This window comes from Triticum urartu, chromosome 7 (assembly GCF_003073215.2).
Source record: "Triticum urartu cultivar G1812 chromosome 7, Tu2.1, whole genome shotgun sequence".
Lineage (NCBI taxonomy): Eukaryota > Viridiplantae > Streptophyta > Magnoliopsida > Poales > Poaceae > Triticum > Triticum urartu.
The window spans coordinates 332,052,734-332,196,912 of NC_053028.1; the positions used below are offsets into that span (position 1 = coordinate 332,052,734).

At 46.0% G+C, this 144,179-nt stretch overlaps 1 protein-coding gene across 1 annotated transcript in view; it reads left to right on the top strand.

Annotated features, from left to right (window-relative positions):
- The window catches only part of LOC125518022 (transmembrane ascorbate ferrireductase 2), a 5,380-nt gene extending 4,880 nt beyond the window's left edge, over positions 1 to 500 (top strand). The window contains exon 4 of the mRNA XM_048682986.1: positions 1 to 500. This exon is cut by the window's left edge and continues 52 nt beyond it. Coding sequence (XP_048538943.1) covers positions 1 to 254 — 254 coding nt within the window. The 3' untranslated portion in view covers positions 255 to 500.
- The last annotated feature ends 143,679 nt before the right edge of the window (positions 501 to 144,179 follow it).

The following is a 144,179-nucleotide window of genomic DNA, read 5'->3' on the forward strand; positions in this document are numbered from 1 at the left end:
GAGCGTCCCTGCTCCCCTGGCATGTGTTCTTGGGTGTATTTCTCTATGTTCTTGCCATCGCCACAAGCGTGACTGGACTTCTGGAGAAGTCAATCTTCATGCAGAGTGCAAAAATGATTGGGCGCTTCTCCACAGAAGCGATGCTGATGAACTCACTGGGGATGATGCTGATACTACTAGGAGCTCTTGTTATTCTTGCTATTTTTAACCCTGGAGCTGGCAAGATCGACACGTACCGAGGTTCTTCAGAGTGAGAGGGATTGGAAGGGATATGTGAGTGTGTTGTTTGGCTGCAGCTAGTCATAAACTACACCTTTCTTGCTTCAACCTAGGAAATTTTATATGTATGTGTCATTGCCCTCTGGGCTGTTATTTTTTAATCTGCGAATTGAACGGTTAACCCTGTTCCTGTCAGGAATTGTTTCCCTATCTATTCTTGTGGCAAACTGATCAGTCAAGCTGACCGAAAATACAAATGGGGATGTCTTTTGGAGGTGCTACTACCAGGATAGCAAGATTATTTGTTGGGATATGAGAAAGAACTAGTTGCAGTAGTCTCTCATTGTCTCCAGAGACGTCTCCCTGATCCAGATCCAGCACCCCCTCTCTCCCTCTTGCCTTGCATACCTTTTGGTTTAACCGAGCCCTATAATACCCAGATCCTTTGACCATTATCTTAGCAGTTGTTTAAGTTTAATGCTAACCCTGGTTATTTACTGGCACGACATGTGGACCCATTGACGGTAATCATTCAACAAATGTTCAACACATCACACTAGCGTAATGCGGTGGAGGCAAAATGCGCCGGATTTCCTATGGAAAGCAAGCATTCAGAAAAACGTTGTCGGTGCAACCAATTTCGTTGTTGGCCCCCCCATGACACCAATTTGCAAATCTGCCATGGCACAAAAATGAGTTTCACTTCAAAAACTTCTGGAATTCATATCACTTCAGCTATAACTCCCAAAATGACGAGTTATTGATGTATCATGTTCATAAAAATGAGTAATTTTCAAAATAGTCATTAGTTTGCACTTTTGAACACTTTAAATTTCACTCACTTGATTAAAATTGATTTCATCATTTAAAGCATGCATAAATCATAATTAATTCATTTTTAGTCAGAAAACTACAAACTTGATATCCCAATTGATTAGGGAAGTGCATGGAATCTAGTCATGGTCATGCATGTTTATCCATTTTTAATGTACTCCATGCTATTTACCGCTATTTTGACAATGCTTTCAGTGGTGCTCGATGCCTATTCATGTCATGGCCCGATTTTGTTCCCTGATATATATTCCCTTGGTTTACTTATCCCAGCATGCCTTGCTTGATTGATTTAGAATCCATGTTCAATCTGCCTTGCAGTAGTTTATTGTGCATATGGGTAGTTGAACATGGCTCTGATTCATTATGTTACGCTTCTTGAGAAATTGTAGACGTTATGTAGTATAAAGGCAACGGTGAGAGGCCGCGCTTATGGGGATCGATGTTTTGTTCCACTCGAGTCACCCCTGGACTGGAGTTCTTTTTTATTTTAGAGTAAGACTAGATGACCCGTTGCGTCCTTGCCGTAAAGACCAATTGCAGCCAAAAAGTTAGGTGAACTATTTGAAGTTTTTTTGTCCCAACCATATGCAAAACTAGAGATTATACCCGCGCATTGTGGTGGGAATATGTCTCAACTATTTCAGTGAGAATTGGGTGTATGGAACATTAGTATTTAGACTAACAATATGTGAACTGAAACTAAAATAAACTTTATTGCATTTGATTATTCTATAGTTGTAGAATATTTCTTGATATGAGTAGCATGCATAGTGCATGTTGATATGGGTGTTTTCCCTTGCATGATGGCATGGCCAGGTGGCATAGATGCATGTTGAGAGAATTGAAGTTATTGGAAATTGAATATGAGTAACATGCATAATGCATGTTAATATAAGTGTTTTCTCATGCATGTGGCATGATGAGGTGGCATATTTGCATGTTGAGAAAATGGAAGTTAGTGGGGATAAACTATTTAGGTATATGGGATAGGATACGATGATCCTTTGTGCCTTTGGTGCAAAAACCAAATATAATAGAGTAGCTAGGCAAACTATTTATTGTTTTTTCATTCCCATAAATAAGATTGAATTGAATATGATTGTAGGCGAAAAATGACCACCCTAGCGATTTTTCAAGAAGATGCGTCGAGTACACTCGATTGTGTTCGATAGATACGTCAGGTTTGGCCCGCTGGCCTGCATCGAATCTGTTGCCCTCATAAAAGTTAGGTGTTGCTTTAATAAAAGAACAATTAAGTTAGTATAACGAGTGTGGAATAGTGGTGGTAGGATTTGCGAGATTGTCCTAGGCAATTGAGAACAAGATCGGTAATCATTATCATATTTTTATACGAGCGAGAGGCATGGGCTAACATACTTTTCGTAATTGGATCATATGCACTTATGATTGGAACTCTAGCAAGCATCCGCAACTACTAAAGATCATTAAGGTAAAACCCAACCATGACTTTAATCCCATAGACAACAATCCCCTTTCTTGGGTTTAGGCTGCTGTCACCCCCGCAACCCACCATTAGCAAATCATGAACATATTGCAACACCCTACAGTGGGAATCCCCCATGTGTGCGCAGCACGGAAGGCATCATAGGACAACACCAAAATAAAACATGCAACTCAAGCCAATTAAGATCATCAATCAACCCATGGGACAGAAAGAATCTACTCAAACATCATAGGATGGCTCATCATTAGATAATAATATATAGCATAAAGCACCATGTTCAAGTAGGGGGTACAGCGGGTTGCGGGAGAGTGGACCGCTGATAATAGATGAGGGAAGGTGATGGAGGTGTTGAGGGAGATGACGGGGTTGTTGGAGTATATCGTCGTCACACGATGATTCCCCCGGCGGCGTTCTGGCGCCACTGGGAGAGACCCCCTCCTTCTTCTTCTTACTTGGCCTCCCCCTGACGGTGTCCTGGACTAAGGGTGATACGTCTCCAATGTATCTATAATTTTTGATTGTTCCATGCTGTTTTATTATCAATCTTGGATGTTTTATAATCATTTTATAGTCATTTTATATTATTTTTTGGTACTAACCTATTGACATAGTGCCAAGTGTCAGTTGCTGTTTCTTTCCATGTTTTTTACATCGCAGAAAATCAATATCAAACAGAGTCCAACTGCCACAAAACTTTACGGAGATTTTTTGTGGACCAAAAGGAAGATGTTGGGCCCTGGTAGCACCTGGGGGAGTCTTGAGGAGGGGACAACCCACCAGGCGCGCCCTAGTGGGCTGTGCCCACCTCGGGTGCCATCGGACCGCCTCTTTGCTCTATAAATACCCCAATATTCCCAAAACCCTAGGGGAGTCGACGAAATATTCATCCAGCCGCCGCAGAGTCCAGAACCACCAGATCCAATCTAGGCACCATCTCGGATGGGGTTCACCACCTCCATTGGTGCCTCTCCGATGATGCATGAGTAGTTCTTTGTAGACCTTCGGGTTCGTAGTTAGTAGCTAGATAGCTTCATCTCTCTCTCTCTCTCTTGATTCTCAATACAATGATCTCTTGGAGATCCATATGATGTAACTCTTTTGCGGTGTGTTTGTTGGGATCGATGAACTTTGAGTTTATGATCAGATCTATCTTTTTATATCCATGAAAGTATTTGAGTTTCTTTGATCTCTTTTATGCATGATCTCTTATAGCCTCATATTTCTCTCCGATATTTGGGTTTGTTTGGCCAACTTGATCTATTTATCTTGCAATGGGAAGAGGTGCCTAGTAGTGGGTTCAATCTTACGGTGCTCGATCCCAGTGACAGAAGGGGAACCGACACGTATGTATCATTGCTACTAAGGATAAAAAGATGGGATCTATATCTACCGCCATAGATAAATGGATCTCGTCTACATCATGTCATCGTTCTTATTGCATTACTCCGTTTTTCCATGAACTTAATACACTAGATGCATGCTGGATAGCGATCGATGTGTGGAGTAATAGTAGTAGATGCAGGCAGGAGTCAGTCTACTAATCTTGGACGTGATGCCTATGTAATGATCATTGCTTGGATATCGTCATAATTGAGGTTCTATCAATTGCCGAACAGTAATTTGTTCACCCACCATTTGCTATTTTTCTTGAGACAAGCCACTAGTGAAACCTACGGCCCCCGGGTCTTCTTTCTCATTTATTTGCCTTCATGATTTACTTTTTATTTGCTTTTATTTTCAGATCTATTAAACCAAAACCCAAAAATACCTTGCTGCAATTTATTTTATTTGGCATTCGATCTATCAATATTTACAACTTTCTCCCGTCCACACGCCATTTCAAGCGCCGTTACCCGAAAGGGATTGACAACCCCTTTAACACGTCGGGTTGCGAGGTGTTGTTATTTGTGTGCAGGGGCTGTTTACGTTGTGTTGCTTGGTTCTCCTTCTGGTTCGATAACCTTGGTTTCATATCTGAGGGAAATACCTACCGACGCTGTGCTGCATCATCCCTTCCTCTTTGGGGAAAAACCGACGTAGCTTCAGGCGACATCAAAAGGAATTTCTGGCGCCGTTGCCGGGGAGGAGCTTCAACATATACCAGGTTCTTAATCACAAATCTCATCTCCTTGCAATTTACATTATTTTCCATCTGCCTCTCATTTGCCTCTCCCCCACTTCACAAAAATTTGCCGCTTTATTCGCCTCTCTTTTTCGTTTGCCGTTTTCTTGCCGGATCCTTTTTGAGTGCAATCTTGTTGTGTAGTCATCATGACTCAAGAGAACACCAAGTTATGTGATTTCTCAAATGCCAACAACAAGGATTTTATGGGCACTCCGCTTGCTCCTCCCGCCACTAGTGCGGAGACTTGTGATATTAATACTGCTTTGCTGAATCTTGTTATGAAAGACCAATTTTCCGGTACTCCTAATGAGGATGATGCGTTCCATCTTAATACCTTCGTGGAATTATGCGATATACAAAAGAAAAAAGATGTGGACAATGATGTGGTCAAGATGAAATTATTTCCGTTTTCCTCGCATGATTCTACAAAAAATTTGGTTCTCTTCTTTGCCTCACAATAGTATCGATTCTTGGAATAAGTGCAAATATGCTTTTATCACTAAGTATTTTTCTCCCGCAAAAATTATTTCCCTTAGAACCCAGATCATGAATTTCAAGCAACTTGAACATGAGCATGTTGCACAATCTTGGGAAAGGATGAAAATGATGCTAAGGAATTGCCCAACTCATGGGTTAAATCTTTGGATGATCACACGATTTTTTATGCGGGATTGAATTTTGTTTCTCGTAATCTTTTAGATTCCACCGCGGGTGGTACTTTTATGGAAATTACTTTGGGTGAAGCTACCAAATTTCTTGATAATATTATGGTAAATTATTCGCAATGGCATACTGAAAGAGCTCCTACCAGTAAAAAAGTTAATTCAGTTCAAGAAATTTCTTCTTTGAGTGAAAAAGTTGATGCTCTTATGAAATTGGTTGCTAGTAGAAGTGCTCCTATTGATCTTAATGATATGACTTTGTCTACTTTGATTGAGCAAAATAGTGATGCCATAGATGTGAATTTTATCTCTCGAAATAATTTCAACAACAATGCTTATAGAGGTAATTTTAATCCTAGGCCTGTCATGGTTCTAAGTCTGACAGTAAAGTAGGGGGGTAGGAATGTAGAGGAAAGATCCTAGCTACGGTGAGATTGTGCACGCAAGATGTACGAGTTCAGGACCTTCGCGATGGAAGTAACAACCCTACGTCTCGGTGCCCGGAGGCTCGGTCGATTGGATTACGCGTGAAGTTACAGGGGGTGCGAACCCTTGTGCCAGTCGAGGGGGTGGCTTATATAGAGTGCGCCAGGACCCCAGCCAGCCCACGTTACAAGGGTTCAATGTACATAAAGAGGGGACGTTACTGGTAACGTCAGCATTAAAGTGATATAAATGACCCTTAAGACTACAGAGTGAACGCCTGACCATTGCCATCCTGAGTGGCCTTAGATCTTCTGCTGTAACACCCCGGATATGACTTTCCCAATTTGTACTCCAACTCTTGCCGTTTCCGGCATTAAGTTATTATATTTTCTCGGGTTCGGGTCTTTGTCTCCGTGTGTTGTGGTCGTTGTCATGCATCTCATATCATGTCATCATGTGCATTGCATTTGCATACGTGTTCTTCTCATGCATTCGAGCATTTTCCCCGTTGTCCGTTTTGCATTCCGGCGCTTCGTTCCCCTCCGGTGGTCATTTCTACCTTTCTCTCGTGTGTGGGAATTAGACATTTCCGGATTGGACCGAGACTTGCCAAGCGGCCTTGGTTTACTATCGGTAGACTGCCTGTCAAGTTTCGTATCATTTGGACTTCGTTTGATACTCCAACGGTTAACCGAGGGACCGAAAAGGCCTCGTGTGTGTTGCAGCCCAACACCCCTCCAATTTGGCCCAAAACCCACCTAAGCCTTCTCCATCACCTAGATCGTTCGATCACGATCGCGTGGCCGAAAACCGCACCTCATTTGGACTCTCCTAGCTCCCTCTATGCCTATAAATAGGTCCTCCTCGAAAAATCCGGATCCCCCTCGTCCAAAACCCTAAAAAAAATCGTCTCCGCGCCGGCCGGACACGTCTGTCCGGGACGGACGCTTCCGCCGCCGCCAACCTGCGCTCGCCACGTGGCCGGGCGAGCCCCACATCACCGCCGCCGCCCGAGGCCCGCCCGAGCCCGCGGGAGGCCCTCCTCGGCCCAGACTGCCGCCGACCGCCGCCCGCGCCCGCTCTGCTTCTCCTCCCGAGCCAGCGCCGCGCTCCGCCGCCTCCTCCGCGGCTCCGCCACTCCGGCCGCCGCCACCATCGCCGTGGCCGCCCTGCCCGGCCACCACTCCAGTCCCGCGCCGCCCGCCACCACCGGCGCCGCCCCGGCCTCTCCTCCCCTCGGCCTCCTCTTCCTTCCTCTACTCCGGCCGCCGCACGGCCATCGATGCCGGCAAGACCCCGGTGAACCTCGGGGCACGTGCAAACCCTAGATCTGGGAGGTGGTTTTTCTTCTAAGTCCCAAAAATCCCAGATCCATATGCTCCTGTTCATCGTGTCGTATCTCCGCATCCGTAACTCCGTTTTTGGCATATAGCATATCAAAATGTTCATCTCAGAGAGTACATCATTTCATTCCATTGCATCATTTTCATTTGAGTTCATCTTGATGCCCGAAATGCTGTTAGAAGAGTGCTACTTGAGATATTTGTCAGATCTGCTACTCCATTTAGATATTTGACATTTTTGCCATGATTTTTGTGTGCATGTTATGCCCATGAGCTCTGCATATGTTTTGTTAAGGGTTTTGTCATCTTTCTAGAGGTGCAACCCATGTATTTTTGTGATGTGTGTGGTGACTAGCACGAGCTTGCAAAGAGAGGCACTTGGTAATTCTGATTTCAGGGACTTAGCATTTCCACTAAGTCCTTGAGCTGTTTATCTCATATGGCCATATGTTCATGTTGTTTCCTAGTGATCCGTGCCTCTTTTGAGGATGATTAGTAAGGATGTTTTATTAATCTTGTAGTGCTCTATCCATCCATGTCTTTGTTTGCAATTATGTAGCACCCTAGCTTGAGTCAATCGAGCTCTACTTTTGCTACTTTGTGAATCTGGGCAGATTGTCTACTTGTTAGCGATTTTGCCGATGATGTTGTAGTTGATCCATGCATGCTATGTTATTGATCTTGCCATGTCTAGCTTGTATTTTGTGTATTCTTGATGCGTGTATGCTTAGATTATCATGACTTGCTCCGTAGTGAGTGCATCGAGCTCGTAAACATGCCTACTTGATATCTGTTTTCAGCATGCTCCGGTTTTCACTAAGTCTGAAAACTGATTATGCTTTTGCTATGTTCACATGCTTGCAATTGTATTTTCTGATCCCTTTTGGCTCAAGGTCACTAAGGGACTTTTGTTAATCTCTTTGAGTAGCTCCATGCCATTCTTTACTTTGCCATATTCAGGTCCTGTAACATGTAGTTTTGTTGCTCCGAAGAGTGCTACCTGATCTGAAATTCCAGACAAGTGTTAATTTCACTAAGTCTAAGATCTGTTTGCCATATGCATTTTTTCCATGCTTGTTTGAACCTGTTAATGGATGAATTGGCCGTAGCTCAGTGCTAGACTTTTGTTAAGCATCATGAATGCATCCCTTCCATGTATTGTGTTGTCATGTTTGGGTGCTGTAGCATGCTCATCTCATTGCATTTAGATGGCTACTTGCTGTAAATTGCAGACCGGTGTCATATTTGAATTGCTTGCCATTTCCAAACTGTAACTCCGATTCCGGCGCTCTTTATATCGTTTTCAAGAGATTTCATCTCATCTTTCCAGTGGCACACTTGGATTCCCAAGTTGAGGCCAGGTTCATGCATCCTTTGTCAGATCTTGCATATGCATCCCGCATCGCATCCCGCATAGCATACCATCCTTGCATCATATTGTTTGATCCTTGCACGTGGTTGATTGTGTCCTTGTTGCTTGTTTGTCTTGTTTGGGTAGAGCCGGGAGACGAGTTCGCTAACGAGGAGCCCGTTGAGTTTGCTTTCGAGGATCCAGTCAACTCTGACAACTTTGCAGGCAAGATGATCATACCCTCGAAATCACTACTATCTTTGCTATGCTAGATTGCTCGCTCTTTTGCTATGCCAATGCTACGATGCCTACCACTTGCTTTCAAGCCTCCCAAATTGCCATGTCAAAACCTCTAACCCACCTTGTCCTAGCAAATCGTTGATTGGCTACGATACCGCTTTGCTCAGCCCCTCTTATAGCGTTGCTAGTTGCAGGTGAAGATTGGAGACCGTTCCTTGTTGGAACATTATTTACTTGTTGGGATATCATTATATTGCCATGTTATCTTAATGCATCTATATACTTGGTAAAGGGTGGAAGGCTCGGCCTCTCGCCTAGTGTTTTGTTCCACTCTTGCCGCCCTAGTTTTCGTCATATCGGTGTTATGTTCCCGGATTTTGCGTTCCTTACGCGGTTGGGTTATAATGGGAACCCCTTGATAGTTCGCCTTGATTAAAGCTTTTCCAGCAATGCCCAACCTTGGTTTTACCATTTGCCACCTAGCCTCTTTTCCCTTGGGTTTCCGGAGCCCGAGGGTCATCTTATTTTAACCCCCCCGGGCCAGTGCTCCTCTGAGTGTTGGTCCACCCTAGAGCCCCTTGCAGCGCCACCTCAGGGATACTCGAGGGCTGGTTTTAGTTGTACGGATTGCTTATCCGGTTGTGCCCTGAGAAAGAGATATGTGCAGCTTCTATCGGGATTTGTCGGCACATTCGGGCGGTGTTGCTGGTCTTGTTTTAACCTGTCGAAGTGTCTTGAAGAACCGAGATACCGAGTCTGATCGGAACGTCTCGGGAGGAGGTCTATTCCTTCGTTGACCGTGAGAGCTTGTCATGGGCTAAGTTGGGACTCCCCTGCAGGGATTTGAACTTTCGAAAGTCGTGCCCGCGGTTATGGGCAGATGGGAATTTGTTAATGTCCGGTTGTAGATAACTTGAACCTTAATTTAACTAAAATGAATCAACTGAGTGTGTTGCCGTGATGGCCTCTTCTCGGCGGAGTCCGGGAAGTGGACACGGTGTTGGAGTAATGTTTGCGCAGGTTGCTCTCTAGTTTCTTGCTCGCACTTTGCTTCCTCTTCTCGCTCTCTTTTGCGAACAGGATAGCCACCATATTTGCTAGTCGCTTGCTGCAGCTCCACATATTTACCTTGCCTTACCTATAAGCTTATATAGTCTTGATCGCGAGGGTGCGAGATTGCTGAGTCCCTGTGGCTCACAGATTACTATTACACCAGATGCAGGGCCTGATGATTCCGCTCCAGGAGACGCGCTTGAGCTCAAGTGGGAGTTCGACGAGGACTCTCAACGTTACTATGTTTCCTTTCCTGATGATCAGTAGTGGTGCCTCAGTTGGGGTTGATCGGGACCGTGTTGCATGTTGGGTTATCTTTTATTTTGGCACCGTAGTCGGGCCATGAGTGTTCGGATGATGTATTGTTATTTATGTACTTGATTGACGTGGCGAGTGTAAGCCAACTATGTTATCTCCCCTTTTATTATCTATATTACATGGGTTGTTGTGAAGATTGCCTAACTTGCGACATATGCCTTCAATGCGATTATGCCTCTAAGTCGTGCCTCGACACGTGGGAGATATAGTCGCATCGAGGGTGTTACAAGTTGGTAATCAGAGCCTTCCCCGGCCTTAGGAGCCCCATTGCTTGATCGTTTTTAGCGGCTGAGTTGTGTCTAAAAAAATGCTTTGAGTCATTTAGGAATTATATATCGGAGAGTTTAGGAATTCTTTTTACTTCCCAGTCTCCTCATCGCTCTGGTAAGGCATCCTGACGTAGAGTTTTGACTCTTCTCTTCTCAAATTTCACTATTTTTTTTTAGGATCACGCGGGTATCTTGGAATCGTTCCGATGGTTTTATGATGAGAACATTGTCTTGGTGCCTCCTGTCAGGGGTTTTGTGGAAGTGTCCCGGGGAGTTGAGCTCTGAGGTGTTGTCGTCATAATTTTATCGTTGCAGTTCTGGAATACCTGAGTTTAGTACGCCGACATCAAAAATCTCTTTTATGCAGTTCGTTGGTGAGATAACCTCGACGCCACCCAGTACTGGGGCGGGAGTTCGGGAGTATCGCCATAACTTGTATAATGGATGCTTTTCGAAGGTTGAGGTAGATGGTTTCCGAAGTTTTTCTTGGTTATGTGTTGAAGGATGGATACAGCTGGATGTAGGATTTGCTAGAATTGGGTGAGATATTATGCTTCCCCTGTATCCCCAACACCTGATTGCATAACCAGAAAGGTTCGGGAGTTTCATAGGTGGGAATTCTAGTAGCTCTAGTTCTTCTTCCACGGATATTTGGTTTGAGATTGGGATTTCTTACCGAGTATTCGTTCTTGATCCGCACCTTGTTGATTTATTTCTCTACCTAAATTCTAAGTGGCTTCTCAATTTATGGATATGTGACCATTTCAAGAGGAATGCATTCGTTCATTTTGTTCGGATGTGAAGACTATATGTTGCAATTTTCATTCCATTGAATTCAGCTTCAATATTTGTCTATCAATGTGCTAATGGATGTCAACCTCTTCAGGATGGCTCCTCCAACGTGCAGGACTCCGAATCCTGATCCGCCACCACCTCCACCTCCTCCGGAGGCATGGCAAGCTGTGATGGCCGCAACCAATGCAAACACACAGTTGATCATGTAAATTCTTCAAGAGCGCAATCAAGGCAACCAAGGGAACCAAGGCAACAATCAGAATCATTTTTCTACACTCAACCAGTTCCTTGCTAACGGGCCAAAGACTTTCAGCAATTGTGTTGAGGCAACCGATGCTGACGATTGGCTTGTGGATCTATGCAAGCATTTCGAGTGCAGTAACGTCAGGCCTGAGGACTTTGTCAAGTTCGCTTCCTTCCAACTCAAAGACCAAGCCGCAGAGTGGTTCCAGCAGTATAAGGATTCCAGAGGTGGACGTGTAATTACTTGGGATGAATTCCGTCGAGATTTCAGAGCTCATCATATTCCTCAGAGCGTGATTGAAAGCAAGCATGAGGAATTCCGCAACCTGAAGCAAGGCTCTTTGTCTGTCTATGACTACAACAAGTTGTTCCAGAAGCTCGCCTGCTTTGCCAAGCAGGACGTACCTGATGAGAAGAGCATGATATATCAGTTCAGGGGTGGTCTTAGAGAAGAAATTTAGCTAGCTCTTGTCCTCTTTGAGCCCTTGAGGTACGATGAGTTCTACAACATGGCATTGAAGCAAGAGGCTGCTCAACTGAGATGTGATGCTTCCAAGAAGCGAGTCAGAGATGTTACTCCTTCTTCCTCTACTCAAGTGGCCAAGCAACAGAAGTATTGGCTTCCTCCTCCTCCGTTCCGTCAGCCATATCAGCAGAAGAGCAAAGGTGGCAGTGGTTCTTCCCACCCACCCAACCCTGGCTTTCAGAACAAGACTTCGTCTCAACCTCCAAGATCGAGTGCTCCGTATCACCGTCCGCTTTCAGAGGTCACGTGCAACAAGTGCCAACAGAAGGGTCACTATGCCAACAAGTGTTTCAACTAGAGGCGTCTTCCTCCTCCTCCTGTCAGATCGGCAAGTACAGCTGTGGTCAAGCATAACCCCAAGTACGCCAAGGTCAATATGGTGAATGCAGCTCAGGCAGAGGACTCATTAGATGTCATTATGGGTAACCTTCCTGTTAACGATATTCCTGCAAGAGTTCTTTTTGACACTGGTGCATCGCATTGTTTCATCTCGAGACCTTTTGCATGTAAGCATGATTTTGTTACTCAAGTGTTGCCAAAACCGTTGGCTATTGTCTCTCCGGCCCGTCAAATGACATCTCGATTATGCGTTCCGGATGTTACAATCACTTTGGGTGACTATAAGTTCTTGTCCTCTCCAAATGTTCTTGGTGACTCGGATATTGATCTTATTCTCGGAATGGATTGGCTTTCGAAGCACAAGGCTCAGCTTGATTGTGCAGCCAGGCAGATTCAATTGACTCATTCGTCTGAGGATGTAATTGTCTTTACCGCTCGTGATGATACTATCCATCTGTTTTCTCTCAATGAGAAGGGTGAACTCGATGCCATCTCGCAAATTCCGAGTGGTTTATAAAATGGTGTTACATCTGAGGGTGTTACATCTGCGCTCCGAGTGGTTTATAAAATTGTCGAATGATTATATCATGGTCGAATGGAATTGGCTTACCCGAGTGGAACTCATGGTCGAGTGGGTTGCATCTTGAGGTGATTCCAGTAGGTAGAATTTGCTTTCCTTTGGATGTCTTTGACTATAGGGCAGCATCCTTGGGGAGGGTGCTTAGATCAGGTTTATTGCCCTACCCTAGGTACACGACACCGTCATTAGCCCTCGAATGGTTCTGGGTTCGAGTGGAAAATGAAGTTGACAACGGTTCTGACCCAACCTTTATGTTGCGGAAGCATATGACTGGATTGGTGAACCATGCAACAACTTCGACTTCATTTTCAGTCGCCTTGAGCCATTCAGAAGTTGTCGAGTGAAGTTTCTGCTGATGGGTTTCGACTGTAAGTGTTGCATGAAATCTTCGGTATGATTGACTGCCCTGCCGTTCCTGGATCTGGCGGGATTCAAAATTTGGGGAAGTGCGTGGGGCGGAGAAGGCCGTGGTAATCGGAGCAGATTAGGCAAGGGCGCCTACTGTCGTTGTTCTAAGTCTAACAGTAAAGTAGGGGGGTAGGAATGTAGAGGCAAGATCCTAGCTATGGTGAGATTGTGCACGCAAGATGTACGAGTTAAGGCCCTTCACGGTGGAAGTAACAACCCTACGTCTTGGTGCCCGGAGGCTCAGTCGATTGGATTACGCGTGAAGTTACAGGGGGTGCGAACCCTTGTGCCAGTCGAGGGGTGTGGCTTATATAGAGTGCGCCAGGACCCCAGCCATCCCACGTTACACGGGTTCAATGTACATAAAGAGGGGAAGTTACTGGTAACGTCAACATTAAAGTGATATAAATGACCCTTAAGACTACGGAGTTGTCAAGACCCCGATCCTAAGTCACACCGGTCTAGCATGTAACACATCATATCACTTTGCGGCCTCACGCACGGTATTCCCACGGGTGCCACCTTACATGGCCCGGGACCATTTGCGCCTTTTGGCTCACGTATATGATAGTGTCGCTAGCATCCATATGACAAAGAACCCGGGCCGGCATGACTAGTCGTAAACCCAAAGTGGCACTAACTTACAGGGACAGGCATACATGACCCAACAACGAACGTGTCGGTCATCAGCAAGTGAATCCGGGCTGTAGCAGCTGGGCTATCAGGACTCTTGAGAATCCGAGCTGTAGCAGGCTAACAGGACTCCGGAGACACCTTGTGACATTTCCCCGAAGGGACAGACACAGGAACGAAGAAGGACACATGCCGGCCAACCTAAAGAAGGACACATGCCGGCCAACCTAAGTGTTCCGGAGCAGTAGCAAGCTACCATGGCTCACTGGAAGCACTAGGAGACATTTACCGGTAAGAGAGGCTACCAAGGATAAACAACTAGGTTGTCGGATCCCACACATACCAAGCATTTCAAATCATACACACAATATGCTCGATATGTGCAAATGCAACATGGCATCACAACATAACTCTATGACTCAAAAGTATTTATTCAATAGGCTCCGAGGAGCGAGATATTACAAACATGGGTCTCATGACCCCACATTCAGAGCATACAAGTCAAAGCACATGCGGAAGCTTAACATGTCTGAGTACAGACATCTACAAATGAAAAGGCTGAGAAGCCTGACTATCTACCAGATCCTGCCGAGGGCACAAGATCGTAGCTGAGGTATCAAGCTAAACGTCGAAGTCCACACGAAACTACTAGCGAGACTGAAGTCTCTCTGCAAAACATAAATTAAGCAAACGTGAGTACAAATGTACCCAGCAAGACTTACATCAGAACTAACTACATATGCATCATTATCAACAAAGGGATGGTGGGCTTTAACTGCAGCAAGCCAGCTTTGACTCAGTGGCTAACCTGAACTACTACTGCACGTAGCTCTTTTGAGGTGGCGCACACGAGTCCACATATTCACCATTTCAATACACCACTATGGATCCGCTCGCGTCTCCCTATGAGAACGCCATCCATAGCACTCACGCTTATCTTGCGCATTTTAGAGTATCCACTTTCACTTGTCTATGAAATGTACAAGCGACCCAGAGGTCCTTTACCACGGACGCGGCTATTCGAATAGATCATTTATAACCCTACAAGGGTGTACTTCTTCACACATGCTCTCGCCACTTATCACCATGTACACGTCGTGTATCTCGGCAACCTTCAAGCGGAAGCCTGTCGAGGGAGTCGGCCACGACCCGACTAACCACACAAGTCTCTAGTCCAGGTTTATCGCCTATCCGGGTTCCATCCGCGAGGAGATCCGGCCGGGGTTTCGCTCACAGCCCCAAACGATGTGTACAGGGTTCCACGACACCAAACGGGCGCCCAGCATACCCGGCCACGGTGTATCTACCGCATCATAGCCCACCCCTAGGGTCAGCGCTACGCACGGCCTCCAACGCATATCCTACAAACACCAGAAACTAGTTGCAACTCCTGGACAGAGGGCAAGGGCAGTTAATAAGTCGAGAGGGTTCATTGGTTTCGGGCCCAATGCATGGTAGTAGTTGTTCATGGATCAGAAACACAGAACTCAGTTCCTAAGGACGACTTCAATGAAACAACCCACCATGTACTCCTACATGGCCTCTCATCGATACCTTTACCAAATTATGTTCACACACTTAGCTCTCAACAGTAGGCCATGTTCACACACCTCCAATTCACCCTGATGAATCAGACCTGACTCAACTCTAAGCAGTAGCAGGCATGAAAACAAGCATGAATGAGTAGGCACATCAGTGCTCAAACAACTCCTACTCATGCCAGTGGGTTTCATCTATTTACTGTGGCTGTAGCGACCCGACCTCAAACGGCCAAGTCTCTGTGCTTCAGTGTCATCCCTGGATCGGTAATGCTGACACACACTGTACTCGAGGATTTATAACAGAGTAGCAATCACACACTTATTACATCGAATGTCTCAAAAGAGAACTTATTACAATAAATATGGCTTAAGGCCATCTAATACGATAACAACGGAAGGCTTGGAAGATAAAGTGAGTCTATCAACTCCAACGGCATAGCTGAGCTGCACGGCAACGACCTAACGAACCTTACTCCTCGTCTGAAAAGTCTGCAACATAATACGTTGCAGCCCGAAAACAGGTCAACACATGGAATATGCTGGCAAGATAACACAGTAGAGTAAGAACAGAATAATGCTATCACTACATGCATATTTGGTTGGTGGAAAGCTCTATGGTTATAGTTTTTTCGAAAAGCCAAATTTTCCCTACAACAAAGGAATATATTTTATTTAACTATCATGGTAGTTGAAACATCATTGAGAAGGTTCCTCCAACTCAATCCCAATTAAATTAATTAACAACCCAACAATATTAGTTTAGAGTGATGAGATACTTATGATACTCCAAGTACTAGATACTCAAGATGTCCATAACCGGGGACACGACTAACCATGATTAGTTTATACACTCTGCAAAGGTTTGCGCACTTTTCCCCACAAGACTCGATCTCCTCTATTGGATTTCTTGCACTGCATGGTGTTTGAGAAACGTATGACCGAGACACAGTCTTTCAGAAGCATTAAGCCCTTACTCTGGGCAAACCATACCAAACCTACATCCCACTACCTGCTGATCCACCTCTTCGGGAGCTTCACGCAACTTACTCAACTATGCTAGAGCCCATAATAGCTTGTGGCTGCACACGGAAGTTTCTAGCATGAAAATATCTTAGTTCCCTTTGAGCCTTGGTGGCGGACCATAGGATTATCACACGGGTACTCTGGGATATCATAGGACAACACTGGATTCCCCAGGTGCTCGACAAACAATCCACCCAGATGTGTATTCAAGTTGCCACCTTAAGTTGAACCATTAATTAACAATCTCACATCTGTCATGGATTTCACTCACCCAACCACGTCTACGAGCATAGTAATATAAGCAATACGTAGAAGTAACTCCCAAGGGTTTGAATAATAGGGCAATAGGTTCTACCTCATTAACTACTTCCCAACCCACATGTTAATCACATCCTAACCATGCAATGTTTGAGTATTGGAACTAATGCATAAAAACTGGGTGATAAAGGGGTATGATCAAAGTGTTACTTGCCTTGCTGATGATCCGCAAAACCTAGGGATTCGTAGTAGCACGCTTCGCACTCTAGGTGGTCTATCGCAAATAAACAATAGCATACATAAGCAATCAAGCAAAAAACACGGGTAAAACTCAAACAAGAAGATCTAACCAGAAAGCTCAACTTAAGAACTCCGGTTTGCGAAAAGAATCAAATCAAACGGAGCAACGAAACTCAAACTACAAAAGAAACAAGATCCGTTTACTAATCTGGACTAAGGTCAAATTTTACAGTAGCAAAAGATTGTTCAAGTTCGTTAAACGGAAAGAGGGTCTCGAGACGAAGATCTAGGCGCTTGAATCGCCTGATTCTGACAAACGAGCGAAAAGATAAACTAAAACGAAAATCGGATCAGAAATCGCGATTGAAAATAATCGCGAAAAATCCGAGAAAAAGAAAACCGACGAACAGGCTAACGAACGAGCGTTCGTTGTTTGTTACTAACGAGTAAACTCCGTTCGTTAAAACGAACGTACGGACGAACATCCGAAAAGTAACTAAACTGCAAAAAACCGGTGAACCGATCTATCCAAAAAAACTAGGGTTTCTAAAAAAACCGAACGGCTCTACCTCCGGCGAGGTCCGGCGCGGCGGGGCAGTGCGGGGGGCGGCGGTGCGGGTAAAGGGTGGCGGCGGCGGCTCTGGTGAGGGGCGGCGGGGGCGCGGCAAACGGGCGGCAGCGCGGCGCGGCAAGCGAGCGGCGGTGGCGGCGGTTGCGGGCGGCGGGGTGGCGGCTCTAGGGGGCGAGGGCGGCGGCTTATAAGGAGGGCGGGGTGGCGTGACTTGGAGGAGGGGGCACGGCGCGAGAGAGGAGTCCCGGCCGGACTCCGGTTCGGGCGGCGGCGCGGGCGCGCGCAGTCTCCTGCTCAGAGACGGCGGCGCGGGAAGTGGGCCGGCGGCTGGGCTTCGGCCCAGCTAACCACTACGCGTTTTTTAATATAATTCAACCGAAACAAAAAAAATCCTAGAAAATAAAATAAAATTCTAAAAATGCCAAAACAAATTTTCACCGTCTAAATAAAATATTTAGAACAAGATGAACATTTTCTTGGCCCTAAAATGCAACTTTGAAAAACGTGCAATTTTTCTAATTCAAATAAAATAGCAATAAACTCCGGATAAAATCAAATATTTGATTTTAATATTTTCCCTCCAATATTTCATTTATTTTGGAGAAGTCATATTATCTCCTCTCATATATTTTAATATGAAATATTTTCGGAGAAGAAAATAAAGAAAACCAAAATCCTCGTTTCATTATTTGATAAAACTCAAATATGAAAACAAGGAAATCCCCAACACTCTCCGAGGGTCCTTGAGTTGCTTAGGGTTTCGAGGATCGCAAAACGAAATGCAATAAAATATGATATGCATGGATGATCTATGTATAACATTCCAAATTGAAAATTTGGGATGTTACAAACCTACCCCCCTTAAGATGAATCTCACCCTCTAGATTCGGGTTGGCTAGAGAATAGGTGTGGGTGGTCTTTGCGAAGATCATCCTCTCGTTCCCAAGTGGCTTCATCCTCGGTATGGTGGATCCACTGAACTTTGCAAAACTTGATAACCTTACCGTGGGTGACTCGGCTCGCAAACTCAAGAATCCTGAATGGCTTCTCCTCATAGGTCAAATCACTGTCCAACTGAATCGCCTCCAAGGGTACTGTATCTCTTAGTGGTATATCGGCCATCTCAGCATGACACTTCGTCAGTTGTGAAACATGAAATACATCATGAACTCCTGACGGTCCTTCAGGTAACTCCAACTTGTAGGCAACTTCTCCCATACGTTCCAAAATTCGATATGGCCCTACAAATCTCGGGGCTAACTTTCCCTTAACTCCAAAAAGTTTCACTCCTCGCAAGGGTGACACTCGCAGATATGCTCTATCTCCAATTTCATAGGTTATTTCCTTGCGTTTCGAATCTGCATAACTCTTCTGCCTGGACTAAGCTATCTTCAGTCTATCTCTGATCAACTTAACTTTCTCTTCAGACTCTTTGATCAGATCTGGTCCAAACAATTATCGGTCTCCGACTTCATCCCACATCAACGGTGTTCCGCACCTTCGTCCGTACAGGGCTTCGAACGGTGCCATCTTCGAACTGGCTTGGTAGCTGTTGTTGTATGAGAACTCCGCGTAGGGCAAATTGTCATCCCAACTAGATCCATAATCTAGCGCACAGGCCCTCAACATATCCTCCAGAATCTGGTTGACTCTCTCGGTCTGTCCATCTGTCTACGGGTGAAAAGCTGTACTGAATTCTAGCCTTGTTCCCAAAGTTTGGTGCAACTGATGCCAAAACTTTGAAGTAAACTGTGTCCCTCTATCTGATACGATGGTCCTCGGAACTCCATGCAGACATACGATCCTGTTCATATATCTGGGCCAATTTTGCACTTGTATAGGTGGTTTTCACTGGGATAAAGTGATCTACTTTGGTCAAGCGATCAACTACTGCCCATATAGAATCATATCCTGATTTGGTCCTGGGCAATCCGGTGATGAAATCCATGCCAAGTTTATCCCACTACCAATCGGGTATCAGCATAGGTTGTAACAATCCGATTGGCTTTTGATGTTCTGCCTTCACTCTCTGACATACATCACATACGTCTACATACTCGGCAATATCCTTCTTCATACCAGTCCACCAGAAATGCTCCTTCAAATCCAAATACATCTTGGTGTTTCCGGGGTGTATCGAGTATGGTGAGTCATGAGCCTCCTGAAGTATTAACTTCCTGATCTCTGTGTTATTGGGCACATAAACACGGTCCTCAAACCATAAGGTGTCGTGCTCATCCTCACGAAAACCTTTGGCCTTTCCTTCGCTCATTCTCTCTTTTATCTCGGCAATCTCTTTGTCCTCCTTCTGAGCTTCTCGAATCTTTCCTAACAATGTAGACTGAACCTCCATGGTTGCAACAAAACCTCTAGGAACAATCCCCAATCGAAGTTCCCTGAGATCCTCTGCTAACTCCTTCGGCAATCCCATGCTCACTAGGGTATTAGCATAACTCTTCCGGCTCAAGGCATCTTCTACGACATTGGCCTTTCCTGGATGATAGTGAAGCTTCATGTTATAATCCTTTATAAGCTCCAACCATCTCCTCTGCCTAAGGTTCAGCTCCTTCTGCGTGAAAATGTACTTCAAACTCTTATGATCTGTGTACACATCACAACGATTTCCAATAAGGTAATGCCTCCAGGTCTTCAATGCATGCACTACGGCAGCCAACTCCAAATCATGCGTGGCATAATTCAACTCGTGCAGTTTCAGTTTTCACGAGGCATACGAAACAACTCTTCCGTCCTGCATAAGCAAACTTCCAAGTCCTAAGCGAGAGGCATCGCAATACACTTGGAACTCCTTACGTATATCCAGCAGAATCAACACTGTGGCTGTAGTCAAACGTTTCTTTAACTCCTAAAAACTTGCTTCACGTTCTTCCGTCCATTTAAATTTGGTATCCTTCTTCAATAACTCCGTCATTGGCTTCGCAATTTTGGAAAAATTCTCAATGAATCTCCGATAGTATCTTGCGAGTCCAAGAAAACTGCGGATCTCGCTAACTGAAGTGGGTGCCAACCATTCAGTGACTGACTGAACCTTGGTAGGGTCTATTGCTACACCTTCTCTTGATATAACATGTCCAAGGAATCCTACTTCCTTCAGCCAAAACTCGCATTTGCTGAACTTGGCATACAACTGATGTTCCCTGAGTTTCTCGAGAACTAAGCGCAAATGCTCTTCGTGCTCCTCCTTGTTCTTTGAGTATACCATTATATCATCAATGAACACCACAACAAACTTATCCAAATATTCCATGAATACTTTGTTCATCATGCTCATGAAGTAGGCAAGGGCGTTAGTCGGTCCAAACGACATGACCGTATATTCATACAACCCGTACCGTGTGGTGAATGCTGTCTTTGGTATGTCCTTCTCTCGTATCTTCAGCTGGTGATATCCAGATCGCAGGTCGATCTTTGAAAACACCTTAGCTCCTTGCAGCTGGTCGAACAAATCATTGATCATCGGCAGTGGGTATTTGTTCTTGATCGTCACCTCATTTAACGCACGATAATCAACAACCATTCTTAGAGACTTATCCTTCTTCTCGACCAAAAGCACTGGGGCTCCCCATGGTGATGAGCTCCGTCGAATGTAACCTTTCTCCAATAACTCCTTGATCTGTTTCTTAATCTCCTCCAGATCATTTGCGGGCATCCGATATGGTCACTTCGATATAGGCCCGGTGCCTGGCAATAGCTCTATCAAAAACTCGATGTCTCGATCCGGTGGCATGCCTAGTAACTCTTCTGGAAAAACATCCGGGTAATCCTTCACTACAGGCACTTCCACCCGAACAACTCCCGTGAGGGTATTCACTTGGCTACTTCTTGGCACATGCCTAGATACATACTTGATCCTTTTTCCCTCAGGGGTGGTGAGACAAATTGACTTACTAACACAGTCAATGCTTCCTCCATACTTTGACATCCAGTCCATGCCTAATATCACATCCAATCCTTGTGACTACAAGATTATTAGGTCGGACGGAAAAACATGGCTACCAATGGTTAGGGGTATCTGGTCGCACCATCGACTAGCCATATACTCTGCTCCAGGTGAACTCACTAACAGATGGGTCCTAAGGGTTTGGGTCGGTAGTTTAAACTTATCCACGAATTCCCTTGATATGTATTAATGCGATGCACCAGTATCAAAAAGAACAAGGGCGGTAAAAGACTTAACCAAAAACTTACCAATAACCGCGTCTGTTCTTCAACCTCCTCCACATTGACGTGGTTCACTTGTCCTTTGTTGAATGGATTGGGCTTCTTTCCAGTGCTCCCATTGCCATTTCCATTCTTCGCTTCAGGGCACTCCGTGGTATAGTGTCCAGTCTTCTCGCACTTGAAACAAGTAACGTGGCTTAGGTCTCTCTTCGTGGGTGTGGTTGGATTTGAACGGTTCTGATTGTTGCTTTCTCCATTCCCATTCCCATTCCCATTCCTTGGGCCAGTATGATTATGGTTACTTCCTCCATTGTGGGTGTGGCCTCCATGGTTATGAACAAGTCCTCCCGAGTTCGGGGTTAGGCGAGGCTTCTGCTGAGCTCCTGAATTATACCTTCCTTGTCCATACTTCCTTTTACGGCTCTCAATTTGCTGTTGCTTCCCTTCAATCATAAGAGCCTTATCTACCAACTCCTGGTAGTTGTTGAATGTTTCCACCATCAATTGCATGCTCATCTCATCATTCAGCCCTTCCATAAACTTCTCCTGCTTTGCAACATCTATGGCCACATCATCAGGGGCATAGCGAGATAACTTGCTAAACTCATCCGCGTACTGAGCCACAGTACGGTTCCCCTGGCGTAAGTTGTGAAACTCACGCTTCTTCATACTCGTAGCTCCAGTTGAGACATGGGCTGTACGGAAGGCTTGCTGAAACTGATCCCATGTAACAGTGGCTATAGGGTAGGTGACTATGTAATTCTCCCACCATGAGGCTGCTGGTCCATCCAACTGATGTGCGGCAAAATGCACCTTCTCAGCATCGGTACATCCTGCAGTGATTAACTCCCTTCCAATCCTGCGGAGCCAATCATCTGCTACTATGGGCTCGCTGCTACTGGAAAACACCGGCTGCAACCTCAGGAAACAGGCTAAGTTGTCAACTGGTGACGGTGGCGGTGGATTGTTGTTGTTGTTGTTGTTGTTGCCTTAGTTCTGAACTAACAACTGCATCAGGGTATTCTGCTGCTGGATTAACTGAGTGAGCTCCGGTGGAAAGGTAAATCTGGGGTCACGTCTCGGAGGCATCTGATGGGTTTAGAGGGGAGAGATTAGAATAGAATGAGGTCTAATGAGAAAGCACTACCCATATGCACATGAGATAAACACAATCATTTCACTCAATCAATCAAGCAAGGGCATACAATCGATCTAACTATCGTTACAAAAGTGCTCGGACTATACTATTTACATGCTGGAATACTACTACTGATGTGGTGGTCTACTAAAAATATTCTTCGGTTGAAGACTCCATAATGTCTGCTCCTACTTCATCTTCATATTCATCATCGCTATTGTCGGGGTCCGAGTCGGTGTCGTCGATGATAATGTAGTCCTCCGGGCGAATCTCCTTGGGTTCTTCGTTTTCTCCTCCTGGTGCGGGGTCTCCAAGAAATACTCCTAGCTTCCTTTCTAGATCGTCATTCTTCTCCACTAGTATGACGATTTCCTCCTCATAATCTTCACGAGTAGCCTTGAGTTCTTCCTCCAGTTCTGTGATCCTAGTCATTGCCTTCTTCAGGTCTATCATTCCTGCGCACATCTGGTTCTCCTGGCGAAGAATGTGTTGGTTTAACTCCTGGATGAAAGCTGCAATTGATCTATCCTTCCTGGTGCCGATCATCTCCCATTGCTCATCTCGGCGCCCACAAATCTGATAGATAGTGTCTTTAAGCTCCTTATGATAAACTTCTCCAATGCGTCCCATGGTGATGTGAGCTGCCATACTCTTTCCTAGACTCCAGGTTGGTGCATCGAAGGAAAACTCTATGGGCTTAGTGACTGGCGTGAATGTCCTTCCTGTAACTTGAACTTGGATCATCCATCGCTCCTCTTCTGGTAAAGTGGCGTTGTAAGTGCCGGTGAACCTTGGTATTCCAATGTTCAGGTACCTAGTGACTTCCTTCAAGTGTCGTCCAAAAGGCGCTTCTTCATCCGGTTGTGCAAACTTGTTCCTTGCGTCCGCCATCCTAAAGAGTAGAAAATGGAGAGGAGTCAGAATTGAGAAGAGAATAGTGATCTAGGGATTTAGCTTAGTGGTCGTGTCCTACACTCAGCGTGTGCTCTGATACCATCTTGTAGCGACCCGACCTCAAACGGCCAAGTCTCTGTGCTTCAGTGTCATCCCTGGATCGGTAATGCTGACACACACAGTACTCGAGGATTTATAACAGAGTAGCAATCACACACTTATTACATCGAATGTCTCAAAAGAGAACTTATTACAATAAATATGGCTTAAGGCCATCTAATACGATAATAGCGGAAGGCTTGGAAGATAAAGTGAGTCCATCAACTCCAATGGCATAGCTGAGCTGCACGGCAATGACCTAACGAACCTTACTCCTCGTTTGAAAAGTCTTCAACATAATACGTTGCAGCTCCGAAAATGGGCCAGCACATGGAATATGCTGGCAAGATAACACAGTAGAGCAAGAACAGAATAATGCTATCACTACATGCATATTTGGCTGGTGGAAAGCTCTATGGTTATAGTTTTTGCGAAAAGCCAATTTTTCCCTACAACAAAGGAATAGATTTTATTTAACTATCATGGTAGTTGAAACATCATTGAGAAGGTTCCTCCAACTCAATCCCAATTAAAGTAATTAACAACCCAACAATATTAGTTTAGAGTGATGAGATACTATGACACTCCAAGTACTAGATACTCAAGATGTCCATAACCGGGGACACGGCTAACCATGATTAGTGTATACACTCTGCATAGGTTTGCGCACTTTTCCCCACAAGACTTGATCTCCTCCATTGTATTTCTCGCACTGCATGGTGTTTGAGAAACGGATGACCAAGACACAGTCTTTCAGAAGCATTAACCCCTTACTCCGGGCAAACCATACCAAACCTACATCCCACTACCTGCTGATCCACCTCTTCGGGAGCTTCACGCAACTTACTCAACTATGCTAGAGCCCATAATAGCTTGTGGCTGCACATGGAAGTTTCTAGCATGAAAATATCTTAGTTCCCTTTGAGCCTGGGTGGCGGACCATAGGATTATCACACGGGTACTCCGGGATATCATAGGACAACACTGGATTCCCCAGGTGCCCAACAAACAATCCACCCAGATGTGTATTCAAGTTGCCACCTTAAGTTGAACCATTATTTAACAATCTCACATCTGTCATGGATTTCACTCACCCAACCACGTCTACGAGCATAGCAATATAAGCAATACGTAGAAGTAACTCCCAAGGGTTTGAATATAACAGGGCAATAGGTTCTACCTCATCAACTACTTCCCAACCCACATGTTAATCACATCCTAACCATGCAATGTTTGAGGATTGGAACTAATGCATAAAAACTGGGTGATAAAGGGGTATGATCAAAGTGTTACTTGCCTTGCTGATGATCCGCAAAACCTAGGGATTCGTAGTAGCACGCTTCGCACTCTGGGTGGTCTATCGCAATCAAACAATAGCATACATAAGAAATCAAGCAAAGAAACACGGGTAAAAATCAAACAAGAAGATCTAACCAAAAAGCTCAACTTAAGAACTCCAGTTTGCGAAAAGAATCAAATCAAACGGATCAACGAAACTCAAACTGCGAAAGAAACAAGATCCGTTTACTAATCTGGACTAAGGTCAAATTTTACAGTAGCAAAAGATTGTTCAAGTTGGTTAAACGGAAAGAGGGTCACGAGACGAAGATCTAGGCGCTTGAATTGCCTGATTCCGACAAACGAGCGAAAAGATAAACTAAAACGAAAATCGGATCAGAAATCGCGATTGAAAATAATTGCGAAAAATCCGAGAAAAAGAAAACTGACGAACAGGCTAACGAACGAGCGTTTGTTGTCTATTACTAACGAGTAAACTCCGTTCGTTAAAACGAACATACGAACGAACATCCGCAAAGTAACTAAACCGCGAAAAACCGGTGAACCGATCTATCAAAAAAAACTAGGGTTTCTAAAAAAACCGAATGGTTCTACCTCCGGCGAGGTACGGCACGGCGGGGTCGGCTCCGGCGAGGGGTGGGGCAGTGCGGGGTGGCGGCGGTGCGGGCAAAGGACGGCGGCAGCGGCTCCGGTGAGGGGCGGCGGGGGCGCGGCAAATGGGTGGTAGCGCGGGGCGGCAAGCGAGCGGCGGCGGCGCGACAAGCGAGCGGCGGTGGCGGCGGTTGCGGGCGGCGGGTGGCGGCTCTAGGGGGCGGGGCGGCGTGGCTTGGAGGAGGGGGCACGGCGCGGGAGAGGAGTCCCGGCCGGACTCCGGTTTGGGCGGCGGCGCGGGCACGCGCAGTCTCCTGCTCGGAGACAACGGTGTGGGAAGTGGGCCGGCGGCTGGGCTTCGACTCAGCTAGCCACTACGCATTTTTTAAAATATAATTCCGCCGAAACAAAAAAAATCCTAGAAAATAAAATAAAATTCTAAAAAATGCCAAAACAAATTTTCACCGTCTAAATAAAATATTTAGAACAAGATGAACATTTTCTTGGCCCTAAAATGCAACTTTGAAAAACGTGCAATTTTTCTAATTCAAATAAAATAGCAATAAACTCCGGATAAAATCAAATATTTGATTTTAATATTTTCCCTCCAATATTTCATTTATTTTGGAGAAGTCGTATTATCTGTTCTCATATATTTTAATATATAATATTTTCAGAGAAGAAAATAAATAAAACCAAAATCCTCGTTTCATTATTTGATAAAACTCAAATATGAAAACAGGGAAATCCCCAACTCTCTCCGAGGGTCCTTGAGTTGCTTAGGGTTTCGAGGATCGCAAAACGAAATGCAATAAAATATGATATGCATGGATGATCTATGTATAACATTCCAAATTGAAAATTTGGGATGTTACAATGGCAATGACAGGTCATGTAGAGGAAAAGGGGTTCAACTACCACATCATGTAACAGTTGAATTGTTGTTGTCCTAATGAAATAAAAGAGAGCAGGAGCGAGAGAATGGGATTGTATTGGAATGAACAAGGGGTTTTTGCTTGCCTGACACTTCTGAAGCTTGTATAGCTCTTCATCGGTGTCATCGAGCTCATCGTCGAAACACGTCTATCGAGAGGGGACAAATACCCGCAAACAAGGAAGAACACAATCAATGCAATACACAATATGATGCATGATCATGACATGGCAATATGAGTGTGTTGGCCTAATGCAACTACAACCAAATGGGTTTGGGTCATTTTGAACCAAAGGTTCAATCCCAAACTCAATTTATGAATTTAAATAGTGCCTTATCATGTTTTGCACTAAAAAGCAAGGCTAAGTTACTTTATCATGCATGAAACTAGTACAGATGGATAGATTGGATTTTTCTGATCATTTTTCATATATAACACTTTGCATTTGGAGTTACAGATTAATTTCTATGAATTTTTGAAGTTTAAATCATTTTCTGGAATTTCCTGGATTAGTTAAATGCCAGAAAAGCTTTATTACGTCAGCACTAGGTCATGATGACGCCAGCTGGTCAACAGAGTCGGCCAGGTCAAACCTGACGTGTGGGGCCCACACGTCAGTGACACAGGGCTATTTAGCTCGCTGACAGGTGGGCCAGGTCAACGACCATGTCAGCAGGGTCAACTCTGACGCATGGGTCCCGCTGGGTTAATCTAAACTAAACAGGAAATAAAACTCGGGGTTAATTAGGGCGTCGGGCCCATTCGTCAGTAGCACCGGCTTTTGTTAACTACAGTTAGCTCCTAAACTAATGACGCCACTTCGGCCACCGGCGACCTCAGATCGCGGCGGCGTCCGCATCGGGATTGCGCTACATGGCACGATTTGGGGCGTGGTATGGTTCTATGGAGAGCTAGGCCTGAGCCGCGTTTGTGGGTGGTGGAGCTAGACCAGATGGTCACCGGAATCAAAGCTGACGACAAGGTTTGCGGCGGCCATGGTTCGGTCGTGCTCAAGTTCCTCGCTAGGGTGTTCAGGAGGAGGAGCTGGTGGTGGCTACGGGTGCACGGAGAGGTTCTGAGCACACTGGTGTGCTCGGGCATGGGCTGCAGTGACCATGGCCGTGGCAGTGACATAACCGGCGGGCGGAAGCTCACTGCTCCGGTGGATTTGACAGCTACGCGATGCAAACGAGGCAGGGGAGAGAGTGGTTCGGGTGAGGGGCTCACGGCGGTCGCAACGGTGGCCTCTTCGAGCTCGGGGAAGGGCTGAAGACAACGGAAGGACGCCGGCAATCTCGGCGACCGTGGTTGAAGAAGACGACGGGGAGAGCGCTCGGGGGTGTCCGGCGATGCGTAGCTCGTCGAGGACGAAGAAGAGGTCGTAGAGGAGCTCTAGGGCACGGAGATAGGTCGGAGGGGGGGGAGGCTCTGGGTGCGGTGGTGCTCGTCGGCGCTCTCAGACACGCTTGGACCTGGGCAAGAGAGAGAGAGCAGAGGAGGGGAAGAGGTCCAGGGAGAGAGAGGAAAGTGAGAGGAGATCAAGGGGGGGGGGGTCATGTGGCGTCTCCAGCCAGCCTCCAGCGTCGGCAGAAGCAGGAGGTGGCTCCGGTGCGTGGACGCGCGCGTCGAGCACGCGACTCTCGTCCTTCTGGCTAGAGGAGGGAGATGAGTGGCATCAGCCAACTGGGCTGGGCCGTGCTGGGCCAGGTGAGCACCGGGTAAGTGGTTGCACAGGTAAGCCTCTGCTCTGTTTTATGTTCTGTGTTGTTTTCTTTTTATTTATTCATTTTGCCACTGATTCAAATTCAAAAGTAAATCAAAGCAGGGCAAAACCTTCTGAATATTTGTTTGTTGCCATTATGGACTTTTCCAAAGGCACATAAATAATTTCAAGGCCTTTTGAAATATATTCTATGTAAAATGAATATAATCCAAAAGTCAAATACTTAGTGATTTAATTTCAAAGGCCCAAAATAAATATCCCTGAGACTCCAAAAATATTGGTTTGAATTTTACCTCTTGCCAATATTTTTTAGCTTAACAGGAACATTTTCTTGGGTTTATTTGAAGCAATTTTTAATGTTGATCATTTTTAGAAATAACCTCTGAGGCTTTCCACTTTCCCCAATTCATATTTAAATGGAATTTAAACATGATGCATGGATGCCACTCACTGATGCAACTGATTACAAAGCAGAATTCTAGGGCTGTGACAACTCACCCCCACTAAACAAGAATCTCGTCCCGAGATTCAAGACGTGTGGTAAGAATACATAGGGGGCACAATGCTAACACAATCTTCATGGTCCAACTGCCCTTCTCGAAGATGTTGATTCATTGCTCCAATTGATCTTGACGTCTTTGCTTTCGACATTTTATCCAACACTATGACAATAGAAGGAAACTCTACAGAAAACGATCTCCTCAAAGATCGAGCAATTCAAAATTAACTCGTGGAGTGAGACATTGAACCATCTCTTGAGTTGAGCCACAAAGCATACATCCGGAACGGGGAATGGTAGCAGATGACGGAGATTCAATTTGGCAGGCAATAACTCCACGCTTGGGTAGGATGGTGCACGGTCTCAACATAGCGAGGGGTTATTTGCCATGATTCCATAACGGGGCACCTTATGGAAGGTGACGGGCAGAGCTAATCCCTCAAGTGGCAAAAAGAATTACTTTTGATACAAGGATCACTAAAACTCTTCATACCAGCCTGAGGCAATTCACAACTGATCGTTTGAAGGAGTTCGAAAGAATGGCATACTCAGTTTGCAAAGGAAACTATGGTTATAGAACAACTCATCAATGGAAGGCACATCCCAATTGATATCGAGGTTATAACCTAGTGACTGAGCGTGCTCTCAAGAACTTGGGCATTTCCATACTCATCAGGGTTTTACCAACATCTGTGCCAAGATCTTGGTGACACCTCGTACTACCATGATGAATAGAGATGGAGGATGCAGAAGGAAGACAACACTTTCTCATATTTCACCTTAGCAATGCCAAGGAACAAAACCTGGATGATTGACCAAGAGACATTTAGCACTCCGCCTCTAATGTTCTCTTTGATGTACCAGCGTAACCCGTTTATTGATATGGTTTGGTATCTAGAACATCAGGTAGAAGGTCGGACTTCGGGAGCGCAAGAATCCATAAGGAATAATTATGGAAGTAAATCCTATGGAATCCTTATGGGAAGGTGGCCAATTTTCTCAATCAAGATACTACAATAACAGGTCTTTCGGCTGGGTGTGTTGTCCAAGACATCCACTTTACCGGGTTACAAAGAGACCAATATTAGAGTTCTTGGGAAAACGTTCCAACCATCATACCTGCCTGAGATTCAGATCTGGTTGGTGTCAGGATAATCCAGACTCATCCAGTCTAGAGAGAGAAATGAAAGTTTGCAACACAAATCGACGAGATGACGTTGCGAGATTCTCGGGAGATGAACTACAGTAGCAAGCTCCAAAACAGGAGCTGGTTCTGCTACACACCTATGAACACACTGTCCTAGACAAGCATGACCACATGGTAGTCTTATAATAAAACACTACTGAGTTCTGGTTGGGAACCATCATCGCGGATAACGAAGTCCTTGCATAAGTCATATGATTAGCTCTTGTGAAGGAACTTCTTCTCCTTGAACAAATCAGTTAGTGGCTTGGTGTGCTAGGGATACATATAGAATGAAGGTTGCAAGTCTCCAAACCACAGTATACTTCGCACATATGCATGACTGACTTGGGATGATTCCAGAGGAAGCAAAACAAACTTTCTCAAATTCACGGCGGCAACTTGCATCAAATGCACATGAATTAGAGGAAGTCACTTCTTTCATCCAACATATCCTTCATGGATGGGACATGAAGAAAATTCTTACACAAGTTTACAACACTAGCTTAATGTTCAACATGAATCATGGACAAAATGAAAATGTTGCCAATGGGCTCAACACCAATCCACGTGACTTCCCTTTGATGGAATTCCACAATTATGTGAACCAGGTGATAGCATTGGTCAGACCAAAGATATAATGGTGTATGCTCGAGGAATCAACCACGAGTGAGACAACATTATGAACATCGTTGGTACTGATTTGATTTGGTGACAACCCATACTCAAATCAAGTTTTGATAAGACAATAGGTCCAACAACTGATCACAGGGACCAATCAATGAAGATATCATCTTTCTTCAACTAACACACATCACAAGGATATCCCTTTGAAATGAACTAAATTAGGTAAGCTTTTATCTTCCAACTCTCCAAGTTGTTGTTTAGCTTAACTAACTAGCTCAGGGGTATCCAACACGGATTCTTGGAGAAGGAGTGGTTTACAAGAAACCAACTTGATCACGAACTCAACATAGTGGTCAGGTGACAACCTCGTAACACTCCCGAGAAGATATTCAGAAAATCACGAACCACTGATATGTTACCAAGCTCGAGAACAATCTTGCTTTTCAAGGCAAGACGATGTGATCAATAGAGCAAGGGTTGGACAAAATCCTAACTCATCGATCGAAGAGTGCACCAACAGAAATGGACTAGGTAGCACGATCAGTCCAAGGATGGTGATTCAATAACCAACACGCTAAGGATGAGAATATTGTCCTTTAACTACCAAGAAACGCAGTTGCTAGGAGTATTGATTTCACACATCATGATTCATTTGTCGGTATTCCGGTTGCAGCAACATGGGAACCGTGGAATGAACAACGATGGCGAGAGGTATCACTATATCAAGAATTCATAAGATGGTGTGCAATTCCCATGACATTCTTGACATAAGACGGTAATACTTCAGGGTACAACATAATCAAAAGCTGGATTGGCATTTTGATCTGCGATACACAACTATTTTGACCCTACCCTGGATATGGATGAGGTACTGGAGTTTTTTCTCCTAGTCATTCTAAAATAGAATGGCTTGACGGACCATAGGAATAATAGGCATCGAGGAACACATATCCTCAACTATTCCTGACTAACAACTGATAGAATAAGATCAGAATACCACTGAAGAGGGACAACTCAAAGGAACATATAGTTTCCTGAGTTGTGGATGCATAGATTAGTATGTCGAACCAGGTTCAACAGGTTTCTTCCGGATAATCCATGCAGAGAGGTAGGACTGGCAGATTCGCAATGTAGAATGGATAACTCATCGAGAGCACTCTTGTTGTGATCTCTTGGTTCAAATAACTTCTGCCATAAGTAGTTCATGGTATTTGGAAGAAGGAAATACCACGGACCTTGAGGACTATCGCAAAGGTTACTAATATCCTAAAGGAACTAGCAAACACTGTCAACATGAAGTAAGTAGGGTGAAATTTGGGCTCAAACCTAGGAGTAGAATACCTACTACTAAGTAGCATCACGGGATGCTTTCAAGAATAATGGCCAGAATCATCACACTGGGGATACAAAGCATTGCTAGATTACTGAGTGGTTCTCTAAGACGACTGGGGTCATAATAATGGCTTCAACATATACGCCGAGGCAATGGAGTACCTCAACAGACCGTTTGGTGTGCTTAATCTGGCCCAAAAGGACATCGGAAACGGGAAGAAGGGATTTGCAAATGCATCAGACTATTTAGAGACCTGGGATGACTCGGATAAAATAACAGCTGTAAATGCTCAAAAAGATTTGAGACATCCTACAAATAGTGGCGCAACCACTTAACATCACAATAACAAGGTTCTGAGGCCAGCTATGAACATAGGAAAGTAGTAGAAACTGAACTGAGACTTGAATCCATCAATCCTATAAGTCTATAGATTAGTAACATGTGATCCTGATGGATAGATGAGAAAGCCTAGTTTGTTAACGCCATAGAAAAGATAGGATGACTTGGATCAGAAGGGCATAAGGTATAAGGAGTAAAAACAGACTTACGTTCCCATCCACAATCAATTCCCTTATATAACTAAAGCATTTCTAGACTCAACTTCGACCAGTTTCGCTTGGTAATCCTACAGGCAGTTAGGCTCTGATACCAAAGCTATCAGGACCCCGCTCCTAAGTCACACCGATCTAGCATGTGACACATCATATCACTTTGCGGCCTCATGCACGGTATTCCCACGGGTGCCACCTTACCTGGCCTGGGACCATTTGCGCCTTTTGGATCACGTATATGATAGTGTCGCTAGCATCCATATGACAAAGAACCCGGGCTGGCATGACTAGTCCTAAACCCAAAGTGGCACTAACTTACAGGGACAGGCATACATGACCCAACAACGAACGTGTCAGTCATCTGCGAGTGAATCCGGGCTGTAGCAGCTGGGCTATCAGGACTACAGAGAATTTGGGCTGTAGCAGGCTAACAGGACTCCGGAGACACCGCATGACATTTCCCCGAAGGGACGGACACAGGAACGAAGAAGGACACATGCCGGCCAACCTAAGTGTTCCGGAGCAGTAGCAAGCTACCATGGCTCACTGGAAGCACTAGGAGACATTTCCCGGTAAGAGAGGCTACTAAACAACTAGGTTGTCGGATCCCACACATACCAAGCATTTCAAATGATACACACAATATGCTCGATATGTGCAAATGCAACATGGCATCACAACATAACTCTATGACTCAAAGTATTTATTCAATAGGCTCCGAGGAGCGAGATATTACAAACATGGGTCTCATGACCCCACATTCAGAGCATACAAGTCAAAGAACATGTGGAAGCTTAACATGTCTGAGTACAGACATCTACAAATGAAAAGGCTGAGAAGCATGACTATCTACCAGATCCTGTCGAGGGCACAAGATCGTAGCTGAGGTATCAAGCTAAACGTCGAAGTCCACACGGAACTACTAGCGATACTGAAGTCTCTCTGCAAAACATAGATTAAGCAAATGTGAGTACAAATGTACCCACAAGACTTACATCAGAACTAACTACATATGCATCATTATCAACAAAGGGATGGTGGGGTTTAACTGCAGCAAGCCAGCTTTGACTCAGTGGCTAACCTGAACTACTACTGCAAGTAGCTCTTTTGAGGTGGCGCACACGAGTCCACATATTCACCATTTCAATACACCACTATGGATCCGCTCCCGTCTCCCTACGAGAATACCATCCATAGCACTCACGCTTATCTTGCGCATTTTAGAGTATCCACTTTCACTTGTCTATGAACTGTACAGGCAACCCAGAGGTCCTTTACTACGGACGCGGCTATTCGAATAGATCATTTATAACCCTGCAGGGGTGTACTTCTTCACACACGCTCTCGCCACTTACCACCATGTACACATCATGTATCTCGGCAACCTTCAAGCAGAAGCCTGGCGAGGGAGTCGGCCACGACCTGACTAACCACACAAGTCTCTAGTCCAGGTTTATCGCCTATTCGGGTTCCATCCATGAGGAGATCTGGCTGGGGTTTCGCTCACAGCCCCAAATGATGTGTACAGGGTTCCACGACACCACACGGGCGCCCAACATACCCGGTCACGGTGTATCTACCGCATCATAGCCCACCCCTAGGGTCAGCGCTATGCACGGCCTCCAACACATATCCTACAAACACCAGAAACTAGTTGCAACTCCTGGAAAGAGGGCAAGGGCAGTTAATAAGTCGAGAGGGTCCATTGGTTTCGGGCCCAATGCGTGGTAGTAGCTATTCATGGATCACAAACATAGAACTCAGTTCCTAAGGACGGCTTCAATGAAACAACCCACCATGTACTCCTACATGGCCTCTCATCGATACCTTTACCAAATTGTGTTCACATACTTAGCTCCCAAAAGTAGGACATGTTCACACACCTCCAATTCATCCCTGATGAATCAGACCTGACTCAACTCTAAGCAGTAGAAGGCATGAAAAACAAGCATGAATGAGTAGGCACATCAGGGCTCAAACAACTCCTATTCATGCTAGTGGGTTTCATCTATTTATTGTGGCAATGACAGGTCATGCATAGGAAAAGGGGTTCAACTACTGCAGCATGTAATAGTTGAAGAATTGTTGTCCTAATGCAATAAAAGAGAACAGGAGCCATAGAATGGGATTGTATCGGAATGAACAAGGGGGTTATGCTTGCCTGGCACTTCTGAAGCTAGTATAGCTCTTCATCGGTGTCATCGAACTCATGGTCAGAACATGTCTATCGAGAGGGGACAAATACCGGCAAACAAGGAAGAACACAATCAATGCAATGCACAATATGATACATGATCATGACATGGCAATATGAGTGTGTTGGCCTAATGCAACTACAACCAAATGGGTTTGGGTCATTTTGAACCAAAGGTTCAATCCCAAACTCAATTTATGAATTTAAATAGTGCCTTATCATGTTTTGCACTAAACAGCAAGGTTAAGTTACTTTATCATGCATGAAACTAGTACAGATGGATAGATTGGATTTTTCTGATCATTTTTCATATATAACACTTTGCATTTGGAGTTACAGATTAATTTCTATGAATTTTTGAAGTTTAAATCATTTTCTAGAATTTCCTGGATTAGTTAAACGCCAGAAAAGCTTTATTACGTCAGCACTAGGTCATCATGACGCCAGCTGGTCAACAGAGTCAGCCAGGTCAAACCTGACGTGTGGGGCCCACACGTCAGTGACACAGGGCTATTTAGCTCGCCGACAGGTGGGCCAGGTCAACGACCATGTCAGCAGGGTCAACTCTGACGCATGGGTCCCGCTGGGTTAATCTAAACTAAACAGGAAATAAAACTCGGGGTTAATTAGGGCGTCGGGCCCATTCGTTAGTGGCACCGGCTTTTGTTAACTACAGTTAGCTCCTAAACTAATGGCGCCACTTCGGCCACCAGCGCTTAACCGCCGGTGACCTCAGATCGCGGCGGCGTCCGCGTCAGGGTTGCGCTACAGGGCACAGTTTGGAGCGTGGTATGGTTCTATGGAGAGCTGGGGCTGAGCCGCGTCTGTCGGTGGTGGAGCTGGACCAGATGGTCGCCGGAATCAACACCGACGACGTGGTTTGCGGCGGCCGTGGTTCGGCCGGGCTCGAGTTCCTCGCTAGGGTGTTCGGGAGGAGGAGCTGGTGGTGGCTACGGGTGCACGGAGAGGTTCTGAGCACACTGGTGTGCTCGGGCACGGGCTGCAGTGACCGTGGCCACGGCGGCGACATGACCGGTGGGCGGAAGCTCACGGCTCCGGCGGATTCGACAGCTACGCGATGCAAACGAGGTAGGGGAGAGAGGGGTTCGGGTGAGGGGCTCACGGCAGTTGCAGCGGTGGCCTCTTCGAGCTCGGGGAAGGGCTGAAGACGACGGAATGACGCCGTCGATCTTGGCGGCCGTGGTTGAAGAAGACGATGGGGAGAGCGCTCGGGGGCGTCCGGCGATGCGTAGCTCGTCGAGGACGAAGAAGAGGTCGTAGAGCAGCTCTTGGGCACGGAGATAGGTCGGGGGGAGGCTCTGAGTGCGGTGGTGCTCGTCGGCGCTCTCAGACACGCTCGGACCCGGGCGAGAGAGAGAGAGAGAGAGCAGAGGAGGGGAAGAGGTCCAAGGAGAGAGAGGAAAGTGAGAGGGGATCGAGGGGGGGTCGCGTGGCGTCTCCAGCCAGCCTCCAGCGTTGGCAGAAGCAGGAAGTGGCTGGGGCGCGTGGACGTGCGTGTCGAGCACGCGACTCTCGTCCATCTAGCGAGAGGAGGGAGATGACTGGCATCGGCCAGCTGGGCTGGGCCGTGCTGGGCCAGGTGAGCGCCGGGTAAGTGGCTGCACAGGTAAGCCTCTGCTCTGTTTTATGTTCTGTGTTGTTTTCTTTTTATTTATTCATTTTGCCACTGATTCAAATTCAAAAGTAAATCAAAGCAGGGCAAAACCTTCTGAATATTTGTATGTTGCCATTATGGACTTTTCCAAAGGCACATAAATAATTTCAGGTCCTTTTGAAATATATTCTATATAAAATGAATATAATCCGAAAGTCAAATACTTAGTGATTTAATTTCAAAGGCCCAAAATAAATATCCCTGAGACTCCAAAAAATATTGGTTTGAATTTTACCTCTTGCCAATATTTTTCTAGCTTAACAGGAACATTTTCTTGGGTTTATTTGAAGCAATTTTTAATGTTGATCATTTTTAGAAATAACCTCTGAGACTTTCCACTTTCTCCAATTCAAATTTAAATGGAATTTAAACATGATGCATGGATGCCACTCACTGATGCAACCGATTACAAAGCAGAATTCTAGGGCTGTGACAGGAGTGAACGCCTAACCGTTGCCATCCTGAGTGGCCTTAGATCTTCTGCACTCCGAGTGCTTTATGATGTGGTCGAATGATTATATCATGGTCGAATGGAATTGGGTTACCCGAGTGGAACTCATGGTCGAGTGGGTTGCATCTTGAGGTGATTCTAGTCGGTTGAATTTGCTTTCCTTTGGATGTCTTTGACTATAGGGCAGTGTCCTTGGGGAGGGTGCTTAGATCAGGTATATTGCCCTACCCTAGGTACATGGCACCTTCATTAGCCCCCAAATGGTTCTGGGTTCGAGTGGAAAATGAAGTTGACAATGGTTCCGACCCAACCTTTATGCTGCGGAAGCATATGACTGGATTGGTGAAGCATGCAACAACTTCGACTTCATCTTCAGTCGCTTTGAGCTATTTAGAAGTTGTCGAGTGAAGTTTCTGCTGATGGGTTTCGACTGTTAGTGTTGCATGAAATCTTCGGTATGATTGACTGCCCTACCATTCCCAGATTTGGCGGGATTCGAAATTTGGGGAAGTGCGTGGGGCGGAGAGGGCCATGGTAATCGGAGCAGATTAGGCAGGGGCGCCTCGATCCCTGTGCCACCTTTTTCGCCAGGTACTGAGCGCACGCCTGTTGCGGGATTTGACAGGATTGCCTGGGTCCACCGGTCAGCCACTCGGAGAACGGGTCCATATAAGGCGCCGAGGCCGTTGCCTTCGCACTGTGCGCCCCATTCTTCTGCTCCTTCCTCTGCTCCCCACTGCTTCTGCCTCCGCTCTCGCCGCCGCCGCCCAGCTCGAGCCCGTTCCACCGCAATGGGGAAGGACAAGACCGCTGCTCTGGAGCGCACAAAGAAAGCGACGGTGAAGGCGAAGGGGAAGAAGATGAGCCGGGGCGGGTCATCGTCAAGATCTACTCTGCCGCGCGGCTGGATCCAGTTGACCATCTTGAAAGAAGACATGGAGGATCTGGTTCACGGAGGGCTGATCGCCCATGAGTCTTGGCGGCTTTCGGGGGACGAGACCGAGCCGCGACCGCAAGAGGGTGAGTGTGTCCTACTTGCGACCCACGTCAACCGCGGTTTTTCTTTGCCCCCCATCCTTTCTTCCGGGGTTTTCTAAATTTCTTCGGAGCCCAACTTCATCACTTTTCCCCGAACACTATCACGTACCTCACTGCCTATGTGTCCATGTGCGAGAACTTTCTGGGTTGTCGACCGCACTAGGGTCTCTTCAAACACATTTTCACCCACCGCTCTCAGTCGGTAAAAAAGGCCAATCCGAGTGATGAGAGGACACACGTGATCCAGATGTGTGGGGGTTTAGGGATCCAGGTGAGGGACAAAAGCACTTTCCCTGCCATGATTCTTCCTGAGTTAGTCAGGGGGTGGCAGTCGACCTGGTTCTATTGTAAGGATGAACCGACTCCAGGTCAATCGACCGGTCTTCCTCCGTTTTCCACTGAGCGAGTCGAGAAGCCTTCTTTGTTGAGAGTGACTCCAGAGGAGAAAGAGGAGGTTGCTATGCTGGTTGAGCGAGTGGTCCAACTTGTCCACGATGGCGTGAATGGTATGGATTTGCTAGAAGCATTTCTGAGTCGACGCATTCAGCCGCTCCAAGCTCGTGACCACCCAATGTGGTTGTACTCGGGCGTTGAGGACATCACTCAGATCCACTCGGAGGAAGTCAGCGAGGAGACGGTGGAGCTGTGGTTACAAGGCATCACTAGGAATAAGGACAACCCCTGGGGGTCCAGAAGGGTTCCTCCACTCGACAACCCCACTGAGCCCGACAAGGTTCAATTCTTTCTTTCTGAGTGTATTTTGCTCTGATACATGTTAGCTTTTGAAACTGATTAATATCCACTCGACTCTATCCTTTGCAGACCTTTACTGAACTGTACTCGATGCCCAACGGAGAGCAAGAGCAGGAGGGAGAGGCGAGCAGGGGTGACAGCGGCGACTGGCACTCTGGCAGAGGAGGAGACAACGAGAGCGAGGAGTCGAGCAGTGGCGAGGAGGTCGACTCTCCGCCTCGCATAGAGAGATGCTCCAAACAGAGGCAGGATCCAGCAAGCATTCGAGGCAAAAAGACTCCTCCGACTGGACAACCTTTAAAGCATACTCGGACGTCTTCTCCTGTGCCGACTGAAAAAGCTCCTAGGCAGCCCAAAGTCGTGACTTCAAAACCCCGGAAGGCACTGCCCAAGATTAAAATGTCTGTCCCCATCGCTTCTAGGTTATTATTGAGCCCAACTCTTCAAACTTCGGTCGACTCACTTTCTTGTTTTGACCGAGTGAATTCTGAATTTTGTAGTGCTGCCTCTGGGACTTCTATTTACCAAGATGATGAAGATGAAGAGATGGAAGACACGGTCACCTCTCATGCGGGTAAAACTCTTTGCCCTTCTATCATTATTTAATCTGCTCTTTTGATGGTTGAGTGAACTCCTGTAAATGATTGCTTTGCAGCTCCGCCCAATGTCGTTGAGCTTCTGGATGATGACGAAGACGTGCTGCAGAGGACCATGGGAAGGAGGGGCAAGGCTTCGAGCAAGAAGGCATCCGCCGGCCAAAATTCTCAGTCGGTGCTGGTGACGGAGCCAGTGGTTCAACAGCCTGAAGATGCGAACCAGACCTCTGTCACCTTTGCTGTTCTAGTGTCGGGTGAACGCCCTCCATCATTGACCGTGCCCGTCCCTGCTTCATCTGTTCAACGTCACGCCTCGGAATCTCAGGCTGCTGTGACTGAACCGACGACTCCGTTCTTCACCACCCATCACGTCCCGGAGGACCAGGCTAGCGCCGCAGCAGAAGCTATACGCCAAGCGGGCCTGATGATGGAGCGAGTGAAGACCATGCACGAGAATAGTCAAGCTGCTTATGATGCCAGTGCAGCCCTCCAAGCCAATGTCCAGATAAGTTGGTTTCTGACTGAACTCCTATCTTGTCGCTTGTTCTGTTAGGATATGCTACCCAAAAAAACTCTTCTTTGTGCATCCATCTGTTAGTCTGCTCTTCGCATCTGCACACCCACTGGATGTTTTAATTTACGTCGAATACTTTTCCTAGTTGAGTCGACTAGGTTGTGTCGATTGCAGTTTTTGGACTAGTGGGGGCACGCATAGTGCACCCACTGGGTGTAGTCCCCAAGGTCGCCGTCGAATGTGTGATTCGGCGGGGGCCTTGATAAAAATATCTTCTCCTTCAATTCTTCCACTCGGTCTGGGCGGACCATGTTGAGTGGAATTTGAACCAGTGGGGGCACACTAAGTGCACCCACTGGGTGTAGTCCCTGAGACTACTGTTGAATGTTTGATTCTGCAGTAGTCTTAGAGTTCTTTTCACTCGGAAGCAAATAATCTTTGATCCTGTCCATTGATGTATCTTTTTGCTGACTGCAGAAATCCTGTGAGCTTACCTCCAAGTTTGCCGATTTCGAGGAGAAGCAGAGACATCTCAACCTTGACTTGGAGCTGGCCAATCAGAATTTGAAAAAGGCTAAATACGAAGTAGATGGTACGGAAGGTAACGACCTGCGACTATCTATCTTGACCATCTCTCAAGTTATCTCTTCGTTCTTCTCTCTGACCCGAGTGCACATTCTTCAGACAGAATGAAGCAAGCTCTGGTACAAAAGGACCTTGACCTTGCAGCTGCGCAGAAGGAGGCTCAGGAGAAGACAACACTCATCGACAAGAAGTTGGCTTCAGTCGGGGCACTGGCGGAAGACAACGCCAAGCTAAAGGCATCCCTCACCAAAGCCAACAAAGAAGTGACCCATCTAAAGAAAGACAAAGTTGCTTTGAACGAGAAGATTGAAGGCATTTCTCATAAGAGAAATGACCTGGAGGCTAATCTGGGGGCACTCGCCAAGAAGTTGTTCCTTATGCTCGAACGTATTTTTCCTTATCCGATTGTTTAGCCATGGTCGATTCACCATAAAACCGTTGACTCATTATCTCTTTGTGTTTGTAGAATTCTGTAAAAACTTTGAGGAAGAAACTGGGCGGATCAAGACAGGCCTAGACCCCATCCTTTACCCTGTCGGTGATGAAGTTGCCATGAACGTGCTCCGATTTGAATCCCGCGTCGCCAGTGTTACAGACTTCCTTGCATGTCTGAAGGTTGCGGTGTCGCGAATTGACTCAGCGCTTTGGCCACGGGAGATGCTCCAGAATGACCCCGAGTCTTTGATGACTCGACTCAGTGAGGTCCCTGGCCGAGTGTAGGAGTGGAAGAAGTCATCTACTCGCTGCAGTGCTGACGTAGCTCTGTCGCTAGTTCGAGTCCACTGCAAGGAGGCCAAGGAGGAAAATCCAGCAGCGATCAAGGTTGCCAATACCAGGAGACACGACTTCTGGTCCTTCATTGAGACCTTCATTGCTTCCACCACTCGAATTGCAGATAGAATCGACCTGGATGAGTTCGTCGAGCCTGCCAGTCCTCCACCCGTGGAGTGAACGAACTTTTATAATCCGATTGAATTTGCATCGGTATGCCAAGTGGTCTTGTAACCGTTTAAACTCTTTTGGGCCTGATGCCCGAGTCCTTTGAAATGTGGTCTGGAACCTCTTAGGTTTTATCTGAACTTGGTTGCTTTTGAATCTCTTGGCTTTGATTCTTCAATCTATATTGCTACTGACTTTGTGGTGTAGCTTAGTCGAGTGGATCATAGATATGGGAATTCGATGCCGTCCAGGACCTCTCGTTGTCTTTTTTGCAGATAAGGATGGAGCAGATGGTATATTTGTGTCGTAGCTCCAAGGATAAGGTCGTGGTCGACCTTCACCTCATCGCCCTTGCGGATAAGGATGGAGCGGACGTTGTATTTGTGTCGTAGCTCCGAGGATAAGGTCGTGGTCGACCTGCACCTCATCGTCCTTGCGGATAAGGATGGAGAGGACGTTGTATTTGTGTCGTAGCTCCGAGGATAAGGTCGTGGTCGACCTTCACCTCATCGTCCTTGCGGATAAGGATAGAGTGTGTTTAAAACTTAGGCGAGTACGAGACTGAGCTAAGCCCCCGAGTGGGAGGGTTGCTCTCCATTCGGTAGGATTTTTTAAAACCTAGGCGAGTACTGGACTGCAGCTAAGCCCCCGATTGGGAGGGTTGCTCTCCATTCGGTAGGATTTTTTAAAACTTAGGCGAGTACTGAACTGCAGCTAAGCCCCCGAGTGGAAGAGTTGCTCAGCACTTGGTAGGATTTTTTAAAACTTAGGTGAGTACTGGACTGCAGCTAAGCCCCCCGAGCGGGAGGGTTGCCCACCACTCGGTACGATTTTTTAAACTTAGGCGAGTACTGGACTGCAGCTAAGCCCCCGAGTGGGAGGGTTGCTCACCACTCGGTAGGATTTTTTAAACTTAGGCTAATACTGGACTGTAGCTAAGCCCCCGAGTAGGAGGGTTTCTCACCACTCGGCATGGTTTTTTAAACTTAGGCGAGTACTGGACTGCAGCTAAGCCCCCGAGTGGGAGGGTTTCTCACCACTCGGTAGGATTTTTGAAACTTAGGCGAGTACTGGACTGCATCTAAGCCCCCGAGTGGGAGGGTAGCTCACCACTCGGTAGGATTTTTTAAACTTAGGCGAGTACTGGACTACAGCTAGGCCCCCGAGTGGGAGGGTTGCTCACCACTCGACATGATTTTTTAAACTTAGGAGAGTACTAGACTATAGCTAAGCCCCCGAGTGGGAGGGTTGCTCACCACTCGGTAGGATTTTTGAAACTTAGGCGAGTACTGGACCGCAGCTAAGCCCCCGAGTGGGAGGGTTGCTCACCACTTGGTAGGATTTTTGAAACTTAGGTGAATCAGGTTCGCAGGTAAGCCCACCGAGTGAGCGGATTGCCCCTCACTCGGCGGGATTTTGTTTTTTGAAACTTAGGCGAATCGGATTCACGACTAAGCCACCCACTGGGGGATTTTGGACACATGTATAAGTAATAACAATAATTTAGGAGGTTGCAAAACCATGTCTTTGATTAAACAAACTAAAAGGTACTTCTTATTACATCTCGACAACCTGAATGCTTAAGTGTTAAAGTGGCGGAGAAACTCCGCATTCCAAGCGCGTGGCCCGTCCTTCTTGTGCTCCACATCGTACAGGTGGTATTCTCCATTATGAAGCACTTTGGTGATGATGAAAGGGCCCTCCCAAGTGGGAGCCAACTTGTGTGGTTGTTGCTAATCCACTCGGAGAACCAGGTCCCCTTCCTGAAATGCTCGACCCCTGACGTTTTTGGCATGGAACCGACGAAGGTCTTGTTGATGGATGGTTGACCTGATCAGGGCCATTTCTCTTTCCTCTTCTAGAAGGTTAACAGCATCTTGCCGGGCTTCTTCTGTTTCTGCCTCTGAGAAGAGTTCCACTTGCGGGGCATTATGGAGTAAATCAGTCGGTAGCACGGCCTCGACTCCATAAACCAGGAAGAAGGGAGTCCGGCCAGTCGACCGATTTGGCATTGTCCTCAGGCCCCACATCACTGATGGTAACTCATCTACCCAGGCGCCGGCTGGATGCTTGAGGTATCGCATTAATCTAGGCTTCAACCCTTGGAGGATCAAACCATTTGCTCTTTCTGCTTGTCCATTCGACTATGGGTGAGCAACTGAAGCATAGTCGACCTGAGTGCCTTGGGAAGCACAGAAAGCTCCGAACTCATCTGAATCAAAGTTTGAACCATTGTCTGTGATGATGCTGTGTGGGACTCCAAATCTGAATGTTATCCCTCTGATGAAGCTGACGGCAGTGCCTAAATCGAGGTTCTTGATGGCCTTGGCTTCAATCCATTTAGTGAACTTGTCGACTACAACAAGCAGGTGAGTGAAACCACTTATGCCAGTCCTCAAGGGTCCAACCCTGAGTGGATATCATTGAGAATGATTCGACCTTCTTCTGGGGTAATGCATCGCTGAGCAACTCCAGTCACACTTTCTCTGTACAGTCGACCGCTTATCACGGTGAAGTCTTTAGATCGACGGACGATCTGTCGCGCTTCATCTTCGTCTTCTGGGAGTTCTTTCCCGAGAATATATGCGATATATGGTACAATCCAATCAGGAATGACAACCAAAACTTCCATGACTAGGTCGACCACGGCTAGGATTTCAACTTCCGTTGGATCAGTGGAACTCTTAGGTTGCGGGGGATCTTCTGTGAAGGGATCTTATTCAACTGATGGTGTGTGAAGGTGTTCCAAAAACACATTGCTGGGAATGGGCTCTCGCTTGGAACCTATCTTTGCCAGGTCATCTGCTGCCTGGTTCTTCAGTCGGGGAATGTGGTGGAGCCCTAGACCTTCAAACTTCTTTTCTAACTTTCTTACTACATTGCAATAACCAGTCATGGCTGGGCTTCTGACATCCCATTCTTTCATCACTTGATTGACCACCAAATCTGAGTCACCATAGACCATTAGGCAACAGACGCTGAGTGAAATGGCCATTCGCAACCCGTACAGCAGTGCTTCATATTCAGCTTCATTGTTGGAGGAATCAAAGTGAATCTGAAGGACATAACTGAGTTTATCACCTCGCGGGGATACCAAAACTACTCCAGCACCATAACCATTCAACATCTTGGATCCATCAAAAAACATAGTCCAATGTTCCGAGTGGAGTGGAGTCGGTTGCTGTTGTTCAATCCACTAGACAAGGAAATCTGCTATTTCCTGGGACTTGATTGCTTTCTTTGCCTCAAACTTTATATCCAACAGAAGGAGTTCAATCGCCCACTTTGCCACTCGACCAGTTGCGTCTCTGTTGTTCAAAATTTCTGACAATGGAGCATTGCTGACGACTGTGATGGAGTGATCTGAGAAATAATGTGCCACCTTCTTTGAAGTCAAGTAAATTCCATATACAATCTTCTGATAATGCGGGTATCTCTTCTTCGATGGAGTTAATACTTCAGAAATATAGTACACTGGGCGCTGAAGCTTATAGGCTTTACCTTCTTCTTCCCGCTCGATCGTGAGTACTGTACTGACAACTTGTCCAGTGGCTGCAATATAAAGCAGTAAAGGTTCTTTGCTGATTGGAGCAGCAAGCACCGGCTGGGTGGAAAGAAGGGTTTTGAGCTCTGCAAACGCTGCGTCTGCTTCAGGAGTCCACTCGAACTTATCACATTTCTTCATCAGTTGGTAAAGAGGCAATGCATTTTCACCGAGATGAGAGACTCAAGGTGGCCAAACAACCAGTAAGCTTCTGAACATCATGTATGCGCAGGGGGCTTTTCATTCAGAGTATTGCACCAACCTTCTCTGGGTTACCATCGATCCCACATTCGAAAACGAGGAAACCGAGTAACTTTCTGTCTGGAACTCCAAATGTACACTTCGATGGGTTAAGCTTGATATCATACCTTCTCAGATTGGCAAATGTTTCAGCAAAGTCAGTCAGCAGGTCGGAACCTTTTCGCGACTTAACCATGATGTCATCCATGTATGCTTCCACATTCCGACTGATTTGAGTGAGCAGGCACTTCTGAATCATACGCATGAATATGGCTCCAACATTTTTGAGACCAAAGGGCATGGTAACATAGCAAAAGCACCCGAATGGGGTGATGAAAGCTGTTTTTATTTCATCGGGTGCATACAGTCGGATCTGATGATACCCGGAATATGCGTCCATAAAAGACAATCGCTCACATCCCGTAGTCGAGTTGACTATTTGATCGATGCGAGGGAGAGGGAAGTGATCTTTCGGGCAGGCCCGATTGATATGTTTGAAGTCAATACACTTATAGAGTGAATCATCCTTCTTAGGAACCATGACTACATTGGCGAGCCATTCGGAGTGGTAAATCTCTTGGATGAACTCAGCTACCAGAAGCCGAGCCACTTCCTCACCAATTGCCTTCCTTGTTTCCATGGCGGACCATCGGAGGTGCTCTTTGACAGGTTTTGCTTTTGGGTCGACTCGTAAATGGTGCTCAGCCAGTTCCCTGGGAACACCTGGTGAGGGAGTCCTGGATTTGGGGGTGTCCGGATGGCTGGACTATACCTTCAGCCGGACTCCTGGACTATGAAGATACAAGATTGAAGACTTCGTCCCGTGTCCAGGAGGGACTTTCCTTGGCATGGAAGGCAAGCTTGGTGATACGGATATGCAGATCTCCTACCATTGTAACCGACTCTATGTAACCCTAACCCTATCCGGTGTCTATATAAACCGGAGGGTTTTAGTCCGTAGGACAACATACACATCAAGAATCATACCATAGGCTAGCTTCTAGGGTTTAGCCTCTCCGATCTCGTGGTAGATCTACTCTTGTACTACCCATATCATCAATATTAATCAACCAGGACGTAGGGTTTTACCTCCATCGAGAGGGCCCGAACCTGGGTAAAACTTCGTGTCCCTTGCCTCCTGTTACCATCCGGCCTAGACGCGCAGTTCGGGACCCCCTACCCGAGATCCGCCGGTTTTGACACCGACGTTGGTGCTTTCATTGAGAGTTCCTCTGTGTCGTCGCCGTCAGGCTTGATGGATCCTATGATCATCAATAGCGATGCAGTCCAAGGTGAGACCTTCCTTCCCGGACAGATCTTCGTCTTCGGCGGCTTCGCACTGCGGGCCAATTCACTTGGCCGTCTGGAGCAGATCGAAAGCTACGCCCCTGGCCGTCAGGTCAGATTTGGATGTTTAAACTACATGGATGACATCCGCGGGGACTTGATCTTCGACGGATTCGAGCCACTGCCGAGCGCGCCGCACTGTCCCGACGAGCATGATCTAGCTCTGCCGCCGAACAGTGCCCTGGAGGCCGCACCCGCATCAGCTTCGACCCTTAATTTGGAGCCAACTGCACTGATCGAGGATGGGTGGTTGGACGCCACCTCGGGGGCTGCGATCCCAACGACGATTGAGCCAAACACCAGCCCCTTACTCTGCGAGACTCGTGACTCCAAGGAGCTGGACTTCTCTCCGGACTCCGAACCCTCCGCGCCCCTGCCGATCGAATCCGATTGGGCGCCGATCATGGAGTTTACTACCGCGGACATCTTTCAGCACTCCCCTTTCGGCGGTGTTCTGAAGACACTGAAGTCTCTCTCTTTATCAGGAGAGCCCTGGCTGGACTACGGTCAGCAAGGTTGGGGTACGGACGATGAAGAAATTCAGAGCCAACCCACCACCCACTTTGTAGCCACTGTTGACGACTTAACCGACATGGTCGACTTCGACTCCGAAGACATCGACGGTATGGACGCCGATGAAGGAGATGATGAAGAACCAGCGCCTACTAGGCCCTGGAAAGCCACCTCGTCATATGACATATACATGGTGGACACCCCAAAAGAGGGAGATGGAGATGGAACAGCGGAGGACGACCCCTCCAAGAAACAGCCTAAGCGCCGACGTCAGCGGCGCCGCTCAAAATCCCGCCAAAACAAATACGGTGATTCTAGCACGGGAGATAATAATACTCCGGAAAGTGCTGAAGAAAACCCCTCCAGCAAGATCTAGCACAGGAGGATGGAGAAACCAGCCCTCATGAGAGAGCGGCAGACAGAGAGGTCAAGGACGATAATTATATGCCTCCCTCCGAAGATGAGGCAAGCCTCGACGACGACGAATTCGTCATGCCAGAGGATCCCGTCGAGCAAGAGCGTTTTCAACGCAGGCTTATGGCCACGGCAAGAAGCCTCAAGAAAAAACAGCAACAACTTAGAGCTGATCAAGATTTGCTAGTCGACAGATGGACTGAAGTCCTTGCGGCCGAAGAGCATAAACTCGAACGCCCCTCCAAGAGCTACCCAAAGCGCAGGTTGCTACCCCGATTAGAGGAGGAAGCACTTGATGCGGCTGACCAGCCACCCCGTGGCCGCGACAGAGAGGCCTCTCGGCCCTCCACTCAAGCCGCACCCCGTACCAAGGCACGTGAATATGCGCCGGACTTATGAGATAGGTTGGAGGACAAGGCAAGGCAAACAAGATCGATCTACGGATCGCGGGGGCGCCCCACGGCTCGAGACGGTAACCGTCACGCCGGCCACAAATTCGGCAGGGCCGAACACCGTAGACAAAGCTCATTGGAGCTACGTCATGATATAGCCCAGTACAGAGGCGCCGCGCACCCACTATGCTTCACAGACGAAATAATGGATCATCAAATCCCCGAGGGTTTCAAACCCATAAACATCGAATCATATGATGGCACAACAGATCCTGCGGTATGGATCGAGGATTATCTCCTTCATATCCACATGGCCTGCGGCGATGATTTCCACACCATCAAATACCTCCCACTCAAGCTTAAAGGACCAGCTCGGCATTGGCTTAACAGCTTGCCAACAGGATCAATCAGTTGTTGGGAGGACCTGGAAGCCGCATTCCTCGACAATTTCTAGGGCACTTATGTGCGACCCCCAGACGCCGATGACCTAAGTCATGTAATTCAGCAGCTGGAGGAATCGGCCAAGCAATTTTGGACACGGTTCCTAACAAAGAAAAATCAAATAGTCGACTGTCCGGACGCTGAGGCCCTAGCAGCCTTCATGCACAATATCCGTGACGAGTGGCTCGCCCGGCACCTTGGACAGGAAAAGCCGAAATCTATGGCAGCACTCACGACACTCATGACCCGCTTTTGCGCGGGAGAAGAAAGCTGGCTTTCTCGTAGCAACAATATGACCAAGAACCCTGGTAATTCGGACACCAGGGACAGTAGTGGCAGGTCGCGTCGCAACAAGCAGAAGCGCCGCATTAACAGCGACAATGCTGAGGATATGGCAGTTAATGCCGGATTCAGAGGCTCTAAATCCGGTCAGCGGAAAAAGCCATTCAAAAGGAATCCTAGGGGCCCGTCCAGTTTGGACCGAATACTCGACCGCTTGTGCCAGATACATGGAACCCCTGAAAAGCCGGCCAATCACACCAACAGGGATTGTTGGGTGTTCAAGCAGGCAAGCAAGTTAAACGCCAAAAATGAAGACAAGGGGCTGCATAGCGATGACGACGAGGAGCCCCGGCCGCCGAACAACAGTGGACAGAAGGGTTTTCCCCCACAAGTGCGGACGGTGAACATGATATACGCAACCCACGTCCCCAAAAGGGAGCGGAAGCGCGCATTAAGGGACGTATACGCGGTAGAGCCAGTCGCCCCAAAGTTCAACCCATGGTCCTCCTGCCCGATCACCTTTGATCGAAGGGACCATCCCACTAGCATCCGTCATGGCGGATTCGCCGCATTGGTTCTAGACCCAATTATTGACGGATTTCATCTCACTAGAGTCCTTATGGACAGCGGCAGCAGCCTGAACCTGCTTTACCAGGATACAGTGCGGAAAATGGGCATAGATCCCTCGAGGATTAAACCCACCAAAACGACCTTTAAAGGCGTAATACCAAGTGTAGAGGCCAACTGTACAGGCTCAGTCACACTTGAAGAGGTCTTCGGATAATTTCCGAAGCGAGGAGTTAATCTTCGACATAGTCCCGTTCCCCAGTGGTTATCACGCACTGCTCGGGCGAACCGCATTCGCCAAGTTCAATGCGGTACCGCACTACGCATACATTAAGCTCAAGATGCCAGGCCCTCGAGGAGTAATTACGGTCAATGGAAACACCGAACGCTCCCTCCGAATGGAGGAGCACACGGCGGCCCTTGCAGCGGAAGTACAAAGCAGCCTCTCCAGGCAGTTCTCTAGTCCGGCCACTAAATGACCGGACACCGTTAAGCGCGCCCGGAGTAACCTACAACAAGACCGCCTGGCACGATCCGAGCAGGCATAGCAATGCGGCCCCAACCCCAACCCTCGCAAAAAGGCGATGCCAGTACTTCGCGTACATAACTACACTCTAGAGATACCATGGGTACAGGGGGAGGGGCACCATCACGGCACGCCCGAAACACGGCTTAAACCGTACCAGGGGCTGTCGATTTTTTATTTTTCTCTTACTTTCAGGACTCCATCCTTCGGAAGGCCTGTTCAGCAGCTCAATTGCCGCACAAATGATGCAAGAACCAGGGAAGCAGACAAGCCACGCCGCATTACGGAACTCCCAGGTGGTCTCTATCACAAGCAGTATACCCGTTTCGCATACTATTCCACAGCTTGCCCTTGGAACGGACATGTTACATAGTCCAACCTTTTTCTTATCGCATTATTTGTATAGTTCTGCTTTGATCGCAGCCCTTTTTAATAAACAATGCATAGCTTTCGTCTATTTTTGCATTATCTTTTTTCTTTATATGTTCCTTAACGACATGTTGCACCCGTACACGTTGGTACGGCCAAAATACGCCAGGGGCTTTAGTACCCCTCAATATGGTGTGAGAAGTTCGAACACTTTAACAAGTGCGGCACCCCGAACTTATAGCATTATATGCATCAGCTCCGAATCATGTCTTGGGTCAATAGTTGGGTTTGCCCGGCTCCTATGTTTTGGTGCCTTACGTTCCGCTATATCGGCTAAGGTAGCACTAGGAGAACCACTGCGATTGTGCCCCAGTTGAGCTGGGTCGAGTACCTCAGTGGAGAAAGCTAAAACTAACTGTCATGATGAAGCGAGAGCTGGTCGCTGTTCGAGAGGTTTTTCGAGTCCCTAAAGACTTATGCCGCTTATGGCGAGGAACCGGCTCTGTCCGGCCAAGGCGTGGATAGCGCCCCGAACTCGGTCTTCCGAATACCAGGGGCTTCACCGAAATTTAAAATTATAGAATTCTATGGCTAAGTGAGAGTGTTCACGCATTATAGTACGATTGCCTTGTTCATTGGGCTGAGCACCTCCCTCGAAGGACCCAAACATGGGAAAAAGAGCACTCAGGTTTATCCCCGAACACCCCAGCACTAGCGGCACGGGGGCAGAAGCCGATGACTCGCCATCTCTCAGAATTGATAAACAGCCGCACAGAAGGTAATATTTTAAATTCCAACATCATTGCTTAGCGCATATGAACAAGTTTTCAGCGCACAGGACAAAACGAGCAAGTTTCACTCAAAAATTACATCCCTAGAACATTCATCCGCCACAAGGCAGGCACCCTTCAGAACATCCTTATAGTAATTCTCGGGCTTGCGATGCTCTTTCCCCAGCGGTGGCTTCACAAGCTTCTCAGCATCCAGCTTGCCCCAGTGCACCTTAGCACGGGCAAGGGCCCTACGGCCACCTTCAATCCAGACGGAGCGCTTGATGACTTCGAGCCTTGGACAGGCCTCCACCAGCCGCCGCACCAGTCCGAAATAGCTCCCAGGCAGAGCCCCTCCAGGCCACAGCCGAACTATGAGGCCCTTCATGGCCTGTTCGGCCGCCTTGTGGAGCTCGACCAGTTGCTTCAGCTGGTCGCTCAGGGGCACGGGGTGTCCGGTCTCAGCATACTGAGACCAGAACACCTTCTCTGTCGAGCTGCCCTCCTCGGCTCGGTAGAATGCGGCGGCATCGGACACACTCCAGGGAAGATCTGCGAACGCTCCTGGAGAGCTCCGGATTCGCGTATGTAACAAGTAACTCACGTTTATGTGTTTGCTTTGCATAAAGAATGCCTTACCCGCCGCTATCTTCTTCACCTCATCCAACTCCTGGAGGGTCTTCTGGGATTCGCCTTGGCAGATTTGGTATTTTCAATAGCCACCGCGAGCTCGGACGCCCGCGTCTTTGAGTCAAGCTCCAAACTCTCATGTTTTTCCATGAGAGCCTGGAGCTCTTGCCGTACCTTGCCAACCTCGGCCTCATACTTCTCCCGCTTGGTGCGCTCCGTGGCCGCCCTCTTCTCGGCCTCGACCAGTGCTTGCTTAAGGGTCGCCACCTCAGACGTGGCCCCTACAATAGCCACGGTAATCCTGTTATTTTTTGCAATTGCACCTTTTTATATATATTTAAAAACAAGGTATTTCTTACCTTCATTGTCCTCGAGCTGCTTCTTGGCACACCCGAGCTCTTGCTCGGACCGCTCGAGGTTCTGCTTTAGCGTGTCCACTTCTGCAGTCAGTGCGGCGGACGCAAGCAGAGAAGCCTCCATACGCATATTGACTCATTTTTGTTAGACTCCTGCGGATTTTATTTGATCCTCTATTCGGCTTTTCTTCCCGAACGCCAAACAGAGCATCAGGGGCTACTGTCTATGCGGTAATATTATTTACTTACCTCAAAGCCTGTTAAAAGGCTAGTACAAGCTTCAGTCAGTCCGCTCTTGGCGGACTGAACCTTCTGGACCACCGCACTCATAATAGTGCGGTGCTCCTCGTCGATGGAGGCGCCTTGGAGCGCCTCCAACATATTGTCCGGCGCCTCCGGTTGGACGGGGGCCACCGGCACGGTGGACTTGCTCCTCTTGGAAGGAGGTCCCCCGCTGGACTCTGGAACCTTTGAAGGTTCCAGAGCGGTGTCCGGCCTAGAACCGGACTTGGAGCCCTAGGGGGTTTCATCCCCTTTACTCCTGGAGTCCGGGAGGTCGCCTTGCGGTGCCTCCAGGACCACCTCCTCCCGGCTTGGAACCTGTTGGGACAACACTTCGGTGTCGTCCGTAGGGTGGGGGGAGGAAGCCGTCGGAAGCGAGTTCACATCCGACGAGTCCAGTGAGCCGCTCGACAACGTGTCGAGCCGGTCTTTGGGTGGGCTGCATAAACATGTTCGACGTAAGGGAGAGCTGCGCAATAAATGAATACTATGAATTACTCTGGTATCCGGATACTTACGATTTTGCCAGGGGCTTGGCCCTGGGCTGCCACTCCTCTCCGCCGTCGTCGGCGTCGGTGGAGTAGTCCGGAGGAAGGGTTTTCCCCTTCTTGGACCCTCCGGCCTCCCCAGAGAGGGCGGCCTTCCTTTTCTTCTCTCCTCCCGCTGGAGGGGGACAGGTCTCTTCTTCTTCCTCCTCGTCTTCACGGGAGGAATGCGCCTCGGAACCGTCGGATGATGGATCCGAGACCTACTGGCGCCGGGCACTCTTTCGAGTCCCCGCGGCCTTTTTCACGGCCTTCTTCTCCGGCACCACATAGGGTGCCGGAACCAGCAGCTTCGCCAAGCGAGCGTCCGCTGGGCCTTCGGGCAAAGGAGCCGGACAGTTGATCTGTCCGGATGTCACCTGCCAATCCTGTCAAAGGTAAGGGAGCTTAGATCCCGCATGGAGTCAAACTATGAAAAACTGATACCCTGTAAAAGGAAAAAACAGCTTACCGCGAGAGCGTGACGCTGCGCACTGAATCTGCGATCCTTGGTAGCGGATGCGGGAGCCTTGACGCCCTTGAAAAGCACCTTCCAGGCATCTTCATACGTCATGTCGAAGAGCCTGCTCAGAGTTTGGTGCCGCGCCGGGTCGAACTCCCACAAGTTAAAAGCCCGTTGTTGACACGGGAGGATCAAGCGGATGAGCATAACCTGGACTACGTTGAAAAGTTTGAGCTTCTTGTCCACCAGGGTTTGGACGCATATTTGGAGTTCGGTTAGCTCTCCTTTCTTACCCCACGACAGGCCCGTCTCCTTCCAGGAGGTGAGCCGCGTAGGGGGTCCGGATCGAAACTCAGGGGATGCGACCCATTCGGCGTTGCGCGGCTCGGTGATGTAAAACCACCCCGATTGCCACCCCTTCAGGGTCTCCACAAAGGAGCCCTCAAGCCATAGGACGTTGGCCATCTTGCCCACCATGGAGCCTCCGCACTCCGCCTGGTTGCCGCGCACCACCTTCAACTTGACGTTGAAAGTCTTGAGCCATAGGCCGAAATGGGGGCGGATGCGGAGGAAAGCCTCGCACACGACGATAAATGCCGAGATGTTGAGGACAAAGTTCGGGGCCAGATCATGGAAATCCAGGCCATAGTAGAACATGAGCCCCTGGACAAATGGGTGGAGAGGGAAGCCCAGTCCGCGGAGGAAATGGGGGAGGAACACCACCCTCTCATGGGGCCTAGGGGTGGGGTTGAGCTGCCCCTTTTCGGGAAGCCGGTACGTGATGTCGTTAGACAGGTATCCGGCCTTCCTCAGCTTTTTGATGTGTCCCTCCGTGACGGAGGAGACCATCCACTTGCCTCCCGCTCCGGACATGGCTGGAGAAGGTTGAGGTGGGGAGTGCGGACTTGGGCGCTGGAACTCGAGTGCGCAAGAATGGATAGGCGAAGGAGGAAGAAGGCGTAGGTGAAAAGGTGGATCCTTACCCCCTTATATGGGTGGATGCAATTACATGTCCCCACCAGCCTGGTAAAACTCGCTTATCTCCAAGCGCCGTAATCAATGGCGCGGTTGGGTTACCCCCGCCCGTATTGATGAGAATCCCGGAATAAGGGGACACGATCTCTGCTTTAACAAGACGTGCCAAGGAAACCTCCTCGCATGACGTGCTGAGGTGGGATAATGAAACGACTCGGATAAAAGCTTGGCCGTGGTGTGACATGCTACAGAATACGTCAGCAGATTAGATTGGTGTAAATATTATTCTCTTTATGGAAATATGTGGAAACTTATTTTGCAGAGCCGGACACTATCTTTGTGTTCAAAATCTTCTATGAAGTACTTGGAGGAGGAACCCGCCTTGCAATGCCGAAGACAATCTGCGCGCCGGACTCGTCGTCATTAAAGCCTGGTTCAGGGGCTACTGAGGAAGTCCTGGATTAGGGGGTGTCCGGATGGCCGGACTATACCTTCAGCCGGACTCCTGGACTATGAAGATACAAGATTGAAGACTTCGTCCCGTGTCCGGGAGGGACTTTCCTTGGCGTGGAAGGCAAGCTTGGCGATACGGATATGCAGATCTCCTACCATTGTAACCGACTCTATGTAACCCTAACCCTATCCGTTGTCTATATAAACCGGAGGGTTTTAGTTCGTAGGACAACATACACATCAACAATCATACCATAGGCTAGCTTCTAGGGTTTAGCCTTTCCGATCTCGTGGTAGATCTACTCTTGTACTACCCATATCATCAATATTAATCAAGCAGGACGTAGGGTTTTACCTCCATCGAGAGGGCCCGAACCTGGGTAAAACTTCGTGTACCTTGCCTCCTGTTACCATCCGATCTAGACGCACAGTTCGGGACCCCCTACCCGAGATCCGCCGGTTTTGACACCGACACCTGGCATGTCAGAAGGTTTCCATGCAAAGATGTCCCAGTTCTCACGGAGGAACTAGATGAGCGCTTCTTCCTATTTGCTATCAAGTGTTGTTGATATATGAGTCGGAGCAACATTGGGATCAGTCGGGTGAATATGAACTTGTTTCGTTACACAAGACGGCTTAAATGTAGACTCTGAAGCAGGCCTCTTAGCTCTCAACAAATCACTCGGATCTGCTCTCTTCTTGTATTCCTCCATTTCTATTGCTGCCATCTGTTCATCGGCAATTTTCGAGCCCTTCTGGAAGCACTCTTCTGCTCGCTGCCGATTACCAGTGACTGCACACCCTTAGGGCCAGGCATCTTGAGTTTGAGATACACATAACACGGTCGAGTCATGAAACGGGCATACACAATTCTGCACAGGATAGCATGATAGGCACTATGAAAATCCACAACTTCAAATGTCAACTTTTCCTTTCGGTAATTCTTGGAATCACCGAAAGCTACGTCAAGAGTGATCTGGCCGAGTGAATCGGCTTTCTTTCCCGGTATAACTCCGTGGAACCGCATGTTACTCTCACTGAGTTTTGACATCGGAATGCCCATCCCTCGGAGGGTCTCAGCATAAAGAATGTTCAATCCGTTGCCACCATCCATCAAAACTTTGGTCAGTCGGGTGCCTCCAACGACCGGGTCGACCACCAACGCTTGCCTCCCAGGGGTGGCAACGTGCGGCGGGTGGTCTCACTGGTCGAATGTGATAGGAGTCTTTGACCATTTCAGATATGTCGTTGTTGCCGGCGCCACCATGTTTACTTCCCTATTGATGACTTTCAGTCGACATTTGCTTTCAACATCAGCAAAAATCACCAAAGTGGAATTGATATTGGGAAATCCATCATCATCCTCTTCCTTGTCCTCATCCTTATCAGATTCTTTTTTCTTCTCACTGGGTTGCTTTTCTCCAAACTGCTGTATAAGGACTCGGCACTGCCGACTGGTATGCTTGGGATAGATGAGATTTCCCTCTTCATCCTTCTTGATGTGAATGTGACATGGTAAATCCAACACGTCGTTCCCGGCTGCATCTTTCACCTTCTTAGGGGTCTAGGGCCCTTTAGGTTTTCCTTTAGATTTTCCTTGGGTTGCGACTACAACCTCTCCAGGCGCTGCTGGTTATGCTTTGTGCTTTTCTTTCCGATTGGAATTACCTCCTCTAGTGTCCTGGCCGACTGGTTTGCTCTTGCCACTGCGGAGTCGGTCTTCTTCTTCGCCGTTGGCGTACCGAGTGGCTATCTCCATCATTCGAGTCAAAGACATGTCTCCCGTCCGACCGAAATTCAGGTTGAGCTCTCGGTACCAAACGCCCTCCTTGAAGGCGCAAACTGCTTGGTGGTGAGACACATTCTCCACAGTGTGGTGTAAAGTGGTCCACCTCTAGATGTAATCCCTCAAAGTTTCATTCGACTTTTGCACGCAATGCTGCAATTCTGTCAATGCTGCTGGCCGTTTGCATGTGCCCTCAAACGTTCTTACAAACACTCGGGCCAACTCTTCCCAGCTGAAAATACTGCCTGGAGCCAACTGATTTAACCAAGCTCTAGCTGACCCTTCAAGCATCAGGGGGAGATGCTTCATGGCAACTTCATCATTTCCTCCACCGATCTGCACAGCCACTCAGTAATCTTCAAGCCAAGTGTCAGGCTTTGATTCACCAGTGAACTTACTGACCCTAGTCGCCAACCTGAAGTTGGGAGGGATCTCCGCAGCCCTGATGGCTCTGCTAAAACACTCGGGACCAGAAACATGCACCCTGCTTCCAGTCGGGCGATCTTTGTCTTGCCTTTCCCTATGTGCTCGATTCCTGTCCACTAAACCTTGCACCAAAATGGACCTTGCTTCAAACCCTGTCTCTCTTGGGTTGACCGGCCTCCTCCGCTCCTTGCTGTATGGGCGCCTATCATCATAATGTCGGGGCACATATGATTCGCCCCTCGGAGGGGGTGTAGGCACTCAACGGCGGTCATCACGGTCGAGTCGATGATCTTGCTGCTCATGGTTCCGACCCAAATATTGCCCTTGACGATGCCCACGTCCCTCACGCCGCGGAGGCAATCTTGGGCTATGAGCCGACTGAACGGTATCAACCACCATAGATCTGCTATGGATCCTGTTGCGCGACTGAGAAACTGCAGTGTTCTGCTCTCCTGTTGCTCGGAGCAGCGCTCTGATCTGCATTAAACCTCTACCAGCTTCCGACTGAGACGATTGAATGGATTCTGCTATACGGGCCGCAGCGGTAAGATTCTGAATCGGAGTGCGGTATACCTGTGGTTCCGGTGGAAATAACTGCCGCTGCCGTCGACTAGACTCGGGAATCTGTCGGCAAGCGCGGTCGTCGAGTGCATGCTGAAGATTCTCCAGTCGGGTGGACTCAGCCAAAGTGGCCAAACGCGCCGCCTCCAAGGCCCGAGCCTCAGAGGAGTCGCCGACAACGGGCGTGTGGAGGGCCTCCACATTGCGGCGGTGAAGTTCCCCCCTCTGCTGAGAAGAGAGAGTTTCGGGGTGGTACTCTTCATGAACGCGCGACGGATCGCCACCGCCGTCGTCGCCGCCGTTGCGACGCATGCCAGGCGGGCTGCGAGGCGTGTCGACCATCAGGACCTCTGCCACGGGGTCACTGCTGTCGCACTCGGACAGGATCTCGATGGAGCTAGTTAATAGGTCGAATAGGCCGTAGAGAGATTCGCCAGGCTCGATTTCCGCGACTTGAGGGGTGGCCGACTGACGCGTTACCGCGTGCTTCACCCACCGCTGAAGCCGTGACTGACCGGATCGCTTGTGAGGGCGAGCAGCGGGGAGCGAAGGTGCTACGGGGGCCGTCCGATACTGAGTCGACGGCTGCCACAGAAGGACGCCATGAACGCACGCGCGAAAGTGTGTCGCCCCACGGACGAGGAGCGCCTCGACATCGAGAGGAGCTTCCTGAAGCCAAGCTGAGTCATCGGCGATGAAGACAAGCGCGCCGAGACGGATCTCGCGGCCCTCCACCAAACCTCCGCCGGAAACCATGATGAAAGGACTCGGAGAAATCGTAACCTCACCGGAAAGTCGCTAAGACACCTGCCCCACAGTGGGCGCCAACTATCGTGGTTCTAAGTAAAGTAGGGGGTAGGAATGTAGAGGCAAGATCCTAGCTACATTGAGATTGTGCACACAAGATGTACGAGTTCAAGCCCTTCGCGGTGGAAGTAACAGCCCTACGTCTCGGTGCCTGGAGGCTCGGTCGATTGGATTGCGCGTGAAGTTACAGGGGGTGCGAACCCTTGTGCCAGTCGAGGGGGTGGCTTATATAGAGTGTGCCAGGACCCCACCCCGCCCACGTTACAAGGGTTCAATGTACATAAAGAGGGGACGTTACTGGTAACATCAGCATTAAAGTGATATAAATGACCCTTAAGACTACGGAGTGAACGCCTGACCGTTGCCATCCTGAGTGGCCTTAGATCTTCTGCGCTCCAAGTGGTTTATGATGTGGTCGAATGATTATATCATGGTCGAATGGAATTGGGTTACCCGAGTGGAACTCATGGTCGAGTGGGTTGCATCTTGAGGTGATTTCAATCGGTAGAATTTGCTATCCTTTGGATGTCTTTGACTATAGGGCAGTGTCCTTGGGGAGGGTGCTTAGATCAGGTCTATTGCCCTACCCTAGGTACACGACACCGTCAAGGCCCTTTCCTAGTAATTACTCTAATAATTATGGTAATTCCTATGGAAATCAATCTTATAATAATAATAGGAACACCTCTAATCTTGAGAATAATATTAAAGAATTTATCAACACTCAAAAAGCTTTCAACGCTTCCATAGAAGAAAAGTTGAGTAAGATTGATGATTTGTCTAGAAGTGTTGATAGAATTGCTCATGATGTGGAAAATCTCAAGATGAAATTTTTTGTGCCTAAAGTAGATGAATCAATTAAATCTCTTTATGTTTCTATGATAAAAGTAAGAAAAGAACTGCTATGCTTAGAGCTAAAAGAGAATTTTTAGAAAAAGCGTTTTCTAGTGATTTCTTTCGCAAAAGTGATGAAAATCTTAAAATGATTGGTATTTCTTCTATTGATTCCTTGCTTAGTAAAGTTAATATTGATGAAAAATGGACTGGAGAAGAGTCAACTTTAGGTAGGAGGCATCCCAATATTTCGGAGGGTGAAAATCTTGTTGAAAAAATTGATGAAAGTGGGTTTGGAGAGGGCAAAACTTTATCTAGTGATGTACCCACTCTTTTGGATTACAAAGAATTTAATTATGATAGTTGCTCTTTGATTGATTGTATTTCTTTGTTGCAATCCATGATAAATTCACCCCATGCTTATGAACAAAATAAATCTTTTACTAAACATATTGTTGATGCTATGATGAAAGCTTTTGAAGGAAAAATGGAATTAGAAGTTTCAATTCCTAGAAAATTGCATGATGAATGGAAACCTACTATCAAAGTCAAGATTAAAAATTATGAGTGTTTTGCTTTGTGTGACTTGGGTTCTAGTGTTTCTACAAGTCCGAAATCTTTATGTGATGTGCTTGGTCTTACTAATCTTGAAGAATGTCCTTTGAATTTGCAGTTGGCGGATTCTACTATTAAAAAGCCTATGGGAAGAATTAATGATGTTCTTATTCTTGCAAATAGGAATTATGTGCCCATAGATTTTATTGTTCTTGATATTGATTGCAATCCGTCTTGTCCAATTATTCTTGGTAGACCATTTTTACGCACTATCGGTGCCGTGATTGATATGAAAGAAGGCAATATTAAGTTCCAATTTCCTTTGAGGAAAGGTATGGAACACTTTCCTAGAACTAGAATTAAGCCACCTTATGAATCAATCACGAGGGCATCTTATGGATCTCGAACCAAAGATGACAAAACTTAGATCCTTGCTTTATGCCTAGCTAAGGGCATAAAACTATAGCGCTTGTTGGGAGGCAACCCAACGAATAAATTTTATTTTTGCCTTTTGCTTCCTGTTTTTGTGTGTTAACACTTATGATTGTGTTTTTATGTTTTAATCAGTGTTTGTTCCAAGTAAATCCTTTAGGATCTTCTTGGGTGATAGTTGTTTGATCTTGCTGAAAAAACAGAAACTTTTACGCTTACGAAATTAATTTTAATTTTTTACCAGAGAGCGATAAAAGACCCATTCCACTTGTAGTAGATCAATATACAAATTTCTTAGGCCGTCCTAATTTTGCAGAATTTTTGGAGTTACATAAGTATTTGAAAGAGTCAGATTGCTACAGACTGCTTTGTTTTGACAGATTCTGTTTTCTTTGTGTTGTGTGCTTATTTTGATGGCTCTATGGTTTTCTTTGATAAGTTCTTGCCATAGAAAAGTTGGAATATAGTAGATACAATATAAAAACGAAATATGAATTGGTTTGATACATCACTTATAGTAGTGGTTTATTATTCTTATACTAACGGATCTCACGAAGGTTTTGTTGAGTTTTATGTGATTGAAGTTTTCAAGTTTTGGGTTATCTTACGATGGATGAAGGAAGGATGGAAGAGCCTAAGCTTGGGGATGCCCAGGCATCCCAAGATATTATCCAAAAATGAGCAACCAACTAAGCTTGGGGATGCCCCCGAGTGGCATCCCCGCTTTCTTCCAACGATCATAGGTATTTCATTTGAAACTATATTTTTATTCGTCACATGATATGTGTTTTGCTTGGAGCGTCTTGTACGATATGGGTCTTTGCTTGTTTTATTTTTTGTTCTAAGTCATCAATCCTTGCTGGACACACCTATTTGAGAGAGCCAAAATTATGTCATGACTTGTTAGAATTGCTCTCTTTGCTTCAGTTAAATTTTTTATGAGCTGTAAGTGCATCTAGTGCCACCCTTAGTTGGTTTTGGAGTATTGACGACAAACTTGGTTGAGGGACTAATGTGTTTTTGAGAATTGGAGGATAACACAGGTAGTAGTCCCATATTGATTCGGTTTACCTACCAGAGATGACCCCTAAAAATGTGTGAAGACATTGAAGACAATGGTGGTTTCTGAAGATATTCACAGTGAAGATTATGACATGAGAAGACATTCACATGAAGACCATGGAGTGTGAAGACATAGTTGTTTCGTAGTTCCATTTTCTTCTTTGTTGAGTCATAGGAACCACCGTACTGTTAAGTGGGGTCCAAGTGAACAAAGTCAGAGTGACTGAAGTGATGCTCAACCAAATCCTATGTCTTCGAGCGAAGACAATGAGAGCAAATCTTATCCAGAGCTGGATGAGTCAACTTTACTTGTAGCCCAAGTCAAGCTGCCGCGTGTGTTTGAAATCTGACTGTTGGACACATGTCAGTTCCTTAGTGACCCAAGGTCATTTCGAACAAATCAGGTCGGGTTGCCTCCTGGCTATAAATAGCCCACCCCCTACACCATAAATGGGTGGCTGCTCAGAGTTAGTGCATGACTTTTATCTATGAGAGCAATCCACCTCCGGAGCATTTGAGAGAGAGAGAGATCCTTGCGAGGGCAAAGCCCAAAACACCCAGAGCCAAAGAGTGTTAGGCATCACTGAAGTCTTTTTGTCCGCGTGATCTGAAGACTTGTTACAGTTGAGGACTGTGAATCCTCTAGCCGGTTAGGCGTCGCGTTCTGAGCATCCAAGAGTCATTGTGGATTGCCGGTGAATGAAGTCTGTGAAGGTTTGGAAGTCTACCTTGAAGACTTACCAAAGTGATTGGGCGAGGACAGTGTGTCCTTAGCTCAAGGGGAATAAGGTGAAGACGCGGTCTTTTGAGTTAAATCTCAGCCTCCCTAACCAGACGTACAGTTGTCACAACAACTGGAACTGGTCTACCAAATCCTTGTCTTCACCAAGCTACTAGTTCTATCTTTCATTTCACTTCCCTTTACTTTACAGTTTGTCTTCGTGAAGTCATTGCTTGCCTATATGATCTGATTGACTTCACTGAGTGAAGACTGTTTACTGTTTGGCTTCATACTATCTTCCATCCTGATCCATACTACCTAGCTGCTGATAGTCTTCAAACTTTCACTTCATTGCTTACTTGACTATGGCCTATCTAGCGTAGTCTACCTTCCGCTGCATATCAATAGGCTCATTTCTACTGTCTGTCTTCAAAGCTCCCGTGTTTTGAAGACTTCAATAAAAAACCGCCTATTCACCCCCTCTAGTCGATAACTAGCACTTTCAATTGGTATCTGAGCAAGGTGCTCCCTTGTTCTGTGTGCTTCGGTTTAACCACCTAGAGTTTTAGCTATGTCGACTGCAGGGATAATCAAGGTCGCTGCATGCCCTGTCTTCGATGGCACTGATTACCCCTACTGGAAGAATAAAAAGCGTATGCATCTTGAAGCCATTTACGTCAACCTCTGGTATGTCGTCAAGAACGGCGTTCCCAAGGTCGGTGAAGGTATCACCGCTGCTGATGTCAAGAGGTTCATTCAACTGGACTCGACTGCCAAGAACATCATCTGTGGTCACTTGACAAAAGGACAGTACGACCGTGTGAGTGCACTGGAAACTGCGAAGCTAGTCTGGGACTGGCTCTCCAAGGTCAACGAAGGAGTCTCAACTCAGAGAGACTAAAGGATTGATGTTCTTCGCAACCTCTTCAACTGCTTCAAGAGAAACAACAATGAAAATGTCCAGCTCACGTTTGATCGCCTCACTGATATCACAAATGAGCTTCATGCACTCGGTGCCACTGAGATCACCAAGCACGAAATCGTCAAGAAGCTCCTGAGATTACTTGACAGTTCATTTTACACCCTGGCCCTGATGATTCAAGAATGCCCTGACTTCAAGACTCTCGATCCGTCTGACATACTTGAGAGGCTCAACACACATGAGTTCCAGTTATCTGAGAAAAGAGATATCTATGGTCCCAACTATGGCCGATCTCGCACTTTGAAGGCAACAGTTGTGTCCTCATCTAAAGAAGAATCTGACTGAAGTTCGGAGGATCCTGAAGACATTGGAAAGGAGCTCGCTATGCTTGTGAAGAAGTTCACGAAGAAAAAGGGCTTTAGAAAGTCTTTAAGATCCAACTCAAGAAATGATGAAGCTTCCTCTCGTGACTACAAGAAGAGAACATGCCACAAGTGCAAGAAACCTGGGCACTACATCTCTGAGTGTCCTCAATGGGACAATGAGACCAAGAAGAAGAAGAAGAAGAGAGAATATGATTCTGATGACAAGAAGAAGAAGAAATCCTCAAAGTCTTCATCAAAATCTTCATCTAAGTCTTCATCACACAAGAAGAGCTCATCAAGCAAGGCTCGTGCGTTTGTTGGCAAGGAGATGGATTCAGAGGAGGAGTCTGCTTCCGAGGAGGCGGAGGTGGAGTCTGAGGAAGATTCTGATTCAGGAGTGGCAAGCCTGGCTCTAGCTTCAGCATATGTCGCCAAGTCCATTTTCAACACTGAAGACAATGGCCGCGTCACCAACGCCGATGCTGATGATGAGGATGACTCTGCTCCCACCTCTTGCGATGCTTACCAAAGTGATTCATGGCCCTACTGCTTCATGGCACGCGGTGCCAAGGTAAACTCTTGCGATGCTTACTTTCAAACATCAAGTGAAGATGACTCTGAATGTGAATCTAAACCTAGCTACAAAACACTTGCTAAAATTGCAACAGAACAACATAATGCTATGGAACATATTCAAAAGCTGCTAGACAAAAGCGATGACCCATTGGACGCGGAAATGACTCAAACTCAGTCCTTAATTGAAGACATTAAAAGTCTTCACGCTAAGTACGAAGAACTTGAAAGTCGTCATGAAACGCTCTCAACCACTCATGAAAATCTCTCCTATGATTATCTTCAAAGGAAGAAAGAGCTTGAGAACTTGAGATCGGCTCATGAAGATCTTCAAAAGGAGAACGAGTCACTCCGCACTCAACAGATCAGTTCCTCTCAGGAAGACTTTGAGCCACCATGTTTAAAATGTCTTGAGCGTGATAATGATGTCTCTGTTGCTGGATGTTCTACTGCTGCTACTGTTGCTATGTCTTCACCTGCTGATGTGGAAACTAACCCCTCTTCTGAGGATACCACTACTATTGCTGATGAGAATGCCAGGTTGAAGACATTGCTTGAACCAGGGATGTAGAAAAGCATCAAAGGGCATCAGACACTATGCGACGTCCTCAAGAAATAGATTCTGAACCGAAACCCTGGGAAAGAGGGTGTTGGGTTCGAGAGTAAATGAATGTTGATGGTTCATACTGGAAGCCTGAGCAGTACCCCAAAACCACATGGGTTGCTGCAAAGGAACCTTCAATGAATCCATCTACCTTATCTGGCTTCACTTGTGCTAACCCTATTATCATTGATGAATCCTTTGATACAAACTACAAACTGTTCAAGAATTAGAATGGGGAAGTATTTGCCAGGTATATTGGTACTAACTGTAGGAATGGAGCACCTTTGAAGAAGATTTGGATGCCCAAAAGTTGTCTTGAGAAACTTCCTGTGAATGTCATCATGACACCACCAGGGAAGAAGACAAACCCCACACCAAAGGCTTCATATGGTCCAAAGGCTTCATACAGACAGAGGACTCACCAGAGTCACCCTAACACCAATGTTTTGCAGGGAAACCATACTCAGTGATAGAGGCGAGGGTCCCAATATTTCGATGAGATGATAAATATCGATTTGGTGGAGTCAACTTTGACGATCTCACTACAAACGTGCACGACGTTGCACCTTAGCAATCGCTAAACCAATCTCCCGAGGTTATAGACGATGTTGGAAGCACGATCAGCCTGACCATGAAGGTCTATTCCTGCACGCAATCAAAGAACAAGCAAGAATATGATAATGCAATCTGAATATTGCGAATATAGATGAAGTATTAATAAAGGTGGGGATCGGAAAGCGGTCTTGGTCTGGTCGTTGGACACAAACGAAGTACACGAAGTTGTAATGGCTAACTTTTAACTAAACAAATCCCAAGGACAAAGCTACTAGATGGATCTACTTATATAGGAGCAAGGGGTGGCGGCCAAGGAAGTGGGGGGATGTCCCAAGGCAGCCTAAAACTAACCCTAGGTTGTACAAGGCTCATGGGCCCAAATGGAGGTGATGCAACACCTTTGGACTTGTTGTTTGACTCGGATTCTGCTGCAGCGTCAGATTGTTTCGTCGCTATCTCAACGCTCCAGATGAATTGGAAGGTGAATCCAATTGGGTTGGAAAGAGCACGAAATCTACTTTCCAACAAAAAAAGAATCACCCAATTCGGAGTCCGTATGAAAAAGTTGTTGACGTTTTGATTCAGGTATGTCTGTGCAGTCCGAATCTGAATCCAAAATGTGAGAGACTTGGATTCTATCTTCTCTTGGCCCAAAAGTGACGTGAGAGGACTTTTTGAACAGAACCTAAACTTCTACTTTGCCCTTATCTTCATATGTGGATTGTACAAATGTCTCATACACCTGCAATTAGACAAAACACAAAAGTGTGTGAAGTATTTTTGTTCTGGATAACATAAATAGATTATTGAATAGTTTGCACTAGAAATCACCTGACAAATATGCATGTATGCAATATTTTGGTCGTATCCAAGGTAGTCATGTCCTCATCATCCTCCCCTTCTTGAAAACAAAGCCGTCCTCGGCGTTGCTTAATCTGAAATGTGGCTAACAAAAGAGACAAGGTGTACATGTTGTATATGTATATGTCATCCATTTTTACTTCCCTTGATTTTTGCACATATGACACATGTATACATGAGTAACTTTCATAGATCATAAAATATAAAGCCAAAATATTATCATAAGTAGAAGGCATGAAAATATTGCAACTCAGTTTGCACATATAAGTGAAGCTCTTATCATATCAAATGATTGACAATGTTCATCATTAAACCATCCCAATATTGGTGAATAAACCTTACTTGCATCAAATTTACATGCTACAACATGCTTAAATAAGCAAACATGCAATAAGTCATTTGACACAGAATCATCACCAAGATTAGAGGTCATATCAAAATGATTAAACATTGGTTCTTTTGCACCAACAGTTAATTTAATGGGTGCACTCAAAATTGTTGATATTTCAGTTGTTTGATCACATGGCAAAGTTAAATTTTCAACATAGTCCTCTAAAATAGGTGGTACGATCAAAGTAGTGGGTAGCTCATTAGATGATGCATTCAAATTGATAAGGCATTCATCATTCTCATGTAGAGATGGAAGATCAGTACCTTTGTCATTACCTCTTATGATCAACTCAGATGATGTAGTGACTCTCGGGGGCGATGTGTCACATGGTGGAGGTGATGTAGTCCTCACAACAACGGATGTGGTTGTCATAGTATGCCTAGTAGTTGAAGGAACAATCATATCAACTCTTGGAATGTGCACCGTGTGCTTGTTCTCCTCGTGGGTAACACGTCGTTTTATTTCCTGTTCAGCTTTGCAAGCAATACGAAACAAATGGTCCATAGGATAACACTCTTCATGAATTAATATCTCTTGAATATCACAGTTTAATCCTCCGCAAAATCTATCCATAAAATCATCTTCACTTTCTTCTAAAGAGGAATGCAACAAGGTAGTTTGCAAATCATCATAATATTTTGTTATAGTGTCACTACCTTGTTTTAAATGTTGCAACTTCTTAATCGTGCCGCGAGTATAATAAGCGGGAACGAAAGTATGTCGCATGGCAAGTTTCAAATCATCCCAAGTAGTAGGTATATAATCAGGGTGTAACCGACAATATTCACTCCACCAAACCAAAGCATAACCAGTGACATAACCAACCGCAACCTTAACCTTTTTATGTTCATCAAAATTATGGGAAGCAAATATATTTTTTATTTTGAACTCCTATTCAATATATAAAGCAGGTCTAAAACGGCCATTAAATGGTGGTATTGATACATTAACCTGGTCATGTGCATTTGGATGTTTGTGCACCTCTTGTGACGGTTGTGGTATTTACAAAGGTGGTGGCACGTCTCCCACGATCGACAAAGCCCATGAATTGACTCTGGATCCTGTCATGATTAGTAGAAACAAGAAACATAATCCAAAAAAAATGTTCCTATGAACTACTTGGAAGTGGTGGTAAAACGCTCACAGTATAGCAAATCTCAATATCTTACAAGTTCTTACCATGCAGCAGGTGGTGATCGACAACCAGCGGTGTCAACTAACTTTGAAGATTGAGTAAAGCGATTGCCAAGGTAACGTACATATACACGATGTAGAAATATGTGGAGCTGGGTTGGCTATATATGGTAGCAAAAGATTAGCAATAATCAATTCAAAGATGCAATGTTGAATAAACGATCAACGACGGTACTGTGCTGGTCCTAGGCTAGACCAGACTAGAGAAGCGAGCCTAGAACACTAATGAGGTCACGGCGTAGCACAACTAGCATCAATAAAGGATATGAAGTAGCTCTCGACAGCAAGATATAAGTGAAGATCACAATAGCAGTAAAGATAATGATGTGAAACAACAGCCAAGCAGGATATATCAACAACTTTCTCTCCAACTTTCCTCTTGAAAAGTTTGTGCCATTTTTTTGATAATTTTTTCAAGAATGGTATTGAATCAAGCTTTCAAACGCAAAAGGAATCACTCAATTCCGAGTTGATATGAGGAGTCAAAAAAATTCTAAAACTGGCCTAAAAAACTGGAATAAACCGTGTTCGTGAACTTCGGAGGGCAAAAAGACCTATTTAGAAGCCTATTTTGAGGTGAGAAATATTGAACTTGCTTCTGCAACTATTTAGATGCGCCTTGTCGCTAGCTTTCATTTGAGTACTTGCGGAGCCAAAACGGACTTCGTATGAGGAAGTTATGCATGTTTTACTAAACAGTGCACAAAAGAGATTCCAATCTGAATTCAACTACGAGATTGAGTCTAGATAGATCCGAATTTTTTTCTTCTCTCTTTTTTTCCTCACCTTTTTTTTCTTTTTCTTTTTTTTCTCTGACTTTTTTCTCTCGTTTTTTCTCTCTCTTTTTTTCTCCCTCTTTGCAAAACAAACTAGATAAGATGCAGATTGGATCAAGCGAAGATGTGAATGATCTCAACTATTATTATGACAATGAACGATGGGTAGCACGTGGTGGAAATTGATGGATGGGTGCTGGACAGCAGAAGGGATAACGATGCAGCGGCGGCGTGACTAATGTGAACAGAACTCGAAACTCTAAACGAACTAGACACTAAGACCAGCAACTCGACACGACGATGTGACCGATAATTTAACTATGCAAGCAATGAAAAGAAAATTGCAAAGGCTTAGACTGGCTTGGAGAAAGGATGGATAGATCTAACTCTTTTGTGGCTTTTTCTTGGACAATAGGTAAGAAAATAAATCTAATATAGGAAAAACTGGAAATTCTCACCGAGCAACCTGAAAACTGATACCACTTGATAGAGGCGAGGGTCCTGATATTTCGATGAGATGATAAATATCAATTTGGTGGAGTCAACTTTGACGATCCGACTACAAACCTGCACGACATTGCGCCTTATCAATCGCTAAACCAATCTCCCGAGGTTACTGACGATGCTGGAAGCACGATCAGCCTGACCACGAAGGTCTATTCCTGCACGCAATCAAAGAACAAGCAAGAATATGATAATGCAATCTGAATATGGCGAATATAGATGAAGTATTAATAAAGGTGGGGATCAGAAAGCGGTCTTGGTCTGGTCATTGGACACAAACGAAGTATACGAAGTTGCAATGGCTAACTTTTAACTAAACAAATCCCAAGGAAAAAGCTACTATATGGATCTACTTATATAGGAGCAAGGGGTGGCGGCCAAGGAGGTGGGAGGACGTCCCAAGGCAGCCTAAAACTAACCCTAGGTCGTACAAGGCTCATGGGCCCAAATGGAGGTGATGCAACACCTTTGGACTTGTCGCTTGACTCGGATTGTGCTGCAGCGTCAGATTGTTTCGTCGATATCTCAACGCTCTGGGCGAATTTCAATGTGAATCCAATTGGTTTGGAAAGAGCACGAAATCTACTTACCAACAAAAAAGAATCACCCAATTCGGAGTCCGTATGAAAAAGTTGTTGACGTTTTGATTCAGGTATGTCTGTGCAGTCCGAATCTGAATCCAAAACGTGAGAGACTTGGACTCTATCTTCTCTTGGCCCAAAAGTGACGTGAGAGGACTTTTTGAACAGAACCTAAACTTCTCCTTTGCCCTTATCTTCATATGTGGATCGTACAAATGTCCCATACACCTGCAATTAGACAAAACACAAAAGTGTGAGAAGTATTTTTGTTCTAGATAACATAAATAGATTATTGAAGAGTTTGCACTATAAATCACCTAACAAATATGCATGTATGCAATATTTTTGGTCGTATCCAAGGTAGTCATGTCCTCATCACTCAGACTTATGAATATGAGCATGTTTTGTAAAACCGCTATGTTCGTAAGAATAAGAACTATTCTGCTTATTCTTATGAGTATTATTCACCACCTGCAAGGCTATTTGCTAGGGCTCCAAAGCCGAAGTTCTTAAATGCTGCACTTAGACTCGTTGCTTCTAATAGAGGCGAAGGTGTCCCGATGTTTCGATGAGATATATATCATTTTCAGTGGGAGTCAACTTTGACGATCCGACTATGAACGTGCGAAGACGTCGTGCCTTAGCAATCGCTAAACTAGCTTCCAAGGGTTATTGACCACGCCGGAGCACGATCAACCTGACCACGAGGGTCTATTTCCTGCGAGCAAACGAAGAACAAGTAAGAAATTGAGATTGCAATCTGGATATTGTGAATAAAAGAGGGAAGCTTTATTAATGAAGGTGGGGTTCTGTGACACCTTTGTCTGGTTGTTGAACACAAACGAAGTACGCGAATTTGCAGCTATGACGAACTTTAATCTAAACAAAACCCGAAGTCTAAACGACGCCCTAAGGGTTGTATATATGGAGGAAGAGGGGTGGATTTCGTGGCCCTTGGAGGAGGGGTCCGAAACCAACCCTAACTCTTGTTTCTCCACACATACGGACTCTAAAGACAACCTATACTTAAGTATTTCGAAAATACATGGGCCTGGCCCAATAATAAGGTGACGCAGCACCTAGAATAGACTCTGAACGAAATTTATGAAGTGGCATCTTGTATATTTCGTCCAAGGCTTCATGCACTCCTTATGGTGGCTTCAAAGTCTTGAAATCATCACGTGTAACTCCGTTCTCGACCCCCTTGCGCATGCCATCATCTCCATGCTTGGTCTTGCTCCAGTGTTCATCCCTCATATCCAAGCTAGGCCCTTCATTTGTAAGCAAAACAAATGTATCCAATTTAGGCAGCATCATATTCTGATGAACATTAGTATCATTACCAAGAAATGAAAGTACCTGATAATTTAATTGGCGTGCACGAGCTCTAGTAATTGGTCCAGTATGTATAGCAGCAGGGGCTGTGGGTGTAACAATGGTATTGATGTCCTCATCATCCTCCCCTTCTTGAAATGAAGTCGTCCTCGACGAAAGCTCATCTTCCTCACCCAAATAAGGCTTCAAATCTGCAATGTTAAAAGTGGGACTAACCCCAAAATCTACAGGTAGCTCAAGTTTATATGCATTATCATTTATTTTCTCTAACACCTTAAAAGGACCATCAACACGTGGCATTAGCTTTGATTTGCGCAAATTAGAAAATCTATCCTTACGCAAATGTAACCAAACAAGATCTCAAGGTGTAAACACAACATGTTTTCTACCCTTATCTCCAGCAAATTTATATTTAGCATTCATACGATCAATGTTTTCCTTGGTTAACTCACGCATTTTTAAAATCAATTCAGGATGTTCTTTAGCATCAAAATTAACCTTCTCCGAAGTTGGAAGAGGCAACAAATCAATAGGTGCACGAGGTAGGAAACCGTACACAATTTCAAAAGGGCACATCTTAGTAGTAGAATGCAATGAACGATTTTAAGCAAATTCAATATGAGGCAAGCATTCTTCCCACATTTTCTTATTATTCTTCAAAACAGCCCTAAGCATAGTAGACAATGTTCTATTGACAACTTCAGTTTGTCCATCAGTTCGGGGGTGACAAGTAGTACTAAAAAGCAGTTTAGACCCCAACTAAGCCCATAAACATCTCCAAAAGTGGCTAAGAAATTTAGTATCATGATCAGAAACAATAGTATTTTGCACACCATGCAAGCAAATAATTTCACGAAAGAACAAATCAACAACATTAACAACATCATCGCTTTTATGACATGGTATAAAGTGTGCCATTTTCGAGAACCTATCCACGACAACAAATATGCTATCCCTCCCCTTCTTTGTTCGAGGTAAACCTAAAACAAAGTCCATAGATATATCCTCCCAAGGAACACTAGTTACAAGCAAAGGCATATATAAACCATGAGGATTGAGTCGTGACTTAGCTTTTTGACATGTAGTGCAGCGAGCAACAAAACGCTCAACATCCCGTCTCATCTTTGGCCAAAAGAGATGTGTAGCAAGTATATCCTCAGTCTTATTCACACCAAAGTGTCCCATTAGTCCTCCTCCATGCGCCTCCGGCAACAAGAAAATACGAACGGAGCTAGCTGGAATGCATAGCTTGTTAGCACGAAACACAAATCCATCATTAAGAATGAACTTGTTCCAAGTTCTCCCTTCCTTACAATTCTGCAACACATCTTTAAATTCAGCATCATGCACATATTGATCTTTGATGGTCTCCAAACCAAATATTTTAAAGTCAATTTGTGAAAGCATAGTATAACGACGAGACAATGCATCAGTAATAACATTTTCTTTACCCTTCTTGTGTTTAATGACATAAGGGAAAGTCTCAATGAATTCAACCCATTTAGCATGTCTACGGTTTAGTTTTGCTTGACTTTTAATGTGTTTCAAAGATTCATGATCAGAATGTATAACAAATTCCTTGGGCCATAAATAATGCTGCCATGTTTCTAAGGTCCGAACAAGAGCATATAATTCTTTATCATAAGTAGAATAGTTCAGACTAGGCCCACTAAATTTTTCAGAAAAGTATGCAACAGGTTTGCCATCTTGTAATAACACTCCTCCTAATCCAATTCCACTAGCATCACATTCAAGCTCAAAAGTCTTATTAAAATCAGGAAGTTGGAGTAAAGGAGCATGTGTCAACTTATATTTCAATACCGTGAAGGCTTCTTCCTGTGCGGTACCCCAAACAAAAGGCACATCCTTCTTTGTAAGCTCGTTGAGAGGTGCAGCAATGGTGCTGAAATCTCTCACTAAATGCCTATAGAAACCAGCGAGGCCAAGAAAACTCCTCACTTGTGTGACCATTTTGGGCTGCGGCCAACTCTCAATAGCTTCAATCTTGGCTTTATCAACTTCAATTCCCTGTGGAGTAACAACATAGCCAAGAAAATATACTCGGTCGGTGCAAGAGGTGCACTTTCCAAGGTTACCAAACAAACGTGCATCATGTAGAGCAATAAAAACAGCACCTAAATGTTCCAAATGTTCCTCCAAAGATTTGCTATAAATCAATATGTCATCAAAGTAAACTACCACAAATCGTCCAATGAAAGCATGTAGAACTTCGTTCATTAATCTCATGAAAGTACTAGGTGCATTAGTTAACCCAAAAGGCATGACTAACAACTCATATAATCCAAACTTAGTTTTAAATGCTGTTTTCCATTCATCTCCCAATTTCATATGAATTTGATGGTATCCACTACGCAAATCAACTTTGGAGAATATTGTAGAGCCACTCAATTCATCAAGCATATCATCTAGCCTAGGAATATGATGACGATAACGAATAGTAATATTATTAATGCCTCTACAATAAACGCACATACGCGACATACCATCCTTTTTCAGCACTAAAATGATAGGAACAACACAAGGACTAAGGGATTCACGTATATAACCTTTGTCGAGTAGTTCTTGTACTTGACGCATAATCTCCTTCATCTCCTCTGGATTGGTTTGGTATGGTGCACGGTTGGGTTATGATGCACCGGGAATTAAGTCAATTTGATGCGCAATCCCTCGAATAGGTGGTAATCCCGGTGGCACGTCTTGTGGAAAGACATCAACGAACTCCTGCAAAATGTTAGTGACAACAGGAGGCAAAGAGGAGGGCACGTCCTCAAATGAAAATAATGCCTCTTTGCACACCATAGTATAGCAAACAGATTTGCTAAAATCTAGATCATCAATATCATATTTGCTGGCAAGTAAACATGCACTTTTCAATTTAATTTCAGAAGCAACACTAGATGGTTTATTATTAGTCTTCATTTGTTGCTCAAATTCTTTTGCCACAATCTGATTTTCACTCTTATTTTTCTCCTATTTTGCTTTATTAGATCTATTAATATCATCTTTCAAAATGGAATCAGGAGTCATAGGAAGCAAAGTAATATTCTTATCCTTATGAACTAGAGTATACTGATTGTTTCTACCATGGTGTACAGAATTTTTATCAAATTGCCATGGTCTACCAAGTAATAAGGAACATGCTTGCATAGGTACCACATCACAATCAACATAATAAGCATATGTAGATATACTAAAATGCACACGAACAGTACGTGTTACCTTAACCTTGCCGCTGTTGTTGAACCATTGGATGTAGTAAGGATGTGGATGTGGTCTTGTGGTGAGAGATAGCTTCTCCACCATCTCCATGCTAGCCAAGTTATTGCAGCTCCCTCCATCTATGATGACGCGAACAGAACGTTCCCTCACAACTCCCTTTGTATGGAACAAATTATGCCTCTGATTTTTCTCAGCTTGTGTAACCTGCACACTCAAAACACGTTGAGCAACTAAACATTCATAACTGTCAGCATCTTCAGCAGCCATGTATTGCGTCTCATGATCAGAATCATATCCACCGTGTTCTTCATGTGTAATAAGAGCCAAAGTCTCCTCATCATAGTCACTAGCGGACTCATACGCACCATCCTCAGTAACAATCATCACACGCTAAGATTTCCATTCTCTCGCAATATGTCCTCTTCCCTTACAACAACGACAAATAATATCACTTGTGTGCCCTGTTGATGCCATGGAAGAAGAAGAGCTCTGCGCAGGCCCAGCAGGTGTGCTCTTGGTAGATAGTGGTGGTTGTGCTAGCTTTCTTGTATCACGGCTGGAGGTGGCACCTGATGGAGGTGCTGGTGAAGTGGAAGTAGAGGATGCACGTGGTGTCCATGATGAAGATCGACCTACAGAAAAGTTAGTTCGCACCAATGCCTGTCGATCCTGCACTTCACATTCAGCTTTACAAGCAAGATGGAATAAACGAGTGATATTAGTATACTCCTTAGACTCTAGAATGGTCTGAATCTCTCTATTTAATCCATCCATAAAACGTGCAAGCATAGCTTTATTCTCCTCAACAATACCACATCTAATCATGCCAGTTTGTAATTCCTGATAATAGTCTTCTACAAAAAAATTCCTTGTCTTAAACACTACAATTTTTGAAGTAATTCACATTGATAATATGGTGGAACCCAACAAGTACGCATAGCAGTTTTCCAAGCAGCCCAAGTAGCTGGAATAGGATATAATCTACAATGTTCAGACCACCAAACACATGCAATGCTAGTGAAAGCACAAACATCAGCAGGAACACGTGTCTCCTCAAGATATTGTAAACATGTAAATCATTGTTCAGTTTCTAACTCCCATGTAAGATATGTATCAGGAACATATCTACCCTCAAATGATGGAATATTCAATTTCAGTTTAGGGAGATGGCCATGATCTCGTACCTGAGGGGGAGCCCTACCATTGCCATTATTTGAATGTGGACGACCTGGTGGTTGTGGTGCTGGTGGTTGCACGTAGTTCTGATTTTGATCAACCTCATCCTTGTAATCTCCAGCAAAATCATCCTCCTCCGCATCAGCAACAGGAGCCACAGAAGTATCAACAGCAACACCAACAGTTTGGCCAGGTGCAAGAGGGAGATGGCTCGCTCGACGGAGGGCTGTTTCGCGACGTGGAGGTAGTCGTTGTCGTTGTCGTTGTTGTTGTTGTTGTTGTTGTTGTTGTTGTTGTTGTTGTTGTTGTTGTTGTTGTTGTTGTTGTTGTTGTTGTTGTTGTTGTTGTTGTTGTTGTTGTTGTCGTATCCGGTGGTGGTGGTGGAAGACGGGCGAGCAATTCATTAAACTTGTTATCGAGCTTTGTTTCGAACGTCTTCTCCATGCCATCTATCTTTTCCATGGCCTCTTCAAATCTGTTTAGCACATCTTGCACATGTTCACTCATCATTTGCTGAAATTTATCATGCAACTCCTTATTTGTCATGTTCTTCCAGTCAGTCTCGTCGGCTTGTGATCCTGCCATGGTTAGCAGTAATAGAAATACACAAGAATATGATCCTACATACTACTAACAAGAGGTGGTGGTGGGTGTCATAAATCCGTCAAGCAAATCTCAAATTCTTACCAGTTCTTACCCAGCAGCAGGTAGTGATCGACAACTGTCGTAGTCAAAACTCTCAAAGCTTGGATAGAGCGATTACCAGGGAGAGTCAAACGCATGACGTAGATGTATGTGGAGCTGGGAATGCTTATAATATGGTAGCAAAAAGGGTCAGCAATAATCAATTCAGAGATGCAAAGTTGAATAAACACTCAACGACGGTGCTGTGCTGGTCCTAGGTTAGACCGTGCTAGAGATGCGAGCCTAGAACACTAACAAAATCACCGCGCTGCACGTAAACAAGGGAAAAGCACACTCTGATTTTCTTTCGCTCTGTTTTTTTGGCGCTCCTCTTTTTTTTGCGAAAAATGACTATAATGGCGAGTGTCTCAAAACTCTTCCCTCCTCGAACTGACAGGATGGGCACAAATTTTTTTTGACTTTTTTTTTTGGAAATAAGGGTAGCGACGACGAAAAAGTGCGACAAAAAATCACTATGATGGCAAGTGTCTCAAAACGCTCCGTGGGACCTAAAAATAGGATAGGAAAAAAATATTTTTGGTCGCCGAAATTTTGGCCTAAAAACTGCCCGGGGGTCTCCAAACTTTTTTCGAGACCTACTCAGGCAAGGAAACACAAAACGAAAACTAGATGGATCTCGAAAACAAACCTAATATGAAAAGAACTCGGATTGGTGGTGGACAGGCAGATGTATATGTGGACTTGGATTAGTGGTGCACAAACAAATGTATATGTGGACTCGGATTGGTGGTGGACAGGCGGATGTATATGTGGACTCGGATTGGTGGTGGACAGGCAGATGTATATGGCAGCGGTAAGGAATATGTTGTTGTTGTTGGTATATGGTAGGAACGATGACGATGGTGCGGCGGTGGCGTGACAACTTATGACCAGAACTCGAAAATCTAAAAGACTAGACTCTAAGACCCGCAACTAGACACGACGATGCAACCGCAAATTCAACAAAGCAAAATACTGAAAAGACTATGCAAAGGCTCAGACTGGTTCGGATATGATGAACTAACCCTATTTTTTTTGGCTTTTTCGTGGACCGTAGGTATGAAGAACAGACTCGATCTAAACTATGAAAAACTATAAAATCTCACTTAGCAACCTGGAAATCTGATACCACTTGATAGAGGCGAAGGTGTCCCGATGTTTGGATGAGATAGATATCATTTTCTGTGGGAGTCGACTTTGACGATCCGACTACGAACGTGCAAAGACGTGCGCCTTAGCAATTGCTAAACCAACTTCCGAGGGTTATTGACCACGCCGGAGCACGATCAACCTGACCACGAGGGTCTATTTCCTGCGAGAAAACAAAGAACAAGCAAGAAACTGAGATTGCAATCTGGATATTGCGAATAAAAGAGGAAATCTTTATTAATGAAGGTGGGGTTCTGTGACGCCTTTGTCTGGTTGTTGAACACAAACGAAGTACGCAAAGTTGCAGTTATGGCGAACTTTAATCTAAACAAAACCCAAAGTCTAAACGACGCCCTAAGGGCTATATATATGGAGGAAGAGGGGGGAATTTCGTGGCCCTTGGAGGAGGGGTCTGAAACCAACCAAAACTCTTGTTTCCCCACACATACGGACTCTAAAAACAACCTATACTTAAGTATTTCGAAAATACATGGGCCTGGCCCAATAATAAGGTGACGCAGCACCTAGAATAGCCTCTGGACGAAATTTATGAAGTGGCATCTTGTATATTTCGTCCAAGGCTTCATGCACTCCTTATGGTGGCTTCAGATTCCTTAAATCATCACTTGTAACTCCGTCCTTGATCCCCTTGCGCATGCCATCTCCATGCTTGAACTTGCTCCAAGGTTCATCTTTCTTGTCCAAGCTAGGCCCTTCATTTGTAAGCAAAACAAATTTATCCAATTTAGGCAGCATCATATTCTCATGAACATTAGAATCGTTACCAAGAAACGAAAGTACCTGATAATTCAATTGGCGTGCGCGAGCTCTAGTAATTGGTCCAGTATGTATAGCAGCAGGGGCTGTGGGTGTAACAATGGTATTGATGTCCTCATCAGCTTCTAATCCACCCCTGAATATGTGGGTGGTTAAGAAAATTAACTCTCTTTTGCAGGGAAAGGTCTCCAGCCGAAAATCAAAGGCGGCTGATGCGTATGCTGGGGACCTAAAACATCTTGTGGGATGCAAGATAAAATGTCCAAATGGTCTTATTATGTATTTCGTCCCAGGATTCCTTGACAAACATCCTATTTATCCTAACCAAGACCTGAACTTTCATAATCCGCTTGTTCGTCAAATGTTTATGCTTCACAATACCCTTGGTGAAGCCTATCCCCCAAACTACACTGTAGGGTATGACACCAAAGGCTTCAGAAGGGATTATGGACAGTGGATGCACTAAACACATGACTGGTGATCGAAGTCTTCTCATGGATTCAGCCCTACATACATCTGACAAGAGTCACATCACATTTGCTAACTCTAGTAAAAGCAAGGTATTGGGTCTAGGTGGAGTTGCAATCTCAAAGGATCAGCACATGGATAAAGTGATGCTTGTTGAATCCCTTGGTTTCAACTTAATGTCTGTCTCAATGCTTTGTGATCTGAACATGATTGTGATATTTGGAAAATATAGTTGCCTTGTTCTTATGGAATCTGACAAGTTTCTTGTCTTTGAAGGGTATCGAAAAGATGATCTATACATGGTAGATTTCTCTGCAGGAGCACAATTGGCCGTATGTCTTCTGGCAAAAGCTTCAGAGTGCTAGCTCTGGCATCGGAGGCTAGGGCATGCCGGCATGAGGAACTTGTACACTCTCGCAAAGAAGAAGCATGTCGTAGGCATCGAGGGCGTCAAGTTCAAGAAGGATCATCTATGTGGTGCCTGCGAAGCTGGAAAGATGACTAGGGCCAAGCATCCCTCGAAGACAATCATGACGACATCTCGTCCCTTCGAGCTGCTTCGCATGGACTTATTTGGCCCTACTCACTACTCTACCCTTACTACCACTGCTTGCCTCTATGGCTTCATCATTGTTGATGATTACTCAAGATATACATGGGTGCACATAATCCTCTATAAGAATGAAGTGCAGGATGTCTTCAGACGATTCGCTAATCGTGCCATGACCAACTATGGCATCAAGATCAAGCACATCAAAAGTGACAATGACACAGAATTCAAGAACACCGGCCTCGACACTTATCTCGATACATTGGGCATCACTCATGAGTTCTCAGCTCCATACACACCTCAGCAGAATGGCATTGTGGAGCGCAAGAACAGAACTCTCATTGAGATGGCACAGACGATACTTGATGAGTACAAGATACCAAGGAAGTTCTAGCCTAAAGCCATTGATACTGCATGCCACATCATCAACCACGTTTCTCTTCACAAGCTTCTAAAGAAGACATCATATGAGCTACTAACTGGTAAGAAGCAAAATGTCAGCTACTTCAAAGTATTTGGTGCTAGGTGTTGGATCAAAGATCCACATCACACTTCAAAATTTGCACCGAAAGCACATGAAGGTTTTATGCTTGGCTACGGAAAGGACTCGCTCTCCTACAGAGTCTTCAACCTCTTTCATTATAAAGTGGTTGAAACTGTGGATGTGCGGTTCGATGAGACTAACGGCTGGCAAATAGAGCACCCGCCAAATGTTCTAGGTGAAGTCTCACCGAGTGAATCTATCAAGCTTATGGGTATTGGAGAAATCATACCGTCAGAGGCTCAGGCTGAAGAAGAAATCATCATTTCTGCACCTAATCAACCCGAAGACACTGCTCAGCCTGAGGTCAATGCCGATGATGAAGACAATGATCAGCAAGAGCAAAGTCTTCGTCCAATTCATCCTCGTGTTGCAAATGAAGTGTAGATTGAGAAGATAATCGATAGGATCAATGCACCTGGTCCACTCACTCGTTCAGTAGCAACACAGCTAGCAAATTTCTGTGGGCACTTTGCATTTGCCTCTATATCTGAACCCAAGAAAGTTGTTGAAGCCTTCATGGAAACTGAATGGATTCAAGCGATGCAAGAAGAGCTTCAACAGTTCGAGCTGAACAATGTGTGGGAACTGGTTAAGCATCTTGATCCTCGCAAGCACAACATCATTGGAACCAAATGTATCTATCACAACAAACAAGATGAGCATGGTCAAGTTGTCAGAAACAAGGCTCATCTCATTGCTCAAGGTTACACTCAAGTAGAAGGGATTGACTTTGATGAAACATTTGCTCCCATGGCTAGGCTTGAAGCCATTCGCATACTGCTGGCCTACGCCAACCATCACAACATCCTTCTGTACCAAATGGATGTGAAGAGTGCCTTCCTAAACAAAAAAATTGAAGAAGAAGTGTATGTCGCACAACCACCTAGTTTTGAAGATCCAAAGCATCCTAACATGGTATACAAGCTCAACAAGGCACTGTATGGCCTCAAACAAGCCCCTCGCGCTTGGTATGACACACTCAAAGACTTCTCGAAGATCAAAGGCTTCAAACATGGTTCCCTGATGTAACGCCCCGGACACACCCGCCGGTGGTCGTTACTCCTGGCGGGATCTAGACTGGCCCCACAGATCAATACTAGTCTTTTCTGCGCACTTTGTCCTCACTCGTGCGCACCTGGGAGCAACTTCCCGGTCGGTCACCCATCCTGACACTACTCCAAGCTGAGCACGCTTAACTTTGGAGTTCTGTCCGAATGGGCTCCCAGAAAAGAAGGAATTCCTTATTGATATGAGTAGTCTATCACCCCTAATAGGCCAAGCCATCACACCTGGATCCCACACTCTTCACGAAGACATATGCTGGAGAATTTTTTGTATGCCAAATCTATGTGGATGACATTATCTTCGGCTGCACAGACAAGAAATATAGTGATGAGTTTGGACACATGATGCAAGAGCAATATCAGATGTCCATGATGGGTGAGCTGAAATTCTTCCTCGATCTTCAAATCCGTCAGCAGAGCAACGACATCTTCATATCACAAGAAAAACATCTCAAAGATTGCCTGAAGAAGTTTGGAATGCAAGACTGCAAAGGATACACGACGCCAATGCCAACCAAAAGTCATCCGGGCCCCGATGACAATGGTAAAGAGTTCGATCAAAAGGTATACCGCTCCATGATTGGTTCTTTACTCTATTTATGTGCATCTAGGCTAGATATAATGCTTAGTGTTTGCATGTGTGCCCGATTCCAAGCGGCACCAAAGGAATCGCATCACTTAGCTATGAAGCGAATTCTTCGATATTTGGCTTACACCCCAACACTAGGATTATGGCATCCAAAGGGCTCAAAGTTTGATCTAGTTGGATTCTCAGATGCTGATTATGTTGGTGACAAGGTTGATCGCAAGTCCACATCAGGCACATGTCACTTTCTTGGACGATCTCTTGTCTGTTGGTCTTCAAAGAAGCAGAACTGTGTATCCCTCTCCACTACTGAATCTGAATACATTGCTGCTGGATCTTCCCGCGCTCATCTTCTATGGATGAAGCAAACTCTCAAGGACTATGGCATCCACTTGAAGCATGTTCCACTCTACTGCGACAATGAAAGCGCCATCAAGATTGCCAACAACCCAGTTCAGCACTCGAAGACAAAGCACATTCAGATCCGTCATCACTTTCTCAGAGATTATGTCATGAAGGAGGATATTGATATTATTCACGTCAACACTTAAGAGCAATTGGCAGATATCTTCACAAAGCCCTTGGATGAGAAAAGGTTTTGCAAGTTGGAGTGTGAGCTAAATATCTTAGAATCCTCGAATGTCCTATAGTTGGACACACATCCTAACGCTTGTGCATGTTGATGACTTAGATGTGCAACACACAAAGTAACGTATATCTGCAATCAATGAAGACATACACTCTAAGTGTGAATACATTAACGCGGAATTTGACTTCGGAGAGCCACGATAACTATGCGCCGTGTCTGGGTCTAATACTTCCTATACGGCGGGGTAACGCCACCACAAAATCCTTTCTGGAGTGTTTCGTTTGGCGTTTTAACTGCATAGTCTTCGCATTTGGTTTGTCTTCAACATTGATTTGATTTTTAAGTTTATCTTCGCAATGTCGAGTTGGTCTCGTACTGATGTATATATATGCGTGTTCTATCCTCTACAACATTCACTTATAGCTATCTCTTCACTCTTGAATCTTTTTGATCTAAGTGAATGTGATGGGACCCTAACCCGCTCTGTGCTTCTACCTCAAATTATATCTATCCAAGTCATATGCACTCTATTGAAACCTATCAAATGTCTTCTCTGAGTGCTTGTTAGTAGTAGACACAGAGACATACATTTAAAATCTGTATTAAATGCCATATCCTTTTTTCCTGAACACTGGAGAAGCCGGAACGACCACCCGACAATCCAGGCGTGCGTGGGAACATGGAACAACTTCCAATAAGATGCATGCAGGCCACGTGTCCTTCAGATGTGAACCGCCAGGGGCACCTACGCAATTACGCTGTGTCATCCCTATCCATATAAATACACACACACCGTAGTCATTATCTCTTCTTCCACCTCGCCACCTTAGACAAACCCTAGTGCCTCCGCTAGCTCGAGTCGACGCCGGAGACAAAGCACTTAGCTGCCATGACTTCTTCGTCACCGTCCTCACACCGACCGCGGACCTCATCCTCTTCATCGTAGTCGTAGGTGTCTTCCATCGCCAAGTTAGGGCATGAGAGATTGAACTGCTCGGCTTCAAAACTCTGCCTCATCTAGCAGTTCGTCAGCGGTAAATAAAACTCTCTTTTTACTATCTTTTGATCCGTCAAATCCATCCACTTTGACCAAAAGTGGTTTCTACACCTCCAAAATCTGGATCTGTCTTTATCTGCATCTCATATTATGCTTAGGGTATTCACTTATGCTTCATAACTAGTTAGATTCCTCACTTCTTGATGGATTCGTACAAATCTGGAACCAACTGTCTTCAAATAAGTGAATGTCTTTGCACTATAAGGTCAATATCTTCAAACCGATTTATCTTCAAGATCCTCTGAGAGTGCATATGACCTCTTCCCCTTCCCTCGCACCTTAATGCTGTCACAGGTACATGTCCGTGGGAGAATCCCTTGGTTCTCATAGTCTGCATTCATTTGCAGAGTTCTTACAACATCACATTCACTCCCTTGAAGCCAGTTCTTCTCTGACCAGTAGACGGAAGCCATTCACTGTTCTGAAGCCAATCTGTCTGAATATAATGGCAACAGAGAAATAATCTAGAAAAGGTGGCAGGCAGCGCAGAGGCAACACAGCTCTAGATCTGCCTCCGGATCTGTTTGAATTATACAAGTCAGATCCTGAAGAAAGTTATGGTCAGTGCAAGACCCGAATCCACTGGATTCGAAGATATTATGTTGAAGAGTGGTTCAAGTATAACTTCGTGACCCCTGAATATGCAGAGAAGAATGCTATCAAGCGCCCATGGGGAGATATCTTGTATAGGAATCTAAAACCAAAGTCGAAGCCTAAAGCCATTGCCCAAGGCTTCTACCCATGCATGGTCTGAGGACCGAAGCCTGAGAATGCCGACCCATCATCCATGTTATTGTGTCGCGAAGACAATCTGTTCAAGCGCAATTATTAGTTTGCCAAGGAGTCAACTACCAAGAACAAGAAGGAGCTAGGACTCAACTTCAACCCTGGTCCATCTGCTCCAAGGGCTGATGACACATGCGATGCCAATCCAAATGTCACCGGCCCCTTCGACAACTTCGATGGCCTCCTCTCACACATCACTGCTCAGAGGGCTACGATGGATCAATCTGCTGATGATGCAGATTCTGAAGATGCGCCAGCACCACCAAAGCAAATGAAGAAGAAGTCAAAAGCTTTGAAGCCCTCTGCCACAACAAAAGCTTCAGCTATGAAGCCATTGACCACTGCACCTCCTGAAGCCAGTGTGCAGTCTGAAGATTTGTCTTGTGTCTCCAAGAAGGCTGAGAAGTCCAAGAAAACCAAGAAGCCCAAGAAGATTTCTGGGCATCAACCGACTCTTGCTGCCGTTCTGCGCAACGAGGAAGACACCATTGATCTTTCCAGTGATGAAGATCTTGGTGATGATGCACTTGAGCAGCTGATCAAGAGAAAGCAAGAGGCAGAGATCTTCAACGATCTACCCCTCTTTGATGTTGACATGCTGAACAACTTCATCGATGAGTGGTTCGATGACCAGAGCATCAGTATTGATGATCTTCAGCTGCCTGTGGACATCAGCGTCACCTTCCACGGAGCCATTGCCAATGAACTGGCCGTGGCTCAAAAAATCGTCGAGCTGAAAAACAAGATTTATTATGAGAAGGCACATTTCAAGAAGAACATGGCCAAGCTCAGCATGGTAGATGTTCAAATCTTCAAAGAGATGATGCATAATCTCAAAGAAGAGTTTGACAAGAAGAGGGAAGAAGCCAAAGGCTCACGCGAGTGCATGAAGTATTTCGCAGAGAAAAGTGTTCAAGCCCACAATGAAGTTGAAAAGTGCAAAGCTCTTGGGCATCCTGGCATCGATCCCAGGATGGCTGCCAAGCAAAAGAAGAAGTCTGCTGTGGCCCAAACTGAAGCATCAAGGCAGGAAGAACCTCACATTGTCTTTCCTGCCAGCATGATAGGCTCGAAGCCTAAGTTCACCTCAGTAGCTTCAGAGCTGAAAAAGACAAGGGCAGCTGAAGTCGAAGCCAGGAAACGCAAGCACAAGTATGCTCCTGATGATGCCCCATCCAAGAAGAAATTGAAGACAAAGTCTTCAAAGAAAGAGCATGCTGCGGCTCTGAGCTCCTTATTGTTGAGCCCATTTCTGTCGCACTTCCAGCTTCAAACAACCAAGAGCGTCGTCTGGTGATCCATGAGCCTGCTTCCACAGAGGCTCCTGAAGATGAAGAAGTTCCAGCTGTTGACCCCATCACAGCTGAAGACATTGGTCGCGATGACAATGTTGAAGATGATGTAGTCCTTCCTCAACTCGAGCCCCTGTCAGTTTCATCGCCTGCTCCCACGAGTAGTGAACTTATCAGCATTGGTCGTCCACTGACGCTAATTCCTCAGGATGACTCATGGGCTGAGCGCTCACAGCAAGACACCCCAATACATGATGAGACACCCAGAACTTCACCGCGTCAAGTCACCACTCCGGTGCTTGACGACGATAACTACATGGTGCAGACCACTCCTTCACCAAAGGCGTTGCCCACATTTCGCAGGCTTCGCAAAGGCCCCAGGCCACATGTCACCATGTCGAGCATTCCAGAAGGGGAAGTGCCACAAAGCTCAGTGGCACATCAAGTGTTTCCTAAAGCTACCCCTACTGTGAATGTCTCCGAGTCTGAAGCCAAAGCTGCTGAAGACATTCCGACTGCATCAGCCAATGAAGATAATGAAGAAACATGAGAAGAAGAAATAGTTGCCACACCCCCTGCTACTGATCAGGTCATTCTTGAGGAGAATGTGATTGTGCCTGCCCCTCCTGTTATTGAACAAACGGAGGTTGAAAACACTGAGGCTGCCACAAACAACACCACTCACTACAAAAAAGACACATCCGTGACATTTTGGGCCGAATGAATTTTTTTCCTGTCATACTTATGACACTTCTATGACGATAATTGTGACAAAACCCAGTATCATCATAGATGTGGTGGGGTCCTACTTCTATGACAAAAAATCATGACAGAAAATGGGCTTTTCATCCTGGGCGGGCCGGAGACGCAGCTGCATGACATTCTTTGGGCTGTCCATGACGGAAAAAACCATGGTAGAAGCGAGGGCGAGTTAAATATCGGGGAGTTCCCGGTTACGATGGGTGGTCGAGGGCCGAGCGATGCGCGTTTCTCTCATACACATACGCGCGTGGGTGCGACGCGTTGGGCTCTAACTGAACCCGCGCGAGGTGTTGGGCTCTAACTGAACCCGAGCGATTGCACTAGCTACGTTACTGAACCCGAGCGATCGATCCCTTACTGTTAACTGAACCCGAGTGATTCCTTCACTACTGCTGCTAACTGAAGCCGATCGATGCCGCCTCTGGAGGAAAAGTGAGCGTTGTTGGGGGAAGGGGTTTGGATCAACAGTTCCCGGTGGGGGGTTGGATGAACAGGACTCCGTGGTAGTAGAGGCCATTGCCGCTGGATGAATAGTACCCCGATCGATCGAGACAGTGGACGAACAGGACCCCGTGGAAGGCTGGATGAACAGGACCCCATGGAGGGCTGGATGAACAGTAGCCGGTGGAGCGCTGGATGAACAGTAGCCCGTGGAGGGGTGGTTGAATAGGACCCCGTGGAGAGGGCTGGTTGAACATTAGCCGGTGGAGGAGTGCGCAGTGGAGGTTGGATGAACAGGAGCCCGTGGGTGAACAGTCGCAGTTGGAGGCTGGAGGAGGTCGACGGTGGATGAACATTAGCCCATGGAGGCTGGAGGAGGTCGATGGTGGAGATGAGCAGTATCCCGTGGAGTCCTGTTTTGCGGTACGCCACACCCCTCCCGATGAATAGGACCCCAATTTCGACCGTAGCGCTCCAACACAAGTCCGTTTCCTCCGTTTTGCGGTACGCCACACCCCTCCCGATCAACAGGACCCTGTTTCCACCGTAGGAGGTCCGTTTCCTCCGTTTTGCGGTACACTAGACCCCTCCTGATGAACAGGATCCTGTTTCGACCGTGGCCGGTCGAACACTAGGCCATTTCCTCCGTTCTGCGGTACGCTAGGCCTCGTTTCCATCAGTTGTTCCGTCCAAGCCGGTTGGCTCCAGATGAACAGCACGCGTTCCGTTGCCTCCCGATGAACACAACGGATCCCGTTGTCTCCCCATGAACACGACGACGACGCAGTTTCTCCGTTTCGACCCAGCCATGTACAGGAGCCCTGGCCGTACGTATGCGCGTGTAGGCAGTCGAGACCCCACCCGTATGTACGTATGTGGCCGTATTTACTTTCTTGCACCCTGGTCGCTGTACATTCATGTACATGCTACGTGCATGCCTGTATAAGACACGTGCCCTTCCTTACACGGCCACGGTCCATCGCTACAGCCTATAGACAAACCGATCGTATGTACATACACGTTCGCGACCAGAATGACAACGCTACGTACGCTTCGACCAGGTGGGTCCCGACTGTCAAGCACTTCCTTGTGTGCGAAGATGTAACTGGTGGGTCCTAGCAGTCAGGGAGCGAATCATTATTTTTTTGCCCGTAATATGGACGCACTTACTTGCGTGCAAAGATGTAGCTAGTGGGTCCCAACTGTCAGGGGGAAATGTTTTTTTTGTGAAATACGGTGGCCCGTCTGGTGGGTCCCTGCTATCAGGTGGAGGAATCATTATTTTGCGTGTAATAAGGAGGCATTTCCTTGTGTGCAGCCATGGACCCAGCTGTCAGCCTCTCCACGTACAGGCCACGTCCGATGGATGTCGTTCGTTGACCACGGCGTGCCGAGAGCACCAGGAAGGGAATGACACGGAGCCGGGGAAGACTCGACAGTGGTTGCCCACACGGTGGGGAGTACGAGGGTTTACTGGTTCGGCTGCCATCGCCGGGAAATAGCAGGAGGTGTGGGTGAGTAGAGGAATAGCCTAGCTAGCAATGGAGTAGGGTGGGGTGGTGCGGCCTGTGCGGCAGCACGGCCGACCACGGGAGGCGGGAGCAGGCAGTCCCACCGGCGCTAGTTTGGGCGGCTGGAGCAAGAAGTCCAGAGGTTGAAGAAGCACTACGGCCGCTGGATGGACATTGTACGGTCTCTGTAGCTAGAATCGTTTATATTGACTAAGTTGACAAAGCCCTTGGTACGCGTCAACTTAGTAGGCCCACAGGTCAGCCTCCGAAACGGTGCGCCCAGATGTCAGGGGGACGAATCATTTTTTGGGCGGCTGAAGCTAGAATATCCGATATTGAAGAAGAAGCACGACATCCGTTGGATGGACATCCAACAGCCACTGCTTCTAGAACCGTGTGTTGACTATAAGTTGACAAAGCCTTGCATACGCGTCAACGTACTTTTCTTAGGGGACATGTCAACTTAGTAGGCCCACAAGTGTGTGGCAGAGAACTTATAGCCCATTTGCGATTTGCAAGAATGTACAACCCATTTTTGAATTCTAATGGAATTTACTATAGCCCATTTACAGTTTGTTAAAAGTACAACCCATTTTCTAGCTAGGACAACGATTAATAATTTCAACCAACCGTTCAAAACAGAATTCAATAAAATTTCCCACATTTTGATGGGATCCGAAATACTTTTATCCCGAAATTTCTAGTCAGATTAAATACAATTTCAATATAAATTTGTATTACGTAAAAATTCCAACGAAACATTGCGCGTGCAAGAATTAATGAAATTAAAATTTTCAAAATCCAAAAAATTATAAACTAATTACGTGTTTGGTGCATTTTTTATAGTCACTGCCCAGTTTTTATAATGACATCCCATTTATTATTTCTTAAAGCCCATTTCCTTGTTAAGCCTAATGCATCCCTCCTTGGAAAGATTTGCAACCCAGCGGGGCAGAGAATAACAAGTTGACCTTGCCTGGGTATTCCTCAAAAAAAGTATAGCTAGGCTAGCCATTTTCAACTTGAAAAAAATTAATATCTGGGCTGGATATCTGTCCTGGGCTAGACGGGCCATAGCCCGCCCAGTTCATACCCTGCTCTCCTCTGAACAACAACGAAAACATCGCTCAAGAAAAACTCTGCAGTGCTCACACCTCAAAAACACAAATACTGCTCGAGCTTCTTGGTCCCAGCTGTCGGCCGCTCCTTGTGCAATTATCCTGTTTATTGACTACATAGGTTGACAATGGTGTGGGACCGTGATGTCAGTAAACCAGGAGGAAGCAAAAAATATTATAGTTGTATATAATAAGGAGGCACTTGCGTACATGCGGCTATGGCCCTGGTGGGACCCCACTGCATCCTCTCAAAGTAAATTCATCTCCTTATTCCTCATGTCCGTTGACCATGTTGACAACGTGAGATGGCGGCGCCACGGCGAGTGCAACAACTCGAAGGACGATAGAGAGAGCCTCGCGGGCCCCATGGATGGTCTGATACAACGCCCGCTGCTCATTCGGGAAGCCAGGATCATAGGGCCACATGTCCACGACGGCATTGTCATTCTGTTATTCACCGGTGCTCATTGAGGAGACGGAGGTTGCAGCACAAGTCCTCCTGCGTTGGTAGCTCTTCCGTCATTAGGGCATCGAAATGCGGCCGCACCTGCGCTATGGTGAACACGACATGAACTGGCTTGGACAGTGGCGCCGGCTCCTGGTCGGAAGCTACGTCCATCGTCTCATTGCCGATGCTTAGCTCGACGAGCTTGCTGGCGAGCCAGCATGTCCGGCTGCTGGACCGACCCGCTACCAAGCACGAGTCTGACTGCCGTGGCCAACCCAGACCGCCTCCTATAGGATTGAAAGCATGTCTAGAGGGGGGTGATTAGACTACTTGACCAAATAAAAATCTAGCCTTTTCCCAATTTTAATTCTTGGCAGATTTTAGCAACTTAGCACAAGTCAAGCAAACAACCTACACATGCAATTCTAAGAGTATAGCAGCGGAATGTAAAACAATTGCATATGAAGGTAAAGGGAGGAGTTTGGAGGGAGCAAACGCAACGTAGACACATAGATATTTGGCGTGGTTCCGATAGGTGGTGCTATCGTACATCCACATTGATGGAGACTTCAACCCATGAAGGGTAAATGTTGCGCGAGTCCACGGAGGGCTCCACCCACAAAGGTTCCACGAAGAAGCAACCTTGTCTATCCCACCATGGCCATCGCCCATGAAGGACTTGCCTCACTAGTGTAGATCTTCATGAAGTAGGCGATCTCCTTGCCCGTACAAACTCCTTGGTTCAACTCGACAGTCTTGACGGAGGCTCCCAAGTGACACCTAACCAATCTAGGAGACACCACTCTCCAAGAGGTAACAAATGGTGTGTTGATGATGAACTCCTTGCTCTTGTGCTTCAAATGATAGTCTCCCCAACACTCAACTCTCTCTCATAGGATAGGATTTGGTGGAAAGATGATTTGAGTGGAAAGCAACTTGGGGAAGGCTAGAGATCAAGATTTATGTGGTTGGAATGAAGTATCTTGACCTCAACACAAGTGTAGGTGGTTCTCTCTCAGAAAATGTATGTTGGAAGTGTAGGCATGTTCTGATGGCTCTCTCCACGAATGAAGAGTGGGTGGAGGGGTATATATAGCCTCCACACAAAATCTAACCGTTACACACAAATCACCAAACTCGGTGGGACCGAATCATACAACTCGGTCTGACCGATTTAGTTCATAATGTGACCGTTAGGGTTTTCGGTGGGACCGACATGTCAACTCGGTGGGACCGATATCATTAGGGTCACGTAATCTCGGTGAGACCGATTACACAAACTCGGTGAGACCGATTTTGGTAATAGACTAACCAGAGAGTTGGTCAGGCAATCTCGGTGGGACGGATTCGCTCTTTCGGTAGGACCAAAACGTTATGAAAGGGAAACAGAGAGTTTGCGTTGCAATCTCGGTGGGACCAATTGCTCATCTAAGTTGGACCGGAACTTTAGAAGGAAAATAGAGAGATTACAATCCCATCTCGGTGAGACCGAGATCCCTATCGGTGGGACCGAAAAGACTAGGGTTTGTGGCAGTGGCTATGTAAAGTGAACTCGATGGCGCCGGATAGATCAAATCGGTGGGGCCGAGTTTGACTTTTGGTTTGGGATATATTTGGATATGAGAAAGTGGTTGAGGGTTGTGGAGCATGTCACTAAGCACTTTGAGCAAGAACCTCATTAAGCAACACCTCACCCCCTCTTAATAGTATTGGCTTTTCCTATGGACTCAATGTGATCTTGGATCACTAAAAATGAAATGTAGAGTCTTGTGCTTTGAGCTTGAGCCAATCCTTTTGTCCTTAGCATTTTGAGGGGTCCACTTTCTAATCCACGCCATGCCAATCATTGAGCTTTACTGAAATATTTATCTTCAAGTAGCATTAGCTCAATGAGCTATATGTTGTTAGGAATTACCAAAACCACGCAGGGATAGTTGCACTTTCAATCTCCCCCTTTTTGGTAACTGATGACAACATATAGATCAAAGCTTCGAAAAATGATTATAAGATTGAAAACCATCGTCGCTTTGAGAAGTATGTGATAAGAAAGAGCTCCCCCTAAATTTGTGCATTATTTAAAATTTTCTTTTGAATGCAAATGCACAATCGATTAGGATCATGGGTTACTCTTCCATGTCACATACATCTTGGTGGAGCGCTCAAAATGATAGAAATTAAAAGCATGCACTCATCACCAAGCAAGTGCATGATCATATATGGAATATAAAGGATAACATCATTCAACCAGACATTAAGGTAGCCTATGATCAACCACATGATCATATAAGTATCTCACAAGGACATAAAGTATCTCACACAAGCACACAATAAAGTAGTTCAACCAAAATAGCAAGAGAGATAAAAAAGCAAGACACTCTCTCTCGAAGCCTATGATATATACATATTTCTCCCCCTTTGGCAACTAGTTACCAAAAAGTTTGAATATGCATAGTGCTCTATGTCACTCAGGCTTGGTCTTCGGGAGGTGGTGTAGATAGAACTCCAAGGACGAAGGCTTCCGATGATGTAGTTGGAGCATGCGGGTGGCGGAGGCTGCGGCCGCCTACAAAGAGGCCGATGAAGTGGGCGAGGCGCTGTTTGGCAAGACCGAGGACGAGGCAGAGGACAATGCCGGCGACGAGTCCCCGCTCCGCTGGCGTCGACGAGGCCCTTCTCTGCCGAGGCCCTGCGGCGCCAACAACGAGGCAGAGGAGACCGCCGGCTCCGCCGAGGCCCTGCCCTGCCGGCACCGAGGCGGAGGACCTCACCGGCTTCGGCGAGGCCCTACTCCACCGAGGCCTCGCCCCACCAACAACGAGGCAGAGGACATCGCCGGCTCAGCTGAGGCCCTCTGCCGGCAACGAGGGGGAGGATTTCCCCCGCTCCCCCGAGGCGCCGCCCCACCAGCAATGAGATAGAGGACATCGCCGGCTCCGTTGAGGCCCTGCCCCGCTGCCAACGAGGCCGTGCCACATAGAAAACGAGGAAGAGTAGAACACGGTAGGTCGCCACCGCTCGGGTCCAAGTAAGGCCACCGCTGCTACCCTCCGGTTGAAGCCAAGCTAGGCGGGTTGACCATTGACGGCCGATTAGCTTCTTGGCGGCGACATAGAGTCGGAGAGCTATGTTGGAGAAGGACGCTGCTTCAGTTACTTAACTGCTGGTGCAGTTGGGTCACTAACATGTGGGCCCAACAGGCATCTGGGCCACATGTCAGTTACGCAACTGCACCTGGAGTTAAGTCACTAATGCTCAGTCCGCTGGAGAATAAGCTTCTATTCGGCTCAGAGGGACACAGGTGGGTAGATTCCGTTAATTAATTATACCTCCAGCGCACCCCTTTTTAGTTAAAGAATGTATGAAATGTAATGAAATCCGGCATGTTTATATGAAATCCGACCGTGTATGAATGAATTTAGTTCGATTAGTTCGAATTCTTGTATCACTGGCATTGGAAGAACATGCAAAACAATACGTACTAGGATTATTCCCAGGGTGATCACATCGTTTACAGCAATTCCACATGTACTCCATCTGGTCCTTTTTATTCTACATACAAGTTTTGTCTACAGACAAAGTATCTCTACTTGACCAATCTTTTAGAAAAAGAAGTATTTTACATTCACAATGTAAAATCAACTGACTTGAAGGAAATCTAATATGTGAAGTAAAAAGGAACAGAGGGAGTACAAAGAGTTTGAGCTACTTTTTAGCATTCGTGTACATTGCAATCAAACACACATGCCTGGCAATTCATAGAGAACATTCAAAACAATCGATGATTATGCATCTCAGCGATTCGCATGTCAGAGCCAATATTTAGTTCACAACTAAACAATAAAGAAAAATTGATCGATGCTGCTGACAGCAAAGGGCGTCCCATTCGAAAATATCAAACGTATGTCTTCTTGCTAACATCAATGAGAAAAATTTGACAAGGTTGTCCCATTCCATAATGTCAAATGTGTGTTGTTTTGCGTACATCAATGAGCAAACTTTGACAAGGTTTTCCCATTCCAAAATATCAAATGCCTATGATTGTGGAATGGGTAGGGTTTGCCATCAGTTCGGACATTGACATGGCACCTCGTGCTAAATAAACTAGCTGTTCTTTTTGTGCAGTTCCACCAAAATCAACCAAATTCACGCGTAGCTTGTATGATTTCGCCTTTATATGTTGCAACGCCTTGAACATATCGGCACCTCCTTTCTTGTGGTGGAAATGAATGATTCGATGTATACATGAACATTTTGTGTAGTTCCCATTGAAATCAAGTTGAGCACCCCTGTTTGCACAAATACAAAATAAGTGATTAGATAAATCAAACTGTACTATGAATTGACAGTTTAAACAGGCACCTAGATGGTCCATGTAGAGCACACTTTAAAAAATGGAACTCACCGCAAAGAATCCTAGAACAACATTGTACTTGCACATCACAGCAAAAAAGATGGAGATCTGTCAGTCCTTCCGAGCTGAAGTTAGTTTGGTCTTGTGGGGAGTAATGTACCATCCTTCAACTGCTCCTTCTGATGAGAAGATAGACATGGCTTCTTCATCCTGGCATAATTGGAACTAGTCACTTCACGTACTCCATATTCTTCTTCAAAGGAGGATGATCCTATGGTGCAAAGACAAGAGGACAACTAAATGCTAGCATCCCTGTTTGCTCGAAAAAAAGGAAAGGAAATATTCAAAACAGCAGAGATGAAGCACTTCTCAAGGACAATACCACTTTCTCATGACAGTATCTAAACAGTAGCACAACACCAATAGAGATCACAAAGCTCAATCGTATGGATGAAATCTATGGGGAGTAACAACCTTTGTCAGGAGGCTTATTGTGTAGAGCATACAGATCAAGCACTTCTCTGGAACCATCTGTTGTTATCTAATGTGGTTGCCATTCTTACTATATACTCCTCGATTAGTTCAATGTTTCCAACATCTTCTAGTGCAGTTCCACTAAAATATATGGTATCTTCAAAGAAGATCCCTGTTTGCACAAGCAGAGATAATTACATATTACATTAAGAGTGGCATCAAATCAGTGGCAAAACAATTTCTCGTTCCAGCCATAGCAATAAATTAAGATGCAAAACTATATCATTACTTGTGTCATCACAGTTCCAATGCTTCATTACAACATCGGGAGTTGATTTTTGTTTTTCTTCCTCTTGTTCTTCCCCTTCATTACTTGGTTCAATAACAGACAAGCTTCGCCTTCAATGTAAGATTTGGCATGTCAATTAGGGAGCACAATTATAGCACTAAACAACAACATTAATTTTCTGCTGAAAGTGGCAAAATATAGGCCAAAAGTTGTGCAATATCCTTATCTTACCTCAATGGGATATTACGGTGCACATACAGATTAGAAGTCTTGTCTCCATTTGTGCAGTTCACTAAAATCAAGCAACACTACCATACAAGTAGCACAACATATGAAAGCACACTTCACAATTATGTGAAAGAAGGCTACTACTGACCTGTCATGACGCGGAATTCAAACAACTCACAAGAACAAGATCCGAACCAAATTTGCCAACACTGATAGGAAGTAAGATCTCCTCTTGTGCAGTTCCACTAAGATCAAGCAATCAAGCAACGTTGTTGGTGTGACATTTTGGTTGAACTACACAAAACACTCTTAAAACAAAAGTGTTTTGTGCAGTGCAACAAAAGGTCACGATAGCAACGAGGTGAAGTAGATAACACTTTTAGCATGTCATTTAATAACCTCTAGTCCATGTATAGTCCTTGGAACCAAGCAGGTAGGGACTAGGGACTTTTTAATTGGGACTAAAGAAGTGATAGGACTTTTTAACCAAATAGGGCCTTAGATTAACAACAGCTAAAGAGTTGCACGGGACAATGTAGTCACCATCACCATGTGCATCTACCGATGTATGAAGGGTGATGCATAGTTTGTTGCAACAAAGAACAAACAACCAAGGAGCATATTTGTGCTGGTCCCAGTTTTGTTATCTTTAGACACCTTTCCCTACATGAGCATAGCAAATCTAGTCCTGCTGAAACTCTACAGCCTTGTCCCCCAAAACAAAAAGATCAGTTTGTTACAAATGTGCGTACTGCATTTGTCATTGTTTTGCCTTTTCGACCAACGTAGGTGCTGGATAGCCAGTCTATACTAGTACTTTCCCCTTCCTTTCCTCTTTGAACCACGTCCTAGATTCATGCTATACAACTTTCCCCCCTTCCTTTCCTCTTTGAACCACGTCCTAGATTCATCCTATACAACTTTCCCCCCTCCTTTCCTTTTTGAACCACGTCCTAGATTCATGCGATACAACTTTCCCCACTACTTCCCCCCATTCCTTTCCTCTTTGAACCACGTCCTAGATTCATCCTATACAACTTTCCCCACTACTTTCCTATTTGATCCAACACCAAGATTCGAGTGCAGAAGCGGAAAAAGCCCACATGCAGCTAGAGCAATGCATGTGCAATAAGTAAATTATACCTTAAGGTTCTTGGGGTGTGGTTCGGTGGGCGACCGGAGGCCGTTCTGCCAACACTATGTATAGCGGCGAGGAAGAAGGAATCGGTGGCCCTCCCGCGCTGCCGCTGGGTGAAAGAGAACAACTGCGCCGGTAGTGGTTTCCCTCCCTCGCCGACGGCGATAGTGTTAAGCCTCCTTCCCTTCCTGGCGGACGGATCCTGCCGGCTCTTTGACCAGCAGTGAGGGGAGAGAGAGAGGCCAAAGAAGTCTTGTTTAGATTTGGAGAAGGTGAGAGAGTGTGAAGAGAGCAAGTACAAGCGCTGAGGCTCCAACGTGTATAGATATAGTGGAGAGAGAGTGTGAAGAGTGGAAACCCTAGAAAACAAGCGCCGATGCCAAGATCGTATAGCTCCGTATCCATCCATTTTGACCAGTCAAAGAATCCTCCTGGCACTGCACGAGATCACTTTCTCTCTCTGTCACGTGGGGCCTACCTGTCATTGGGTGGAAGAAAGAAGTCGAACAAAAACAAAATTATGCTCAAGTGTGGTTATCGAACCCAGGACCACTAGTTTGATGAGCGAACAGGCTAACCAGCCACACCAGCCTCATGTTATGTTTAATGAGAGGAAAGTAACCTTTTATACACTCCTACATTCATGTGACAACCATGCCGTGTTTTTTTGCGTGGGAGTCATTGGGATTCAAATCATAATCATGTCATATGGCTTTGGTGGTAAGGTCTTTTGGGATTTAAAGCAGTGTTGGTAGTACAGAAATAATGCAACCTTAGTCACCTTACCTCTCTCCATGTAGTACGTTGGGTCCCGCCAGTCAGAGGGTGAAACAAACAAATTAATAAGAAAAATGTTAGTACACGAAATACAAATTAATATAATTTTTTGTGACATGCATGAACATTTTGTTAGTTCAATCTATGGTCAAAATTTGACACGAAATACAATGGGGACCAATAAACCAGGATGGAGGTAGTACGCGAAGTTTGCCGTCGGGAGCGAGCCGATCTGGCTCTCCTGAGCTAGCAAGGTTTTTCTAGCCCACCCAAGCTAGCTGGCCCACAAAAGCTGACATATTTTAACAGTCCCAAACGCCCAACTTTGCCCGACTGGGCTATAAACTTTTCTTGCTAAGGATCCAAACGCTCCCTAAGTAACTCGCATCATATTCCTATTCTATGAACCTATGTGTGCATGCGCACATGTGTGTATGTTTAACGGCATGTGTGTGTTAGAGAGAGCGACACATCGACCTACTCCTACAAAGAGATGGTGTGTAGTGTACAGTTTAGACACGAGAGTCGGTGCATCCTCTCGTTTTCGGGCGTCCGGCCAGGACAGGTGGACCGCTGCCACGCCCGCTCCTAACCAGCCTGGCCCACCCAAAGCCCCTCCATCTCCCCCACATGCTTCCCGCCCGTAAAGGTCAGCGCCGCTCCAAAGAATCGATGCCGCACTCATGCCCGAGCAGAGAGGACGCGACCTCTCACTGGCTCCTGCGTTGAAGAGAGAAGCGGATTCAAGAGTGATGGTTGCTTTGTCCGTCCAACTTACTACCGAGTCTATGTGATTTGATGGCTCATTGGTCATTATTACTGAGGTGGTAGGACTGCTGGATGTCCCACGCTTTTGGCGAAAGGAGGTACTACTAGATTACAATTTTCTCCATTCTTACAACAGAGGAGTGCGAGAGCAGTGAAAACACGCAGGCTCAGTGATTACATGGCCCACCTCACATTATCACCATATTTTCTGGACACCGTGCGACACCTAACTCTTTACATAGTACTAGTATAGTACGTACTGTAATTTATCAGCGAGATAAATTTGTACAATGCTATGAAGCTTCCAGCTTCTGTTTCATGTATCTTGCATCCAAGGTTGCCCGTTGTAACATTTCATCAAATACAAAGGTGACTAACATGCATGCTATTGCATATCAATGATTGACAAATCATAGCCAATATGTACTCCCTCCGTTCCAAAATAAGTGTCTCAACTTTATGCAAACTTTAGTACAAAGTTGTACTACTACTAAAGTTGACACTTATTTTGGAACAGAGATAGCTAAAGAAAAAAATGATCCATGCAGTCCCTGGCCCTTGAACCATAAACCCTAACCAGGCTTTAATTTGCTGGCAACGTTGGAGCTTCCGAAGAAATGAAGTTTGCAACCCTTTGACCATCGGATCATTTTGTGTAGTTTCACCAAAATCAAGATGAGCATCCCTGTGGCAAAGAAATTGAAGAAGCGTGATTAGAATAAGATTACTGGGACTAGTTGATGAGACATAAACTCATCACAAATACAGTACGTAGAAGCCAGTAGAGGTATGTGCGGGGAAAAGAAGTAGAGAAATATCCACATGGAGTGATGTGGGCAGCTAGAGCAGTGGTGCAAGCCGGCTGTAAAGGAAGTTGTACCCGAGGGATGTCGGGACGTAGCTCAACCTAGAGGAGGGCGGCGGGAGGCGGCAACTGCACATGTCGTGGCAGTGAGCAAGGGACGAAGGCAACCTCACCGGCTTTGTGAGAGAGAATGGCAGGGACCCCTGATCGGGACGTGCCGACAGTGCCTCCATATGAACCTATTTATATTGCGTATGTGCCACTGAAGAAAAAAACTTTATTTATAAATGACGCGGCACCGTTCATGCGTGGTTCCCAACCCTCCATTATTTATAAGTGAGTAACTACTACTAGACGTGTCAAATTATCACGTGGGCTGCATCATCTTATAGATATGAGCTCCACCGTGTCACGTGTGTGGTTGGGGAAGATGCAAAAGACGCAAAGAGTGCTACTAGTACACTACGTGCGTGGGTGAGTGCACCTCTTCTCTTCGAGCATGGTTATTAAAAGTATAGCCCACTATTGTACTACCACGCGGTTATTATATATGGGTAAAGAGTATAGGCAATAATAATGACTAATAAGCCGTGAAATCACGAGGCCCACCTTTCTCTATGTTTGACCGAGGAAGCAGCCATCATTTCACTCATTGAATATCCATCCACTGCTACCCTCGCGAATAAATAAAAATCCGCTTCTACCTCCGTAGCATGGTTAATAATATAGCCATGTCAATCACGACGTAGAAATATCATTTACTGATACAATAGGGCTGGATCTAAGGCTGGTGATTTTTTTACTTTGTCTCTTTCTCTTTTTGTCTCATTTACTCATTTTACATAGGAGCACGTGTAGAGGATGGATATTCCTTTCGATGGGACTTCTTCGTGGGGTTTAAGACTAAGGCTGGTCATAGTGGGGAGTAACTTAGACTAGTAACATGCTTTTTTTACTAGTCCATGTTACTACCTTCATAATGGGTAGTAACATATAGATGGTAACATACAAACCTTCAAGAATTGAGACATAGACTCATTTTACCTCGGGGTGTGTTATGTTACAGTAATATATTATGTTACCACAAGTATCTCTTCCCTCATGAACTCCACGCCACATAAGAAAATTTGTCTTGGGATGTGTCATGTTACTACATAAGTTACTCCCACTATGACTAGCCTAAGCAGCTCCGAATTATGCCCGTTGCCCACCAGTCTGAACCGTGCCATCTATGATAGGGAGTAGTCCCATTGCAACAATGAGGTCCACTAGGTCTAGCATGTCATGTAAGAAGATACTGCCACGCAAAACATACATCTTGTTGCCTTCTTCCTCATACAGTACGTACCACTGGTACGTACTACTAGTACTAGTACTACTCGTTCTCCTATAAACCTTGCGCTTGGCATCTCCAAAATATTAACCTTGCAATTGGCTCTTCGCCTCTTCGGGAAGTCGAGCAATAATGGTATGAGACCGAATGAATTGCTGCACGTCCACCATGTGGGCGAGGGAGAGTGTGTACTATTACGTCTGTTTCAATATTGACTACGTACAGAGCAAAATGAGTGAATCTACACTCTAAAATATGTCTATATACATCAGTGTTTGGAGTATGTACTAGTAGTTCATATTGAAATCTACTAAAGGACATATATTCCAAACAATATGATAATCTCTCTAACCAAGGTATGGACGAGGAGTAAATGAAGGGAGTAGTAAAATTTTCTCCTCGTCCTGCGATCCACCGCGCGCGTGGGCGAGGGAACGGGCGTAAGGCGTAGTAAGAAAGCTTCACCTCGTCCTGCGAGCCACTGCGCCCGTGGGCGGGGGAGATGGTGTACTAAGCAAGCTTCTCCTCGTTCTACGAGTTGATGGGACACATCAAAAGTAATACGCACAGAGCATCCCGAGTGTATAGAGCATTGCCTATAAGGTAGGCCCCACATGGTTTGCCTCTTTTTTAACATAACGCGTCAAGTCACAATTTGTTTGCTCACCCATGGTAGACGATCCTCCATCAAGTGGACAACCAGTACATGTGCCAAATTACCACGTGGGCTGCCTTTTCGTATAGAAATGAGCTCCACCGTGTACCCGTGCGGGTGTGGTTGGGAAAGAGACGGGAGTACATGCGCCGTGCGTGCACCTCTTCTCTTCGTGCACGTCCCCCACCTACGTGGGTGTGTGTGAGAGAGATACAAACCTAGACAGATGGCGTGTGCGTTCGTGACACATCAAAAATTTGACACATGCAATGTGTGTGAAATAGAGGCCTATCGATATCATATATAGAGGGGGCGATCCACGAGAAGAGAGGGAGGGGTCATAGATATCGATAGAGTCGGAGAGAGGATCAGGTGGGTGGGTGCGAGATCGATGAAGAGAGCCATCAAAATTGTGTGTGTGCAAGTCAAAGATATAGGGCGACTAACCTACCGGAACGTCGGAGGGCACATGGCAAGTTTGTGTGTGGCAGGGAGACATGACTAGAGCGCTCGATGTATTGGTGTGTGTGGGGGGGAGGAGGGGGGAGGCAGAGGCCTAACTAGAGAGGTACAGCGACTCGTTTATGTGTTGAGAAGGAGAGAGCCAGCTATGTCTTGAGGGAGAACAGTCGACATCCATACATAACTGAAGGACGGGAAATAGGTTGGACATAGAGAGAGAGAGGAGAGATAGGGGGAGGGAGAGGGGTAGAGTATTGGATGGGTGATGGAGTTGCTTCTCGAAGATGGTGGGAGAGGCCTACTAGACAAACTGAGGGTAGAACTACAATATTATCAATAAGAGTAGGGATGTGTTTCTGTGTGTGCATGTGCGTGATAGATGTGTCGGGACGCATGCATGGATGATGAAGGGGAACCATGTGTTTGGTAAGCAAATCTAACTAGATCGGTAGATCAATTGTTGTTTGTTGGAGGAAGGGAGAAACATAACTAATGAGGTAGATCGATCGACGCGTGGGGAAAAATGAGTTATAAGGACCTAGCTAGCTATATGTTTAGCGGGAGATCGGTCGGTGTACATCCATTTGTTAGAGGCAAATAAGGCCCAGCGAGACGGATAGACAGAGAGAATGGAGCTAGGAGGTGGTGCAAGATGCCGAGCTACTTGCTAGATAGGGGGAGCAGTGTGCGATTGTGAGATCGATGAAAATAGGGGCGAGAGTTTACACGTGTGTGGGACCATATGAGAGACACGAGGCATGGACACAGAAAGGAGGAGATGGAAGGTGCATGTGTATGTTGTAGGAAGACATCGCTGGAGAGGTTTATCGATTGGTTTGTGTCAGAAAGGAGTTGTGGAGACTGTGGGAGAACGACCTAAAAAAAGAATGTGCACGATGGATAGAATGCTGAGGGAGGGGAGAGCGAGGAGGGCGTGTGCATGCATGAGTGAAAGTTAGTGCTAGCTACAAAGGTTAGAGGATTGTGTGGGTGTAAGAGACTAACAAAGATGATAATTTGATATGAAAGTGGATTCATATATTTGAATAGGAGATCATAGTGTTATAAACATATGCATGCATGAATATAGCGGTGATACGCGTGCTGTGGTTTTGCACATGTTATACCATAACGTGATAATGCATGGCGTTTGCAACTCACTGCTAAATGTTGAACAATCTAAACCATACTATACATCGAACAATCTCACATTTTATTTGAATTTGTGATAATGTGTGACGTTTGCAACTTACAACTAAATATCGAACAATCTAAACAATACTATATATCAAACAATCTCACATTTTATTTGAATTTGTGGTAATGTGTGGCGTTTGCAACTCACATCTAAATACTTGTAGGAGTAGGTGGCGGGGAACCATACATTATGTGATAAACACATTATACATATGAGACATGGTTTAGATTATGAAGATCTAGCTAGAGCTTGAAATGTACTGTGATTTGAAATCAACATAAAGTGGATTCAAAAAATCGAGTTCGAGTTCATATAGTACACATAGTTCATATCTAACTCGACAGTAATCATGTGGTGTGCTGTGAAGATAATACACAAACGATGGTTTAACTTGGCAATAATGATGATTGTAAATCTTATTAAAATAGAGAAAAAAATTCAAATGGTTTGACTTCACAACAATCATTATTGCAGATTTTATTCTAATAGAGAAATGAATTCAAATTTAGTTCATATTGAAGCGGTAGTATATACGTTTGGAATGCACTAAAACGTTCATTTGAGTAGCAGGTTGCATGCATTATACACGTAGCGAAATATTTTAATTGAACATAACATGATTCAAAGTTTTGAATGGCATTTGTAGTACGAATTGATTTGGTACAGTACACGGGACTAGACTCTCTTGTGTGGTGCGAATTGATTTCTTTTTGTTTTTTCAAAGACGGAAGTGCGAATTGATTTGGTACAGTACACGTTAGGCTTGTCCAGAAATTTCAACCCACACCTTGTTACCCTGAAATATTTAAGATACTTCTTTGTCTCGTTGTGCTCCGAAAACTCCCTCCATCTTAATCCGCGCCTTGCTATCCCAAAATTACAACACGCGCGAAAACTCCAACCTCCTGCGAAATTCCGACACACAAAATGCCTGTGATACCCGTGAACCGAAAGAACCGCCTAGCTCAAATTGGTGAGGGTACTTCTGTAACTTACCCCACATTTCGGACAAGCGGGTCCCTAAGCCATGGTTCCCCACTCCCATCCCATCAGCCGACCCATTGGTACACCGAGGCCGCGGAAACCCACAAAGCCCCACACCCTCCTCCGTCCGCCACCCAGCCGGAGCCTCTTCCCCGACGACGTCGTCCACAACAACATCTCGATGTCCCTCATCCACCATATCGGATGAGGATTCGTCATCGATCTCGTCGTCCCGCCGGTTCAGCCACCCCGTCCTCCACCTCCAAGGAGCTGCCCCGACGTCCCCCTCGTCTTTCGTGCCACCTCCATTCCCACACCGCCATCTTCCTGCACCACCGGAAGAGCATTATCATCACCGTTTCCTCGGATGAAGCTGAGGCCTAATCGGCGCCACCAAAAAGGTTGTACACTAATCGCCGCATTTTCTTCTTGATTCGATCTCACGGTGCTGCCGGCGCTTGGTCCCGAGCCGACACGACGCGCCTCCATCCACAACGGCGTCGCCGGCCACTTCCTCCATGGCGTCGCTCCCTCGGTGGCGGCGTCCATATCAGTAGGAGCTGCTGCTGCTTTAGCTCTCGATCGCATTGCTGCTCTGCTCTTGCTCTCGGTCCCCTGCTTTGTCTGCTCTTGCTATTGCTCTTGCTCTTGCTCGCGCTGCTGCTCTCGCTCTTGCTCTTGGTCTTGCTCTTACTTGTGCTGCTGCTCCGATTTAGCTACACTTCAGTCGACTGAATCGACTTTTGGGTCAGTCGATTTTCAGGGGGTGGGGGGGAGCTCGCCGGAGTTAAGGAAGAACCAGCCGCAGCGGGGAGGGGGGTGACAGTGTCCTGACTTGAGGGTACTCACCACGTCATCTCCCGACCAGGTGGATCGGGCCGAGGACCCCCATGGCGGTTTACTCATGGTCCACTTTGGGCAGCCCAGGCCACATATACAAGGAATGTTCCACAAGACTTGATGATCAAGACAAAGGAGTCCTCTCCACCGACGTATTCGACTAGGACTCTTGTTATCCTAGGCCTCCGGTACATTATATAAGCTGAGGCCAGGTTAGTCGATAGATGATTATGACATTATTCATCATACCCTCAGGTTTTAGACCACAACATATGATCTCGAGGTAGATCAACTTTGTACTTGATACTCCATCAGTATAAACAAGAGCAAGACGTAGGGTTTTACCTCCATCAAGAGGGCCTGAACCTGGATAAAACATAGTCTCCTTCGTTCCTGTTACCATCGGTCCAAGAATCCACAGCTCGGGACCCCCTACCCCGAGATCTGCCGGTTTTGACATCGACAATGGTGCTTTCATTGAGAATCGCTTTGAAGATTCCTTCAGTGGAATTGTGCGTAATTGAGTCTACAACAACACTGTAAAATTTCATCGCGTTCCAATGGAGCAATCTCCGCCGATCTCCGATGTACCGGAGCCCTGACGAATTTGGACGAGAATCTGGACGAGTTTGGAGCATGGTGTCCAACATCTAGCTCAGACGTCCTTTGGAAGATCCAACCATTGATCGGCTGCGGAATTCCTATATCTACCACCTCTAAAAATTTTAGCTCGATCCGACCGTCCAAACTCCGGGAACCTTCCGATTAGTGCATCACTTTTCGGATCTGTTTTCTGCGCGAATACGAATCCGACCCGAGTTCATCTTTCTTCATGAACGGGATATTGGAAAACCTTTTTGGAAGAATCTCTTTGTAGGGTATTGTGTTTTGTTTATGAACACAGGCTCATAAATTTTTCTCCTTTTCGGAGGTAATCTTCGCTGTCACGCCGGTCTCAAACCAGCGTTTACTCCACGTCTGCCGACCTGCGCTAGATAGATTGTCGCTTCATCGAGCCGAGCCCAACCTTATCGGATCATCAGCTCGGCAATCCGAACAAGATTTTGGCATCACGAAGACTAAATTATCACTAACACCATCGTCCCACAGATTGCATGGGTCAGGCGCGCTGACATTGCCGCTTGGTCACTTCGTCAATCTGGCTTCGACCGCGTCACAAGTTATGACCAGTGTCGGCATGGCCGCACGTTTGCTTCTTCAAGCTGATGTCCATCACACCGAACTGCTTCAATACCTCGTCTGACATGGCAGCTACAGCGTCTCCTTACCGACCCACTCTTTTGCCTCGGCCTAGACCAGGGGCTTCGCCATCTCTTCATCAGCCTACTCCAGAGACTTCGGCGTCACCAGCCAACCAGCTTTGTCACGTTAGCTAGACCGGGGGCTTTGCCTCGGCGAGCCAACCTTTGCCAGCAGCACCATTACGTCACTTTATCGCCCATTAGGCAATGGGTGTGTGGTTAGAGTCCCAATTTTGGGAGTAATCTTTCTTCATATTGCTACAACAGATAAACCAAGTGCTATTAATACTAGTAATTTTTTCTTGCTTCGGTTTATTTTTCTGAGGAATTATTACTCTGGTTTGTTCCATCATCTGTACACAGGTCTGTCAAATGGTGGCCGCATTAAAGATGGTCGCGTGGTGGCTCGGTCAGTTTCCGTATACAGTTTCGGCGAACGCCGAATCCAGAACTCAGACCGACATGTGAATTCAGGCTTTGCCACGCCTTCACCGCATCACAGCGACGCCCTGCATCAACATTGACTTCGGCGCCAGGCCACATCACTTTAAATAAAATATTTTTGTGAAAAGTAATTATGCAAGGATTTTATATATATTTATGTTATTCTTTTTGGACCGCACTATTTCATGTGTGTAGGTGATCGACCTTGACTGCGTCACGCGGTCACTTCGACAAAGCCAACGTCGTCGTCCCAATTGGCATAAATCGGCTCGCATGATCACCTTGTTGATTGAATTGCCATACCGACATGTTCGGTTGCCTCGGGGACTTCGGCATTATCAAGAGGGTTCTACCTTGTCGGGTGTTCGGCGCATGGGCCATATTTCTTTTATTACTCACTTTGCATAAATTATTAATCATGCAACTTTTTTAATATTATTATTATTATTATTACTATTATCTCCGGCTTGCACTATCTTCTGTGCATAGGTAAATGATCTGGACTGGGCAGCGCTGTCTCCTCGGCGTATCGACATACCACGTCACTTCGGCTGGACCGGTGGCTTCGTCATCACTTCATTAACCCACACCCGGTACTTCGGCGTCACACTACCGGCCTGCATCGGACGTGCTATGTCACCACTTCGGAGCGTCGAGATCTTCGTTCTGCCACCTCGGGACCGGTTTGTGGGCTGGGAGCTCATCCCGCTATAAGCTCGGACCGCGTCATCAATGCCGAACACATTAACCAGCTAAGTCGCTTTTTTGCTCAAAGTTTTAAATTTTAATTTGTGTTCGGTCCGACCATGCTCACATACGTTATTTGTTAAAAACACTTCTCTTACCCAAGTTAACTGGGGGCTCTTAAATTTATATGAGCCATTTTATGTAAATGTGTTTTCTTCCTAGTCATTGCAAAATCTTTTTCTATCACTCCTTTTTCGACGCAAGTGTGTGGTCAATAGCCGGATAGCCTATTTTCTCTCCAATGACCGCTCAAGTTTAGTTCGCTAAACTGGCCTAACGAGAAGTACTCTGCCTTTGGGATAGGAGGTTGAAGCTGAAGGCTGACCCACTCGACGTCTTGAGATCGGATGTGTCATGTTAAAGCATGACGAAAGCACAAACTAATTTTAAGACCAATTTTCGGATTGGCACAAAAAAATTGATTTAGTTCGGACGTAAAGTTTCCGCATAAGTTTTTTTTGGTTTTTTAAGCTTATGGCACTTTTGATCTATTTGTGCATCTTTCTTTTATGAGGCGGGACATCGTCTTGATCGAGGTACCCTGCGTCATAATCGAGCTTGCGAAATCTTTTTCAACCCATAGTTCGGCATTTTTCCTGCCGACCTGCACCTCGGTGTTGGGTCTGAGCATAAATCCTGCAGTACACTTTTTAAGCATCGACAATATCAACGGGGGGCTGCGACTTGAGCCGAACACCAAAAGCCAAGGTACTTCGAGGAGTCCTCAGCAAAATGTTCTCGGATATTGCTTTATATGCATCAGTTTCAAATTGTGTCTTCGATCAATAGTTGGGTTGCCCGGCTCTTGTGCTTGCCTTTTACGTTCCGCCTTGTTTGGCTAGGTGCGTAAAGGGAGAGCCACTGCGATTGTGCTTCTCGCTAGCATGGTTAAGCGCCTCAGCGGAGAAAGCCGAAAACTGACTGTCACAATAAGCGTAAACTGGCCAGCGATCCGATGACTATATTAAACTATAAGATCGATAGAGGTCACCCCGTGTTAAATGACGGCGTTCATAACATTGGCCAAAGTGTTTACGGCTTGACCTCGACTGTCGCTGAACACTAACCGGGGGCTAGTTACTGGTCTCCCAATTTTAAGCTCCTATGACTAAGTGAAAGTTATAAAAACCGCATATCTGATTGCCTCATTTCCGCTAACACAACCGCCTTCGGGCACCGAGACGTCGGCTAAAGGTTGTTTTGTTATTGTGAAAACACCCTGGGTAGCATCTACAAGGGGGTGGAAGCCGACGATGGGCCACTTTCAACTGATAAACGGTCGCAACAGAGTCAAAATAAACATCGGCGTTTGTATTTAATATACGAGGGTTGCCTTCCGCAATCATTGTTATAAAGCCATAAATATGCATCAATTTGACTTAAGATTCTGGCCAAGCTGGGTTGCCTGGATCATGTGCTTACTCCTTCGTTCCCGATTGTTCAGCTAGGCGGTAAAGGGAGCACCTCTGTGATTGTTACTACCGGGTCATCCGAGTTAGTACCTCAGACTAGGTGAAGCCGAAAGCTAGCGATCTGAAAGGATATAATTGGTCGGCAACGACGGAAGTGAAAATTTTGGTTCATTAATACCATAGAGTTCGGGAACTTTCCCCGAACTAAATTCTCAATATTTTCTTCCCACGTTGATTGGAGGTGGGGTTTCATGATCATGATCAGCATGACAACCCAAAGGAAGGAACCGGTAGCGGGATTATTTTCTGCGTACCTTTATTTATAAAACCGTATAGCCGGATTTCCTTGTTTTCCATAAATCTTTACCCTTATAACGGCTTTATAAAGTAGGACAAACACTCCCCGGCTTCTGGCCGAGGAGGTTGAAGCCGATGGTCGGTCAACAAAGTTTGGTACAGTGCGGATTCGAGCATTAATGATGTAAAGTACTGGGATACATAGAATCATTACACATAATTTGTGATTTTACTCTGGATATCGATCCTTAATTCGGCCACCCGTGCTGGCATTAAGGCTCGGGGGCTACTGGTCTTCGGGCTTATCATTCACTAATATTAAAGGGGCACATCGATCCCCTGATTTGGTGATGCCACCCGACTAGTGTCTTGGGGGCTACTGCATTGCCTATTCAATGCAGAAAATTCAAAGTGCTCAATGTTCGGCTGGACCAGACTATGCACAAACGTGTCTTCGGACAACAATAGGTACCATCTGGGATTTATCCGGCATCAAGCTAATATATTATGACGACTTCTCAAAACCCTCTCTCAAGGGCCCGTCCGCCGATCACTATCTCCTCTAATGTGCATCTCGGATTTTAGGACGACACACACCTTGAGGGCTACTGGCTATATATCTCGGCAGAGAATAAATGCCACCAATCGAAAATATTCTCAAAAAAGCAGCCCGTAGTTGGGGTGGTGCACCACCTCGGAAGCAGTCCGGCATAAAGCTCGGGCACCAGTGGCTGGCTCCATAGAGGTCATTTCCGGCATTAAGCTCGGCTGAATTCGTTTAATATTTTAAAGACCAAGGTAGTTTATGACACCTCGGATGCTGACCATCATTAGAGCTCGGAGTCCGACGTTGGAGCTCAGAAGTGGTCCGGCATAAAGCTCGGATTCGAGTGGCTCATTCATAGAAGACTACTCCGACATTTAAGCTCAGATGAACTCATTCAAATTTTCATAGGCTAAGGTAATCAATGATACCTCGTATGCCGACCATCGTCGGAGCTCGACTGTAAAAAGATGCCTCGGATTTAGTTCGGCGCTGGAGCTCAGACACAGGAGGATACTTTGAATGCCGAATAGTGTTGGAGCTCGGCTGCAAAAAGACAATTTGGCTACATTCCAACATTGGAGCTCGGATACACCGCCGCACGGGAAGCATTTCAAACCCGACGTGTGGCGTAAAAATAACAAGGCATTGATAAAGGCCAAAGACTTAAGGGGCTCCTCGGATACCCGACGTGTAAACTCTCTGGACTCACTTCGACGATCCTTAAGATCGAAGATGGGGAGATTTGTTGAACCAGTTTTCAAGACCGACGACCGAAGATGAAGAGCAGTTTGGAAGAATCGAGGAGCGTCCCCAACTTGAAGACTGGTTCATGGGGCTACTGACGGTGTCCTGACTTGAGGGTACTCACCACGTCATCTACCGACCAGGTGGATCGGGCCGAGGACCCCCATGGCGGTTTACTCATGGTCCACTTTGGGCAGCCCAGGCCGCATATACAAGGAATGTTCCACAAGACTTGATGATCAAGACAAAGGAGTCCTCTCCACCAATGTATTCGACTAGGACTCTTGTTACCCTAGGCCTTCGGTACATTATATAAGCTGAGGCCAGGTTAGTCGATAGATGATTATGACATTATTCATCATACCCTCAGGTTTTAGACCACAACATATGATCTCGAGGTAGATCAACTTTGTACTTGATACTCCATCAATATAAACAAGAGCAAGACGTAGGGTTTTACCTCCATCAAGAGGGCCTGAACCTGGATAAAACATAGTCTCCTTTGTTCCTGTTACCATTGGTCCAAGAATCCACAGCTCGGGACCCCCTAACCCGAGATCTGCCGGTTTTGACACTAACAGGGGGCTCGCCGGAGAGGTACCCCACTATCTATCTTAGGGTTCAGGGTGAGGGGGTGGGCGATCGCCGGCAGTGGTGGGGCGGTGGCGTGGGGATCGCCGGAGAAAAAGCTCGGCACGGGTGGCCTAGAGGGATGCCTAGGGAGGCGGCGGACCGACGGTGGGGAGTGGTTTCAGGGCGGGGGGGGGGGGGGGCGTTCGGCGGGGGGGGGCGGGGGGGGGGGGGGGGGGGGGGGGGGGGGGGGGGGGGGGGGGGGGGGGGGGGGGGGGGGGGGGGGGGGGGGGGGGGTGTTTGGCCGGTGGTGGCTGGCTGCTCAGGGTAGCCTCACCTGATGCCGCTACACGACTAGCTGCACTGGCTCTCGCACGCGCTGCTGCTGCTACTGCTTTTCTGCTACTAGTGCGTTCAGTTTTGACAGTAAAATTCAGTCTCGGCAGCAAAATTTAGTTTTGACAGTTAAGTTCAGTTTCGACAATTAAATTCAGTTTCGATAGTTAAGTTCAGAGATGAGCGGCTGATGTATTTTACATCTAGCACTTTGTGGTTATGTATTTTACGTCATCTATTGGAGATGCTATTAGAATTCCACTCAGGTTAACATTGTCTCCCTTGTCCTGCTGCAGCCTCGGCGTCGTACAACTCACCAGAGCTGCTCCAACGATGAAACCCTCCATCACAGTAGAGCAGTACCCCAGGCTCCATCTCCAGACGCCTAAGATCTTCTTCCCCTCCTCCGGCAGCCAAGTCAGCCGGAGCATCCTCACCGACCAACCCAATCATGCTAAGATCAACATGGCTTCGCCAAAGAGGTTGTACACTTGTTGCATCTCTTTTTACTCTACATGTTATATATATATTGTCCACTGAGCACACGTAGTAACGTGAAATACGATTATTTTATCCTACTATATGACAAGCAGTGAGGTACCAGGCAACTTAGCTATCCGTGATGGACTCTCTTGAACGCCATCATTATTTATCTCTGCGCGTTTGAGCTATGCATTTGTCGATGGACCTGGGAGTTGAGCTAGTAGGGTAATGGCCTAGGTCCAAAGTAATATAATTAGCACAAAAACATTTTTTGAGTATAGGCTTTTCCTTGCTCAAGCCTGCCTACTAGAATCGCCAGTGCTTGAAAGAAAAAGTGAAGGAAAAACATAGGAATTGGAAAGTTTCCTATGGTACTACTATTCATGAATTTGGTTCAAAGGAATGGAGCAAAGGAAAACTATAGGATTTGTTACTTTAGTGTCTCCTTGAAAGAAAAACCGTAGGAATTTTAATTTCCACTTGTCCTCCTTTTCAAATTCCTATTCATGAAGCACAAGACTAAGAGATAGTAGTGTAATAGCATTATAACCGTACATTTCTTGTGGTTTGACTTAATCTCACCATGCTTCTTTGCATCCTGTGATCTTCCAATTCTTGTGAATCAAACACCCAGATTGGCAGAAATCCTGTGTTTTTAAATTCTCTGTTTTGCACATGCATTCCTATCCTATTCCTATCTATTTCCTATCCATGCATTGTTAGAACCCTCAAATTCAAACAAGCCCTTACACAATTACTTCTGTTATAGATATGTGTCAAAGAAAACCTTGTGTGGTTTGTCCTGCTCCTGCTGCACTGTGTTCCACCCCATCTCATCTTCTCCAATGACAGAAGGGTTCACCACAACAGGGATTCGCTCTCCAGACTGTCTTTCGCCGCCTTAGATCTTCTTCCCCGCCGCCGGCAGCCACGACAACTGCATTACCATGATCAACTGAGCAGATGACCTTGAGGACTACACAGGTCCGCAAGAGAGGTCGCACTCTTCCGTGTTTGCTTACGTTATGCATCGCTTAATATGATGACATGCTACTTTATCATCGTGTTCACCTATTAGACTCCTAGTCAGGTCCAAACTAATGCTGAAACTTGAGTTTTTAAATGGTTGTGGGGTACATATTGGGGCAGCAATCAGTACTATCTCTCTACTATCTGGTTAATCTCGGGTGTCTACTATGAGTTTCATGTTCGGTGCAAACAAACATTAAAGGAGCCATTATCTGTATTTTTTAACTAAAGCTATTATCTGCCTGCTATCATTGGTTTTGGGTCTATCCACAATTTGCTACCATCACTCTGGATTTGTGCATGCACTCCTTACATAATCTTACTATGTTTTGTTCCTGTGCATGTCAGTTATTGTACACAATGTAACTAACATGTAGAGCAAAAGAGACGAGCCTTGTGTGGCAATAAAATTTCATGCAGACGTTGCTCCATGGTGGGCGCAAAGGCAGCCCCCTCCACCCATTTCAGATCGTAATCAAGAGGAAGATAACTGTTCTGAGGGGGATTCAGAAGGAGAAGACCACTCCTATTTACCCCCTGAGGTCTTCGCTCTAACTTGGCATGCTGATGTTGGTAATATCATGCATATGGTGCCTTGCATTGCTTACTGTATACATCAAGTATGTCATCTGCTTAGTTTAGACATGCTTTATGTCAATGCCATCTCTTTACTTTCTTTATCGTATATGTGAATCATGCATCATATATGTGAATTTTGCAATGCCACCCTGGTTAGCCAGTCATCTTATATGTGAATTATATTCTGCCATCATTTTTTTATTACGTGTTAAATTTGTCAAGAATTTTAGTACATTCAATTACTCTTCCTGTGCATCAGCCATTCGACACGGTCATGGAAAAATCTGAAGTGGAAACAAGGTCTTCAGAGCAGACAATGCTATATGACGAAGCGCATGTCTTGCTGATTACGGATAGCTCCTCAGAGGAGGATTCAGAGACAGATAACCAGTCCTATTTCCCCCCTGTGGTGCATGCTCTAACTTGGCAGGGTTATGTTGCTCACATCGTGCGTATGCTATCTTGAATTGCTATGTAATTTTCTTAGTTTAGACATGCTTTGTGTGAATGCCACCTGTTTAGTGTCTAATTACCATATATGTGAATTATGCGATGCCATCTTGCTGCAAGACATTGTATATGTGAATGCTACCTTGCAACGCTATCTTGTTGCAAGGCATTATATATGTGAATTATGCAATGCCATGCTGTTTAGCCAAGCATCATATATGTATATTATAGCATGCCGTCCTTTTTTGTATTTCTTGTTGCATTTGTCGACAATGTTTGTATATTCAACTGTTCTTCCTGTGCATCAGCCATTTAAATTGGTGATGGAGAAATCTGGAGTGAAAACAAGGTCTTCAGAGCAGACAATGCTACCTGCTGAAGCAGATATCTTGCTGGTTACAGATAGCTCTTCAGAGGGGGATTCAGAGGCAGATGACCAGTCCTATTATCCCCCTGAGGTGTATGCTCAAACTTGGCAGGGTTATATTACTCATATCATGCATATGTTGTATTGCAATGCTTAGTTTTTACATCATATACACAATATTGAATGCCATCTCCTTAGTTGACACATCATATATACGATTGCCCTCTGCTCACTTGCTTAGTATATAAATCATATATTTGAATTATATCATGCCAAGATGTTTACATAGACACCTATATCTGAATTATGGCAAGCCAACCCATTTTCTAAAGACATAATATAGTTATATCATCTCATCCTGTTTACGTAGTCATCATATTTTGAATTATGTCATTCTATCTATGAATTATATCATCCCATCATGTTTCCATCGACGGCATGTTTGTGATTTATGGCATGCCAACCACTTTAATAGACACATCGTATAGTTATATCATGTCATCCTATTTACATATTCATCATATTTTGAAGTATGTCATTCTATCCTATTTAGTTAGCCATCATACATGTGAAATTGTTTCATGCTATCCTGTTTAATTAGCCATCATATATGTGAAATTATGTCCTGCTATTCTGTTTGGTTAGACAACATAAATGTGAACTATTTCATGCTCTATTTTTCCCTACTATCCATTGCACATGTCTATCTTACAATGTTTGTACATTCAATTACTTTTCTTGTTTATCAGCCATTTCAATTGGAGGGGTGATGGCAGTATTTGTGGGAGTAAAAACACGGTCTTCAGAAAAGATCGTGCTACTTGTCGATGCAGATAGAACCACGGTTGTACTTACCCAAGAACCAACCCCACCACACATAACCCAGACTCACGTAGATTGTACCCCTACCCAGTTGGACAGAGAACTAGCTACACCCCTTCTAACCCCAACCCCAACAGATAGTAACCTAGTTCCAGTTGACACAACACCGTCTCCACCACAGAGCACCCGAACACGAGCAGTTAGTAAGGTAACTGCAGTGCCCAAAGCACGAGGACCACCACTCCGAACCCCAAGTCAATGCTTAAATCAGAAGAAGAATTGTTCTCAGGTCAGGTTCTGTAGCTATGGTTCATACTACTTTGCTCTTGCATCACTATATTTACTCATACCAACTAATTTCAAATTTGAATGATGCAATTGAAACACCAATGGTGCAACAGGTATGTTTTAAACCTGTTTCTCTAACGTGTTTGTTGTTGTAACTTGCTCTATGTTTGATTTAAGTTTCAATTGAATAAACAGTTATGTTCTCATGCCATGCACATTACAAGTGTTGTTATTGCTGTGTAGTTTCCCACACTTATATTCTGTCTTTACTGCTTTGTCTTAAATAGATATGATTCGAACTGTATCTATCTTGATTTGGCAACATAAACTAGAATGATATAGACCATACAGTGACCATACTACATAGATATATGTTTGTTTCATGCTGTTATCCTGTCCACCTTACTACTAAACTGGTTTACCGAAATGAGTTTCATATACTACATTGTAAACCTGTGATGTTTTTGTTTGTTTCTCTTTTAAAACGCGGATAAAATATTGGAGAAGGGTACCCCGTTATGCAATGGTAAAGGAAGTAATGCAGATAAGGTTCAAGATAGTGAGACATCCCTGTTGGTCTCCAAGAAAGCTGATAAAAACTATATTGAAGACACTGAGACAACCCCAAAGTCCTGTCTTGATGTAGTGTTCAAGTTACTGGCTACTACTACTGGCACCAGCTCTTCGAACTTGCTGCCTGAATCAGTTCGGCTTCTTGAGTCCCAACTTCAAGTTGAAAGACATCGATAAGATGTTATGCGACAGGAAGCTGAAGGACTGAGGAAGTCCCTGCAGAATTCAGATGCATACTTTCTAGTGCAACAACAAGTGCTGGATGATTTAAGAGCCAAACAAGAGAAAGTTAATAAGCTTGCAAAGCATCTTGCCAGCATTATGGGTACCCATGATATTGTTTCTTGAGCTCCTCTGAAGTGGTTTCAGTTCTGGACTTGTTTTGCTGCAACGTTTATTTGCACTGGTCGCCAACTTTGACAACCAGTCTTTATGATATGCTGCTTTGTTCCCTATATTTGCACTGGTGGTGAACTTTGATGCCCAGTTGATGCAGAGCATCCCAAGATCATCCCCATGGACGCACCTACACCTCCAATGACACCACTTGGACCAATGACACGAGCCCGAGCCAAAGCTATCGAAGATAAGGTGAACTCACTCCTCTCCGAACTTCCACTTTCTATGCATGAGACATGGCTACTACCTAAGTCCGAGGTGTTGTGCATGATTAGGTACCAAGAGGGTCCTCCCGAAGATGTGCATGAAGATGTACAAGTCCCCAAGTCCACGGAAGAGGAGAACCAATGGAAGGAGCCAAGAGCATCTCCCAGGCCCCGGACATCCGGCCAAGGCCCCGGACGTCCGGCCCCTGGAGCGTCTTCCACTACAGCAGCCCAGCCGCAGAAGGCTACAGGCCCCGGACATCCGGCCCCGGCAGCCCGGACATCTGGCCTCTCTCAAGCCCCCGGACATCCGGCCACTGGCCCGGAAATCCGGCTCCTCCAAACCCGAGAGCAACAAATGCCACTGCTCCAGCCCGGACATCCGGCGTCGCCTGAAAGCCCGGACATCCGGCCTCCCCTGTCTGCGCACAGTGAAGGGCCGAGGCCTGTGTATCCCTTCTCCCCCTAGACTATATATACTCCACCCCGTACAACTTTCTAGGGTGAGCAAAGGATTAGCTCATATTTTGTGTGAGAGCTTTGCTCATCCACTTGGTTACCTTCTCCTCGGAGATTCGAGCCTCCACCGGAGAAGATCCACCAAGCATATTCAAGACCCCTCTTTAGGGAAGAACATCAAGACCTCCTCACGGAGAAGAACCGGTTACCCTTTTGTATCGTCCCTAGTTGATCGTGGATCGTGTATCTTACTTTATGTACTCGAGGATCTAGCCCATGTGTGACTTGTTCTTGTTAGTTTTAGTGTTTCTCTCGTGTTTCCCCTCGTCATTCCCGTTGTTTTCCCCCTCGTGTTCTTCGTGTTCATCGCGGGATCCGCTCCTTTCGTGAAAGATCGGCCGATTAGGGTTCTACCCTACATCATCTTGGTATCTAGAGCCACGTTGATCACGATTTCAGAGCCTCCCTGTTGTGTTTCTAGCCTTGTTTTGTTGTTTTTCGTCCTAATTCGAAAAATCCCCACCAAAAATAGCCCCAATTTTTTTTTTGTGATTTGTTGGTGTGTTGAGATTTTGTTGGTTTGGATCCGTGGATTTGCTTTGTTTTGAGTGGATCTAGCTTTCCATCCTTTTTCTCCCAACTTCCATCCACAAATTCCTCCAAATTTTGCCCGGATTTAACCTCTCCTCGCGGTGTTCATCCCGTTCATCCCCGGATCCAGAGCCCGGACATCCGGCCCGTCCAGCCCGGATATCCGGCCTTCCACCCAGACATCCGACCCCTGGCAGCAACATCTCCATCCACCGCCCCATTTTCCGCCCAATTTCCACCAAATTTTGTTCCGGTGCCCACCATATACCACATATACTTCCACATACCTCCACCACTTCCGCATATCCCAACCATTTTTGGACCGTTTCGCTCTCTGACACAATTGCTACTTCGAGGTTTGACAATTTGAGTTGCGGTACCGTATCCTTTTGTGTTTCGGCTATCTAGGTACGGTTCGATATCGACATCACCGCCACTCATCTTCGCCATGGACGTGTCCTACATCGTCATCAACAACGACCACCTCGAATACCCCTTGGTATTCATGCCACCATTTTGACAGCATATCGGAAGCAAGACCGGTAACCTCATCTTGGTATTGGACATATCACTCTTACCGTTACATTGATAGCCATCATAGCCTTACTCCTTTGCGTTGCTTACCCATCGAGACTAGCCATTGAGTATTGCCGGCAACGAGACTTGTGCACATTAGTGATCATACTTCCCATAGCATACATACATCATTGTTGCATATATTGGTATCATCTCTTGTGTCACAAAGTTGTCATCGAATACTCATTTGCTATCTTGGTTCGTCAAGCATTGCATGAGAAAAGAGCTCAAACATCAACGAGCCAAACAAGCTTTTAAGCAAAGAGGAAAGATAAGCAAAGAGCTTTTAAGCAAGAACCATAGCATCTTACAACATTAAGATTGTATTACTCGATCATCTTGGATCATATCATAGCAACACCTTGCATACAAAATATTTGGGATATAAGTCGTTGCATTTTTGCTAAGTAGGTTGTGCACTAGTTCTTGTATCCGCCTATTGTGCAATCGTGCTAGCGTCTCTCTAGTGTTGTGCAACAAGAGCATTTTTGTGGATTCCACATTTTGGCTCACCCTTGGTTGCACAACCCCACTTATCTTTTTGCGTGTGTGTTTCCGTGTACCTTATATGCTTGGTCTACTTGTTACATTGCATCTTGCGAATCTTTTCCAACATTATTGAAGCTCACTTACAATTGCATCAAATTTTTGTGCCACTATCCTAACCAAGCTCCACCAAAAGCTCTTACTTGTGTAGGTGTGAGAAACCGACAAGAATTAGTACCAATTGTGCTATTTCCTTGTCGTACATTGGAGTGATCCTCGATCCATTTTCAACTTCGGTCAAGGTACATTTGGTACTCGTTCTTCTCTTTCTACCACTCACATTTTTCTTGGAATGATGGATAGGCCAAGTACTTCTACCAACCCACTCTTCATGGAGCAAGACGACGACGTGAACTCCTTCATCACCAAGAGTCACCTCTTTGGTGCACAACGTGCTTTGCATCAAGAGCAACAAGCTATGAGTGAACGCATCGACAACCTCGTCGCCGACTTGCGACTTTCTGAGCAACGTACAAGGGACTACTTTGACCACAAGCTCGATGATCACACGCAAGAGAATGACGCAAGGATGGACGAAATTCGTGCTTTGTTGCTCAACCGCTTGCCTTCCACTTCAAGAAGGAGCCGTTCAAGCCGCCACTTCGACTTCACCCTCTCCGGCTCAAGTACACCGACATCGAACACTCTTTGCTGGGCCGCGCGCTCCGACCATCAAGCAAGCCTCAATCCCCTACGTGACGCCGACTCTCAAGAGTGCCGACAACGTCAAACTCAAGAGGCCTTTGCGCTAGCCCGAGAACGACAACAAAAATGCCAACATGAAGAGGAAGGGCGAGCGCGTCTACACCAAAATGCTCAAGATGCCGAGGCACAACGTCAACAAAAACAACTCCATGACGCTCAAGCACTTGCGGTGCAACAAGCTCTACGCGATTCGAGTCGAGCCGTTGCTGAACGAAGCCGACAAGCCCGTGAACAAGAGGAAGCACTTCGCGAAGAAATTCAAGAACGAAGATTTCATGCTCGCGTGCATCGTCAAGTTCCTCCTTGAGCTCGAGAAGCTCCTCCACAAGCTCGCCAAGAACAGCGAGTCAATCAAGAGCATGAAGACAATGGAGATCCTCCACGACAAGAACAACATGACTGTGATGCCCCTGATTCAATCATACACTAATCATACACGCAAACGTGTACGATCAAGATCAGGGACTCACGGGAAGATATCACAACACAACTCTACAAATAAAATAAGTCATACAAGCATCATATTACAAGCCAGGGGCCTCGAAGGCTAGAATACAAGAGCTCGATCATAGGCGAGTCATCAGAAGCAACAATATCTGAGTACAGACATAAGTTAAACAAGTTTGCCTTAAGAAGTCTAGCACAAAAGCAACATTGATCGAAAAGGCAAGGCCTCCTGCCTGGGAGCCTCCTAACTACTCCAAGTCGTCAGCGGCCATCACGTAGTAGTAGGCATCCTCGGGGTAGCAGTAGTCATCAGTGGTGTCGTCTGGCTCCTGGGGTCCGTCATCTGGTCGCAACAATCAGATATGGAGGAAAAGAGGTGGTAAAGCAACCGTGAGTACTCATCCAAAGTACTCGCAAGACTTACATCAGATCTAAACTAAGTATGCATCTGTATCAAAGAAAATGGGTTGTATCTGTGGACTAAACTGTAGAATGCCAGGAGAGAAGGGGAAGGCCTAGCCTATCGAAGAATAGCATCTTCAAGCATCTTCAAGCATCTTGCAGCATCATGAGAGATAAGAGTAGCATAAAGTAAAGTAGTAGAGTTATCAACCTCGGCCAGAGATCCTTTCTCGACTCCCTGCGAGAAAACAATCCCAAAGCCATACTATCCATTTCTCATCACAATCCATTTCTCATCACAAGTATCTAGTTCTAGTTGTATCAATCGGGATACAACTCCAAGTGTCCGTTACCATAGGACATGCTATTGATAGATGTTTTCTTCCCTGCAGGGGTGCACCAACTTACCCACCACGCTCGATTAACTCCGGCCAGACACACTTTTCTGGGTCATGCCCGGCCTCGGCCAAACAATACGCCGCAACCCGACCTAGGCTTAATAGAGAGGCCAGCACGCCAGACTAAACCTATGCCCCCAGGGGTGATGGGCCATCTCCCCGGGAACTCCTGCACGTTGCGTACGCGGCCGGTGAGCAGACCTAGCTACCTCCTTCAACAAGGTAGGTGCTTACCAGTCCAACCCGGTGTGCGCCGCTCAGTCGCTGACGTCTATTAAGCTTCGGCTGATGTATACGATGCAGAACGCCCATACTATGCCCACGTGATGGTTAGTGCTATCAGGCCAGAGGCCCCTCGAATCAAATATCCAAATCATAGTGGATTAGGAGGACGCGGTAACAAGCAGAGACTCACGAAAGATGTGACCCCGTTGCCCCGTCTCGAGTACTTGCGACAAGGCCTAAGAATGCCCGACCACGCCTCGTAGTTGTCTCGCGGGCACCCTCCAGGTCAACCCGACTCCACATCACTTGCAATTAAGCTCGCGCGGGTACCCCTCAGGGCCTATCCGTCTTTAGTAACATGGCTCATTGCAAAGTCATAGTAACCATATTAACTGTGTGTCTAACACCAAGGGGAAAACCCGAGGAATCACCCCCGGTGAATTCCACTCGATGTTGTCATCAAGGTGAACGTAAGAGGATCCACCCTCGAGGTTCACATTTGATGGGTTGCACGACAGAGCCGTAACGGAAGTGGTGAAGGAGGAAATCACCCTCGATGACCTCGACCGTATAGCTACACTACGGAGATCTCATCAAGAGTGATGTAAGAGGTTCCACCCTCGGCACTCGATGGTAACTCTGCAGAGTCGTACAACTAGGGGGGTGGTGTGCGGTGTCGGGGCCTGGACGTCGATCACGTTGATTGAGTCATCGAACATAAAGCGAGGCAACTGGGACAAGGTGGGGGTCACTGATGGATCTCTAACCAACCTATACTAAGCAGTTTAGGATAAGTAGGTAAGGTATGAAAGAAGGTAACAAAAACAGGCTATGCATCAGAGTAGGATCATACATAAAGCAGTAGCAGTTCTAATGCAAGCAAGAGAGGGAAAGAGATGGGCGATATCAGAATGCTCAAGGGGGTTTGCTTTCCTGGTTGCTCTGGCAAGGAGGGGTCGTCGTCGACGTAGTCGATCACAACGGCATCATCAACGGTCTCGGGGTCTACCAGAGAGAAGAGGGGGAAGAAACAATAAATACAGAGCAAACAGAGGTACCACTAAGCATGACAAGACGATAAGCAGAACTAGGGTCGATCTAACGTAGTACTACACGATATAGGTGAAGGGGGAATTCAAACGAGAATGTTTGCCCGGTTCCAGACCTGTGTCGGACAGATGACCGGAGGGGGAAAGTTCCATGTTCAGCTAGTTAGAGGCATCTGACAGGTAAACGGACCGTGTATTTGGATCCGTCTCGTTGTTCTGAGCAACTTTCGTGTAGAAACCATTTTCATCCGAGTTACGGATTATTTTCTATGATTTTTTTAAGATTAAACAATATTCTGCAATTACTGGAAATTAAATTAAATTCGAAAATTATATTAAATGAAAATGCTAAGTGCACCTAGTAGAGTGTACACAACAATGCACACACAGGCTGACATGTGGGGCCAGTGGGTTGTTGAGTCAACAGGGTCAACAGTCAACATTGACTGGGTTGACCGGTCAAATCTAAGCAGTGGGGCCCAGATGTCATTGGGCCATTATTTTAAACATATTGTTTATTTTGCCTAGTTACTGGTGGGGGCCCATTAGTAGTGTGTTAGGTGTTGGGTTAGTGGGTTGTAATTAGATTAGCATCTAATCTAATCCTAGCAAGGCCCAGGTGGCGATGGCACTAGCCGGCCACTGTATGGTTGTGCCTCACGCACGAGCTCACCAGTGGCCGCGAGGACGATGATGGTGCGGCAGCAAGGGCTCGGGCGCGATCTAAACAGGGAAGAGGAGGGCGAGCGAGGGGGATATGGCGTGCTAGGGTCTGTCTACAGCGACGGGGGGCTCTTATCCTACTCAGGGGTGTCGGCGGATGATCGACACGGCAACATCCGCGGCCATGGAGGCGTGGATGTGCGCCACGACGCGCCCCTGTCTCCTCCTTTGTACTGTACAGGAAGGGGAAGGCCTCAAGGTGTGCTGGCCCATGTACTGTAGCACTCTCAGCCCTCGCGCCCAGTAGGATTTAGTATTTTCACTTTTCTTTTCTATTTTCTTTTCTAGCCTCTGTTTTGTATTTAGTTGGAGTACTAAATAATTTTTTTCCAAGGGTGGAACTTGGCACATAATTCCATTTGTAGTATTTTGGTGTTGTACAAAAAGTCTCCTAGCATTTTGAGTTGTTTAAGCATTTTTAGAAATTGAAATGGTCGGTTAAAATGGCTACTGGTCCACTATTTAATTTCTAGGGGCATCTTAACAACTTAAATAATATTGGTTTCTTCATATCAAACAGTTAGTGAATATTTGCAATAACATGAACACTTTTGTTTATTTATTTGAAGAAGTTTTATTTTGACTTTATTTTAAATTTTGAATTTGAACTTGGTTTGGACCAAAGTGAGGTTTAGTAAATTAATAGCGATGACGTGGCACCATTAGTGTGCGATTACTGTAGATGAGCTACCAGGGTGTTACAATGACGATAACACCCCTCTGCGCCAAGAGCACCACGAGTTGCACAATCATCAACAACATGGGCGTCATCATCCCCGACCCAACACAATGAAGAACAACGTTATGGAAAACTCAAGTTCACCATGCCCAAGTTCAACGGAAGCAACGATCCCGAAGAGTACCTTTCATGGGCATTGAAGGTTGACAAGATCTTCCGTTTGCACAATTATGAAGAAGAGAAAAGATCGCAATGGCATCCCTTGAGTTCCAAGACTATGTCCTCATTTGATGGGAACAAATCATACAGCGCCGAGAGGCATGAGGTGAACCACCCATCACTACTTGGGCGCAAATGAAGGATGTCATGAGAGCACGCTTCGTACCTACCTACTACAACCGCGACCTCTTCAAGAAACTCCAACAACTCAAGCAAGGAACAAAGAGCGTTGAAGAATACTACAAGGAGATGGAGATTGCAATGATAAGAGCCAATGTCACGGAAGATGATGAGCAAACAAGGGCACGTTTCTTGAATTGACTCAATCATCCTATCAAGAAGATCACGGACTTCCAACCATACTCAAATCTCATCGAGCTAGTGCACCAAGCTACCAAAGCGGAACGCCAAGTGCAAGATGATTTCAAGTATGCCAAGTTCTCATCCAAGTCCTACGGTTCTCCCTCAACCAAGCTTCAACGACTCCATCACCAACTACAAAGCCTTCTTCTACCAACATCGACAAGTCGACTTCCAAGAAAGCTTCGTCAACTACAAGCCATCCTCCTACGAGCAACTTCAAGCCGAGAGCTTCATCATCATCAACCCCAACCGATGAGACCGTCAAGACGAGTTCCTTCAAGTGTTTCACTTGCGGAGGCCGAGGCCACAAGTCCCACGAGTGCACCAACAAGCGAACCATGGTCTTCAACGACGACGACACATATGACTCCATGAGCGAAGGCGAAATGGAAGCCCTCGAGCAAGTCGCCATGCACCGCCAAGTGAACAATGAAGAAGAACAAGTCTTTTGCGATGAAGACTCAAGCCCCGCACTTGTTGTCTCCAAAGCCTTTACTCTCCAACATCACCAAGAAGAAGACCAACAATGCCACATATTCCACACCAAGGCCGGCATCAATGGACGATCCGTCAAGGTCATCATCGATGGTGGAAGTTGTCATAATCTTGGAAGCGAAGAGGTTTGCTCCAAGCTCCAATTGCCCAAGACGAAGCATCCACATCCATACAAAGTGCAATGGCTTAGTGACTCCGGCACCATCCAAGTCGAGCACCGAGTACAAGTCTCTTTCAAAATCGGCGCCTACGAAGACACCTTGGAGTGTGACGTCGTTCCAATGACCGTTTGTCATCTTGTCCTTGGATGGCCATGGTAATTCGATAGAGGAGTCGTCCACAACCGCCGAACGAACCACTAAATCTTCAAGATGAAGGGAAAGGAGTACGTCCTCCATCCAATGTCGCCAAGTCAAGTGATCGTCGGCAAGCAAGCCACCCATCGTGGAGATCATAGTGAGAGAGCGAGCCACCAAAAAGAGAGTGAGCGCCACAAGACAAAATTGAGTGCCTCCACGATGAGCGAAAACAAGAACCTAGCTCTATTTGCCACCAAACGTGAGATGAGAGAAGTGTGTGAGAACCCATCTAGTGTCCTACACTACGTCCTCGTGTGCAAGGACAATGCACCATAAACTAACACTTCTCACACTCTTCCTCTAGTGTTGTCTTCTCTTTTACAGGAATTTCAAGATGTTTTCCCCAATGAGCTACCTCCGGGTCTACCTCCTCTACGAGGCATTGAGCACCGAATCGACCTCATCCCCGGAGCACCTCTTTCGAACAAAGCTCCATACCGTGTCAACCCCGATGAAACAAAAGAAATACAAAGGCAAGTAAAGCATCTCATAGACCATGGACATGTGCGTGAAAGTTTGAGCCCTTGTGCCGTTTTGGTCATTCTTGTGCCAAAACGTGATGGTAGTTTTTGCATGTGCTCCAATTGTAGACCTATCAATGCTATCACTGTTCGCTATAGGTATCTCATTCCACGCCTAGATGATATGCTTGATGAGCCTAGCGGTGCCACTATATTTTCCAAAATTGATCTTAAGAGTGGTTACTATCAAATCCGCATACAAGAGGGTGATGAATGGAATGTTGGGATCTACGGTAGGGTGCGTCGACTGCAAATTAAAATTTCCTACGTGCAGAACAACCAAGAACATGCTACTGGAGATGGATCATAGTTCGTTACCACTAGACGCGCAGTGCCGTGCAGCGGAAGAAGAGTTGAGGCAGCGCGACCGCATGGATCGTCTCCTCCTCATCCGATCTCCCTCGTACAACCGGTGATCGGTTCCCACGTACAGGTTCGCCGGAGCGGCGCAAGTGCACCGCCTCTAACGGTATCCGCGCGTGCAGGTGGAACGTCGTGCGGCGGACTGCTAGGTCCGATCACACAACCGGCGGCAAGTGGAGATGTCTATTCGCAACACATGCAAACCCTAGTGATAGCACCGAAGCGATCAGCCGCGTGAGTGTGCGGCACCTCCACTATATATATAGGCGTCCGTTGCCGGCTCAACACTTGGGCTCGCACGGACCCTAAAGCCCATAAGTCTACTCGGCCACAATCCGAATACAGTTCGGATCACATCCGACCAGTGTCCTCGGATCCGACCTCGTAGGTTCCTTCCCTTAAGCGCGCGACCCCTTAGGTTCAAGTCCGCTTGGTCACAGTTCGGATCACCTCCGAACTGCACGGTTGGTAGTGGCCTCTAGCAAGGCATGCCAAACACCAAGCAGACTATGAAGCTGGTTAGCGAACATGTACATCACACTTCCATTCCTTTTGCCACACGATATATGTTGTCGAGCTCAAGGTGATTCTGTCATCCTTGTGCTAGCCCGACCTCTTTCTCATTCTAGTGATGCCGACCACAAACCGGATTATCTCATAAGCCTTGTCGCATGGCCATGCTTATCTTGGTCGGATCACACGAGAGGCCCAGAGTATATCTCTCCTGGTCGGAGGGGCAAATCCCATCTTGCTCAACCACGTCTCGCAGCATGGTTCTGGACTAACCCAAAACCTACCTTTATAACTACCCAGTTACGAAGTAGCGTTTGGTCGGCCCAAAGCTAGTCTGTCACCATCCCGAGTACATGCGTCAACTCAGGTCTTAGGACATAGAACATATGTTGTACGAGAGACTCACAGATGACATATCGCTGCGTCTCATAGTTGGGTCTGTCCGACTCGGACCTTATCTCGACTCGGATCCGACTACATCGAATCCGACCAGATCCTTCCAAGTCCATATTATCCGGTTAGCATCCAATGCTCCATGGCTAGTGAGACCAAGCCATCGACCGTGTCATATGCTAGTCTAGTTGGCTGCGCGTCCACACAACCCTTTCGACTAGGGATCTTTTAGGACAGTCATCATACAATGCATAGTCCCACAAACAAGTCATGTACTTGCTGATACACATCATTGATAATGTCCAAGGACTATCTTTATTCATAAACACATAGGAAATATCATCATACATGATTGCCTCTAGGGCATATCTCCAACAGTCTCCCACTTGCACTAGAGTCAATCAAATAGACATCGAATGCACATAGCTCTAACGTGCCCCTCATGCTTGGGTTGTGGAAGCGGCTTACTCAACAGATCCACAACATTTGCATCCGTGTGAATTTTGCATAACTCTACATCACCACTCTTTACGATCGTTCGTATCAGGTGATATTTCCGGTCTATGTGTCTGACCTTGTGGTGATTCCTCGGCTCCTTGGCTTGTGCGATGGCACCAGAATTATCACAATAAAGGTCCAACGGTTTTACTGAGGCTGGGAAAATACCAAGATCATCCAGAAAGTTCCGGATCCAAACACCTTCCTTTGCAGCTTCACAAGCCGCAATGTATTCGGCTTCTGTAGTAGAATCAGCCACTGTATCTTGCTTGGAACTCATCCAGCTCACTGCTCCTCCGTTCATGACGTACACGAATCCGGACTGTGATCGACAATCATCTCTATCGGTTTGGAAACTAGCATCGGCGAAACCCCTTAGGACGAGCTCTTCCACACCTCCATAAACTAGGAACATCTCTTTAGTCCTTTTCAGGTACATCAAAATAGTCTTTACCGCTGCCCAGTGAATCTCACCTGGGTTGGCCTGGTATCTACTTGTTAGGCTTATTGCAAAAGCAACATCGGGCCGCGTACATATCAGGGCATACATGATGGATCTGATTGCCGAGGCATATGGAATCCTACTCATCCTGCTTCGCTCATCAGATGTCTAAGGACTCTGAGTATCGCTTAGCCTTATACCATGTGAGAGTGGCAAGAACCCTTTCTTTGCCTCACTCATGTTGAAACGCTTCAACACTTTATCTATGTACGTGCTCTGGCTTAAACCGAGCAGCCTCCTTGATCTATCTCTATAGATCTTAATGCCTAAAATGTACATTGCCTCACCAAGGTCCTTCATCGAAAACTTGCCATTCAATGACTCCTTGACCGAGTTCAGCATCGAAATATCATTTCCGATCAGTAGTATGTCATCCACATACAAGATCGAAAACACTATCGAGCTCCCACTTAACTTCTTGTATAAACAAGAGTCCTCTTCGCTTTTGATGAAGCCAAAACTAGTGACGACCTCATCAAAATGAATGTTCCAGCTCCGAGATGCTTGCCTCAACCCATAAATGGACCTCTTGAGCTTGCGTACCTTACTAGTGCTAGTCAGATCGACAAAACCCTCGGGCTGTATCATATACACGTCCTTGGTTAAATTTCCGTGAAGGAAAGCCGTCTTGACATCCATCTGTCATATCTCATAATCGAAATATGCAGCTATAGCTAGTACGATCCTCACCGACTTCAGCATCGCTACCAGCAAGTAAGTCTCGTTGTTGTCAATTCCTTGAAGTTGTCCATAACCCTTAGAGACAAGCCGAGCTTTGTGGATCTGAACATTTCCATCCACATCGGTTTTCTTCTTAAAGACCCATTTGCAACCAATGGCCTTACGCCAGGCGGCGGATCAACCAAGTCCCAAACTTGATTCCCATCCATGGACTTTAACTCGGATCTCATGGCCTCCAGCCAAGCCTCGGAATCTGGGCTCACCATCGCTTCCGCATATGTGGCCGGCTCGTCGCTTTCTAGCAACAATACATCACGCACTCCGCGCAATCTTTCCGACCTCCGTGGTTCCGGTGCCGCTTCCACTATGGGTTCCCTGACTGACTCCGGTATGATCTCATCACCAGCCGAGCCGTCCCCGAGTGGTCCTCGAATTTCTTTGAGTCGGACCGTCCTCCCACTGGCCTCCCTACTGAGAAATTCTTTCTCAAGGAAAACCCCGTTCCGAGCAACAAACACTTTGTTCTCTTCCCGGTTGTAGAAGTTATATCCCAAGGTTTCCCTCGGATATCCCATGAATATGCATTTATCCGACTTGGGTGTAAGCTTGTCTGACATAAGTTTCTTGACAAATGCTTCACAACCCCAAATCTTTAGAAATGACAAACTGGGACTCTTCCCGGTCCACATCTCATGTGGTGTCTTGTCTACGGATTTTGATGGTAGCCTGTTAAGTGTGAAAGCTGCAGTTTCTAGAGCGTATCCCCAGAATGACAAGGGTAAATCCGACTTGCTCATCATAGATCGAACCATGTCCAACAAGGTGCGAGCTGAGGCATGGAATAACCCTGACTCATCAAGCATGAGGCAGAAATAATGCTCCGACTAAGTGCAGGAATGTAATAACAATTATTCAATTCCAAAATAAATCCAGAAGGAAGCTAGAGCTGCATTGTGCCGACCTCCAACGTAGAAACTCTTGCTTTGTTGCCGACCTTGATATCAATCTCCCCCTGTGTTACACGCCTAGTTCTTACCAGCCCCTGCATCGAGTTGCAAATATGAACAACCGACCCGGTATCAAATACCCAAGAGCTACTAGGTATGTCAGCAAGGTAAATGTCTATAACATATGCAACAAGTGTACCTTTGCCTGAAGCAGCATTCCCGGCCTTCTTGCCATGCTCTGCAAGCCACTTGCTATAGTTCCTCTTCCAGTGACCAGTTTCCTTGCAATGATAGCAAATGGTCTTTGAGTCCAGTCCAGACTTCGGCGCAGCGGCGGAGGTTACCATCTCCGTGCCCTTTTCCTTAGCCTTCTTATTAGACCAACTCTTCTTGAACTTAGCCGATTTCTGCACCATCAACACTTGATGCGTGCCTTTCTTAATATCTTGCTCTTCCACTTTGAGCATCCCATGCAATTCAGTGAGCTTCTTATCCATGCCATGCATATGATAGTTCGAGATGAACGTCCCATAGCTGGGCGGAAGAGAACCCAGAACTGCATCAGTAGCCAGCTCATCCAAGAGCGGGAAGCCCAACCGATCCAAAGCTTGCACATATCCGATCATCTTGATCACTTGCGGGCTCAGTGGATCACCTTCCTTCAGCTTACAATCCATCAAGGATCGCCAGACGTTGAACCTTTCGGTCCTAGCCTGCACCTGAAACATGCTCTTGAGATTCTCGATCATATCGAAAGCCCCAACGTCTTCGAAATGATGCTGCAAATCGGGCTCCATACAAGCCAGCATGAGGCAGCTGATCTCGTTTGATTCATCAACGAGTTTCTGGTAGGCATTCTTGGTTGTGGTACTAGCATTACCGGCAGGTTCCTCTGGAAGCGGATCCTCTAGAACATATTCCTTTTTATCATGCTTGAGAACAATTCTCAAATTTCTATACCAGGTAGTAAAGTTTGTTCCATTCAGTTTATCCATTTCCAGAATTGATTTCAATGCAAAGTTGGGTTGAGCAGGTGGTGCCATTGATCTACAACAGAAAAATATGCAATCACTAAGAAATGTGTTTATGTAGAGTAATTCTAGCCTTAATCAGAAATACTCCCACTAAAGTCAGCATCCCTCCGCAAACTCTCAGTGATTCAGGATCCAACTAGCACATGCGACTAGTGAGCTTTAGCATCACCGCTAGACAACATGCCTATCCGGTAAGGAACTCCTTGCTAATCGTATCTCTATACGACTCCTATCGGTCGGGTAGGTACCTCATACCCCGGCTCCCGACCTCTTTTGCCACAAGGCCCAAAACCATTTTGATAGCCTTGTCAAGTCAACCTAATGCAGTGCATGTCCGTGTCCAACACGAACCCTTCAGTTCAAGGACACTTAGCAGCACCCCAATTTTATGAACCCACTACTAGACGCACTTGACGTGCGAAGGTGCAACATCGGGGATGGCAATTTGCTTGATATTCATGAGGGATCTTTCTACCATTCTAACATGCATAGAAAACAAGGAAGCATAACAATCACAAATAAATACATATTGTGAAATAGTATGGCTCCTTCATGGATGTTCTTCCAGGTCAGCTCCAACTCCGGTGACCATCTAGAAACCCCATCTTGTTTGTCACGCCGGGACGCCAAGCCACCAACATGATCTCTATTATCCAACTACTACAACTAGTAATGAATTTTACATAGAGTCACAAGTCGACATGCAGGTCATTATACAATATAATGACAGCACTTTGGCTCCTGCCGGCTGCCAAACATGACACGCAGGCCATGTATAATTTACACACATGCATCACATACACATGAGCCATACTATTCACATCAAACCCTGCAAAATAATGTTATGCATAGAATCGTATTCTACCGGTTTGAGAGATCATGTACGAAATACAAGGCGCTACGCACACGGCGGTCCCGGCGTGACAAATAGGATGGTTTTCGGAAATCATAGATCACATCTGAACTCCCTCACGCCAAATTCTCTGATCTGACCGATCTCATCAATCATCGCGAATCCGATTCAGATTTACGTTTCACTGTTAACCCCGATGGCGGATAACCGACCGGTAGGGGTAGGTTGTGTCACGAACTCATCAATCCCAAGCAATAGAAAACATAGCCACATCAATCCCCATGTGTAGTTGATCTCATCAAGAGTGCACACAACCATTCTTATCAATGACAACAGATCTAATCTATTGCCTCATCATATCTAATATGCATATGATCTGAATCCAAATCCTATAGCAGAGGCTCTGATACCACTGTTGGGATCTACGGTAGGGTGCGTCGACTGCAAATTAAAATTTCCTACACGCAGAACAACCAAGAACATGCTACGAGAGACGGATCACAGTTCGTTACCACTAGACGCACAGTGTCGTGCATCAGGAGAAGAGTTGAGGCAGCGCGACCGTGTGGATCGTCTCCTCCTCGTCCGATCTCCCTCGTACAACCGGTGATCGGTTCCCACGTACAGGTTCGCCGGAGCGGCGCAAGTGCACCGCCTCTAACGGTATCCGCACGTGCAGGAGGAACGTCGTGCGGTGGACTGCTAGGTCCGATCACACAACCGGTGGCGAGTGGAGGTGTCTATTCGCAACACATGCAAACCCTAGTGATAGCGCCGAAGCGATCAGCCGTGTGAGTGTGCGGCACCTCCACTATATATATAGGCGTCCGTCGCGTGCTCAACACTTGGGCCTCGCACGGACCCTAAAGCCCATAAGTCTACTCAGCCACAATCCGAATACAGTTCGGATCACATCCGACCAGTGTCCTCGGATCCAACCTCGTAGGTTCCTTCCCTTAAGCGCGCGACCCCTTAGGTTCAAGTTGGCTTGGTCGTAGTTCGGATCACCTCCGAACTGCACGGTTGGTAGCGGCCTCCAGCAAGGCATGCCGAACACCAAGTAGACTATGAAGCTGGTTAGCGAACCTATACATCACACTTCCATTCCTTTTGCCATACGATATATGTTGTCGAGCTCAAGGCGAGTCTGTCATCCTTGTGCTAGCCCGACCTCTTTCTCGTTCTAGTGATGCCGACCACAAACCGGATTATCTCATAATCCTTGTCGCATGGCCATGCTTATCCTGGTCGGATCACACGAGGGGCCCAGAGTATATCTCTCCTGGTCGGAGGGGAAAATCCCATCTTACTCGACCACGTCTCGCAACATGGTTCTGGACAAACCCGAAACCTACCTTTATAACTACCCAGTTACGGAGTAGCGTTTGGTCGGCCCAAAGCAAGTCTGTCACCATCTTGAGTACATGCGTCAGCTCAGGCTTTAGGACATAGAACATATGTTGTACTAGAGACTCACAGATGACATATCGTTGTGTCTCATAGTTGGGTCTGTCCGACTCGGACCTTATCTCGACTCGGATCCGACTACGTCGAATCCGACCAAATCCTTCCAAGTCCATATTATCCAGTTAGCATCCAATGCTCCATGGCTAGTGAGACCAAGCCATCGACCGTTTCATATGCTAGTCTAGTTGGCTGCGCGTCCACATAGCCCTTTCGACTAGGTACCTTTTAGGAGAGTCATCATACAATGCATAGTCCCACAAACAAGTCACGTACTTGCTGATACACATCATTGATAATGTCCAAGGACTATCTTTATTCATAAACACATAGGAAATATCATCATACATGATTGCCTCTAGGGCATATCTCCAACATGGAAAACCGCCTTCAAAACCAGGTTTGGTTTGTATGAGTGGTTAGTCATGCCTATGGGTCTTTCGGAAGCACCGGGCACTTTTATGCGCCTCATGAATCATGTCTTGTGCCCTTACCTTGGTATATTTGTTGTGGTCTACTTTGATGACATTCTTGTGTTTAGCAAATCTATCGAAGAGCATGTCACCCATGTCCGCATCGTTTTGTAAACTCTTAGAAAAGAGCGCCTCTATGCTAATATGGAGAAATGCCTTTTTGGTGTTGATAAGCTCGTTTTCTTAGGTTTTGTTGTTTCTTCTAAGGGTGTTCATGTTGATGAGTCCAAGATCAATGCTATTAAGACTTGGCCGCAACCAACCAACTTGCATCAAGTGCGTAGTTTTCTTGGCCTTGCGGGTTTCTATCGTCGCTTTGTGAAGGATTTTAGCACCATTGCTTCGCCTTTGCATGCTTTGAGCAAGAAGAATGCGCCTTTTATTTGGGGACCATCCCAAGATACCGCATTCAATGAGCTTAAGAATTTGCTTACTCATGCTCCCGTGCTTTCTTTACCCAACTTTGACAAGCCTTTTGAAATTCATTGCGATGCTAGTGGTAATGGCATAGGAGGTGTGTTAACGCAAGAGAAGCGCCCCATAGCTTACTTTAGTGAGAAACTTTCTGGAGCGCAACTCAATTATCCCATCTATGACAAAGAACTATATGCTTTAGTCCGCGTTTCGCATGAATGGGAACATTACCTTCGTCCCCATGAGTTTATCATTCATACCGATCATGAGACCCTCAAGTATCTTAAGGGTCAAACGAAGTTGAACAAGCGTCATGCTAAATGGAGTGAATTTATTGAGTCTTTTCCCTATGTCATAAAGTACATCAAGGGAAAAGAAAACATTGTAGCGGGTGCTCTTTCCCGCATATGCATCCTTGTCACGCAACTTGAGTTAGATGTCATTGGCTTCGAGCATATCAAAGACTTGTATGAGCATGATGCAACTTTTGCTACTCCGTATGCCAAGTGTTTGTTGAATACATCTTGGGAACGCTATTACATCAAAGACGACTATCTTATGAGAGCTAACAAACTTTGCATTCCCGAGTCCTCTCTTCGTTTGTTACTTTTGCAGGAATCTCATGGAGGAGGCTTAATGGGACATTTCAGACATGACAAGACGTTCGCTACACTCTCGAAGAACTACTTTTGGCCAAAGATTTTTCGGGACGTCAATCGTTTCACCAACCAATGTTCTACATGTCGCAAAGCTAAGTCCAAAGCTCAATTTCATGGACTCTATATGCCTTTACCAATTCCATACCAACCGTGGGAAGACATTAGCATGGACTTTGTACTTGGTTTGCCTAGGACTCAAAATGGGAAAGATTCCATATTTGTCGTTGTGCACCGTTTCTCAAAAATGGCACATTTTATTCCTTGCAACAAGATAGACGATGCTTCACATGTTGCTAATCTCTTTTGTAGGGAAATATTGCGTCTCCATGGTGTGCCAAAGACCATGGTCTCAGACCGCGACGTCAAGTTCCTTAGCTACTTTTGGAAGATCCTATGTGCCAAGCTCGGTATCAAGCTACTCTTCTCCACGGTATACCATCCTCAAACCAACAGCCAAACGGAGGTGACAAACCACACACTCTTCGCTCTACTTCGAGTACTCATCGAGAAGAACATCAAGGAGTGGGAGGAGTGTCTACCCATCGCCGAGTTCACCTACAACCGAGCAAGACACTCAACAACCGGCAAGTCCCCTTTCGAGGTCGTCTACGGATTCAACCCTTTGTCGCCATTGGATATTCTACCTATACCACTCCAAGAGCGAATCAATTTGGACGCAAGTGCATGAGCGACCCATCTCAAGAAGGTGCATGAAGATACAAGAAACACCATCGAGCGCCAAGTACACTGCCTTGCGACCAAGCTCAATGTCAACAAGCACCCTATGATATTCACCATTGGAGACCTCGTGTGGCTACACCTTTGCAAGGACCGCTTTCCCCAAGAAAGCAAGTCCAAACTTCGACCACGTGCGGATGGACCATTCAAGGTGCTTGCATACTACAACAACAACGCTTACAACATCGACATCCCTCGTGACAAGTACTCCGTGAGCGACATCTTCAACATCAAAGATCTCTCGCCCTACCATGGTGATGAGGATTTCGATCCGAGGACGGATCTTCCCCAAGGGAGGGGAGATGATGCGGAGCATCCCAAGATCATCCCCATGGACGCACCTACACCTCCAACGACACCACTTGGACCAATGACATGAGCCCGAGCCAAAGCTATCGAAGATAAGGTGAAGTCACTCCTCTCCGAACTTCCACTTTCTATGCCTGAGACATGGCTACTACCTAAGTCCGAGGTGTTTTGCATGATTAGGTACCAAGAGGGTCCTCCCGAAGATGTGCATGAAGATGTACAAGTCCCCAAGTCCACAAAAGAGGATAACCAATGGAAGGAGCCAAGAGCATCTCCCAGGCCCCGAACATCCGGCCAAGGCCCCGGACGTCCGGCCCCTGGAGCGTCTTCCACTACGGCAGCCCAGCCGCAAAAGGCTACACGCCCCGGACATTCGGCCCTAGCAGCCCGGACATCCGGCCTCTCCCGAGCCCCCGGACATCCGGCCACCGGCCCGGAAATCTGACCCCTCCGAACCCGAGAGCAACAAATGCCACCGCTCCAGCCCGGACATCCGCCCCCCAGCCCGGACATCTAGCGTCGCCTGAAAGCCCGGACATCCGGCCCGACCAGCCCGGACATCCGCCTCCCCTATCTGTGCACAGTGAAGGGCCGAGGCCCGTGTATCCCTTCTCCCCCCTAGACTATATATACTCCACCCCATACAACTTTCTAGGGTTAGCAAAGGATTTGCTCATATTTTGTGTGAGAGCTTTGCTCATCCACTTGGTTACCTTCTCCTCGGAGATTCGAGCCTCCACCAAAGAAGATCCCCCAAGCGGATTCAAGACCCCTCTTTAGGGAAGAACATCAAGACCTCCTCACGGAGAAGAACCGGTTACCCTTTTGTATTGTCCCTAGTCGATCGTGGATTGTGTATCTTACTTTATGTACTCAAGGATCTAGCCCATGTGTGACTTGTTCTTGTTAGTTTTAGTGTTTCTCTAGTGTTTCCCCTCATGATTCCCCTCGTTTTCCCCCTCGTGTTCTTCGTGTTCATCGCGGGATCCACTCCTTTCGTGAAAGATCGGCCGATTAGGGTTCTACCCTACATCACCAGTGGATGTAATATGTGTAATAGCCGTGATAGCCTAGTGTAAGTTGCTTGCTTATTTATTTCCTTGTTGTCTTGTTTATTTGTTTGCTTGTAGTCAGTGCACTTCTTTTTCCGCGGTTTGCTAGTGGCCCCAATAACCTATTTTTTGAAACTAGGCCACAATAACCATGGGCTACATATTTACTGTAGTTACCATGGGCCTCCTACGGGCCGTAGAAACAATGGGCCTTTTCCGGGCCATAGAAACAATGGGCCTTCTATGGGTCGTAGCATCAATGGGCCTTCTACGTGTCGTATGATCGATAGGCCAATCATGGGCCAATAATAGAACGCATTATGGGCCGTAAACGGGCTAGGTTTGGAATCGTTCGTTCATGGGCCGACAATAACAGGCTGTCATTAATCGGCTATATTTGATGACGCTACGAAAACGACCCAATGGATTAACGGGCCCCAAACGGGGCGATTGTAACCGCGGGCTGAATTTGGCCAACAAGCAGAAAAGGCCAATAACGGGCCGTAAGTAATCGGATGCTGGAAATGAGCCCAAGAATAAATGGGCCCTGAGAAGGCCGAAAGATAACACGGGTTGGAAATGGCCCAATTGAATAATGTGTCATTAATGGGTATAAAGGGGTACACTGTTCATTATGGGCCAGATTCACCACGGGCCGTTAATGGGCCAAGAGTTACAAATGGCCTCGTATGGGACGAAAGACATCATGGGCCGGAAGTTACAACGGGTTGGAATCATATTGGATAACCCAGATGAAGCTACTGGGCTTAATTCCGATAGGCCGTAACGGGCCGTGAGTTAGCGGGCCATAAATGGGCTATATACGAACATGCCGTTAATAGGCTTTACGTGGGCCGGCCCGTTACCTTTTGACCAACTCAAACGGGCTGGCATTTTCACCGGAATGGGCCTCTGTTGGGCCGTGCCACGTGTTGACGTATCATAGGCGCCTCTTGTCAAGTGAATGGATGACATCTGTCCCAACGGTGAGCCAACACGTGTTTCCTCCAGCCAATGCGAATTTTACACGTGGAAAATCCTCATTGGTCCGGGCTATTAGCGGGTTATCGGATCCAAAACCGGACCCGATAGCTTAACGGTGACCCGTTATGGTGGATGCCACGTGTCGGTCACCCTTGACGAAAGCACTTCCATGACGCATGATTTATCGTCATGGAAGTGGACACTTCCGTGATGATAATTTTGGTAAAGTCATGGAACACTTCTACGACAACACAAGTATGACTATCTTGATTCTGTCATAAAATCGTCATGGATGTACATGCATGGCAGAAAACGTGACCTGCTGTGACAAACATGTATCATCATGGAAGTGTCTTTTTTTGTAGTGACTGAAGCCAATGACACTGTCATGGCTGAAGACAATGTGGAGCCTGAAGCTCATGAGGAGCCCGAAGCCAATGTGGAAGCTGAAGCCACTATTCCACCTCCAAGGCCTCACACCATTGAACAGGCCTATGGTCATGGTCAGCTTTTCACAGTTAGGTGGCCTTTCATGGTTCCACCCTCCACTCCCGGACCGCAATATGACTCTCATGTGGAGCAGAGACCACAAGTTTAGAAGCCCAAGCCACGGCTGCCAATGCTTCCATGTGCTGCCACTACAATGGGTTCTTTCAACGTGCACAGCTTCAGGGCGCACAACACCTTCTTTGATAGTGCCAAGAATCCCTACTCGAAGCCCAAGATCTCTTCCGATCGATTCTGGAGCCATCAACAGTGCAGCTACTACTCCTGCATTCTATACAATCAAGAGCGGATCTTTCCACACATGCGTCTTGACTGTGAAGCTATTGCTGGGCTGCCCTGTCTTGAAGAAGCACTTGACTGCTTCAAGGATGTTGGTCTTCTACCATTTGTGACAGACAAAGAGCACTGGAATGAAGAGCTTCTGCTGCAGTTCTATGCTACACTTCATATTCGCGGCTACAGCAGGGATCCGAAGACATGGATTCTTGAGTGGATGACAGGTGATGTGCATTATGAAGCCAAAGCTCAAGACATCATCGAGCTTACTTCCCTGCCCACTCCAGGTGAGTTCTACGAGCCTGGTTGTCAACGTCATCGAGATGAACTACAGAGTATCTTCCAGCGGCCCAAGCCAAATATGAGTGAGATGCTAAGAATGATGAAGCCATTGCCTCAATATGCTGAATACCCCAAAGAGTTCCTGGTGAATGACCTCGAGTACTTGCCCCGCACAGTATACCACATTCTGAGGCATACTCTATGGCCAATCAAGGGACACTCTTGCGAAGCCAAACTTGAAGGAGCCATGAAGACTTTGGTATTTTATATCATCCATGGCATCAGATTCAATACCCAGGATTTCTTCATCAGACAACTAGCTGCATCTAGGATTGATCTGTTTGGCCTAAAATTCTGTGCTCCATGGGTGATACGCCTGATCAAGCTCCATTCTACTATTGACTATCAGCCTCAGTGCGCAACCATCTTATTTTTCTGCCAGAAGTTGATTTGTCCATTGAAGCCATCTACACCGAGCCTGCCAAGCAGCCTATACATCTTCAGAATGCTGAACACCATAGCTTCTCGCAACCAATGGAGGGAATTCTTGTCCCCAATGTTGCAACCCCTACTTATCCTCTGGCTAGGAATATGAGAGTGCCACATCATGCCAACACTGAAGCCACGTCAAGTATGGTTGCCCAAAGTCCTAGGAAGCGTTCCCGTGTCCTCAATGACCAAGAGCTTCTTGCGGCCTTGCACCAGAAACATGATAAGCATCATGACTGGCTAAAGCGTCAGATGCAGAGTATCTTGGTGGATGTCAATCACATTCGAAACTTGGCCACCAAGAACTCATTTGTTTCCCATGAAGCCTATCAGCGGTCCTGGAAGAGTCTCACACTGCTCTGTCCTAAAGACGATCTTCACGAAGATGGCTACACTGAGGACTTCACGTTTGATTCCAGGCCTCCACAAAATGCAATCTGGCACCGCACTCCCTCAATCGAAGATTCTGAGCATTCATCTTCGGCTGCAACTATTGTTGCGAGAGTTGTTGATGAAGAAGATGACACCACTTCACTGACCATGGCTACACTGCATCTCGACACTGCATTAGGCTCGTCTGCACCACCAAACTCAAACGTCGACCCTGCTCCTTCATCTACTCCTGATGGGAACGAGTAGATACTCTATGTCTTCAAACCTTTTTGGTCATTACTGGCAAAAGGGGGAGAAGCTTATGAGTTGATAGTCTCCAAGCAGGTCCTTATGGCTGGTTGTATTATTTTGCTAAGTCTTTACAACTCTCATCTTTTGAAACATTTGTTTCTTTGAGTTGTAACACTTAAACTCGATGGTCATCTGCTACTTATTTTGCTACCTTGTGATGTGATGATAAATTCCGCATGAAGCCATTCTGCAGACGTCCATTTTTCATTATGCATGTCATTATCTTCGTTATCTCTTTATATGCATGATGAATTGTCTTCATTAGTTGAAGAGGATCTCCACAAAGTAAAACCTGCCATGTGCATTTGCATTCAAAAGCAAACTACCTATATGCACATCTTCATGGGGAGCCTTTGCTACTTATGAAGACAATGCCTTAATCCTTAAACTTTCACATACTTTTATCCCCATTGAAAACTTCAACCGGTTTGTCATCAATCACCAAAAAGGGGGGATTTAAAGTGCATCTAGTGCCACCCTTAGTTGGTTTTGGAGTATTTACGACAAACTTGGTTGAGGGACTAATGTGTTTGTGAGAATTGCAGGATAACACAGGTAGTAGTCCCATATTGATTCGGTTTACCTATCAGAGATGACCCCTAAAAATGTGTGAAAACATTGAAGACAGTGGTGGACTATGAAGATATTCACAGTGAAGATTATGACATGAGAAGACATTCACATGAAGAATATGGAGTGCAAAGACATAGTTGTTTCGTAGTTTTCGCTTCTTCTTTGTTGAGTCATAGGAACCACCGTACTGTTAAGTGGGGTCCAAGTGAATAAAGTCAAAGTGACTGATGTGATCTTCAACCAGATCCTATGTCTTCGAGCAAAGACAATGAGAGCAAATCTTATCCAGAGTTGGATGAGTCAGCTTTACTTGTAGCCCAAGTCAAGCTGTCGCGTGTGTTTGAAATCTGACCGTTGGACACGTGTCAGTTCCTTAGTGACCTAGGGTCATTTCGGACAAATCAGGTCGGGTTTCCTCCTGGCTATAAATAGCCCACCCCCTACACCATAAATTGGTGGCTTCTCAGAGTTAGTGCACGACTTTTGTCGTTTGAGAGCAACCCACCTCTGAAGCATTTGAGAGAGAGATCCTTGCGAGGACAAAGCCCAAAACACCCAGAGCCAAAGAGTGTTAGGCATCACTGAAGTCTTTCTATCCACGTGATCTGAAGACTTGTTACACTTGAGGACTGTGAATCATCCAGCCGGTTAGGTGTCGCGTTATGAGCATCCAAGAGTCATTGTGGATTGCCGGTGAACGAAGTCTGTGAAGGTTTGGAAGTCCACCTTGAAGACTTACTAGAGTCATTGGGCGAGGACTGTGTGTCCTTAGCTCAAGGGGAATAAGGTGAAGACGCGGTCTTCTGAGTTAAATCTCAGCCTCCGTAACCAGACGTATAGTTGTCACAGCAACTGGAACTGGTCTACCAAATCCTTGTCTTCACCAATCTACTGGTTCTATCCTTCACTTCCCTTTACTTTACAGTTTGTCTTCGTGAAGTCATTGCTTGCATGTATGATCTGATTGACTTCACTGAGTGAAGACTGTTTACTGTTTGGCTTCATACTATCTTCCATCCGGATCCATACTACCTAGCTGCTGATAGTCATCAAACTTTCACTTCATTGCTTACTTGACTATGGCCTGTCTAGTGTAGTCTACTTTCCGCTGCATATCAATAGGTTCATTTCTACTATTTGTCTTCAAAGCCCTTGTGTTTTGAAGACTTTCATAAAAATCTCCTATTGACCCCCCCTCTAGTCGATAACTGGCACTTTCATGAGCAATGGACTTGCTCTAGTGCTTCACTTATATCTTCTTGAGCATGGTGTACTTTAGTATTTTTTAAGTGCTCTCTTGTTTCACTTAGATTTATTTGAGAGTTAGTAAAAATTTCAAGAAATTCTCTCTTGCTTCACTTAAATTAATTTGAGAGAAAGAAACATATATTATGCTCATGATCTTCACTTATATTTGTTGGAGCTTGTAAAAATCAATACATGAAAATTAGTCCCAAAGTGATATATATACAAGGATATAATAAAAACTTTCATGAAGATCATTGGACAAAATAAACTTGATTCTTAGTAATAGTTTTGAGATATGATGATGTGATATGTGAGTCATCTTGATGAGTAATTATGCTTTAGTAAGAATATTGGTGTTAAGGTTTGTGATTCCCTATGCAAGTACGAAAGTCAATAATCATGCAATGAAATTATATCCTACTTGTGGTGCATTATTCGGTGTTATTTATGCTTAATGATTGCTTATGAGATTATTCGTTTCTTAGTTGGTCGCTTCCCAATCTTTTGCTAGCCTTCATTTTTGCACTAAGTATGATCACTACTTGTGCATCCAAAATCCTTTAACCCATTTTTGCCATATGAGTCCACTATATCTACCTGTATGTAGTATTCTTTTGCTGTTCTAAGCAAATTTGCATGTGCCATCTCTAATTTTCAAAAGAAACTTCTCTTTTGTGTGTTAGTTTTGCTCGTGAAGCGGTGAGGGGTGGCTAATATTTTCCATGCTAGATGTGTTATTCTCAAGATGAGTGTTTATTCACTTGTCATTGCATGAGAGTAAGGCAAAGGTATTAGGGATGCCCAGTCCCGAAATGCAAAAAAATAAATTGAATTTACTTTATGTTGTCAAATAATAAATTACTTGGAAAGTGTTGGTATGGAGGGCACCCGTGGATACGGTTAGCCATGGAAAGTGAAAGTTATGGTGGAAAAAGGAATAAACTTTATTTTCTGTTTGGGAACCGCCCATGATATATCTATGCATGGAAAGTATTGGGAACTCTGAGTCATTTTCGTTGGTGGGATCGATACACCTCTCAAAATGTTTTTATCTCTAAGTTTTTTGCTTTGAGCTCTGGCACCTCTACAAATCCCTACTTCCCTCTGTGAAGGGCCTTTCTTTTACTTTATGCAATTTTTATTCTGAGTCTCCATCTTCTCTTATAAAAGCACCAACTAGGAGGCAATATGATCGCACTTAAGTATTGGGTGTAGCTAATATTTGAGTGTGTTTCATGAATGGATCAATGTTTGAGCATGATGGGCTAGGGATAGCTTATTTTAGCGTTAATATGCTGAAAGACATGGTTGCTTGTTGATATGCTTGAGTATCTAAATTATCGTGTCAAAACTAGACTATTGCTTTGAACAATATAAAAGTCGAATTTTCCATGCTATAAAGACAAGAATATGATATGACATGATGAACATCACTCCACATCAAAAATTCTGTTTTTATCACTTACCTACTCGAGGACGAGCAGGAGTTAAGCTTGGGGATGCTGATACGTCTCCAACTAATCTATGCTTTTTTATTGTTCTATGCTGTTTTATTATCAATTGGATGTTTTATAATCATTTTATAGTCATTTTATATCATTTTTTGGTACTAACCTATTGACATAGCTAGTGCCAAGTGACAGTTGCTGTTTTTTCCATGTTTTTTACATCGCTGGAAATCAATATCAAACTGATTCCAAATGCCACGAAACTTTACGGAGATTTTTTATGGACCAGAAGGAAGATGTTGGGCCTTGGTTGCACCTGGGGGGAGTTCCGAGGAGGGGACAACCCACCAGGGCGCGCCAGGAGGCCCAGGCGCACCCTGGTGGGTTGTGCCCACCTCGGTTGCCTCCCAGACCGCCTCTTTGCTCTATAAGTACCCCATTATTCCCAAAACCCTAGGGGAGTCGACAAAATATTCATCCAGCCGCCGCAGAGTCTAGAACCACCAGATCCAATCTAGACACCATCTCGGATGGGGTTCACCACCTCCATTGGTGCCTCTCCGATGTTGTGTGAGTAGTTCTTTGTAGAACTTCGGGTCCATAGTTAGTAGCTAGATGGCTTCATCTCTCTCTTGATTCTCAATACAATGGTCTCTTGGAGATCCATGTGGTGTAACTCTTTTGCAGTGTGTTTGTTGGGATCGATGAACTTTGAGTTTATGATCAGATCTATCTTTATATATCCATGAAAGTATTTGAGTTTCTTTGATCCCTTTTATGCATGATCTCTTATAGCCTCGTATTTCTTCTCCTATATTTGGGTTTTCTTTGGCCAACTTGATCTATTTGTCTTGCAATGGGAAGAGGTGCCCGGTAGTGGGTTCGATCTTACGGTGCTCGATCCTAGTAACAGAAGGGGAACCGACACGTATGTAACGTTGCAACTAAGTATAAAACGACGGGATCTATATCTACCGCCATAGATAAATGGATATCTTCTACATCATGTCATCATTCTTATTGCATTACTCCGTTTTTCCATGAACTTAATACACTAGATGCATGCTGGATAGCGGTCGATGTGTGGAGTAATAGTAGTAGATGCAAGCAGGAGTCGGTCTACTAATATTGGATGTGATGCCTATGTAAAGATCATTGCCTGGATATCGTCATAATTATTTGAGGTTCTATCAATTGCCCAACAGTAATTTGTTCACCCACCGTTTGCTATTTTTCTCGAGAGAAGCCACTAGTGAAACCTACGGCCCCCGGGTCTTCTTTCTCATATATTTGCCTTTGCGATCAAATTTTTATTTGCTTTTATTTTTAGATCTATTAAACCAAAAACCCAAAAATACCTTGCTGCAATTTATTTTATTTGGCGTTCGATCCATCAATATTTACAACTTTCTCCCATCCACACGCCATTTCGGGTGCCGTTACCTGAAAGGGATTGACAGCCCCTTTAACACGTCGGGTTGCGAGGTGTTGTTATTTGTGTGCAGGGGCTGTATATGTTGTGTTGTTTGGTTCTCCTACTGGTTCGATAACCTTGGTTTCATATATGAGGGAAATACCTACCGACGCTGTGATGCATCATCCCTTCCACTTTGCGGAAAAACCCAACGTAGCTTCAAGCGACATCAAGGGGATCCTAGCCCGGCTAGACTAATGTATGGGCTGGACCACCATCCATTTAATGAGGAAGGACTCCTGCGGCCTTCAATATGCGGCGACCGAATACTTGGCATGTACTTCAAGTATATCTTATTAGATTCGGCATGTAAATCCTTAGATGGAAACCGACCGTGTGTAACCCAAGATACCGATGGTGCCTATATAAACTAGTGGGTTTAGTCCGTGGAGACCATTCATACATTTGTCGTCATCATACCCCTAGGGTTTAGACCATGACTCATGATCTCGAGGTAGATAAACTCTGTACTTTGATACGTCCATAACATAAGCAAGAGTAGGATGTAGGGTTTTACCTCCATAGAGAGGGCCTGTACCTGGGTAAACGATGTGCGTTCTTTCTCTTGTTACCCATCGATCCGATCTTACAACTCGGGCCCCCCAACCCGAGGTCTGCCGGTCTTGACACAGACTTGGTTCTTTAATTGAGAGCTTGATATTGGATCGCCAAGGGTCGATGGCCTCGCCAATCGGTGATTAGAATCCCCTCGATGTCGTAGGCGCATCAACGGCTCTCACCGACGGGCCATTTAAGGGCCCGCCAGATCCTAGATTGCACCCCCCCCCCTTTGAGGTGACAAAGCATGGCCAGGAAACCTGCTTGGAGCTTTACGCTCCTTTTACAAGCTCGACCAATGGAACCTTGTTTAAGGGGACCTTGGATCGAAACTATCCTATGAGGAATAAGCACGTAACAAATCAGCTAGGTGAGGTTGGCGACTCGGATGAAAAACCAAGCCCAGAAACCTCCTCCTCTGTGCACTCTCCCTGCAGGGGACATGAGGGAGCCGCGAAGCGCCCCGACCGAATTAATTTTTTAATCCCACCCACCGCCCACATCAAGTACTTCCCAGGAAACTCGAGGACTATAAGTGCACCAAGTGCCCCTGAGGGAGTCCTGGATTAGGGGGTCTCCGGACAGCCGGACTATATCCTTTGGCCGGACTGTTAGACTATGAAGATACAAGATTGAAGACTTCGTCTCGTGTCCGGATGGGACTCTCCTTGGCATGGAAGGCAAGCTAGGCAGTACGGATATGGATATCTCCTCCTTTGTAACCGACCTTGCGTAACCCTACCCCTGTCCGGTGTCTATATAAACCGGAGGGTTTTAGTCCATAGAACAACAACAACAACAACATACAATCATACCATAGGCTAGCTTCTAGGGTTTAGCCTCTCTGATATCGTGGTAGATCTACTCTTATACTACCCATATCATCAATATTAATCAAGCAGGACGTAGGATTTTACCTCCATCAAGAGGGCCCGAACCTGGGTAAAACTTCGTGTCCCCTGCCTCCTGTTACCATCCTCCTAGACGCACAGTTCGGGACTGCCTACCCGAGATCTGCCGGTTTTGACACTGACATTGGTGCTTTCATTGAGAGTTCCTCTGTGTTGTCGCCGTTAGGCTCAATGGCTCCCTCTATCATCGTTAGCAATGCGGTCCAGGGTGAGACTTTTCTCCCCGGACAGATTTTTGTATTCGGCGGCTTTGCACTCGGGCCAATTCGCTTGGCCATCTGGAGCAGATTGAAAGCTACGCCCCTGGCCATCAGGTCAGGTTTGGAAGCATGAACTACACAGCCGATATTCGCGGAGACTTGATCTCCGACGGATTCGATCCTCTGCCTTGTGCGTCACACGGTCATGATGAGTACGATTTAGCTCTACCATCCGACAGTGTTCAGGAGATCGCACCGGCAGCCGCTCCGACCCTCAATTCGGAGCCAATTGCGCCGTCCATGGACGGGTGGATGGACCCCGCCACGGAGGCCTTACCCTCATTGGCGATCGAGCCGAACATCGACCTTACTCTGCACGAGAGCCGTGTTGACAAACTGCCGGATCTCTCTCCGGCCACGGACTCCGAACCTCCCGCGCCCGTTCCTATCGAATCCGAATGGGCGCCGATCATGGAGTATACCTCCGCGGATATATTTTAGCACTCGCCCTTCAGCAACATACTGAACTCATTAAGGTCCTCTCCTTGTCAGGAGGATCCTGGCCGAACTATGTCCGGCAGGACTGGGATGTGGACGACGAAGAA